At 41.5% G+C, this 121,656-nt stretch overlaps 4 protein-coding genes across 8 annotated transcripts in view; 3 read left to right on the forward strand and 1 right to left on the reverse strand.

Moving 5' to 3' along the window:
- The first annotated feature begins 28,961 nt into the window (after positions 1-28,961).
- On the forward strand, positions 28,962-72,604 carry TMEM150C (transmembrane protein 150C). 2 transcript variants are annotated; one of them, XM_070948638.1, is made up of 11 exons: positions 28,962-29,153; positions 34,768-34,831; positions 46,891-46,968; positions 49,513-49,706; positions 52,801-52,882; positions 54,795-54,848; positions 57,474-57,506; positions 57,644-57,711; positions 61,996-62,123; positions 65,118-65,295; positions 69,589-72,604. In XM_070948638.1, exons 4-11 carry the CDS (start codon positions 49,586-49,588, stop codon positions 69,798-69,800), a joined length of 876 nt encoding a protein of 291 aa, XP_070804739.1. In that variant the 5' UTR covers positions 28,962-29,153; positions 34,768-34,831; positions 46,891-46,968; positions 49,513-49,585; the 3' UTR covers positions 69,801-72,604. The 2 variants fall into 2 exon arrangements, with proteins under 2 accessions (XP_070804739.1, XP_070804740.1); XM_070948639.1 differs by lacking the exon at positions 46,891-46,968.
- Positions 72,605-74,006: 1,402 nt separating this feature from the next.
- Positions 74,007-93,245, reverse strand: ENOPH1 (enolase-phosphatase 1). Its single transcript, XM_070948251.1, has 6 exons — positions 92,943-93,245; positions 85,406-85,507; positions 83,071-83,273; positions 81,544-81,676; positions 79,292-79,415; positions 74,007-75,900 (listed from the first exon to the last, which is right to left on the reverse strand). The coding sequence occupies exons 1-6, from the start codon at positions 93,024-93,026 to the stop codon at positions 75,761-75,763; spliced, it is 786 nt and encodes a 261-aa protein (XP_070804352.1). The 5' UTR covers positions 93,027-93,245; the 3' UTR covers positions 74,007-75,760.
- A 6,940-nt stretch (positions 93,246-100,185) lies between these two features.
- On the forward strand, positions 100,186-109,049 carry HNRNPDL (heterogeneous nuclear ribonucleoprotein D like). 2 transcript variants are annotated; one of them, XM_070949095.1, is made up of 8 exons: positions 100,186-100,432; positions 104,095-104,263; positions 104,372-104,533; positions 104,987-105,118; positions 105,220-105,334; positions 106,032-106,199; positions 107,208-107,300; positions 108,483-109,049. In XM_070949095.1, exons 1-7 carry the CDS (start codon positions 100,299-100,301, stop codon positions 107,276-107,278), a joined length of 951 nt encoding a protein of 316 aa, XP_070805196.1. In that variant the 5' UTR covers positions 100,186-100,298; the 3' UTR covers positions 107,279-107,300; positions 108,483-109,049. The 2 variants fall into 2 exon arrangements, with proteins under 2 accessions (XP_070805196.1, XP_070805197.1); XM_070949096.1 differs by lacking the exon at positions 108,483-109,049 and adding an exon at positions 107,685-107,771.
- A 2,264-nt stretch (positions 109,050-111,313) lies between these two features.
- Positions 111,314-121,656, forward strand: part of HNRNPD (heterogeneous nuclear ribonucleoprotein D) — a 13,722-nt gene continuing 3,379 nt past the window's right edge. For all 3 annotated transcript variants that reach the window (XR_011600720.1, XM_070949134.1, XM_070949135.1), the window contains exons 1-6: positions 111,314-111,764; positions 115,877-116,045; positions 116,311-116,472; positions 117,698-117,829; positions 118,818-118,917; positions 119,779-119,925. Coding sequence is in view for 2 of the 3 variants with exons in the window: in XM_070949134.1 (XP_070805235.1) it covers positions 111,532-111,764; positions 115,877-116,045; positions 116,311-116,472; positions 117,698-117,829; positions 118,818-118,917; positions 119,779-119,925 (943 nt within the window). In the remaining variant the exon portion in view is untranslated. The remainder of the gene's footprint in view (positions 111,765-115,876; positions 116,046-116,310; positions 116,473-117,697; positions 117,830-118,817; positions 118,918-119,778; positions 119,926-121,656) is intronic.

A 121,656-nucleotide genomic window follows, 5' to 3' on the forward strand; every position in this document is an offset into this window, starting at 1 on the left:
AATGTTCCTCCCTCCTCCTATTTCCCCACAACTTAACGCTGTGAGCTGGGCTGGACTATGAGAAAATGACTGGCCCATAACTAGAACTCATTGTCTCCTGGTGATTGACCCTCGATCACCCAGTTGCAGGGGTGAAATGCTCCCGGTTCAGACTGGATCACTCGATCCGGTAGCGATGGCGGCGGGTGGTTCAGAGAACCAGTAGCAAAAATCCCTGTGCCCCCCCCTCCATGCCCAGCTGAGCCGCACGATCATCAGAGACTTTTTTTTTTTTAACTTTTAAAAGCATTTTTTCTACAACCTCTTTGGACAAAAAAATGCTTTTAAAAGTAAAAAAAAAAAACTCTGATGATAGCGCGGCTCAGCTGGGATCATCAGAGGCTTTTCAAAGCATTTTTTTTTGCAACCTCTTGGCCGAAGAGGTGGTAAAAAAAATGCTTTGAAAAATCTCTGACAATCCCAGCTGAGTTGCCTGATCGCAGAGAGGTATTTTTTTAAAAAATACCTCTCTGCCGATCAGGCAACTCAGCTGGGATCATCAGAGAGGCTTTTTAAAAAATACCTCTCTGCCGATCAGGCAACTCAGCTGGGATCATCAGAGAGGTATTTTTTAAAAAGCCTCTCTGACGATCCCAGCTGAGTTGCCTAATTGGCAGAGGCTTTTCAAAGCATTAGAAAAAATGCTTTGAAAAGTAAAAAAAAAAAAAAAAAAGGTTGGCCACGCCCACCCAGTCACATTACCCCGCCCCACCAAGCCACGCCCACAGAACCGGTAGTAACAAATTTTACATTTCACCCCGCCCAATCGGCTATCTTGCCTAAGACTGGGCTAGAATTCACAGTCTTCTGGTGATCGGCCCAAAGTTACCCAGTCAACTTTCACGGCTGAGGTGGAACTAGACCTCACTTCTCCTGATGGTTGGTCCAGAGGCACCCAGCTGGCTTTCATGCCTAAGACAGGACTAGAACTCACCATCTCCTGGTAATTGAGGAGCCTTGGTAGTACAGTGGTCTAAAGCAGTGGTCCCCAACCTTTTTATTGCCGCGGACCAATCAGCCTTTGATAATTTTACCGTGGCCCGCTGAGCGCGCGCAGGGGTGGGGGCTTTGGGCCACACGTGCGTACCTGCGCGGGGCTCTCTTCCCTGGAGCCTTTGTGCACGGCCCAGGAGCTTTTGCGCACGGCCCAGGAGCTTTTGCGCACGGCCCAGGAGCCTTTGCGCTGCAGCGTTCATGTCCCCCGGCCGCTGCGCGGCCCGGTGCCAGGTACTCCACGGCCCGGCACCGGTCCACGGACCGGGGGTTGGGGACCACTGGTCTAAAGCACCCTGTTATTAAGACCAGCTGCCTGCAATTACTGCAGGTTCGAATCTCGCCAGGCTCAAGGTTGACTCAGCCTTCCATCCTTTCTAAGGTAGGTAAATTGAGGACCCAGTTGTGGGGGCAATAAGCTGACTTTGTATAAATATACAAAAGGATGAAGGCTATTGCTTAGCACATTGTAAGCCACCCTGAGTCTCCGGAGAAGGGCGGCATATAAATCAAAAATTAAAAAAAAAAAAAATTGGCCCAGAGGCACCCAGCTGGCTTTCTTGCCTAAGACAGGACTCGAACTCACCATCTTCTGGTGATTGGCCCAGAGGCACCCAGCTGGCTTTCATGCCTAAGGAGAGGGATTAGAACTCACTGTCTCCAGTTCCTAGCCTGATGCCTTAAGCACTAGACCAAACTGGACAAAACCATTAGACTAAACTTGCTGTCAGTCAGTGAGAAATCCTTTTATTTAGTAATTAAAACAGCCAGCAGGAGTATCTGCATGGAGAAAGTTTTTTAAAAACCAATATCGAAGCGTTGCTCTTTTAAAATCATGCATTGCAATACACAACTTGACTTTTTTGACGCCCATTCTCTGCAGACACCTCTTGACATCCAGAAGAGAATGAAAAATATAGAATCTCTCAATCATCCCGGTCCCAAAGCTGCTTTTCAAAGGCAAGTCGCCTTTCTTGGTTTTTTCCCTTGAAAATGTTTTGTATCCAAGGACTGAAGAAGCTTCGTGGATGAGAAGCAAAATAAAAATAAAAAATAAAAAAATCCAGTTGCCTTTTGAAAAGCACCTTTTGGACTGCAAAAATCTCTCCTTCCGTTCTTCCTATTTTGGGAGGTAGGACTTTAATGTCATAAGACCGTGATGGCGAACCTATGGCACGTGTGACACAGGTGGCACGTGTAGCCGTATCAGAGGGCATGTGAGCTCAGCTCTGGCGCGCGCCAGCTGATTTTCGGGCCTTCTAGGCCCACTGGAAGTAAGGAAACAGCCTGTTTCCTGCCTCCGGAGGGCCTCGGGGTGGTGATGAGGAAGGCCTGTTTTTCTCTCTCCTCAGGCTCCAGAGCCTTTCTAGGAATTTGGGGAGGATGAAAATGGCCTCCCCCGCACCCAGAGACCTTCCAGAGGCAGGAAATGGGCCATTTGCCAACTTCTGGTTGGACCTGAACTTGACAAATGGCCCATTTCCTGCCTCCAGTGGGCCACCAGGGTGGGGGGGTGGGGTGGGGAAGGCCATTTTTGCCCTCCCCAAGCTCCTAGAAAGGCTCTGGAGCTTGGAGAGAGAGAAAAACGGGCCATCGCATGCCAGGAGCAGGGGGAGGGGGAAGCGGGGGGAATGCGCGCATGCATGGGGCGGGGCGCATACGCAACCGTCCCCCACATCCTAGCACGCGATGGCAAAAAGGTTCACCATCACTCCTCCTGGAAAACAACAGGTCTACTCAGTGTAGTAGTGGACACCTGTGTTTCCAATTATTTCTGAATGCTTTTAGGACAACCGAGTGTTTCCTTGTAGTAATAGTTAGGTCCGGACAGGAAAAGAGAGGCAGGATGATCATAGTGAAGTAAAACAACCGTTTATTTCAGGCAACAGAGAACAGTAACAAAATAACTACGAACTGAGAACTGCCCGAGGCTGCAGCTCCTTTTACCTGGAGCTGTCCAGCCTGTCAGCCACTGATGCTTGTTTATTTTCCCGCCGGGGAAAATGAACCAATGAGTGACGGCTGATGTATCACTCACTCCTACTTGCATATTCAACAGTAATCTTTTTGCTTCAAATATTTTCCTGAAAGTTTTGTGCCCATTTTATCATACAATCCTTAACCAATTCTGTTTCTGGGTGACTTTAGACCAATCTCCAGGTGACTGAGAGTTCTAATCCCACATTAGACATGAAAGTTGACTGGGTGACTTTAGACCAATTTCCAGGAGGCTGAGAGTTCTAGTTCAGCCTTAGGCATGAAAGTTGACTGAGTGAGTTTAGACCAATTTCCAGCAGGCCGAGAGTCCAATATCTCAGGGGTTGCCACAGAGAACAGGGTGTCAAGCTATTCTCCAAAGCACCTGAGGGTAGGACAAGAAGCAATGGGTGGAAACTAATCAAGGAGAGAAGCAACTTAGAACTAAGAAGAAATTTCCTGACAGTGAGAACAATTAATCAGTGGAACAACTTGCCTCCAGAAGTTGTGGGTGCTTTATCACTGGAGGTTTTTAATAAGAGACGGGATAGCTATTTGTCTGAAATGATATAGGGCTTCCGGCCTGAGGGGTTGGACTAGAAGACCTCAAAGATCCCTTCCAACTCTGTTATCATGTATTCCTGAATGTCCATGAAAGCAGAAAGAAGTTGTTGGGTTTTTAAAAATCTTTTTAACTGCTGCAAATGCGATGTATCTTTAATGAACTTTGGGTTTGGATATCTCTATAATGATCTTCTTGAATAAATTCATTGACAGTCTGGCGGCAATCAGGAAATGCAGCAGGATAATCCCAGCTAGATGGAAACATATGCATGCCCAGCTCTGTGCATTGTCAAACTATGGCTTAGCACAATGTTTAGGGAGTCTATTGAAAAAGATTGTCTTAAAGGACTGTGAATTTTTTACTGTACTTTGAAAATTATTAAAACTACATGCAAAACAGTTTAAAAGTATTCGGGAAAGTCAGCAAAAACAGCTTCAAGTTTTTTGCGTGCCCATAATTTATTTTTAAAGACATTGCAATTGGCTAAGTTAATACAGCGGCCTAAACCAAAACTCGTGGTATTTTATTACTTCATAGAGTAACTTCAAGAGAGCTGGTGGCTTTTGAAATAAGAGAATAGATATACATTCCTGACCAACCAGCATCTCACTCACTTCGCTTTGTGAGTTTTTCTTCTTCTCAATACAGGTAGTCCTTGACTTATGACCCCAACTGGGCTCAACATTTCCATTGCTAAGCAAGACGGTTGTTAAGTGAGTTGTGCCCCATTTTACGACCTTTCTTGACTCAGTTCTTAAGCGAATCATTGCAGCTGTTAAGTTAGTCATCTGGTTGTTAAGTGAGTTTTGCCTCATTTTATGATTATCCTTGCCACAGTTTGTTAAGTGAATCACTGGAGCAGGAGTGAAATCCAGCAGATTCTAACAGGTTCTGGAGAACCAGTAGCGGAAATTTTGAGTAGTTTGGAGAACTGGCAAATACCACCTCTGGCTGGTCCCAGAGTGGGGTGGGAATGGAGATTTTGCAGTATCCTTCCCCTGCCACACCCACCAAACCATGCCCACCAAGCAATGCCACGCCCACCAAGCCATACCCATTGATTGTGTGTTTATCCTTTTGCAGTGTAGGTTGTGGGTGGTAGGCCTCCCCCCCATGAATCCTGTGAGTTGGGCTCTTACAAACACAGATGAGAAGTTTTCATTGTTCTCTCCCTTTGTTCCCCCTCCGTGTGGTTTCTTTTGCTTTTTTTTCCTCTTTCCGGGATTTCAGAAGAAAGAAATACCCAGATGATCCCTGGGGTGAGAAGAGGATATGGCAGAAGAGAACACAATGTTTAAAACAGGAACAACTTAGCAAAAAAAATCACCACTGCATCGTGTTTGCTCAAAGGGCCATTAAGGGGTAAAAGACAGTGTCTACTCTAATCTGTCTTGTTGTTAACTGATAGCCCGATAGCTTTTGCTACTTGGTAGCTCGCTACAGAAAATACCTAACAGCAGATCCAGGAAATCTTTAGCTTTACAGAAGACCCAGAAAATGTGAGACAGAAGTCTTGGGTTTTTGCAAAAAAATTGAAGCTGTCAAATGGTCTTTGTTTGTTTGTTTGTTTGTTTGTTTGTTTGCATCCAGCCTTTATTATTTTTATAAGTAATTCAAGAGGGTGAACATATCCAAGGCATTTTGCTCCTCCTAATTTCCCAATAGCAACAAACCTGTGAAGAGAGTTGGACTGAGAGAGAGTTTGGCCCAAAAGTCACCCAGTCAACTTTCATGCCTAAGGCTGGACTAGAACTCTCGGCCTGCTGGAAATTGGTCTAAACTCACCCAGTCAACTTTCATGCCTAAGGCTGAACTAGAACTCTCAGCCTCCTGGAAATTGGTCTAAAGTCACCCAGTCAACTTTCATGTCTAATGTGGGATTAGAACTCTCAGGAACCTGGAGATTGGTCTAAAGTCACCCAGTCAACTTTCATGCCTAAGGCGTCACTAGCCTGGTGCCTTAACCACTAGACCAAACTGGCTCTCTTCTGTTTGACTACATGTCAGCCCCTCTTGAATTCATTTAACACTTGTCTAGCGCCAATGTAGCACTGACTTTTAGTTGACTAGTTTCTTGTGAATAGGCATGAGCAGTAAGTCAGTTAAGCTGATTTATTGCTCATGCCTATTCATAAGAATCCAGTCAGCACTAAACTGGCGCTAGATAAGAGTTAATGGAATTCAAGAAGGGTTGGACTGCTTGTGAGGACATAAGGACTCTAGGCTGATGACTCACTTGACTCCACCCCCAGTCTCTTCCTGTTCCTTCTCCTACATCAAAGTAATAAAAAGAGAAGAAAAGTTGTGTGATAGTTGCATGTGCTTTAAAAAGTTCAATTGCCCCAGCTCAACTTCCAGAGAACTTTGCCTGGGTGACTAAGAATCTACACCGATGCACAGGTGATTTCCTTGATTTCTGGATTTTGATCACATGATCATGGGGATACTGCAGTGGAGGTAAGTGTGAAAAAAAAGGTTGTCAGTCAGGTTTTTTTCAGTGTTGCTGTAACTGCGAACAGTCACTAGGCAAACCGTTGTAAGTCGAGGACTACTTGTGCTCCTTCTATAACCGTGGTGGCACGGGGAGCCATTTCTGTGGGCACGCAAGCGTTGCTCTAGCTCAGCTCCAGCGCGCATGGGCTCACCGGCCAGCTGATTTTTGGGCCTTCCGGGCCCACCGGAAGTTGGGAAACGGCCATTTCCAGCCTCCGGGAGCGTGGGGGAGGCCGTTTTCGCCCTCCCCAGGCTCCAAGAAAGCCTCTGGAGCCTGGGGAGGGCAAAAAACAGGCTTACCGGGCCCACTGGTAACCTTTTTGCCGTTGTGTGCCAAAAGCAGGGGGAGCGTGAGTGGGTGGGGGCGGGGCGCATTGAATTATGGATATGGGCATGTGTGCGCGCGCCCCCCTCACACTCCCCACACTTTTCATTTTCATTTCATTTCATTTGATTTATATACCACCCTACTCCCGAAGGACTCAGGGCAGTGAACAGGTACAAGATAAAACACATAGAATACAAAAATTTAAGAGCAGAAGCAAAATCGAATTAAATCAATTTAGCCCAAGACAAATTTAAAACCCTAGGTTAAGAACAAATTAAAATTTACATTAAAATTTACATTAAAAAGAGAATAGGAGAGGTTAGGCCAGACCAGGCTGGTGAAATAAAAAGGTCTTGAGAGCGCGGTGGAAGGTGCGTAGATCCGGGATCCTCCGTATCTCCAGGGGGAGCTCGTTCCAGATAGTAGGTGCCCCCACAGAGAAGGCTCTCCCCCTGGGGGCCGCCAGCCGACATTGTTTGGCCGATGGCACCCAGAGGAGTCCCTCTCTGTGAGAGCGTACTGGCCGGTGGGAGGCCGTTTGCGACAGCAGGCGGTCCCGTAAATAACCAGGCCCTAAGTCATGGAGCGCTCTAAAGGTGGTAACCAAAACCTTGAAGCGCACCCGGAAGACCACCGGGAGCAGTGCAGCTCGCGCAGGAGAGGTGTTACATGGGAGCGCCACGTCGCTCCCATAACCACCCGCACGGGCACATGATGGCAAAAAGGTTAGCCATCACTGTTCTATGATGTCTACCGAAAGTGATCATTGATGCTACTTCTTCTTTTGCCACTTCTACGGACTATACTTATTTTTAGTCTCTCTCAATTTCCCTCGAAAACAGACAGCCTGGTGACATTTCATCGTCTTCTGCAAAACATAAATATGCAATCGAGCAAAACAGAAAGAAGAACCAGTTGGAAATATCTGCTGAAATAAACATGGCGCTTTAGACAGCATTGCAACCCCATTGCGTCATGATCGAAAAACAGAGTATGGTATGTGCTAATGGCGGATGGAGACCGCTTTTCCCTCTTCTCTTTAGATTGGAATTAGGTTGGATACGCGTCGAATAAGAGGATAATGTAAACTGGGACACAAGGCCACCTTTCAGTGCAAAAGTCTGTCCGTAAGGTAAAAGATACAGCTGTGGAGCTATGCGTAATCGCAGTGGACATCTGCTCCTCAAGGAATCTGTCATCAATTATAAATGACTTTTTGCAGGAATAATCAGCTTAGCGCATAACTGCTCAAACGTGCCAAAAATACCGTTGCCTACCGATCGTGCGAAAGCTAAGCAGGATTAGAACTGATTGGTAGGGAGACCTCTAGGAAATAACAAAACAATCCAGGAAGAAAACCACTTTATAATGCACTTGGAGCACTGCATCCAGTTTTGGTCGCCACCATGTAAAAAAAAGATGTGGAGACTCTAGAAAGAGTGCAGAGAAGTGCAACAAAGATGATTAGAGGACTGGAGGCTAAAACATATGAAAAATGGGTTCTGGAATTGGGTATGTCTAGTTTGATGAAAAGAAGGACTAGGGGAGACATGATAGCAATGTTCCAATATCTCAGGGGTTGCCACCAAGAAGAGGGAGTCAAGCTATTCTCCAAAGCACCTGAAAGCAGGACAAGAAGCAATGGGTGGAAACTAATCAAGGAGAGAAGCAACTTAGAATTAAGGAGAAATTTCCTGACAGTTAGAACAATTAATCAGTGGAACAACTTGCCTCCAGAAGTTGTAAATGCTCCAACACTGGAAACTTTTAAGAAGATGTTGGATAACCATTTGTCTGAAGTGGTGTAGGGTTTCCTGCCTGGGCAGGGGGTTGGATTAGAAGACCTCCAAGGTCCCTTCCAACTCTATTCTATTCTATTCTATTCTATTCTATTCTATTCTATTCTATTCTATTCTATTCCATTCCATTCCATTCCATTCCATTCCATTCCTATTCCTATTCCATTCCATTCCACTTATTCTATTCTATTCTATTCTATTCTATTCTATTCTATTCTATTCTATTCTATTCTATTCTATTCTATTCTATTCTATTCTATTTTCTATTCTATTCCATTCCATTCCATTCCATTCCATTCCATTCCACTTATTCTATTCTATTCTATTCTATTCCATTCCATTCCATTCCATTCCATTCCATTCCATTCCTATTCCTATTCCTATTCCATTCCATTCCATTCCACTTATTCTATTCTATTCTATTCTATTCTATTCTATTCTATTCTATTCTATTCTATTCTATTCTATTCTATTCTATTCTATTCTATTCTATTCTATTCTATTTTCTATTCTATTCCATTCCATTCCATTCCATTCCTATTCCATTCCATTCCATTCCATTCCATTCCACTTATTCTATTCTATTCTATTCTATTCTATTCTATTCTATTCTATTCTATTCTATTCTATTCTATTCTATTCTATTCTATTCCTATTCCATTCCACTTATTCTATTCTATTCTATTCTATTCTATTCTATTCTATTCTATTCTATTCTATTCTATTCTATTCTACATTTTTCTTTTCTTTTTTTTTAAATGAAGTTTGATTTCGTTCATCTTTGGTGAGATGAATCTATCTCCCAGAAGTAAGGCTGGGAGAGAAAGGCTGCCTTCTCCAGACCCAGGCCGGCATATTATAAAGCCAAGAGGAAGCTCTATTGAAATGACTTCATTTTTACTATATTTAACCTTTTAATCACCAGAAAGAAAGGACAGGCATCTTTTTTACAGTGTGGTGACCAAAACTGGATGCATTATTCTAGGTGTGGTCTTACTAAGGCTTTATAGAGTGGTATTAGTACCTCCCTTGATCTTGATTATAGGTGGGAACGTTAGGTGGGAACAACATGATAAAGAGCCCAAATGATGCAAATAGGGGCTGAATGAAACCTCTGGTATAGTACGGGATCTGTCTTTAAAACACTCAATGTCTCCACACATTTTTAAACCCGAAACAGATGAGCAGATGGCTGGAGAGGGGAGATTTAGCCGATCAACTGTGGGACAGTGTGCAATACAAATAAGTGGCTTTATTTTTGTTACTATACTTAGCTCGCCCTTTGGGGGAGATATTAGCTAGCAGCGTCCTGCTATTGTTCTTCACGAAACTGTCGGAAAACTGTTGGAAGACCTTCTCTTGTTTTTTCGTAGGGCTTATTTTAAGATTTACTGCAATCCTCTGGAAGAATTTTCCTGCGTTTGTTTACGTCCTGATTGTGGACATTTGAAGGAAAGAGGTAGGCTACGTATTCAAGTCAGTTGATTTCCCCCCCCCCCCCGTTCACGACTGATTGTCAGTAGGAGGGGGGGGGAAAAGGCGTCCAAATTTTAATTGTTGAAATTATGACAAGGGTGAGTGGGATGTCTTGGCTTATCTCTCCAGAAAAGACGGTTACAAAATCACATTTTAAAATGGATCCTTAAGAAGGGTCCTTCTCTGCAACCTTAGCTCCTAACAGCTCCACCTGGACAGGTAGATGATGTGGATTTGTATTTGCAAGCTGTCCCTATCACTGTGACATATAAATATATATAAACAACCAAGCTAGTGAGCACCAAGGACCCTATTCTGCAGGGGGGCAGAAGTTGACCTCAAGGCGCCTCGCATGGGGAGTGCCGCAAGGGTCGGTTCTCTCGCCCCTTCTGTTCAACATTTATGTGAAGCCGCTGGGTGAGATCATCCGTGGTTTTGGGGTGAGAGTCCATCTGTACGCTGATGACACTCAGCTGTACATCTCCACCCCAGACCACCCCAACGATGCCCTTGATGTGATGTCTCGCTGCCTGGAGGCCGTGCGGGTCTGGATGGGGAGAAATAGGCTCAGACTCAACCCTTCCAAGACCGAGTGGCTGTGGCTGCCGGCGTCCCGATATAGTCAGCTGGTGCCATCGCTGACTATTCGGGGTGAATCTTTGCCCCCCACAGAGAGGGCTCGCAATCTGGGTGTCCTCCTGGACGCACGGCTGTCTTTAGAAGAGCATATGACGGCCATGGCCAGGGGGGCTTTTTATCAGGTTCGCCTGATTCGCCAGTTGCAGCCCTTTCTGGATCGGGATGCCTTGCGCACGGTCACTCACATCCTTGTCACCTCCCGGCTGGACTATTGTAATGCTCTCTACATGGGGCTCCCCTTGAAGAGCACTCGGAGGCTCCAGCTGGTCCAGAATGCGGTTATGGGCGCAACTCATTGTGCCCACGTGACACCCCTCCTGCACGAGCTGCACTGGCTCCCAGTGGTCTTCCGGGTGCGATTCAAGGTGTTGGTCACCACCTTTAAAGCGCTCCAAGGCATAGGACCTGGGTACCTCCGAGACCGACTTCTGCCACAAACAGCCTCCCACCGGCCAGTTCTCTCCCACAGAGAGGGTCTCCTCAGGGTGCCATCTGCCAAGTTATGTCGGCTGGCGACACCTAGGGGGAGACCCTTCTCTGTGGGAGCCCCTGCCCTGTGGAATGAACTGCCTCCGGAAATGCGCAAGATCTCCGACCTCCGTGTATTCCGCTGTGCCCTCAAGATCCTGCTGTTCCACCAAGCTGGGCTATCAATTTAATGATTTTTAAATTGGGTTTTAAATTTTGGGGGTTTTAAATTTCAGCCGAATTATGTAATAATTTTAATTATTTTTAACTGATGTTTGTCTTTGTGTTTTTTAATAGGCCTTTAATAGGCCTGAGTCCTTCGGGAGAAGGGCGGTATAGAAATAAATTTATTTATTTATTTATTTATTTATTTATTTATTTATTTATTTATTTATTTATTTATTTATAATATCTATCTATCTATCTATCTATCTATCTATCTATCTATCTATCTATCTATCTTATAATTGTATATAAGGATATTTGGATATAAACAGAGCAAACCCCACTCCCTTCTAGCACTGATAATGTTACCTAGCTGGGCAATGAAATGTCTGCGAGAAAAGAATGAATGTTCTTTCTGTGCCAACTCAGAAAGCTCAAACTGCCCCAAAGAGCTGCTGATCCAGTTCTACAGAGGAATTATTGAGTCTGTCATCTGCACCTCTATAACTGTCTGGTTTGGTCCTACAACCCAACAAGACAGACACAGACTTCAGAGGATAATTAGAACTGCAGAAAAAAAAACAATTTCTACCAACCTGCCTTCCATGGAGGACCTGTATACTGCACGAGTCAAAAAGAGGGCTGTGAAAATATTTACAGACCCCTCACATCCTGGACATAAACTGTTTCAGCTCGTACCCTCAAAACAACACTATAGAGCCCTGCACACCAGAGCAATTAGACACAAGAAAAGTTTTTTCCTGAACGCCATCACTCTGCTAAACAAATAATTCCCTCAACACTGTCAAACTATTTCCTAAGTCTGCACTACTATTAATCTTCTCATCGTTCCCGCCACCCATCTCCTCCCACTTATGACTGTATGACTGTCACCTTGTTGCTGGTATCCTTAAGATTTATATTGACTGTTTCCCTATGACTATCATTAAGCGTTGTACCTTATGATTCTTGACAAATGTATCTTTTCTTTTATGTACACCAAGAGCGTATGCACCAAGACGAATTCCTTGTGTGTCCAATCACACTTGGCCAATAAAGAATTCTGTTCTATTCTATTCTATTCTATTCTATTCTATTCTATTCTATTCTATTCTATTCTATTCTATTCTAAAAACCATCAAGTTCAGAGTGTACCAAGGAACCCACAGTTCAACCGAGCCGAGATGGCGAGGTGGCGCAGTGGTTAGAGTGCAGTACTGCAGCTACTTCAGCTGACTGCTAGTTCAGCAGATCAGCGGATCAAATCTCACCGGCTCAAGGTTGACTCAGCCTTCCATCCTTCCGAGGTGGGTAAAATGAGGACCCAGATTGTTGGGGGCAATATGGTATTTAGTATACTGTCTTTGGTGTAAGCCGCCCAGAGTCCTCGGAGAGTGGGCGGCATAGAAATATGAATAATGAAATAAATTAAATAAATAAACCCGGAGCTACAAATATTCCCTTCTATTGATACTGTGTGATCTGTTTATTGCTGCCGGACCATTTACCACTTTCATACTTCACAGGTTCGAATCCTTAGGCTGCAAGTTATTGGATGTTGGCCACCATATCAAACCTTAGTTGAATCCATTGTCATGATGACAATGTCTATAGAAATGTCTATTTTTGAATGCAGCTGTAGAGATAGAATTGTATGGTATTTCTCTGGTGTCTTTTTTGTCAGTTTTGGAACATAGTAAGGGGAAATTGCACTAGTGTGAAGATGGAGAAAGATTCCATTGATAGTTATGTCACTAACGCCTTGTAGGCACAATTTAAAGAGCTATAGACATCAAGCCCCATTGTTTAGGCTTGTCCTCTATTACTATAATTTAATCCTACGTTAATGCAATTCTTAACATCTTTTTCAGAGTGACAGCTGTTGATTAAGAGTTCATTTTTCCCCTCCTGGCTATATCCCCAATATTTGGAATTGAGCAAAACATCAAGAATTATGGCCCCTCCACATATAATGTTTAGCTAAAATAATTACTATACCAGATAAAGCAACATTTTATTCATAGCAGGGGCTTTTTGAAAAATGCTGATTTGTATGAGTTTTTTTCCCTTTTTTTTCTTTTTAGCAATTGCACAGGGGAAATGATTTTAAGCAATGTGGTCAGTTTTTCAGAAGCTGTTCTGGTTATGAAACAAATTTCCAGAAAAAAAAAATCCCCTTTTCTCTCTTAACATTTGAATATCTTTATATTGTGAATTACTAATTCATATCCTGTAGTTTGATCACATTTGGGTGAAATTAATAGATGGCTGGATCGCACCTATTCTTTTCACCATTATTCGCATCATTTGTTGACTTTGTAAAGCAAAAACAAAGAGCAAATGAAATCGAAGAGCTTCCTTACTCAGCTGCAAAGGTATCTTTTTAAAAAAAAAATGTAGTAAAGGTTTAATTCTTTCTTGTCATAGAATTTGCTGGAGAAAATGTGAGGTAGAATCAAAGTTTTTTAGGAGAGAAAGAGAGAGAGAGAGGGATGGAGAGAGAGGGAGAAAGAGAGGGAGAGAGGGAGAGAGAGAAAGAGGGAGAGGGGGGAGGGAGGGGGAAAGAGAAAAAGAAAGAGAGGGAGGGAGGGAGAGAGGGAAAGAGGGAGAGAGAGAGAAAAGGAGAGAGAGAGATAAAGAGGGAGGGAGAGAGAGAGAAGGAGGGAGGGGGAGAGAGAAAGGGAGAGAAAGAGGGGAGAGAGAGAAAGGGAGAGGGGAGAGAGAGAAAGAAAGAGAGAGAGGGAGAGAGAGAGAAAGAGGGAGAGGGGGGAGGGGGAAAGAGAAAAAGAAAGAGAGGGAGGGAGAGGGAGAGAGAGAGAGAGAGAGAAAGGGAGAGAGAGAGAGAAAGAGGGAGAGAGAGAAAGAGGGAGAGGGGGAGAGAGAAAGAGAGGGAGGGAGGGGGAGAGAGGGAGAAAGGGAGAGAGAGAGAGAAAGAGGGAGGGGGAGAGAGAAAGGGAGAGAGAGAAAGGGAGAGGGGGAGAGAGAAAGAAAGAGAGAGGGAGAGAGAGAAAGAGGGAGAGGGGGGAGGGGGAAAGAGAAAAAGAAAGAGAGGGAGGGAGAGAGAGAGGGAAAGAGGGAGAGAGAGAGAGAAAGGGAGAGAGAGAGAGAAAGAGGGAGAGAGGGAGAAAGGGAGAGAGAGAGAGAAAGGGAGAGAGAGAGAGAAAAAGAGGGAGAGAGGGAGAAAGGGAGAGAGAGAGAGAAAGAGGGAGGGAGAGAGAGAAGGAGGGAGGGGGAGAGAAAAAGGGAGAGAGAGAAAGAGGGGAGAGAGAGAAAGGGAAAGGGGGGAAAGAGAAAGAAAGAAAGAGAGAGGGAGAGAGAGAGAAAGGGAGAGAGGGAGAGAGAAAGAGAGGGAGGGAGGGGGAGAGAAAGAAAGAAAGAGAGAGAGGGAGTGAGGGAGAGAGAGAGAGAGAGAAAGAAAGAGAGAATATCACTAATCCTTGACTGAAAAAAATGTGACTTACAGCCATTTTCCACACTTACGACTGTTGCACCTATCGCCATGGTCATGTGATCAAAATTCAGACAATTGGCAACTGGTTCATATTTATGACAGTTGCAATGCCCTGGGGTCACACGATCACCATTTGCGACCTTTTGACAAGCTATGTCAACGGGGAAGCCAGATGCACCCAACAACCTTGTTGCTAATTTAACAACTGCAGTGATTCCCTTAACAACTGTGGCAAGAAACAAGGTTGTAAAATGGGACAAAAGTCACTTAACAACTGTCTCACTCAGCAACCGAAATTTTGGGGTCAATTGTAAGTCAAGGACTACCTATCAAAGCGTCGGCATTAATGCTTGGATGGGGAATGCAAGCGAAAGAAGTAACTACTCATAGACAGGATGGAAGAAGAGAAAGGAAAAATAAATAAAAGCCTATGAAAGTATTTACAAAGAGACAAGAATGTCATGTCGTCCCTCTGTCCAAGTATTTGATTTAATACACATTTATGGCCTGTGAACAGAAATCCTTTGGGCTGTTGCGGAAATAGCTGGCCAACTAAATATATTCTTATATGTCCCCTTGAGACATCTGCCTTTCTCCTACTTTCTTTGCAACTAAAATATGTCGTTATTAGCCAGAATGTAAAGCTACTATAACGGGTCATACAAATCACACCAGCAGGATATTACACAACCCATTCCTGGGTTCATTTGAAATAAGACATCTGCTGCTTGTGGTTTGGGTTCTGTGAGTGGCTCTCGAGGCATGCAAACCCGTTAGAAAGATCGAGAAGATCTAGGACATGGGTGTCAAACTTGATTTCATTGAGGGCCGCATCAGGGATGTGTTTGATCTCGGGGGAGGGGGGGAGGGTTATGTGGCCAGGGTGGGCTTGGCCAACTCGACATCACTTGTGTTGGGGGCTCCCGAGCTCCGTTTTCAGCTGTGACAGTCTCTTGCAACCCTCTGCCAGTGAAAATGGAGCTCAGGAGGGCTGTACGAAGCCCTCCTGAGCTCCATTTTCAGGCCTTCTGGGCCTACCGGAAGTTGGGAAACGGGCCATTTCCGGCCTCCGGACAGCCTTTGGGGGGGTGGGGAAGGCTGTTTTCGCCCTCCCCAGGCTCCAAGAAAGCCTCTGGAGTGTGAATGGGTTTTAATTGTTTTTAATGTTTTAATTTTTAATGTTTTTATATATGGTTTTTAAATGCATTGTAAGCCGCCTTGGGTCTTCGGAGAAAGGCGGCATACAAGTTGAACAAATAATAATAAAAACGGGCCTACTGGGTCCACCGGTAACTTTTTTGCCATCGCGTGCCAAAAGCAGGGGGAGCGCAAAGGGGGGGGTCACACACGCATGTGCAGGGGTGGGGCATGGGGGATTGAATTATGGGTGTGGGCACACATGTGCGTAAACCCCCCCGCGTTCCCCCCACTTTTGGCATGTGACGGCAAAAAGGTTAGCCATTACTGCTATAGAGTCATTTTCTAAACCAAACCATCACAGAGCAACCTCAAGCTCTAATGGGGGAACTGAAACCTCAGATTTAGGAAATAAATCATTTAGGACAGAGGCAGCCTTCACATTCTGTCACCACTGGTTTGCCCAGCACCGGAAATGTCAGTGTGCGCATGCCATCCACACATGTGTGCAATGTTAAACAATACAGCATTTCGCTCGTGCGCACCATCCACACATTCATGCAGTGCCAAAACCACAGTGACGTAGGACGGGATTGCATCTGGGCAGGTGGGTCCACCCACAGGTCGCTACTACCGGTTCGCCTGAACTGATCCGAACCGGCTGAATACCACCTCTGCTTTAGGAACATATCAAGACATGCGATTGGCGAGATTACATATATATTTGAAAAAGAAATGGAAAAGAAATGAATGATTGTAATGCTATATACTTAAGTGACTTTTAGTAAGATATTGGATTGTAATATTTGGAAAAGTTGACAAAGAAAAATATTTGTGATTAGAATAAGGGAATCTAGGCAAATACGGGGAATTACATTATGTTGTGAGATTTTAAATTTAAGGGTTTTAACTTGGAGCAAGAAAAGGAAAAAATTAAATTTGATTTAAAATTAGAGATTAGGGCGAAGGGTAACATTGGTTAATAAAAATTAGAGAGAAAGACTATTATGGCAAAAAGTGAAATATATAAATTGTGTTGGAGATGACTCAAAATTGTATAAATTTGTGACTTGGCCAATACTCTGTTCAGAAAAAATGCATTGTATGTTTGTTTGTGTGTTTGTGTAAAAAATAAAATAAAAAATAAAAAAAAGACATGCAATTGGCTTGCTTACCTGCTGAACTTAGTTTGGTACACTGCTTAGATGTTTAAATTCCCATTCAGCCATGAAACTCAGGGAAAGGTTTGGGGTGTTATCCCTCAGCCTAATTTATCATACCCCTTGGAGACGCCTCAGATGTTTTGTGTCTTGGGTAATAAAGTAGCTTGTGTTTTAATTTGTGTTGTGCGATCCAATCATTGTGGTTTGAGGCAGGGGTGGGCAATTTGCAATATCAGGGTTATAGAAGGCCACTGAAGCTGGATGACTGGATCTCAGAACTGTCTCTAACCATGTTTCCGAATTCCCTCGATGTTAGTTTGTTTATTTGTGTCAGAAGCATCACAATTAAAATAAATGCATGTCATATTATATGACATGAAATGTAAAGTGCGAAATATAAGATTAAAATACGTACAAGTTAAACAGATCTTGCCCAGAAACTAGCAACATTAATTGTCAGATCTACCATCAAACCGCTTCAGCCGTGTTTCGCTTTGGTTTGATGGCAGACTTCCATAAAATGTGGGGAGGGGGGGATTGGGAAGATAGGGAGGGAGGATGACAGGAATCAGAGGCGCCATCGAGAGACAACGGTTGAGAGATTCAAGGACACTATCCTGGGAACGGCAGGCAGAACGCCCATCCAAAATGGCGCCAAAATGTGGCGCTGTTACCAAAACACCTAAATTTACCCTTACTGGATATCAACAAGAGGACCAAGCGGGGAAGGGCTTGAGAGAAAGGAAAATTATCGGGACTAAACAGGAAATCCTCAGATCTGGCTTTGTTACGCTGCAATCACTTGCCTTTAGTAAAGGTTTACCTTTCACTAAAAGAGCTCTCAGGGATAGTACTAATGACCAGATGACTGCAAAGAAATATGATCCTTCCAACTCCCCTACCCTCCCATCCTATCAGAACTAATCCTTTCCTCACCCCCACCATCCTGCCCAAACAGATGAAGCTTCTCGGATGAGAAGCGGAACATTTTCTTCTTCTTCCTCAAGGGAGAAAACAGTCCAGTTACCTTTTGAAAAAGCATCTTTGAGACAACTATGACCTGGATAACTGAGAATCTCCACAGTCTGAAAGCCAAAGGCAAGTCATTCAGAAAATATCTGAGATGGGCCCTCACACACTTCCCAATGGCCTCTAACTACAATAGCCTTTGGTGCGATTGAAAACGTGTATGTATCAGTAGTGGGTTTCACTTACCTTCGCTACCGGTTCGGAACTGTGAGTGTCCGCACAGCGCTTCTGCGCATGCGCAGAGTGTCTGTCAGGGGTGGGTTCTACTTACCTTTACTACTGGCTTGCAATGGGGCCATGCTCTTCTGCGCATGCGCAGAAGCATTCTAATGACGTTGGGGTCAGTGGGCGGAGCCTCCCTCCAGTTTTACTACCGGTTCTATAGAACCAGAACTGGGGGCAACCCACCACTGGCATCCATGATGATGTCCGGCGGGTGGGCGGAACCTCCCGCCGCCACCGCTACCAGTTCGCCAGAACCAGGGCGAACCGTAGAAACCCACCATTGGTATGTGTGGCCCAATTATCAAAAAGTTCCAATGAAGGAGAACATTTGTGGCTCAGGGTTGAAATGAGGGGTCCTTGGTGTTCTCTGAGTTTGGCTGTTTTCTTGCAGATGTTTCATTACCCAGAATAGGTAACATCATCAGTACTAGAGAATTCCTTGTTAGCACTGATGATGTTATCTAGCTTGGGTAATGAAACGACTGCAAGAAAACAAGCAAGATCAGAGAGTACCAAGGATCCCCCATATCCAAAAGTTGTCCATCCTGATTTATGGATTAGCATGATGCATGAATCCATCCACGGGTGGGCTTCAAAATTTTTAGCAAGGGGTTCTCTGCCCGGTTGCTGGGTGGGCATGGCCTAGTCGGCCTCCTGCACCACAGCGGGGGGTGAGGGGGAGGTTTGCTCCAGGGGTGGGTTCTACTTACCTTTACTACCGGTTCGCAAAGGGGCCGTGTGTGCGCTCTTCTGCGCATGCGTAGAAGCATTTTGATGACATCGGGGTCGGTGGGTGGAGCGTCCCGCTAGTTTTACTACCAGTTCTATAGAACCAGTGCAAACCAGGGGCAACCCACCACTGGTTTGCCCTCTCTGGGCTCTGGAGGCTTTCCTTGAACCTCCGGGAAGGCAGAAATGGCCTCCCCAGGCTCCAGAGGCCCTCTGGAGGCCCTTTGGAGGCCAGAAACAGGCCCGTTTCCAGCATTCCTGAACTTCCTATAGGCCCATTTTTCGCCCTCCCTGAGCCTCCGTGCGTGCCCTCCACTTACCTGCATCCAAAACGGGCTGAGAGGGGCGGAGCAGGGTGGGTCGAGCCAGCCAGGAGTGGGATTTGGGGGTTCTCCGAACTGCAGAGAATCTTAGCTAGAGGTTCTTCCAAACCCCTGCGAACCCCCAGCAGCCCACCCCTGAATCCATCCCATTGTGAGGAATGCCGCAAACCACCTCTTAGAAACAGATTAGCATAATAACTGCAGCTATTGAAAGAATAACAATGGAGTATGTCAGCAGGGTGCCATGTACCATCTCTTGAGCTCCCTGAAGAAATGTGGGATATACCTGCCATAAACTTCTAAAGGGTTAGAGAAATAAACCAGCCAGGAGAGTCGCTACCAGTAACTACCAAGTGGAAGTCGTGGGTTCAGATATATTTTATGTTGAAGCATCAATTCCAGGAAGGGAGTTCTGCCTCTCATCCATAACAAAAAAAGAAAGAAAAAGTAACAGCATGGACTAAATGACCATCCACTGGTTATTATCAAACAGAAAGAAACTGAAGCTGAAGTCAATGTGAGATAGCTATAAGGAAGAAGTCTGGAATTAAAAATAGGAACTGCTTAAAAGAAAGGACTTTTTTTTAAAAAAAGAACAACGTTTCTTCTTCTTCTTCTTCTTTTTTTGCTGACTTGCCAAAATGAAAGGTAAAAGCACCCCATTTTCCCAGAAAGTTCAATAGAGCCACTGCCAGCTTTTTTTTTGTGTGTGTGTGTGTGTGTGGTCCGCCAGCGGCCTGCAGAGCTGGAAGCAGAGTTGGACAGTGAGGAGGTTGGGGAGGAACATGGGCCAGTCCTGGAGTCTGGGGAAGGCTCTGATGAGGGCTCTGCGTCGGAGGCAGAGATGGGGCCAGGGCCATCTGGGAGTTATGTGCTACCTCAGGAGCCTCCAGAGTCGGACATCAGCGAGACAGAGGAACAGGGGGAGACTGTTCCCTGTGTGCGCATGCGCAGAGCTGCCAGAAGGCAAGAACAGTTAAGACAAAAGGGACGACTCGGGAGTAGGGGTTGGAGATGATTGGCCCCTTCCATAAGACATAAAGGAGGAGCAAAGGGACGTGAGCCTTTGCAGGAAGCAACTTTGTTCGTTCTGGTCGGTTTAAATTCTGAAGCTCCATTTTGACTCTGTGCTCCATGTGGCCTTGCAAAGCTAATTGCCAATTAGGTCTTTGGCAGCGTGTCAAGAGGGATAAAGGTGGGTGCTTATCAGCCTTATCCCGAAGGACTGTGGCAGACTTCTGTCGGACTCTTTACAAACTATTTGTGACTCATTATGGGCTGTGAATGAACACAATTCACAGCCCTTGAAATAAAAAGAGGGTTTTTGGGACTAATCGTATGCTTTTTACTGTCTCAGGAAGCCTAGGTCAGAACATTTTTAGTCAGAGTCAGACAAAGTCAGAGTTACTTTGTCCGTTTTTTTAAAGATCTAACATCTGTTGTCGATAATATCCCTTTTAGGCCCAACTCAAACGACCCAAGCCAGCATGAAGAGTTCTTTTTCTTCAGATGTTCTTATAAAAACAAGGACGGTTTTAAAAACGAAGGAAATACCCTCCCTTTTTACTAAAAAAGCTTTATCTTTTCACCAAAGGCTCTGCTGTTTGGAATTTACAGACCGATTTCATTCCTCAGCCAGATAGCAGAACTTTTTTGGGGAAAAAAAAATGTCTCAGTCTGAAAAGCATGAAAGGAATTAGTTTTTTTCCCTCAGGAAAGAATTAATCAAACTGTGTAGTGTTGTTTAGAGCAGAGGTCTCCAACCTTGGCAACTTTACAACTTGTGGACTTCAACTCCCAGAATTCCCCAGCCAGCCCAGAATTTCCCAGCGAGAATTCCCCAACGGCTGGCTAGGGAATTCTGGGAGTTGAAGTCCACAAGTCTTAGAGATGTCAACATTGGACACCCCTGCTTTAGGTGATAAATAAACCTCTTCATAGGAAGGCAAAATCCGACTTTGGTGCCAACTTTACTACATGTTTAATTATGTAGAACTGAAGTAAAAGAAGGAAGATTATATATCCAAGTCTTAGCAACCAACATGAAAGTGATTTGCATCCTTCTAGGGGTTTTTCCCCCCTCCCCTCTCTAGCAAAGTTATAGCTGGGAATTTTCTTGACAGTTCTCTTATCCAAACATTAATTACCGGTAGTTCCAACCCTTTACTAAAAAAAATCCAACATTAAGAAATTGGTTCTTAACATTTTGGTTGTGTAGGAAGTTAGCACCCACCCCTCTTCTAGGAAAGTGAAATATTTTAGAAAATATTAAAAGGGCAGAATATTTCCCCTAAAAGTGAGACAGAAACTTGCCCCCACCCCCTTTGTCAATGAGCCATTAAGGCCTGGGCCAGTCTATTCTACATAACAAAGATCTACCTCCTTCAGGCAGAGCCATAATAAGAATCCAAAAGCCTTTTCATTACATCATCACCCAGCAAGAGTCAACCAAGCTTGGGACTCAGGACAGACTACAGAGCTGCCCCTGCATGGCCCCTTGGGAGTCTGACAACCAATCAGAACACAAGCTCAAATTCAAAGCCCAACAGAGTCTTGCCCCCTAAAGACTATGTTGATTGTCCATCCTTGGTTTTGGGGGGAGAGAAAGTGCCCCCCTCAGAACGGGCTCGCAATTTGGGTGTCCTTCTAGACTCACAGCTGAGATTGGAACAACATCTGACAGCTGTAGCTAGGGGGACCTTTGCACAGGTTCGTCTGGTGCACCAATTGTGACCCTACTTGGATCGGGAGGCTCTCCTCACAGTCACTCATGCCCTTGTCACCTCACGGTTGGACTATTGCAATGTGCTCTACATGGGGCTACCCTTGAAAAGTGTTCGGAGACTACAGTTGGTCCAGAATGCAGCAGCGCAAGTTATAGTGGGTGCACCTAGATACACCCACATTACACCAATTCTCCGCGAACTGCACTGGCTCCCTATCGGTCTCCGGGTGCAATTCAAGGTGTTGGTTATTTCCTTTAAAGCCCTACATGGCTCAGGACCAGGTTATCTTCGAGACCGCCTTCTACCACATAGCTCCCAGTGACCGGTAAGATCCCACAGAGTCGGTCTCCTCCGGGTCCCTTCAGCTAAACAATGTCGCCTGGCAGGCCTGCGGGGGAGGGCCTTTTCTGTGGCTGCCCCGGCTCTCTGGAACCAATTACCTCCTGAAGTCCGGACCGCCCCCACCCTATTGGCCTTCCGGAAAGCGGTGAAGGCTCTTCCGGCAGGCCTGGAGCCATTGATCTCGTTATAGTGATCTTGCAAGACCAGGCCACAAATTGGAGTGTATGTGTTTTAACGTTTTAATGTTTTAATGTCTTCTTTTAACTTTTGCATGGGATATTGTTGCATTGTTTTATTCTCTGTTGTAAGCCGCCCAGAGTCCCTTGGGAGTTGGGCGGCATAGAAATGCGACAAAATAATTGGTTTGTGGTTTTTTAAATTTTGGGCCAAATTTATATAGATTTTAATTGTTTTTAATATTTGTATTTCATGTTTTTAATTCTGGCTGTGCACCGCCCTGAGTCCTCAGGGAGAAGGGCGGTATATAAATTGAAAAATAAATAAATAAATAAATAAATAAATAAATAAATAAATAAATAAATAAATAAATAAACAAACAAACAAACAAACAAACAAACAAACAAACAAACAAACAAACAAACAGAGGGCATAAAACCAAGTCACTCTCAGCATTTCTGTCCTTTTTCTGCTCAGGAACTCAAGCCACGTGATCCTCTTCATCAATAAACCTTCTTTCCAAGCAACCTCCATGAAGCCAGTGTCTTTTTCCCCACTTGGAACTGAACCCAGAAGGGTATTTCTACCAACAGTTGGTCCTAGTAAGGCTAGACATGTGGCTGTAAATATTTGATTTTCCCCAAAATATCATTTCACCCCCACAGTCTAAGATGACACTTAATTTTAATTCTTCTACATGAAAATGGTTCTTTCTGTTTCTTCTCAGGGTTAAGTTGCTAAAACTGGTCTAGTTGGTTTCTCTGGTTCTTGTTTTAGCAAGCGTGGTATCTCCCAGCCAGACGTTGATGGATGTAACATGGTAAAAGTTTTGAAATACCTTCTGTTGTTAATATCTGGGGCTTAGAAATTTGTTCTTTCTTTAAAATAAACATACCTTTCTTAATCCCTGCCAGACTATGCATAATAAACCTAGACTTGTGTGGGTTGCATCAGCTTTATAGAACTCACAACACAATATTCTTGGAGTTCTCCTTTCCCTTGACACATTCACTTTTCCTTCTTAATAAAAGTAAAGGTTCCCCTCGCACATATTGCTAGTCGTTCCCAACTCTAGAGGGTGCTGCTCATCTCTGTTTCAAAGCCGAAGAGCCAGCGTTGTCCGAAGACATCTCGGTGGTCATGTGGCCGACGTGACTAAACGCAAAAGGCACATGGAACGCTGTTACCTTCCCACCAAAGGTGGTCCCTATTTTTCTACTTGCATATTTTTTAATGTGCTTTCGAACTGCTAGGTTGGCAGAAGCTGGGACAAGTAATTGGAGCTCACCCCGTTAAGCGGCGCTAGGGATTCGAACTGCTGAACTGCCGACTTTTCGATCGACAAGCTCAGCGTCTTAGCCACTGAGCCACCCCATCCCTTTTGCTTCTTAAATATCTTTAAATATGTTCATTCACAAATAAATAACAATAAGGGAACATCACACATTCTGGTTTAAAATCTCTGTTTAGGGTTGAAGTCATTTGCTAAGCATTCCAATTATTCGCATACAATTATTTACTTGCATCAACTTTTACCACAGTCATTAACTGACTTTCAATTCCCTATTTGTGCGAAATGTTTCATAATTCAAACCTGATTGCGTGCTTTTTCTAAATCAGCATCTAAGTCTTCTCTGCATAATGCCTGTACAATAAAAAGTCACACTGTACTTTCCAAAGGTTGCCCATTGTGATCCGGAATTCATTTGCAGTCAGAATTATGCCGAACGCCTTTCTATGCACATTTATCAAATTAATCCCTTGTTTGCATTTGTTCAGGTACCAGTCACAATTATAATATTTGCACACATTATACAAGCCACGCAAACATTCCATTTCTCTAGTTACAACATTCCTCCCAGCAGCCTTACCATTTTCAAATAGCATTTATAACTTCCTTATCATGTATCTTACATTGCAGTTTGTCCATGAAGAATGCAATATAAGATACGTCTTATCTGGTTGTTGTTCTGGCTATGATAATTAACACAATTCCCTCTCTGAAATGATGAAACTTTGAATAAATATCTTAGATTGGGCGGACAGGGAAGTAACACAAATTATCTAAGTTAAATGAAAACACGTACACCTTACAACAAGAATGTACAACATTTTCTTTGGCTCAAAGGCTGATTTGGCCATTGCAGAATTTGGGAAACCATGCTCCTAAAGCAGGAAAGTCCAAGGAACTCAAGGGACAGCTGATTTTGGGTGGGTGGGTGGGCTGTGTTTAAAGGGAAATATTTGTCTGAAGTATTTGGATTTTGCCCCTTGTAATTACTCCAATTTCCCCCAATCCATAAGAAGAGGTGCAGTTTTGAGCTCTGCGTACTCCAAGAAGCCCGCCCTAAGGTTCATTTGCCATACAGGTGGTCCTCGACTTATGACAATCGGGACCAGAATTTCTGTTACTTTTCAGTATGGTTGTTAGGTGAGTGATGCTGATTTTACTCCCTTTTTTGGTCATGGTTATTAATAGCAATAGCACTTAAGACTTATATACCGCTTCACAGTGCTTTCCAGCCCTCTCTAAGCAGTGTACAGAGTCAGCCTATTGCCCCCCAACAATTTTGGGTCCTCATTTCACCCACCTCAGAAAGATGGAGGCTGAGTCAACCTTCAGCCCGGTGAGATTCGAATTGCCAAATTGTGGGCAGCCGGCAATCAGCAGAAGTAGCCTGCGGCACTGCATTCTAACCACCGTACCACCACGGCTCATTAAGCTGCAGTTGTTAAGTGAATCACATAAGTCATTAAGCAAATCTGGCTCCCTCCCCCCTTTGCCTTTGCTTGTGGAAGCCAACGGGAAGATTGCAAATAGAGACCACATGACCCTGGGATGCCATAACTTGTGAATCGCGTTCCATTTATCCAGGGCCCAAATTCTGATCGCGTGACTGTGAGTATGCTGTGAAGGTCCTAAGTGTGATGAAAAGTCGCTTTTTTCATGCCATTGTAACTTCAGTCACTAAATGAAAGGCTTTAAGTCAAGGACTACCTGAATCATGGGCATTGCAGAAGGGACAGGTGGTACTTTTGTGGAACATGGTGATGCAAGTACCGTACAGAATAGAATAGAATAGAATAGAATAGAATAGAATAGAATAGAATAGAATAGAATAGAATAGAATAGAATAGAATAGAATTCTTTATTGGCCAAGTGTGATTGGACACACAAGGAATTTGCCTTTATGCATACGCTCTCAGTGTTCATAAAAGAAAAGATACATTCGTCAAGAATCATAAGGTACAACACTTAATGATGGTACAAAAGGGTGGCACTTATGATGTCACAATGCAGAGGTTAATGATGTCACAATGCAGAGGTTATTCTTTTGGCTAATTGTAACCCAGCATGCAACATTGGAGGCCAATTAATTGAAGTGGGCTTGGTTCCACCAACCCTGTCTTGTTCTTACATCCTTTGATCTATGCAATAAATCAACAGCCCACAGCCTGATTCCTTAAATCTAGCTGCAGTGTTCATTTGGCACACCTGCAAAAGTTGCCAATAAATTGTGACTTTTAAACCAGGGGTCTTTGCTGGCTGAGGAATTCTGGGAGTTGAAGTCCAGAGGTCTTAAACTTGCCAAGGTTGGAGACCCCTGGTTTAAACAGCGAGTCATATTTATGTTTCACTGTTGCTTTGTGGGAACTTTCAGTGACCAAAGCATTCTTTCCTTCCTATATTTATTCTCATCATAATAATATAAATAGTGACTAATCCCCTAAAATATTGGGATTAATGCTCCCTGGTGTTGTTCAGCAGGCTAAATTTTATCCCATTGAAGGTTTCATTTATCCTTTCTGCTATTAGGAACTTGAAAACTCTGCTCCTCCGATTAAGGATCTTTTTTCTTGCAAAAACTAAACCAAAACCGAAAAGAAACAAGTTGTTTTGATAATCTTTGAGATTCAGAATTCCATTGATTTCTAAGAACTGGGTCTGCTTTTCAGAAAAAGAAATGAGTTACCCAAGTCACAGATGCTGTTCTTTTGCAAATGGTGGTTAGGAAACATTTTATTCATCCCTACATCCAAGTTCATTCGTTTATATCATATCTCTGAGTGATGATTCATGAGACCACATTTGAGTCTTTCCCTTCTACTACGACCACACACATGGATACAATGTACAAATGGCATGTAAGTAGCACATATGTTTTTAATGGAAGTGTCAACTCTGAAGCTGACCTGGTTGAAGCCATTTCTCTCTTGCTCCATAGTTGCCATGAACTTTGAAAGGGGGAAGGGAGCGGGGAAGTAGATAGATCGGCTACCAGTCAAAGCAACAAGTTTTCCTCTGGGGAACCAAGGTCATCCCAGCAGATGACAGAGGAGTGACCAAGCAGCCTCCCAGCTACCTTCATCGGACAATGTGACTGGTGACACCTGGGGAAGGAATATTTGCTCTTTTAATTAGTGGGAACTTTTAGAGTTGGTCTTCACTAGCTGTGCCGATATGGTGTGTCCAATAAACATGTTCTTTGAGGAATATACCTGTCTTGGAGTTCTGCTTTTGGTGGATGTATTATTCGGAACCCTGAGAGGAAGTGGAAAAGGGGACATCTATCATATGCCATACTTTGGACTTTCACAGTGTTGACACAAAGTACTGAGAGATTCAGCCAACTGCTAACTAGCTCCCAGCGTTCAATCGGCTTACGGTAATTAAAATACATTTCTAAACCGTTACCTTAAGGAGCTCAAATAAAACCCTTCCTAGCCTCTGGAGGAAGGAAACAGCCGGTTTCCCGACTTCCAGTCCCACCGGAGCTGAGGTAGGGCAACGCTCATGTGCCCACCGATATGGCTCCACGTGCTACCTGTGGCACGCGTGCCATAGGTTCGCCATCACAGGTGTAGGGTCTTCTGTTTGGGGTGGGAGGTTGGACTAGGTCAACTCCCAGAATTCTGAGAGTTGACATCCGCCGAGGCTTAAAGTTGCCAAGGTTGGAGACCCCTGGAATAGATGACCTACAAGGTCTATTCTATTCTATTCTATTCTATTCTATTCTATTCTATTCTATTCTATTCTATTCTATTCTATTCTATTCTATTCTATTCTATTGCAACCCATTGCATTGCATTCCATCTATTCTATTCTATTCCATTCTATTCCATTCTATTCCATTCTATTCCATTCCATTCCATTCCATTCCATTCCATTCTGTACGGTACTTGCACCACCATGTTCCACAAAAGTAATCAAGAGATGGATTTTTTTTCACCTGTCCCTTCTGCAATGCCCATGATTCAGGTGGTCCTTGACTTAAAACCTTTCATTTAGTGACTGAAGTTACAATGGCATGAAAAAAGCGACTTTTCATCACACTTTGGACCTTCACAGCATACTCACAGCATAGTCACACGATCAGAATTTGGGCCCTGGATAAATGGAACGCGATTCACAAGTTATGGCATCCCAGGGTCATGTGGTCTCTATTTGCAATCTTCCCGTTGGCTTCCACAAGCAAAGGCAAAGGGGGGGGGAGGTCTATTCTATTCTATTCTATTCTATTCTATTCTATTCTATTCTATTCTATTCTATTCTATTCTATTCTATTCTATTCTATTGCATCCCACTGCATTGCATGGCATTGCATTCCTTCTATTCTATTCTATTCTATTCTATTCTATTCTATTCTATTCTATTCTATTCTATTCTATTCTATTCTATTGCATCCCACTGCATTGCATGGCATTGCATTCCTTCTATTCTATTCTATTCTATTCTATTCTATTCTATTCTATTCTATTCTATTCTATTCTATTCTATTCTATTCTATTCTATTCTATCCCTATCCCTATCCCTATCCCTATCCCTATCCCTATCTTATATATTCTCCTTTACCGGCACTGCATGATGCATATCTGTATCTTCTATTATTCATCGAGCAACCCTCGAAGCCACCGCAGTCTCGTGACTGAAATCGAAACACGACCAAGCACCAGAAGTAGGGAAAGCAATAAAACCCCATCGATCGGCGATTTTAAACCAAAGCGTCCCGACCCCGGGACCAGAGATCCTGGGGGGTGGGTGGGTGGCGAGCCTCTTTGGAACAAAAAAAAAAAAAGGAAAAGAAAAAAAATACAAAACACCGCAGAGGCAGGCAGGAGAGCGGAGCGGCTCAGCAGCACCGTGTTGTGTGTATGCGTGTGTGTGTGTGGGGGGGGGACCGAGGACCACGCAACCCGGATTGTGTGTGGGGGTAGGGGTGGGGGCTAAGGTGGAGCACTTGCCAAGGCAAGGCAATGGTGGCTTCCACGAGCGCTGGAATCCCGGGAGTGGGGGGGGGGCGATTCCCAGTAATCCAGCATCTTCCCCCCGCACCCCGCGTGTTTCCCGTTCACACGTGCCCCGCAGCCGCAGCCCTCCCCTCCCTTCTCCCGGCGCCTCCCCTCTGGCCAGGCGGGGAAGGGCTGCGGCGGGGCCGGGTGGGGAGTTCGATCCTGCCCTAGGCGCCTCTCTCTCTCTCTCCCCCCTTCTCCCCCCACCCTCCACCCCTAAGACCCTACCTCCCTCCGGCTCTTGCCCGGAGCTTTCCTCCTGCGTCGCCAGGATGTCCCCACCCCCGCCCGCACCCCTTCCTATCAGGATCCATCCCTCCCACGCCCCTTTCGGGGTGTGTTTCCCACCCCCCACCCCTTATTTTCTCTCTCTCCCCCCCCCCCACCCACTCCCCCTTGCGAGCATCGGAGGGAGAAGCAGGCGGCCGCTCTTTTGTCTCTGACCCCGGAGAGAGGAGACTGGCCAGGCAGGGCAGGTTGCCCCCCCCCACTCATTCCACCGCACCGCTTCCTCGTGGCTTCTTCTCGCCGTGGGCCAAGGTGGTCCTTGGGCTTGCTGAGATCGCCGCGCCCCTTCTTCTTCCTCCTCCTCGCGGGCCGATCGCGGATCCTCGGCAGGTGGGTAGACGAGCGGGATGCTCGCTTTGCAACCGGGGCTTCCCCGCTTTGCCACCCCTGGCGCCCCCCCCTCCCCTCTCTTCCTTCTTGCCTGGACCATCTTCCAAAAGACTCCAGCTTCCCCGGGATAGTGGCGATCCAGTACCCGGTCCCATTGTAAGCCCCAGCGACTCTGAATATTGGGGGTACCCTGTGTGCTTCACCCACTGCCTGCCTCCCTCCCTCTGCCCTCCCCACACTTTCTCCTTCTTGCAGGCATCTCCCAAGATCTGGGTGCAGCCCTGAAGGATTGGTACTTTTATCATCAGGAGGAGGAGGGTTTTTACTTGCTTTCTGGTTTCCTTGCCTTAGCCAGTCCTTTCCTTTGATTTAAAGGCTGCCTTGATTGATTGATTGATTGATTGATAGATTGATAGATAGATTGATTTATAAATAAATAAATAAATAAATAAATAAATAAATAAATAAATAAATAAATAAATTTCTATACCGCCCTTATCCCGAAGGACTCAGGGCGGTGTACAGCCTATTAAAAAACACAAAGACAAACATCAGTTAAAAATAATTAAAATTATTACATAATTCGGCTGAAATTTAAAACCCCCAAAATTTAAAACCCAATTTAAAAATCATTACATTGATAGCCCGGCTCGGCGGAATTTATTTATTTATTTATTTATTTATTAGTTCGATTTATATGCCGCCCTTCTCCGGAGACTCAGGGCGGCTTACAACGCATTCAGCAATAGCCTTCATACTTTTGTATATACCTGCTTAGTAGGGCTTTTTGCCCCCCCCCCAAAGCAGTGTTCTATTTTATACAAAGTCAGCTTATTGCCCCCACAATCTGGGTCCTCATTTTACCTACCTCGAAAGGATGGAAGGCTGAGTCAACCTTTATGGGCTTTGAAACCCCTCTCTGCCAGCCTGGAGGAAAAGAAGAAGAAGAAGAACCGGGGGGGGGGGGAAGAAAAGGAAGGAAAAACAGCAAATCAGCCCCACTTTGGGATGCATGCAGCGGTTTTTCCCCCCATCTGAAATCTCAACTTGCCCTGACAGCTGCAAGCTGCAAGCTGCAAGCTGCAGTCCTCCGCTTCTCTTCCCTGGGGGGTAACCCCTGCTGAAGCCGGTATATAAGATGGTGCTATTAATATGTTTCTCCTCCCCGAGCCTTGCGCTCTCTGCTACAAGCTGGCTTTCCTGCATCGTTCCAGGGTAGCCACTTTTCACACAAGGCTTCGCCTGCCCTGAAGAGAGGCCGGCTCTCCCCGAGAATCCCATTTGCTCGTGTTTTTTTCACCCTGCTCCTCATCCTAGCCCGGTTAAAAACCTTAAAAGAGTTGTCTCCTTATCCTAGTAGTCCTTAGAAGCAAACTGTTGGGCAGGAGGGAGGATGCCCCTTATTTCAGCGTATTTCCATCCTGCAGCCATTCGTGGAAGTCGATCTTGGAAAAAGCCTAGATGGCGATGATGAAGATTTCTTTCTTTCTTTCTGGCGTGTGGCAGGCAGCCTGAGGACATTTCAAAGCCATGTGCTTGCTATTGTTTCAAGATTGAAGTGCCCTTGACGATGGGTTTGTGTGCAAAAGCATGCAAAATGTGGTACTGGTATTGTGCAGGAAGGGCCTTGGCACCTCCTTGCAGGACTTGGTTGGGCTGCCATGTGCCAGAAAAAGAGGAAAGGGCATCTTTTTAATTTGGGTTAATTTTGTTCTTAGAAACAACTGGCAAAGGATAGGGTGATTTAGATGCCACCCAATGGAGTGGGGGCTGGGTATTCTCCGTCCCAATGTCGGACTGTTAATCAAGTTCCAAAGCCACAATTAAGCCTCCTCCAGGGAATTCAGAGAACTTTGCTCCTGAAAACAGTGCGAAACTATTCTTGGGTTTCTTCCACCAGCTTTCCAAATGCTGGCAATAGCCAGATGTGCTGGGACTGCAGCGCCCAGAATTCCTAACTGGTGTGGCCATTGCTGAGAATTCTGAGAGATCACGTCCACACATCTGGAGGGGGCCAGGGCTGGGACCGACTGTCGTAGGGTAAGGCGCATGAGATCTCTAGGTGTGCATCAGCATTCAAATCCTGGCCTGTCCAATTTAGTCCACCAGGTTGGACACATTGTGGATCCCCATCAGCTAAAAATGTTGGCTGGCCAGGGACCAGAAGAGAGAGCAGGGGCTCTGCTGTAGCCCCTGCTCTGTGGAACATCCTCCGTTTTATTTATTTTTATTTATTTGTCAAGAATGTATTAGTAAGTATAAACATGGATTGGATACATAAAATAGATACAAATAGAGGAAACATTAGGACAGGGACGATAGGCACGCTGGTGCTCTTATGCATGCCCCTTACAGACCTCTTAGGAATGGGGTGAGGTCAACAGTAGACAGTCTAAGGTTAAAGTTTTGGGAGTTTTGGGATAAAACCACAGAGTCAAGTAGTGCATTCCAGGCATTGACCACTCTGTTGCTGAAGTCGTATTTTCTGCAATCGAGTTTGGAGCACTTCACTTTAAGTTTGTATCTATTGTGTGCTCATGTATTGTTGTGGTTGAAACTGAAGTAGTCATTGACAGGTAGGACATTGTAGCAGATAATTTTATGAGCTAGGCTTAGGTCATACAAAAGGCAGTGTAGTTCTAAATTTTCTAAGCTCAGAATTTCAAGTCTGGTGGCATAAGGTATTCTGTTGCGAGCAGAGGAGTGGAGGACTCTTCTTGTGAAATATTTCTGGACACATTCAATTGTATTGATGTCCGATATGTAGTGCGGGTTCCAGACAGATGAGCTGTATTCGAGAATTGGTCTAGCAAATGTTTTGCGTGCTCTGGTTAGTAGTGTAATATTACCGGAGAAGAAGCTATGCAAGACTAGGTTTACAACTCTTAATGCCTTTTTGGCGATGTTGTTACAGTGGGTTTTGGCACTTAGATCATTAGATATGAGTACTCAAAGGTCCTTGACAGAGATTCAAGGTCCCTTCAGAAATTAGAGTGACCCTGACCCCAAAAATTCTAAAAACTTGGCTATGTGTTCAAATCTGGGGTTCCAAATGTATTAAGGGTCCCATCTATTGGTTTTACTGTTAAATTGGATGTTGTATATATCTATTTTGTACTGTTTTTATTGGTTTTAAATGTCTGTGGTGGTGCATTAGTTAGAATTCCACTGCCAGGAATTCAATCCTGACGGGTTCAAGGTTGACTCAGCCTTCTATCCTTCCGAGGTGGGTAAAATTAGGATCCAGATTGTTTGGGGCAATTTGTAAACTGCTTAGAGAGGACTGTAAGGCATTATGAAGCAGTACGTAAGTCTTTAAGTGCTATTCCTATTGCTATTTAGAATTATGAGCTGGCCAGAGTCATCAGGTTGAGATGGGGGGAAGGTACAGAAATCAATCAATTAAATAAATAAATAAATAAATAAATAAATAAATAAATAAATAAATAAATAAATAAGGGGTTTGCACACTGTAAAAAGGGAGTGAAAGAGAGTGGAAATGAAGGCAAGGATAAAAGGGGAAAAAAACTGTTGCTGCAATTGGTGTGTAAACTGCGGGAACCTCTTTACAGAAAAATAGGGAGAATATTTTTGTGCTTAAAATTATGCGTGCCTGTTTGTCCACTTTATTATGTATCAGCTTGCAGCACTGGACACAGGGAAGGATTTCCCTTGCCCACACCCTTTCTTTGTTCTCTGATTGTGGAAATGTAATTTTTTTTTTTTTTTTACAAATAGGGATACGTGGAATAAATTTAGCACAGTATGTTGGCTTTCTCTTTAGGGTAAATAAACACATTGTCTTTCTATACCTGAGGCTTATGTACATTTTTTAATCCATAATTTGTGGTTAGAATGTGGGTTGGGAGTTCTAAACCTCATATCTTCCTCAAGGCTGCCTTTTGATTTATACTCCCAACAATGGCTAAGACGCTGAAGGATTTTCAATTGTAATTTTTTTTTTTTTTTAAATAGAAAAGGAGATGCCCGTTTCATTCTAGTTCGGGTCCAAACTCTTTGATAAGTTTAAAGAGAATAAAAAGGAAAGTTTGCCACAGGCTTGTACCAACTATCTGAGCAGAAGGAAGATGAGAAAGGGGGGGGGAAAGATAAAATTGAAAAGAGAAAGAGAAAAAAGGTCATCATCTTGTATGAACTTAGATGTTCCGAGAAGGAAGAACATTCAATATTGGGCAAAAGATTTTGGCTACATCTAAGTTCACCTGTTTGTGACTGTATATCTAGTCACTACTGAGTAATTGAGGGTTGGATCATCACAAATGCCAGAGCATAATCTTTTCATATCTTCTACCCAATCTCCCCCCCCCCCCCCCAGTTGTGTATCTTTATACCTGCGGATACCGGTCATCGGAGGCTGGTCCTGGAAGACACATACATCACTCAGACTTTGCACGCAGTTCCTGGCAGGGGAACGTTTAAATTCCTGTGAAGGCCCTGTCCCTTCATGCTGATTTACATTAGCCCATCATTGTGCCTGAGTGGCGTAGGAGGCTAATGCCTTCTACTAAGGCAGCATTTAACATCCAGCTGCCTGCCATTACTGCGAGTTCAATTCTCCCCAGGGTCAAGGTCGACTCAGCCTTCCATCCTTTCTAAGGTGGGTAAAATGAGGACCCGGTTTGTGGGGGCAATAAGCTGACTTTGTATAAAATATACAAAAGTATGAAGGCTATTGCTTAACGCATTGTAAGCCGCCCTGAGTCTCCGGAGAAGGGCTGCATATAAAAATAAATAAAAATAAATAAATAAATAAAATTGTGTGCTACAGGCAGCGATGTCAAGGTGGGAATTGTTCTGTTTCTAAAAATTCAATCTTTCCTAATGTTAACTGATCAGCTAATGAACTGATGTGGTACCAGTTGAAGTAGCAATTTCAAATTTGTGATCACCAGTTTTTTTTTTTTAAATCCCAACCAGCATCTGCTGGCTGCCTTCATGAAGGAGTCAGTGAAACGGCATTAATAAATCAGGGATGAGCAGCCTATATCTTATCCGAGCGGTTTTTTTGTTCTACGTCTCCCACAATGCATTGCTGTGGACAGTGCTAGGGGAAACCAATGGGATTGAATTTCAAACATCTGGACGATTCCAGGTTCCTGCTGTTTGTGTTCAGCATTCATATGTGCAGCAATCACATGTCTCTGCACACTGGTTATTTAAATTTGCCATAGTAGATCTGTCAATATGTCTCCTTTTCCTTTTCCTTTTCCTTTTCCTTCTCCTTCTCCTTCTCCTTCTCCTTCTCCTTCTCCTCCTTCTCCTTTTCCTTCTCCTTCTCCTCCTTCTCCTCCTTCTCCTTCTCCCCCTTCTCCTTCTCCTTCGCCTTCTCCTCCTTCTCCTTTTCCTTTTCCTTTTCCTTCTTCTTCTTCTCCTCCTCCTTCTCCTTCTCCTTCTCCTTCTCCTTCTCCTTCTCCTTCTCCTTCTCCTTCTCCTTCTCCTTCTCCTTCTCCTTCTCCTTTTCCTTCTCCTTCTCCTCCTTCTCCCCCTTCTCCTTCTCCTTCTCCTTCTCCCCCTTCTCCTTCTTTTTTGGGATTATTGCCTCTCACAGCATGTCTTGGATATTATAACTGACATGTGGCTTTCTGTCTAACAGGCTGAGAGCGAAGTGTGACTTTCCACAAAGCGTCATATATGCTGAAGCTCTTGGACGTTAGACGGTAAGTTTTCTCCATAACCCTGAAGACGTTAAAGCACACAGCTGCTGGAACTCTCCCAAAAAAAGAAAAAGACAGATGTACCAATTTTATGGATAAAAGCTTTTTTCTTTTAATAAGAACAGAAGCTCTCTTTATTGTCTTCCTTATTTCCTGGTCCTGTAAGCCTCAATAGTCAAAAACAGTTATGAGTAAGACTTGTATAATTTAATTTAATTTAATTAATTAAATTTATATGCCGCCCCTCTCCGAAGACTCAGGGCGGCTCTAAAGTAATGAAACAAATTAATCACAACAATTCTTAAGTGTCATTGCTTTGCATGGCACTTAGGATAGACTTTACTGCATTAGTTTTCTAGACCAATGGTTCTGCCTCAACCATTGTATTTGCATGACCTACTAGACCAGGATTAGACTTAACCATGGTTAAGACACTTGCTTGATGAATTTGCTCCAAATTACACACCAAACTGGGTCAGAATGCAGTTTGACTATATCCTTTTAATCAGTATAGTTGTTGTGAGGTTTGTTTCTCAAAAATATTTCTAAAATCTACCATGGGGTGATTACAGCCAGAGCCTTTGCACGTGAGATGGGAATGCTGGTTGTTCTAACTTTTTTATTTTCACAACCAAGTCAGTGTATGATAGTACAGCAGTTGCAACAGAATAATAAGAGGGAGCATCAGAAAAACAGCTTTGCCACAAGTCTAGTTTCTTGTTTTGTGTTCCTGGAGGAATAATGGCTGCTTAATCATAAATTAACCACTAATGTGGGTTTGGATAACATGCTGGTCTGTGTGGTTGACATAAGATAATCATAAAGTAATCTGTTATTACAGATAGGAGTTAAGATGGTCCTTAGCCATACTCTTATATTCTAATCTGCAGGCTACTTTACTTTGTCATCTGAACTGGATCAATGTCTCTGTCTAATTTTGCTTTTTACAGCTCTCCAGATAATTTCAAAGAAGCATATTGTGCAATCAGAATAAATTACTGAGGGAGAAACCAGAGCTCTCAAATGTCTGCGATTGTGTGAAATTGGCAGAGTTCAGGGCTTGAAATATTGTATGTGTTTGCTTTTTGGCATAATATCTAGGGACTTTTAAGGCTATAAAGTGTTCCTGGAACTTGTTTCTTTTTCTTTTTCTCTGTGTTTTTTTTTTTTTAAAACAAGACTAAAATCTGAGTGCCAGTTTTGTAAATTTAAAGTGAGTTTAATGTCTGTCAAATAGAATGGATTGGCTTGATGTGATAATTCAGACAGATGTTGTTGTGTGAGAAATGGGAAGAAGTATGGTGAACGCTGCCATGACCTGTGCAAAAGGCAACGTTTCAATTGATCAATGTGACAAGCTTTAAATCACTTCTTTTCTGGAAGTAATATAAAATCAACAACTGATTTGTCATTATGCACTTATCACTTGTGGAGAAATCTGACTCAGATGTTATTTATTCCGTGGGGTTCTATTCTTCCCTGCCTTCTGCTACAATTTCCTTAATTTGGAATTCCAAGATGGGTTATAAAATCCCTTGAGTTTCTAAGGATATTGTTACTCAATCTTGGCAACTTGAAGATGTGTGCGGACTTCCAGCATGCTGGCTTTGGTGCAAATTTAGGAGCATTTTGAATTGGGAAGCATATGTGAAATCATAGCTGCCAGTTCTGTAGCTGTCTTGGCCTTCATAGGCAAATTCCCCAAAACCCCAAGATGTCGTAATGTATCAGCACAGTATATGTGCTGATGTGAGCAATGTGGACTTTTGCAATTGACAGATGGAATTTTTTGTCAATGCCCAGATTTTCTAAGTACCGTCTGAGATTTATGGATGTGGCACTCAGTGCGCTGATAACCCCTGGACCACCACAGCCAATTTATGCCATAATCTTTCGATTTTGATTTTCAGATCTTGATACTTTGTGATCTAAGTGCTATTGCTATTCCTACTATCTCCTGGTATTGCCACATCCAGTCCATGCTTTCTTCTTTTCTAACTCAGTTATATCTGGGTTATAATCCTACAGTATTTTAAACCTTCTCATTTTCAACTCTATGTTCCCACCAATTTTTCATTAATGGCACATGGCAATTTTTACAGCTGTTCCAGCAAATCTGCTTGTGCAATCTTCGTGCAGAAAATTAAGTATGTCATGTGTTTCTTCTGCTTTTTTGCACAATCTGTACTTTGAATTATTTGATGATTTTTCAGTTCTGGCTTTGATTGCGTTTGTTTGGATAGCTTGTTCTTATGCAGCCAAAATCAAGCATTTTGGTTTTCGATGTTCCAGTTGTAAGCCAGATTTTATCTTTATCCACTGTCCCTTCAATGTTTTTTTTTAGAAATTGACCATGTGATGCTTTTCTTTGCCAGCGTTCTGTTTGTGCTTTTATTACATTATTTTGATATTTACTTTTCGTTCACTGTAGACCAGGTTCCAATTTTTAACTTGCATCAGTGCTTGTCTTGGTTATCTTTTACAATTCTTGTTTTTCTTCTTTGATACTTCGTTTGACTTGAAGTAAATCTCTGCCTCCATTTCTCCAGGGCACGTATACAAGTAGTCCTCGACTTACAACAGTTCATTTAGTGACTGTTCAAAGTTATAACAGCACTGAAAAAAGTGACTGAGGACCGTTTTTTCCACACTTATGACCTTTGCAGCGTCCCCGTGGTCACGTGATCAAAATTCAGAAGCTTAGCAACTGGTTCACACTTATGACGGTGGCAGTGTCATGCAGTCGCTTTTTGCAACCTCCCGACAAGCAAAGTCAACTGAGAAGCCAGATTCACTTAACAACTATGTTTCTAATTTAAGAACTGCAGTGATTCACTTAACAGCTGTGGCAAGAAAGGTGGTAAAATGGGGCAAAATTCACTTAACAAATGTCTCACCGAGCAACAGAAATTTTGGGCTCAATTGTAGTCATAAATTGAGGACTACCTGCAATCTAAGAATATCACTATGAGGATGTAATGCATAGTGAATAGACATCACTGGTTTTTTTTAGTCCAAACGGTTCAGTTTAACTTGCTGTCTTTAGCAATGTTTTCCCTCCTTGGTGTATTCTTTATTGATCATAATTTTAACTTGTCCATGCTTCATGTAAGCCAACTGTAAAACGTCCAGATATCTGTAACTTCATCCTGATGACTTCTGATGGTTTGGCGTTTGGTGTTTCAATTCCATTAATGTTTGTGATTTTACCCTGATTTATAGCGATAGCACTTAGACTTATATACCACTTCATAGTGCTTTACAAGCCCTCTCTAAGCGGTTTACAAAGTCACCATATTGCCCCCAACAATCTGGGTCCTCATTTTACTGACCTCGGAAGGGTGGAAGGTTGAGTCAACCTTGAGCCAGTCAGGATCGAACTCCTGGCAGTGAGCAATGTCTTAGCCTGCAATTCTGCTTACCTTAGCAAATTTCTCTAGGCCAAACTCCATTGCTAGATCTATGCTAAAAATCCTTAAGTGCTCGTCAATGCCTGGATTTCAGTGTCTGAGTTTCTATATAGCTTCAGTTAAACTATACAAAGCAAATGTGAGCTTTTATTAGCATTTTTGCTGTTTGATGGCCAAGATTACTTTTCTTCCAAATTGTAGAAAGCGGGAATGTAGCAATGACGAATATTAAAGGTGATGTATCTCCGAATGTTGACAAGCCCATATTTTTCATTTCCAGTCACTAATTCTGTCTTCCGCTGCTTCATTATTTTTTCTACAAACATGCTAATGTTTTTATTGGCAACAGTGGTTTTCCAAACATTTGATGATCCAACTAGGTGGTAAAAAATTAAATGCCTTTTATAATCAATCCAGACCATATGTAATGTTTTTTTTTTCATTTTTTGCAATTCTCAAGAACCATAAGAAATTAATATTTTGTATGTCTGCTTTTCCTTTTGCTTACTTTCTGTTCTACTGGAAGGACATTTTTTTTTCTAATTAATCTTGGATGTTGTCTGTTATTATTAGGAGTAATTTAAGCATGGTAGGCAAGCATGTTATTGGCCTATAGCAGGGGTCAGCAATCTGCGGCTCTGGAGCCGCATGTGGCTCTTTCATCCTTGTTCATCCTTGTTGTGGCTTCCTGTCACCGGTCGGCTCCACAATAGGGCTTTCGGTTAGGACAGGTAGAGGAAAAAGGATGCTGCGCTAGGAGGAGACTCTATGGTGGTGGTGGTGGTGCTGAAACTGAACTTCCGGTCAGCAGAGGAAAAAAGGACACTGCACTAGGAGGAGACTCTATGGTTGGGGAACCAGACTTCCGGTTGGCTCCAGAATTGAACGTGGGGCTTCAGGTTAGGACCTTTGTGGCTCTTTGAGTGTTTAAGGTTGCCGACACCTGGCCTATAGTTTCCTGGTGTTGTCTGGTTTGCTGATTCTTTTTGAATTGGATAAGTTATTAAACAGTCCCTGGTGCAATATTTAATTAAACTATTTTAACTATAATTGGACTCAATCTAGTTAGATATTTGAGCCAAAATCCATGCAACTGATCATTTCCAGGGGATGTCCAGTTTTTAATCTTTTTCACTCAATTATTAACCATTCCTGCTGTTATTATTGATTTTTCCATTTGCTTTTTTTTTTTACTAAGTTCATCTTCAAATTCTCTTATCCTTCCAACACTTTATTATAGCCTTTTAAAGTTTCCCATAACCCTTTCCAGGACTAGATTCTTTCCTTTTATTTGATTTTCTATTTCCATAATTTCTATTGCCACTTATACATCGGTAGAATTACGTCCGATTTCATTGAAATAGTTGATTTTGCTTAAATTGGATGATCATAGCATTCAATTTTCCCTGCTGTTAGTTTATGATTTTATCTGATTATTTATCAAATTGAGACACTGCCTGTCTCACTAGCCAAATGAATCTGGTCAGTTTACAGATTTCCAAAGCTTCTTCATTTTTTCTGTGCTAAGCCAATATATATATTGGCTTATCTTATATATATTAGGCTTATCTTGATTCTTACAATCCTCTTTTTTTTGGGTCTTTCATGTTCTATAAATTACTTGCACCTAATCTTAATGTTTTTATTTTGGCTTCCAGTCTGATGTTCCACTTTAGGACAGAATATAATTTTACTTTTTGTATATATAATATCAATATACACTTCTTGTGTAATCACCATCGTACTGTAGGAAACTTATTAGTCTGCAATAGATGTTATTTTAATCCTCGCAAGCACTTTATTCAATCCTTCATTATAGATAACAGGTCTTTTTGGGGCACCAATTTCAATGCTGGCAGCCTCTGTCATTCGGGTAATTCTGCATATGTTAAAATGTTTTTTTAAATTATTCTTTTTGGGTGTGTGTGAATTTATAGGTTGTTTCAATGATACCCTGTTCTTGTTCTGTTGTTATTACTTTTTCTAAATTACCATTTGTGCGGTTTATATCAGCTCTTTCTTTTACATTTGCAATTGTTGCTATCTAAGATTCTTCTACTATTCTACTATTATTGGTTTTGGGTCTTCCATTTTTATAAATTTTTTTTTTTTAAAAACCAAGTTTTATTGCCCCCCCATCCCCCCACATTTACCCACATCTTTTTTATTTATTTATTTATTTATTTATTAAATTTATATCCCGCCTTTCTCCCCGAAGGGACTCAGGGCGGTGAACAGCCGAGAATTAAAATAACATGCAATATAAAAGTTAAAATAATTAAGAATAAATTAAATTTAAACGGCCACCCCAATTTAAAACCCCTAGCAATACAACCCCTAGCAATACAATTAAAAACCCTTAAAACCTATTCAGGCCAGAACAGAGTATTGGCCATATCTCATCTTATACAATTAATCAAATTCAAATACATTTTACTCAATTACAGTTTTTGCCAAAATCTTTTTTCCCCTTTTCTTTGATCATGTCTCAATATTTCTATGCTTGCTTACATAAACAACATCTTCATTTGCCTTTAAATTCTAATTATTGCTATTTATTCATATTTGTTCTCTTTTATTTTTTAAACAATTCATTCTTTATCTTAATATCTTTATATTTGTTCAGGGTTGCCTTTCTTCCATTTCATCTTTTTTTATTGTACAGCAATCTTTCTCCTCAAACCTACCACCTCTCTCTTTTCTTTCCTTCTTACTTTCTCTTCCCCTTCTCTTCTTCTCCTCCCTACTTCCCCTTCCTTTCTCTTTCTCCTCCTCCTCCTCTCTTCCTCTCTCTCTTACCTTCACTCCTACTCTAATTTCCCTTCCCTTCCCTTCCTTCCTCCCTTCCCTTCCTTCCCTCTCTCTCCTTCCTTCTCTCTTCCATCTCTCTTCTCATTCCTTCATTTATAATTTTTCTGAACCAGCTTTGTATCCCTGAATATCTTATTTCTGGTAATGAATCTCCTTTGATCTGCTAATGGTTGTTCAATGAGATTTAAGACTGGATAAGTTCTTTTTCCAGTGTTCAAATATTTGCTTTAAGTACCCCTGCTTTGTTGGTTCTGATTTATAACACAGGTAGTCCTCAACTTACAAACGTCCAGTTAGCGACCATTTGAAATTACAACAGCACTGAAACACTAGTGACTTATGACCATTTTTCACATTTATGGTCGTTGCAACATCTCATGGTCATGTGATCAAAATGTGGGAAACTGGAAACTGGCATGTATTTATGACAGTTGCAGTCCCTAGGTCAGAGGTCAGCAACCTGCGGCTCTGGAGCCGCATGTGGCTCTTTCACCCCTCTGCTGTGGCTCCCTGTCACTCAAAATATGTGTCACAACCGCCAATGTGCGATACCCGCCAGCATGCGATTTATTGAGCTTTTCAACCCTCGGTAGGCCAACCATGGATAAATCCAAGAAAAGAAAAGTTTCAGAAGAAAACAGAACATTTAATTCAACTACTTATGCTAGTTTTTTTTTTTTATTGAAAAAGTTTTTCAAATACAGATTTCCCCCCCCCTTTTTTCCCCCCTCCTCCCTAGCCCCCCCTCCCCCCTCCCCTCCCCCTGTGGCTTCTCCAAAATAAAACCCAGATTAATAACAGATTATATAATACTTTACCATCCTTTTACTCCACCCCCCATATGCTGACCATTTCTTTCTAACAATATTATTATATCCCCCCTATACTATACATTTCAGAGCAACATTCAGCTGTAAAATTATATAATAAATCCTAATTTGGCAATTTCAACTCATAATCTACCCATTTCCTCCTCCCCCATACATATATCTCTTAATTCAAATCTTTTACATATATTAATATCTGAACATAACATCCCTTTTCCTAAACTAAACAATCAGTAAACTAACCTATCTCCACCCACTTTCCTACAGGTCTACCATACATAATATTTTTAATATCTTTGTTCTTCTGCCCACGCCACTAAAAAATATTTCCATATGTAAATAAAATCCTCAAATGACTTTAAACTTGTAATCCATATGATATCTTCTGCTAGTTTTGTGACCGCTTAAGAAATAGTCAGGCATGGGAAGGCTTTTGTGGCTCCCGGTGTTTTATTTTCTGTGGGAAATGGGTCCAAATGGCTCTTTGAGTGTTTAAGATTGCAGACCCCTCCCCTAGGTCATGTGATCACTATTTGAAACCTTCCCAGCTGGCCTCCCACAAGCATAGTAAACAGGGGGAAGCCAAATTCCCTTAATGGTCACAATTCGCTTAACAACCGCAGTGTTCACTTAACAACTGTGGCAAAAATATCAAATGGGACACGCAACTCAACAACTTCCTTGCTTAGCAACAGAAGTATTGGGCTCAAATGTGGTCATAAATTGAGGACTACCTTTTAGGCCGTAATGGCATGGTTTTCAAACATTGTTTTTGTCTTATCTGCAGTTGTTGTTCTTCACATAATCCTACAGAAGAAGGCCTTGTTTGGCCAGCCATTGTTGTTGAACCCTATCGCCCACTTGTCAAGAGATACCCAGGAACGTAACGTCTGTTGTAGTTTTTGTTGAATCGTGTGATGACTGGTCCAATATAGGATTTTTCTTTTCCTGTTTTCACACCATATTAAATAAGTTAATAACAGTGGTGGGTTTCACTTACCTTTGCTACTGGTTTGCATGCACAGAGCGTATTTGATGACGTCCGGGCGGGTGGGCAGAGCCTTCCACCACCGCCTCTACTGGTTCGCCCAAACCGGGCGAACCGGTAGCAACCCACCACTAGTTGATAGACTTAATCTGCCTGTTCCAATAAAATCTGACAGGCATGGATGACCCTTCTAGTAGAATACACTACTGTCACTGGGTATTGTGCCTTGTGATTCTTGACAAGTGTATCTTGTCTTTTTATGTACACTGAGAGCATATGCACCAAAGACAAATTCCTTGTGTGTCCAATCACACTTGGACAATAAAGAATTCTATTCTATTCTATTCTATTCTATTCTATTCTATTCTATTCTATTCTATTCTATTCTATTCTATTCTATTCTATTCTATTCTATTCTATTGCCAACATAACTCTCTACCTCAACAGACCATTGCATATCCGTCCCACACAACAAGGGGATGTCCATGGGGGGAGTTATTATTATGGTTTGTCACACAGCCAGATGTTTAGAATGGATTTATCCACCTATCGAGTTGTGGGAAGAAACATCCATCTGGTTCAGTTCCAAGCTGGGAGAAAGACATTGAAAACATGGAGGCTGATTTATTGGAAAGATGGTTTATTGATGACGCAGAACCACATGTGATTCTGGGCAGTTGACAAAATGGAGTTGAGAGTGGGTGGGTTTGTATACCTTCTTTGGGCTTTGAACTTGAGCTTCCTGTTCCTGTGCAAGAACATGTATTTTATTGGCTGTTGTCAGATTCCTATGGGGTCTGTAGGGGTTATGTAGGGGTCATAGTTGGCCTCTATATAAGGTGTTTGTCTGAGTTAATTTGTCAACCTTTTGTTTGCTGCTTATCTGAGCTCCCAAGTGAAGCTTGGACTGCTCTGGGTTGGTGCAATGAAGGGGCTTGTGTTCTGAAAGGGTGTTGGGCAATTCCTATTGTGGCTTAATGGCTTTCGTCCTGTTTTGGCTCTTGGGTGAGGGTATTTGCTTATGAATAGAGCTATCTGGATACTTGTCTTCTTTCAATAAGCTCTTTATCTCTTAAGTGCTGACATCTGCTATTAAGGAAAATGGGGGTTGCTTTCTGCCTCTAAAAAAACCATGTTTCTCCATTTCTCTTCTAGGGAAATATAATATTCTTCCTTTTTAATATATCCCCAAATATTTCATCCCTCAGGGAGAGGGGGTAGACGCTGACTTTCTACAGAGTCCTTTCCAAGCAACTGGGATAGGCTGATGTTGTTTGATACTGGTGTTAAAGATATCCTTTGAGGATCAAAGTTCCAAAGTAAAAGTTACTCATTACAAGGCATTGCAATTGTCAATGCCAAAGATACTCAACAGATGGTCCAGTTGTTTGGGGTTTGCACCCAAGGTGCCTATTATTAGTAGTATTATTTTTGCTTTCTTTTTGTTAAGTCTGCGGTGTTATGTTGCACATGTTTTAGTTTTAATGCCGTTGAGTTATTATTGACACCTGGTAATTGCCCTGTAGTTTCCTTGGCAACGTTTTTCGGAAGTGTGGTTTACCATTGCTTCCTTTCTGGAGCTGAGAGAGGGTGACTGGTCCAAGGGCTTTGTGCTTAAGGTGGGATCAGAACTCACAGTCTCTCGGTTTCTAGTTTGCTGCCCTTAACCACTACACCAAACTGGCTAAATTATATAATTTATTATTATTATTATTAAACTAATAGCCTTAAAATGAATACTGTACAAAATTCAAATATGATCTCCAGTTTCATTAAGATGAAAAGTAGGTTAGCTTTTTTTTCCACCTACTGTGATTTTTCTGTACTTATGTTATGATTGGAAATAGATTTGATTTTAACACATGGATTTTAATATTTTTGTGACAGATCTGCTTGTTTCTTTCTTCCTTAAAGTGAATTTTTAGGCAAGATCGAGGGCAGTATGACACATTGTTAGTGCTGTAGGGTACCTCATTTGCACATCCATAACATTTTTCCATGTTCGGTTTCAAACAATGTCATTGTTTGGGCATTTGCATTCTTCCTTTGTTTTCTTCATCATCTTGCTGGATGAGATGTTCTTAAGGAATTAAAAGCTTTGGCATTATTTGTGAATTGCAGTCAACCTAGTATGGCAAATATCTTCATGGGGATTTTTGTTTTACAATAATGGAGAGAAATTCAGAAGGGAAAGGCTAAAGAGGAAAAAATTTAAATCTTATTCTTGTTGGAACTTATGCAAATTGTCCAATTAAAAAGAAAGAAAATCCCATCATATTTAAAATGCAAATGGCATGCATTACATGTTATCATGGTTATATGCCCCTTTCTTCAGTTTTATTAACGACTTGGAGGAAGGGGTGGAAGGTATGCTTATCAAATTTGCAGTTGACAAAATCCAGTAGGATAGCTAATATTTTAAAAAGCAGAAGTAAAACCCTAACAAAATCTTGATAAATGATCTGAAAACAGCAGAACGCAATTTAAGACTTTGTTTCTTTCTTAAAACAAAAGAAAGCAAATGTGTAAGTATAAATTGGAGAAAGGAAGGTTCTGAGTTGGTGGTACTTGTAAAAAAAAGTTATTCCTATAATAGTTAATTATAAACTGCATATGAGTCAGCAGTGTGAAGTACCGTAACTGCAAAAATAAAGATTTTCAGCTGCATGAATGGAAGTACAGTATAATTTAGAAATTATAGGAATTAACTGTGCCACTTTATTAGTGTGCCCTCAGTTGCTGAATCTTGTCCAGTTCCAGATATCACATTTTAAGAAGGATTCAGAGATTTTGGAATAAGTTCAGAAAATACAAAAGGTATCCTTACGGAACTAGAAGCTAAATCTGTAAAGAGAGCTTATAGAACCTGAGGATGATTAATTTCGAAAAGAAAGGGCTAAGTGCAGAGATAATAGATAGTATTCTTTGATTATCTGAAAAGTTGTCACTCAGAAGAAGGCCAAGACTTCTTCTGTAGTTACAGAAGAACTAAATTTTAGAAGACAAATTTCAGTTGAAGATTAGAAGAAAATCTTCCTACAATAAGAATAGTTCAACACTGAGATGTGAGGTGAATCCAGTGGCTTAAACACTGCTCACTATGATTTTGTATTGAGGTGACTACCTATGTCGTATGATCTAGGTTAGAAGCCATGTAAGAGTCCAATGAGCACCATGTAAACAGGGGTACCAATCATTGTTGGAGAACATAGATGTTGCTAACCTTCCCAATTAAAAAGATATTTAACCTGGCATGATGGCACGACTTTCAAACTAGTGCCATTGCCACATCAGAGACTAATGAGCTCCTATTACCAAGAACATATTTGAATCCTATAATTAATCTATCATGCTATCTTCCTTGTGTTCCATTTGGCCAAAGCACACAAGAAATGATCTCGGCATTTTGGCCTAGCCTTGTCTGAACTCCATAATTAAGCAGGGCCTAACCTCTGGAGTGCTTTCTCTTTGATTCCAAAAAGTTGCAGAGAGTAAATCTTGCAGTCCTGGAAACAACATGTCTACTTTCAAGAAGGGCAGGTAGATGCTATGCGCCCTTAAAAGATATTTTCCAAAGCATTGCAGACCCTTCTTGTTAGTACTTACAGAGGAGTCCATCAGGAACTCTTTAGAGTTACAAATACAGAAGGTAGGTCTGGAGAAAGACTTCAGTACTGCGGCTAAAAAGACATGTTTATAAAATCACCAGGAACTAAGCTTTATTTGATGAGGCGTCTTATTTTTAATATAAGATATGAGGATGAAATGCAATCAGAATGGAAAGCATGGGATTAATTAGATAGAACTTTTTTTTTTTATTTACAAATGGATTATTGCAAATCTATGCTCTTATTTTCTCAAGGCGCATAGAGTTCTCTGATTTTATCCTCATAACAACTGTTTAAATGAGGTGGGTTGAGCTGAGAGGGAGTGGCTGACTCTCTTTTATCGTTGAGACTTGAACCAAATCCAACACCTTTTCTCCTCTGGCCTGTTCTGATATGTTCTGTAAATACTGTTTTTCAGGCATTAAAGGGACAAATCTGCATGACCTAATGATATTTGGTGTAGTGATTAAAGTGCTGGCCTAACAACCAGGAAACGGTAAATTCTAGTCCTATCTTAGACCTGAAAGCCAGCTAGGTGACTTTGGGCCAATCACCAGGTGACAGTGAGTTCCAGTCCTGCCTTAAGGCATGAACTTGAATGGGAGACTTTGGTCCAATCGGCAGGAGGCTGTGAGTTCTAGTCCCGCCTTAGGCATGAAAACCAGCCAGTCACATTTCAGCCAGTCACATTCTGTCAGCCCATCCCACCTCACAGGGTTGTTGTGGGGAGGAAATTGGAGGAGGGAATATTATATTTGCCGCCTTGAGTTAACTTTATAAAGCAATGAAGGCGGGATAAAAAATATATATAATAAATGTTTCGGGATTAGACAAATTTGTCAGAGCAGAGTTAAGCTGAAACCTCGATCTCTGCCTTGGTGTTGCAAAGTGAGCTCTGCCATGCATCTTAATTCCTCTAATGGTGGCATAATAGCTGGTTGCTACATTCCCATGATTTTCTGACACGAGCCATTTGCTAATGCAAGTACGGAGGTCCTGAGGCTAAGAATGAAGTTGAAAATGCGTGCCTTAAAACAACATAGCATTGATCCGTAGCCCTGGACGAGTCTCAAAACATAGATTTTTAAAAGTTCTCTTGTAGCTGCTATTAATTAGTATCAAGATTGCAGCATTGCAGTGGTGAATGTTAAAATAGGCCCCTATTTCTAAAGCGGGTGCTACTGGAAAAGAAGCTTGCAATTCTTCATGACATAGTTAAAGCAATATTGCTTTAACTATGTCAGGAAGGATTGCAAGCTTCTTTTCCAGTATAAAGTGTATATATAAAGTGTTTTTCTATCGAGGCACCTGGTCTACCCCAGCATGTGGGAGGGAGCATTCTGCTTCCCTTTCGCCTTTCAGCTCCAATCCAGGAGCCCTCATGCAGGCAGCCCAAGTTCGAATCCAAGTAAGGGTATGGTTAGCTGATGAGAGCTAAATAGCTTGAAATAGATCTATACTAGTCTCCCTTTATTTCTTTATCAGCAAAATATAAATTTTATACATGTGTGTGTGTGTGTGTGTGTGTGTGTGTATATATATATATACACGCAGATGAATTATGAAGGTGACTCTTATCTTACAGTGGGGATAAATTAATGTGTATATATATATACACGCAGATGAATTATGAAGGTGACTCTTATCTTACAGTGGGGATAAATTAATCCCTGAAGATGACAGAATGCTGGGATGTGTGCCATATTAAATAATTTCCCTCATAGAGAGAGAAAACTGCATGAGGCATTGCTAGGTTTTCTTCTATAATTGCGTTTAATGTTTACGTGTGTGTGTGTGTGTGTGTGTGTGTGTGTGTGTGTGTGTGTGTGTGTTGTATACACATTCAATTTATACACAAAACTGAATTTTACACACACACACATACTGTATACACGTATGTATAATTCAGTTTTATGTATAAATTGAATGGAAAAATAGTCAAAGGAAAGGAATTAGAGTTAGGGTTATAGAAAGAAGGTCTGGAAAAAAGACTTCTGTATTGTGGCCGAAAAGGCAATATGGACATGTTCATAAAGTCACCAGGAGCTGAGCGTTATTTAAAGGATACTTCATTTTTTTTTTTATAAGGAATGAGGGTCAAAGTAATTTAGGCCACCATTTCATTCGATCCACTTAATTTAAAATCCTAGGCCTCTGTGAAGGCAAGTCCTATTCATATCCATTCCTGACCAGCTAGGGAGGCAATGTGGAATTAGGAGAGAATTTTTTTTCCCCAGCAGCTGCCATATTTTATTATTTATTTAATTATTATTATTTATTATTATTTATTATTTTATTTATTTTATTGTATTGGTCTCCTTTAGAAGATTGCCCCATTTCCAAAAAAACAAACAAACCCTCAATCCACAATGCTGTATAAATTTTTGGCCCAGTCTCTACAGAATTAACTTATGCTGCTCGGTCAAAATCTCTCTGGCCTCTCCCACTTATGAGGCCTAAGGATTAGGGAGCTAAAAATTGCACTTCTTATTTTGCTTGGCTTATTCATCAAACTTTTATTCCCTCAGCGATCTTAAGTGGACTTTCGGCAGCTTACAAAAGAAGACCATCGTGTCGTAGTACAAGATAAAAGTGCAATACTTCTAATTCCCCAAACACCATCTCAAAAAAACTTCAATTTTCAGGTGTTTTTTTGGAAGGTGGACATTGGGGCCAACCAGACCTTCCATGATGGGAGGTCATTTCAGAAAGCCAGACCCATTATGGGCGAACACTTCCAGAAGTCATCAGCCCATCTCCTAAAAATGAGGGACAGACAGTTGTTTTTCCCAGCGTGAACAAAATGGTCAGGTCAACATCAATAGAGAGTTTATGATCTGGCACTTCACCCAATGCTGAGCGCTAAAGCTCTTTATAGATTAAGCACAACCCTATCAATTGCATTGTGTTGTATTTATCTACTTTTCACATTGCAGCGTCCATCTCTCCTGTGGCTGCCCAACCCATAGCCCCGTTTTATTTTATTTTTATTTTTTGGGGGACGGAGGAAAGATACAGGTGCAACCTCCTTTCTCCTCAGGTTTAATTCCATTCTTGCACACTGAGACAAGCAGCAGTGCAATTGGTGCACCAGCTTTCCAGACTGCCTCGGGATGGCCCACCTTGAACAAAAGCAGACGGCAGAGAGCCCTAAAATTGCCACTGAAATCACAAAGGATAAGTTGATGCCATCACGGCCTCAGCCAAACAGAAGGTCCAGTCGATCCTTTCCATGTGAGTGAGCTTACAACGAAGGTTTGAGATCCAGATATGACCTCTCCATATTCTTAGACTTCTTTCCTTTCTAACTCTTGCTGACTTTGTGACTCCAGGTGATGCATAATAAAACAACATTAAAATATCCTTTATTGACCATAATAGGAGGACATACCGTATTTTCCGGAGTATAAGACACACCTTTTTCCCCCCTAAAAGGGGGTGAAAATTTAGGTGCATCCCGCTCACCCACTGCCCCCCCCCTTTGGCCTGTGCCTCCCAGCAGTTTACCTCCTTGCAAGCAAACAGTAAGAAAAAACAGCTCCTTTCAGCTTCAGCACAGCCTAATTAGCACAAGTTGATTGGATCAGCCTCCCAACTCAGCTGATTTGCTCTCAGCTGTTTTGCGCAGGGCTCTGCTGCTTGCTACAAAGAGGTAAATTGCTGGAGCAGTTTTTTTTCCCCTTGTACTAATCAAATTATGCTGAAAACAAAAATGAAAGTAAAGCAGGCTGTTTGCTGTTTGCTGTAATGAGGCAAAATTGCTCAGAGGCAGAGGCAGATTTCTTTTTCTTCTTTTCCTCACCAAAAAAAGTAGGTGCGTTTTATACTCCGAAAAATACGGTAGTTCTATAAAACGTCACCATATTGTACAGTTTTAAAAATAAAAGTAAACATTCCACAACGCCACATAAATGGGAACTGTAGAATGGGTTTTCCCTAGCTTCATCCAGTAATTCTGCTTTAGAGTTTCCAAGCCAAGAACCACATTTGGTCACAAGAGAGGCATGGAAACATGGTAGATAAACCCCTAATAGGAAGTTCATAGCTGCAAAATTGAGGCATTTTGGCATTACTCAGTGTTGACTGAGTTAAAAGTTAATAAGGATGTTAGAATGAAAGACAGAAATGGCTGTCTGTCAGTGATGGCATCTTTCTAAAGTTGAGTAACAAGCTTGAATTAATTGTTAGTTAATATGCAAGGACTGAGGACTGGTGTGGAAGGAATTAGAGAAAATCTGATTATGAGATGACCTGCACCTTGCTTGGAAATTAAACATGGAAATTACATAGAGAAAACAGTCTTCAGTTTTCTAGGTGACAAATGTACGTTGGGATACAGGTGAAGTTAGATCTGAGTTTCCATCTAATGTTGACTGCTAGGTTTGTAAGGAACCAGTGAAAGTATGTTGGTGAATCAAACTGGTCATGAATTTTTCACCAAATCCCATTATTTTTTTATTTTTATCCATCCCTTTATTGGTTGGACCTTTCAGTCATCATTTAAAATATGGAGGCTGCCTTCTGGCTGTACCTATGAAACATTCCATTATTTGAAAAACTTAATTACCATTCATGCTTTTGAATATTTGCATTAATAATGCAGTCATGTTTTTTCCCTTCATTTTAAAATGGCCATTTCATGTTTTAGGGCTTTCTCCATTTAGTCCATTTCCAGAAATTTAAAATAAAAACGACTTCTTTTCATAGCACTCTTTAAAACTGAAACAAACTCTCATTTTCTTTCTTTTTCACTTTTTCTTTCTCTCCTATCCTAAAGATTTATACTAAATGTTTGGTAGTATTAAATATTTTTTTACATTGATTGTTGTATTGTATAGGGAATTTCTTACCTTGGTTGCTATACTGTTTTATTTTTATATTAGTTTACATATACTTTTGATTTGCCTGTTTTGATTTACTTATTTTGCCCCTAGTTATAAGCATGTGCTAATTAAAAATATTGCTATTACTACTTGAAAGGTGTTGCCAATAAAAAACCCCCAGCATGAATATAAGTTGCATGGGGGGAAAAAACTCCTCTTTATACTAGTTTTGCAAAAAAAGGAACATTATTTTAGTCCTTGAAACAAAACGTAGGCTAGACTACTGCTTTTACATATGTGTATATTACATTTTATGTAAAATGTGCTTTAAAAGCTCCTTGTTTGAAGAATGGGTAATATGAGGCAGCAATTTTAAACCATTCAATTGCTTGCCTAGTAGCAAATAACTTAGTTGAATATATAGCTATGCCCACTTGGCATGCTTAGCCTAGTTACTGAATTTAATCATTTTCTATCTTTGCATAATATATTAAACTGCAGACTAAACACATGAATAGGATTTGCACAACTGTGCCTGAGCTTCAAAAACAAACCTCTTACCAAGGTTTAAACAAAGCAAGATTGGCATATTAGGCAATATTTTTAACCTGTGAACAAATTAAGGGTGTAATCTGAGTACGTAATTGCACTCTTGCCTTCTGGATGCCAGACAGAATTACCATTTTGCCAACTCAGCATGCACCAATGAGTTGATAATCTTTCCCTGGTTGGAAAGTGTCCTCCTCATCTTTTTCCCAATCTTTACATCATTTACATCTGAAATTAATTAATTCCTACATGATGTTTCTCCATTCCAGTTTTTGGGAATGGAAGATAAATGCTGAGAATGGATAGAGCAGTCTATTTCAAGTTTAACAACTTCAATATGGACTTTTAACCTCCAGAAATTAGGGAATTCTGGGGGTTGAAGGCCACACATCTTTAATAAGTGGCCAAGGCTGAGAAACACTGGGATAGAATATAGTGTCCAGGTAGAGGTTTGAGCAACCAGAACATGATGCTTTGTATTTTTAATTTAAGAATCAGTTTGGTCTGGTGGTTAAATCACCAGATTAGAAAGTAGGAGACAATGAGTTCAAGTCCCACTTTAGCTATGTAAGCCAGCTAAGTGACTTTTGGCCAGTCATTCTCTCTCAATCCAACCCACCTCAAAGCGTTGCTATTGTGAGGAACATAGGAGGAAGAAGGTGTGTTGGATATGTTTGCCACCCTGAGTTATTTGTAAAAATAATAAAGGAGGGATACAAATAAATAAAAATAATAATCGTAACAACACAACCCCATTTCCTCATAAGATCACGTTGCTCCAGAGAGAAAAAAAAGGAGATCCCAATGAGATAAAGAAGCAAGACGGGCGAAGAGCTGCACCATCCATATTCTACACTTTCTTTGCGCTTAGCAAAAAATATGTCTTCAGCCAATGAGTTTGTTAACTTCCATTCAACATAGCTTAGTTCATTTCCTATTTCCTTGTTTGTTCTCAGGCATGGATGGGAAGAAATTCAGTGTATGGATGTTCTTACCGCTTGTCTTGACGTTGTTTACCTCATCAGGACTGTGGATTGTGTAAGTACCTTTGCTATAGTTTCTGGAAGGAAGATTATTTGACACAAATAAAATCTGTCAAATAATAGAAGTCACAACATGTTTCCAGCAGATCTTGACTGAAAACATGCCCAGCATAAGCAGCATTCTACCCAAGGAACATTATTATAATCAAATCTCTTTCTTGGAATGCTTTGTTTTTTTTCAGAACAATAACTTTCCTTGAATGAGGTAAGATAATTGCATAATAAATTTGCCTGGAAGTGTTTTCAGTCAAGATCCCAGAGCTGTGGAAGTTCTTTCCCCCAGTTTGTTTCTTTATATTTTTGCAGTACCGATCCAAAATTAGCATTTCCTAAGCCTGGCAAAGTTTCTCTGTTGTGTATTGAGGTTGAACAATATTGCCTTACCAATATAAGCAATGCCATTGATAAAAAACATGCACACATATGCAAGAAATTAAGCATCTATGTCTGCAATCCAAATGTGATGGTAATCTGCATAGTTATGCAACATAAGCAAATCTGGAAAACTTGTTCTGTTCTGCATTGTTTAATTTGCAATTTTTACCTTATGCAATATTTTATCTGGGTACGGTTTACCACCCTGGAAAGCATGCAAAAAGTTAGTCAGATCTAAATCTCATTTTCTACCATAAATTGTCAGCAGATGTTATTACTGACCTAGTTTCCCAAGATGGCTAGATGTTTTAAGTGGAATCAAACAATAAAAAATATTAAGATGAATCAGTACGTCTGTTCCCACAAAATGCCATGCCATGCCATGCTACATTGTTGGGGGGGGGGGAGGGAAGAGACACACCAAAAAAAGGCCAGCACCAACAACTGCAAAGACCACCCTAATAGCAATTTTGTTGGGTTTTTGTCAAATGTCCTGTAAGTTTCTTTATTCCACACACTGTTATTTGAAGAGCACCAGTCAAAGTTAGCCAGACATCACTATCTGCTCAGAGTAAAGACTCCTTAATAGTAAATTGGAGCTTATTCTGTGTTTGATTGTCACAGGAAGTCACAGGAAGTCATGGCTTTCTCTGACAACTCATGGCTTTTCCCTGGGGAAAGCAACATTATGCAAAGAGCAAGATAAAAGTCAAAAAATAATAAATTACTAAGCTGAGAAACCAGAAACATGACATATGAAAAAAGGAAAACCTATCTATAACTTCACTACTGTACATAAACACCATCCCTTATACCTCTCCATATCTTTCCATTTCTTTCAGTGATTCTAGTTTTCATAATACCCATATGCCACTTCTTTACAGGTAGTCCTCAATTTACAACAGTTCATTTAGTGACCGTTCAAAGTTAACAACGGCACTGAAAAAAAGTGCCTTAAGACCTTTTTTTCACACTTACGACCATTGTAGCATTCCCATGGTCACATGATCAAAATTTAGAAGCTTGGCAGCTGACTCATATTTATGGCACTTGCAGTGTCCTGGGGTCATGTGATCACCTTTTGTGACCTTCTGACAAGCAAAGTCAGTGGGGAAGCCAGATTCACTTAACAACCCTGTTACTAACTTAACAATTGCAGTAATTCATTTAACAACTATGGCAAGAAAACGTCGTAAAATGGGGCAAAAAAAAATCAACAAATGTTTCATTTAGCAACATAAATTTTGGGCTCAATTGTGATTGAGGACCTCTTGTAATTGTCCTTAGTTCTTTAAACTTCTCATCTGCCTCTTTTTAGGGGAATTTATCAACTCCATCCAAACATAACTTTCTTGGTCTTTTCCTGCCTCTCAGTCCAGTCACTCTTCCCCCACATATGCTTCTCCCTGACCTTCTCCTAAATACTTTCCTGTCAGCTCCTAGTTCCAATAGCCCCACATACCCTTCCTTTTTCTTTGTGAGAGATAATTGTATTAACATTTCCTGTTCTTCTCCTTTCCTATTTTTGACAGATATTTTATAGCAGTAGAAGACAACAAAATTCGTCCACTAGATGTGCCAGACAGGTAAAACACAATTTTTAAAAAATATGTATTTCCTTTCTTCTTATTTGGCATTTGAAGGCTTCACCAGTTTCATTTCCAAAACAGTGTTAGGAGCTTTTACTCCATCTACCGGTATAATAAAACAGAATTAGCTTCCTTTAAGCGTGAAGTGTTTTTTTATAAGCTTTTTTTATTAACGTGAGTTCCAGTATATATCTTAGTGTTTTTTAATAAGGCTATGCAGTGCTTTGGATTTAATTCCCAAGAGCTATTTGAAACACACAAGTCTGTGAAGATCACCACTATCTGTAACTCTTGAAAGTAGCCATGTCTTTTCTGGGGATGGCAGTTGCATGATCCCAGAAAAAGACATGGCTGCTTTAAAGAGTTGCAGATGAGTGCTGTAATTTTGCTCCCATCCACTTTGAACAACCTTTGAGGAACTGACTCCGAAGCCCTTGCCAGCCCTAGCTGAGAGCTTCATGGGCATTAGCCTATTCTCTATTAATAACCCAATATATGATGTAAACAGCCAAGGGTGGGCACACTGAAAGTAGATAAAAACAAATATAAGATGTTCAGCTTGTTTGATTATACATTTGGTCACTAGCCTCTCATAGTTTTGAGCCATATAGCACAAGAGTCTACTTTTTTCTTCTTTGCTTTATTTTTGGGGCAACATTCCAAATGGTAATGTGTTGGTAACACATTACCATTTGGAACTGTTTGGTAGCCAAACAGTTACCAAATGGGAGCCCAAACAATGGAGCTGGTCTTGATTATCATCATGCCTTGTAAACCTTATGCTCTCCAGAATGTAACATCTATATTAATATAGAAATTAAAGAAGTAAACTCTAAGAAGAATGAGGACAAGGAGAGATGGAATATACAGTATAGGGAGCAAGTCAGCCATTTCTGATACAGTGGTACCTTGGTACTCGTCATTAATTGGTTCCAGGAGATGCGGCAAGTACTAAAAGGATGAGTGCCAAACAAACCACGTGACTTACCGTGTGACCCTTTGTTTTGGCCAGGAACACTTCCTGTCTGTCCCTTTTCCTATATCAGTGATCTTCTCAGTTTGACCGACTTCCTGTCCGACCTCTGGCAGCGGTTCCCTTCTTCCTTTTGCAGTGATTTTCCTAGCATGGCTGACTTCCTGTGTGTTCTCTGTGGCTGCCCCCCTTTTCCTATTGCAGCGCGTCGAGGTTCAAACAAACAGCAAGTACTAGGATAACATTTTCACGTTGGAATGTGTTGAGTACCAAATTCAATGAGTTTTGAAGCAGTCAAGTACCAAGCTACCACTGTATATTGAAGGATGATATAATTACATTGAGCCAGCAAAGGTAATTTACTACCATGTTTCCCCAAAAATAAGACCGGGTCTTATATTAATTTTTGCTCCAAATGACACATTAGGGCTTATTTTCTGGTTAGGTCTTATTTTGGGGAAAATACGGTACTAAATGCATCCATCTGGCTGACAACCTTAACTGGAGCTTACTTTGGGGATAGGGCTTATATTACAAGCATCCTGAAAAATAATGCTAGGACTTATTTTCTGGTTGGGTCTTATTTTCGGGGAAACAGGGTAATAAAATATTGCCACCAGAAGAACCAGTGTATATGCAAAATAGCTTGAAAAAGCAAATACCATTTGCACAACCGATAAGAGGAATTAGGATAGAGGAACTGATAGAGAAAGAGACTGTCAAGGTGAGTTTTAAGAGCAATCTGTAAAGCCTGGGAAACAGCTTAGACCACAAATACCTGCTGAGTTTCCTTCCTTTTCTTTTGTTCCAGCACCAAAGAATGTCTAATCTAATTCAAACAAATACACCCATACCTGACTGGCAGAGTAAGAAGAAGAGGCATTATGCCATGCTTGGAAGGAGTTGGAATTCCACCATTCTTCCTGTGCAACTCAGGGAGAGATAGAAGAGAATATTTGTAGCTCAGAGTTGAATTGTAGGGTCCTTAGTGCTCTCTGAGCTTGATGGTTTTGTTGCAAGAAAACCACCGAACTCGAAGACCACCAATAACCCCGCAATTCAGGGAGAAGAATCTAATTATAAGCCCCATACTGAGTGCTGAGGTGAAGGAAAAATTATGAGAAGAACTATTTGATGTAGGCCCTTGCTTACCATTACGGCTCTCCGGGATGGGCAGTTGATACATATCCACACAGCTTCATTCAGAAATGGAGACCAGCTCTCAAGAGAGTAGAAACAGGTGGGAGAAGTGAATGCAGAAGGAGACTTGGGGCATCTTAAAGTTGGAAAGTACCTCACAAAAAGAATTTCCTGAGAGTTCAGAACCAGGGCTTATAGAAATTGTTATTTAAGGTGAAATGCACCCCCCCTCCATTCATGCATTTCTAATTATGTGGATTCTGATCTTTAGGGGTTCTCCTACCTTCAGCATTGCTGGAGTAGAAGTCCACATGCCAAGATGCCCAAATTGGAGAAGACTGCTCTAGATATTTTGGGTAAATTGCAATCGGAGCTCTGTTTCATCTTCTTTGAAAGTAGATCATTTGTCTAAAACTAGGTATTTCTATGCAAAGCAAGTTCAACAGCACCAAATGACTAATGTTGTCGTTCTGACTTAGGTGTGATTACTTTCCTTTTGTGTCCCGCAGCAAACCAACTTCTTTAAAGCCGCCATATATAAGGTAATCATCCCCTTGTCCGTTCTCTTCTCTTATCCCCTCTTCTTTTCCCCAACAAGGCTTGTTCTACCCTATGCTATTTTAAATTGATTTATTTGCCTCTTAGTAGATTTACAATGAAACACATTCTATTTTTGAAGTATTGCAGGTGATGTCCCTCCTGCTAGCTGTGTATTTAGCCAAGTCATGAACATGGCAGCATTCCTAGGTAGGCGTTGCATGAAGAATGTGTGGCTTTTTTTTTTTTTTCCTAATCTCTTCTAATTCATTCTAGAGAATCTCCTGTTTCAGCCAAATCCATGTCATTGAGACTTAGTGAGCAGCAAGCTACAAGGGCTAAATTCTTTCTGAGGTGGTAAAATTGGGTTTGGGCTAAAAACAATCACATCCTCCAGTTATTATAGAAAAAAGAAAGTGAGCATGTCTAGGATAATGCTAGGTGATTTCATTTTCCCTGACACATTAACGCTTTAGTGTGGTTTTAGTCAATAATTGGTAATGGACACTACATCCAGTCCCTATTTATAGCCTCATCTTACATAGGATAGGTAGAGATTCCAGGTAGAGTGAAAATAACTGGAATCTTTAAACTCAAAAATTAGGTACTTTGCTTGAAATTGGGCCTCTCCTACTGTACGGGGTGGTCACATTTTTTAATATCTCTCTGCAGATTGTTGTGAGCTGGCTGCCATTTAAAATGTTCCACCAAGCTCTGGAATCACATCATATCCAAGTATTGTGGGTAATTAAAATAGAAGATGAAAATTCTGCTGTCTGTCATTAGTGATAGATTGTTGGTGGGCAATAATGTTGAGAAGAAGCTACCAAATGATGCTTTTTTGGGGGAGCCCCATCAGACCTAAAGCTTACTACCTCAGCAGGAACTAGACCTATAAAAATGTGTTATTAAGTATTCTAATGTTGTCCCATGAGTGCCTTCATATTGTTTTTTCATATGTGATTTTTTTTAAAAAATCCGCATCTTCAGTTATTATTATTGATTTGCATGAGGCATTTACAGACTCTGTTGTTTATGAACTCTGCTTGTGTGTGAACATCACATGGTGGTGAGTGTGTATTTAATAACAGCAATAATAATGTACCATTTATATGTAACTCTTCCTTGTCTGGGTGGTTGGTCACTCTTCCCATATAGATAGGCACAAAAGACTTTAGATAATTACCGTGTTTCCCCGAAAATAAGACCTTATCTTATTTATTTTTTTTGAACCCCAAAATAAACGCTTGGCCTTATTTTTGGGAGGTCTTATTATTTTGGGACGCCTGGAACAAGACAGGGCTCCTCTTGCTGTCTTACCTGATTTCCAGCTCTGTCTCCCTAACCCTAACTAGAGGAAATGGCGGGGACCGCTGCGCATGCGGTTAAATATTTTTGGGGAGGGCTTATTTTTGGGGAAGCATGGTATTTTTCATAATTCTGAGAATTGATTATACTTAGCACTTAGTATAGTATCCACAATAAATAGTAACCACAATAAATAGTAACCACAATAAAGCCTTGTCGATGCCTTCTTACTCAGGAACAGTCTTGATGGTCTTAACTCCATGATGATGTCTCCTGCCAGCCTCTCTGTCAAGAGTGGAACAAAAGTGTTGGATACAAGAAATTCATTTAGCAGTGATTCTTGTATGGCTGAACCTGCGAAGTACTAAATCTTCTGAAGAACCTAAATCCTCCAGGGCTTCACTGATCATCTTGTAGTAAGAGGAAAAGGACCAACGTGGGCAGAGCTAGAGAGCGAGGTTCCATATTTCCCCCACAAATGAATCTTAGGACATTGAGACAAACTCTTGGCTCAATATCCTCACTTAAGTGGCCCTTCTGCTTGGCCGTGTCCAGGAGAAAGAAGTTGACTAGTTTAGTTAGTTTAGTTTATTGTATTTATATACCGCCCTACTCCCGAAGGACTCAGGGCGGTGAACAGCCAAAAGATAAAATACATGTAATACAGATGTTAAAAAACCACTAAAACCACTTATAAATGGTTAAAAAACCATTAAAACCACTACCACTCTCAGAAATTAGGCCTGTCGTTGATCTGCTTTTACTATTACGAGGTGTTCATGGATGAATGCCCTGTTGTGGTAAGATTAGAGGAAAATTGATTTTTCAGTTGCTGCTGGCCGATGTTGATCAACACAGCTTCTAATTTCTGAGATATCGTGCCTGTCATACAGTGTTAAGTGCAGAAGCCAAGCAAAAGGGAGAATACTGTTTCTTAATTTTCCTTGCAGGCTTCTCAGAAATGTTTGCCTAGCCACTTGAAAACAAGTTGTTGGTCTGAATCAGTGTGTTTCCCTTTAACTCCTACATTAACCACAAGTCTGATAAATATAAGCATTTATTAGTTGCATTGCCAGCGTGGAAATGTCAATGTGTAGTTAGTGTTTTGTTCCAAGGGCTGTTTAAAAATCCATGATTTTAAGACCCCATACTTAGTCTGAAGGTGAAGCAGCTTCACTATTACGATTTGTGTAAACCTGTGGCTATTCTTGCAGAAAATGAAATGACTCTTAGAAATTATATTCCAGAAAGCATTGCGCTGTACTGTACTGTATCGGTAGTCCTCACCTTATAACTACAATTGAGCCCAAAATGTCTGTTGCTAAAGCAAGACAGTAGTTAAATGAGTTTTGCTCCAGTTGACAATCTGCTTGCCACAGATGTAAAGTCAATCGCTGCAGTTGTTAAGTTAGTAATAACCATTATGCTACTAACAACTGGATTCCCCATTGACTTTGCTTGTCAGAAGGTCACAAAAGGGAATCACTGCAACCGTCACGAGTCAGTTGCTTTGATCTTGTGACCGTGGGGATGCTGCAGCCGTGGTAAGTGTGAGAAACAGCCATAAGTCACTTTTTTTCAACGCCGTTGTAACTTTGAACCATCACTAAATGAACTGTTGTAAGTCAAGGACTACCTGTACATGCATTCAAAAAAGAGACTGAGCATACAAACCAGGGGTGGGTTCTACTTACCTTTACCACCGGTTCGCAATGGGCTCGCGCGCATGCCTTGCTTCTGCATATGCGCAGATCGCTGATGACGACATCCGGGGCAGTGGGCGGGGCCTCCCGCCGGTTTTACTACCGGTTCCGGCGGCAACCCACCACTGACACAAACCATGCTGGATGAGGAATTCTGGAAGTCGAAGTCCAGATATCTTAAAGTTGTTGAGGTGGAGAAACAGGGCCGCATAATTGCTAAGATAAACAATCAATTATCTATGCAGATGTTTTGCGGCAGTCAAATTGGAATGATATTGTAGTTCACAGAAAGACATTGTGAAAGAGCAGACACAAAGTCCTTATTTTTCCTGTTTTTTACTAATATGTATTTACCCAGTTCTACCACTTCTGATTTGGGAGCGGGATCTCTGTGGTAGGGAGTCTTTTTTTAATATGTGTGAGCTTCCTGCAAAATTTAGAAACTTGCTCTAAGGTCATCAAGATTTTACATCAGCGGCTTGGCGGCCTGGCCGGGGGAGGGTGTAGAGAAGAGGGGAACCGGGCCACATGAATGGTGGGCTGATGCGCATGTGCATGGATGCACGCACAGCTCACATCCCCCCCCCACAGGACGCCTCTCGCACAGCACAGTTCTCAATAGGCCATGGCCCAGTAATGGGCCATGGCCTTCGGGTTGGGGACCCCTATTTTACACTATATGCTATGTTCCCTTCTGCAAGTGTTCAGCTCCCCATGTGTGGCCAGGAGAAGTGATGACGCTGCAAAAATATAACAAGCGATTTGTTTTGTTATGCGCTGTAATGCTCACATACCAGGTTAGTTAGAGATTTAGTTAGATCCAGAGGTGGGTTTCAGCAGGTTCGCACCAGTTCTGCAGAACCGGTAACGGAAATTTTGAGTAGTTCGGAGAACCGGTAAATACTTCCTCTGACTGGCCCTGCCCCCCTCTATTCTCTGCCCCCTGAGTCCCAGCTGATTGGGAGGAAATGGGGACTTTGCAGGCACCGTCCCCTGGAGTGGGGAGGGAATGGAGATTTTACAGTATCCTTCCCCTGTCACGCCCACCATGCCATGCCACACCCACCATGCCACGCGCACAGAACTGGTAGTAAAAAAATTTGAATCCCACCACTGGTTAGGTTATTCTTTAGCATGTGTGAGCCAAGCCCATTTGCTTAGTATAAATGCAGAAAATCGTATAAATGCAGAAAAAGGCTGACTCCGAAACCAAGTTAAGCTTTGTGTGCAAACTCAGTTATATATTTCTAATCACATGGGGATAGGAGTGGGGGAACTGGTGCTAGTTACTGGTTTACTGGTTTAGTCATCCACAAAGTTAAAGGGAGAATTTATTTTGGGGCTGTTTAACCTCTGCTAACAGTTGTTTTGCAATAAGTGACAATACCTGTCCATGTAAATGGGTCTTTACTTGGACGTTAATTTTATTGTGAAAGTTAATATTGCAGAGCTGTGTCACCAATTTTTTTCTCTTTATTTTCAGCACTGGTCATAGCTGTCCTCCGCTTCATTCAGCTAAAGCCAAAGGTTTTGACTCCATGGCTCAATGTCAGTGGCTTGGTGGCCTTTTGCCTGGCTTCTTTTGGAATGACCCTTCTGGGCAACTTCCAGGTATTTTGTTTTCTCCTCCTTACTGGTAGGGGGCGGGGTCACACCTTTCATTCTGCGGTAACATCATTTTGTTGTTTTTGGATTAGTGTGTTACATAAAACTAGTGTTGATCTCCTGGGATAAACCAGGTAGGAACCACAACAAGATGAGTTAATTCAACTTTATGGTGGAGAGAATCTTGCAAGTCTGAAAGTACAGTCGTTCCACACACACACACACACACACACACACATACACACGTCTCCTTTACAGCCTGAGAAACTAGGAAGGGTGTCTTCTGAGCCCCTTGCCCCCATTAACTATCCTGTTGTGGGTTATGCTAGTTTTTATCTGGTCATTCCCTTGTTGATGTTTCAGAGGGTTAAAGTCGCTGAGTTTATCAGCTGGAAAGCTGACAGCCTGGGTTTGAGACCCGAGTGCCATGTGATGGGGTGAGCTCCCGTTACTTGCTCCAGCTCCTGCCCACCTAGCAGTTCAAGCACATGCAAATGTGAGTAGATAAATAGGTACCACTTTGGTGGAATGGTAATCCATGGGCCTTGGCATATAGTCAAGCTATAGTTGTGCTGGCCAGATACAGCCAAGGTGGTGCAGTGGTTAGAGTGCAGTACTGCAAGCTACTTCAGCTGACTGCTAGCTGCAGTTCGGCAGTTCGAATGTTACCAGGCTCAAGGTTGACTCAGCCTTCCATCCTTCCGAGGTGCATCAAATGAGGACCCAGATTGTTGGGGGCAATAGGCTTACTCTGTAAATTGCTTAGAGAGAGGGCTATAAAAAGCACTATGAAGCAGTATATAAATCTAAGTGCTATTGCTATGACCACAGAAACATCTTCAGACAATACTGGCTCTCTCGACTAAGAAATGGAGATGAGCACCGCCCCCTAGAGGCAGAAAAAAGTAGACAGGGAAAACCTTTATTTTTTTCCCCTTGGCAGTGACTCTGCGCAGGCTCCAAGATCACATACCATTATATCTAGCCATGGTTTAAGGCTTTCTTTTTTGCATAAACTATTATGGTTTATTCAATAAAATGTAGTCGAGCAAATTATGACTTACAGCATCCAGAACACTTTTTTCCTGTCCCATTTAATCAATGTCCCAGTTACCTATAAATGGCTTTCTTCTGAATTGACTAAGCCATTATGCTAGACCATGGAGGTAACTGTGTGCTTAGCAAGATCTTTCCGTGACATTTGTCTGGCTTCAGCAACACAAGCCTCTTCTGAACTTCCTTCAGTTCTTCTGTAGGAAAACTATATGGCAGAAGGGCAGGATCCATTGAGCATGGCTGCCTGGATATACATAAATTGTATTTGCATGGGCCAAAATATTGATTGGGATCGAGCCATAAAAGTTCCTGTATTACTTTTTTTGGCTCCGGGCACCTGAGACATTTGGCAAATTCGTAATAGTCCATAAATAAACAAGAAATGAGCGCAAGAAACAAGACAGATGGATATGACAAGAATAGGACTGTGGTTTATTAAGAGATGAAAATCTGTCAGGCCAGCAAATCTGAAATCCAGCTTATGTGGCAAGATTGTAAAATATGCCTAGTTTTAATAGATCAGTATGAGCAGTTAGAATCCATAGGCAGCCTCCATCTACTTAGTACCTACATTATCTGGGATAAGTATAAGAGATGATGAAAAGGTGGGACTGTCTCAGTGATCTCTTTTGGTCTTCTTCGGAAATGACATAAGAATGTCAACATCCTTTAACTCATAGCTCCAAATATGTAAGAGCTGTAGATAGCCCTCCATTTATAACCAGTCGCTTCTCTAGGTTTGAATTCTGCCCCTCTAGTCATGTGATCACATTTTTGGTGCTTGGCAACTAGCCTGTATTCACAGCCATTTGCAGCATTTAAAACAGGGGTGTCAAACTGGATTTCTTCAAGGGCCGGATTTGCATTGTAGTTCTCCTCCACGAGCCAGCGGGGGGTGGGGGGTGGGGGGGTTGGGGGTGGAGAGAAAGGAGAGAAAGGAGAGAAAGGAGATGGCCTCCTAAAGCACCCTGCCGGCCAAACAGAGTGTGTGGGGTTCACACGTGCTCCCCTGTGCCCCGTTTTCAGCCTAGATGGCCTCCTGCAGCACTTTGCTGGTCAAAACGGGGCAGGGGTGTGTGTCTGTGTGTGGCCCCTCTGCGCTCCATTTTGGGTGCCAGAGGCACTGCGGGCCGGTCCTTTGCTATTTCCAGGCCAGCCTCAAGGGCCAGATTTAAGTATCCTGTGGGCCGGATATGGCTCGCGGATCTTGAGTTTGACACCCGTGATTTACAACGTTTTTGAACTTCTGGTTTTTGGCAAAAACACCCACTGCAGGCAATGACTTAAAAGCTGCCCTGTTTTCTAAACAACTACTTCAGAAAAAGTCATAAAATCAGTTTCTGAACTTTGTGCTTGAAGTGGAAAAGAATGAAACTTTGATTTTGAGTTTTAACCAATTCGATTGATAGATCATTACAGAAATGGCTTGTTCATATTATTATGAAAAAGCAAAAAGTTATGATTTAATGTTATTTTACTGCAACAGAGAGAGTCTGAAGTCAATGTTTCTTTTTCTTTTCTTTTTTTTCTGATCCTTCCTCACTTCTCTTCCCCCTTTTCCTCCCCACTTGTTTTCTATTTTATTTTGTATTTTACAATGTTTTATAACTCAATGAAATGTTAAACAGGAAGAAAAGGTCATAAAATTCGGTAGGTCACTTGGAAACTGGCTTAATGACCGGCATGACTTAGTACTATAATTCTGGGCTCAGCTACAGTCCTTAAAATGAGGATTGCATGTATCAGTTTGGAAGTCGAGAGATAAACTAAATAATTCTTGGGAACGGAAAGCAAAGACCTGCCTCTGTCCCAATAAACATTGCAGATATATTAGGGCATTCTGAGTTGAGCAATAGAAAGTGGAATTCTTAGGAAAAGTTGGCTGAGTGTTTTATTTTTAACTGGATGTATTAACCAAAGTCACATGTTTTGTGTTCTTTTTAGCTTTCCAATGATGAAGAAATACATAACGTTGGCACCTTTTTGGCCTTTGGTTTCGGCACTATGGCCTGTTGGATTCAGTCCGCACTAACCCTCAAAATAAACTTGAAGAATGAAGGTAGAAAAGCTGGAATCCCACGAGTGATTTTGTCAGCAGCAATAACACTCTGCCTAGTCCTTTGTATCCTTTAAGTTTTTAGGGTTTTTTTCCCTTTTCAAAATGAAAGTATTGCTTTAAAAAAAAAAAAAAAACTAGCTTGCATCCTGATAAGCTGTTTCTGGATTGTTCCTAAATTCAGTTCTGTGGCTTTTTTTCATGTGCTTCATTTGATGTTTGGAGAAGACCCCATTTTAAAGCCAAATGGCCCAGATTACGGGTTTTCAAACTTGCCACGTTTCAATATTTGAAGGAACAAAGCTTTAGTGCTTAAAAATTAGTGGCATTTGAATTATTATAAGTTGGTGCACAGTGATGATGTTAAAGGGTAATGTCATAAACAGTTCATACGAAGTTGCCTTTTGCAATTGATTGATGGTGATTTTATTTTTTTTTTTGACTGATGGTGTTTAACTGGTGCTCCAAATGTTTTGGGATTGCTCCAGTGATGAAATCCCATTTTTTTTACTACTGGTTCTGTGGGCGTGGCTTGGTGGGCGTGGTGTGGCTTGGTGGGCGTGGCAGGAAAAGGATACTGCAAAATCTCCATTCCCATCCCACTCTGGGGCCAGCCAGAGGTGGTATTTGCCAGTTCTCCAAACTGCTCAAAATTTCCGCTACCGATTCTCCAGAACCTGCTGGATTTCATCACTGGATTGCACCCAAGGCACATGTCATTCATGGTACCACGTTTCTTTCTTTTGTCACACTTGTTCTACTCTTATATGCATATTTTGTGATTCCTTCCCCCCCATTCGTTCTTTTCTGTTCTGCTATCTCCAGGAATTGCAATGTTCACCATGCAGACTTCTTTGTCTTTCTTATCAAAAATGGCTAAGTTTGGGGTGTTGTGTGGCAGATGCTTGTCTGTTTGGATTCTAAAGTCCCCGGAGCACTTTAGCGTCTTAATTTACTACCAGTTTGTCTGTTTTGTGATCCCACCAATTTTTGCTTGCAGGCAAGTGATATTTCTTGCAGAACTTCCAATGAACCATTGTTGCTGTTTTGTCATGCTGTTGTTTGTAGCCAGGATGTGCGATCTTCTTGCAGCCGCTAATTATTATTATTTCACCGTTAATCACAGTTTGAAAATCTTTGTTCTTGATGTAACAGATTTACTTCTTAAAAAGACTCTGGAAAAGCAGGGATTTAGGTGCAATATAAACTTTTGCAAAGTCCACTTAATGAACTTGCAGATGCTATAATCTTATTCTCACCCTGTTCATCACACATAGCTGCTTAATTAAAATTTTAGGTGTACCATGTTGACTGAGCCTGAAATATCCACCATTCCAGATTTATACATACATCCATATATTTTTATTTCAAACTCTTATTTTCCACAAAGCCTAAAATACTTTTTTTTTGGTTTGGACAGCAGAGTAAGCTGAAATCTTGGTCAAAAGTTCGGCGCAATGGGGTTGCAATAACATGGCCATGTTTTTGCCTTGTCATTTAGAATAAGAGAGTTTGGAAGGGACTTTGGAGGTCTTCTAGTCCACCCTCCTGCTTAGGCAGGAAACCCTATATCTTTTCAGACAAATGGTTATCCAACATCTTCTTAAAATCTTCCAGTGTTGGAGCATTCACAACTTCTGGAGGCAAGTTGTTCCACTGATTCATTGTTCTCACTGTCAGGAATTTTCCTAGTTCTAGGTTGCTTCTCTCCTTGATTAGTTTCCACCCATTGCTTCTTGTCCTGCCCTCAGGTGCTTCGGAGAATAGCTTGACTCCCTCTTCTTTGTAGCAGCCCCTGAGATATCAGAACACTGCTATCATGTCTCCCCTACTCCTTCTTTCCGTTAAACTAGACATACCAAGTTTCTGCAGGCGTTCTTCATATGTTTTTTTTCTTATATGCATTCTTTGGTAGCACTTTGGGGCTGTCCGTATTGTGTGAATACAGGTGTATCCACATGAGAAGTGCAGAGAACAGACAGGACCTCTCTACGTTTAATAGTTTCATCATTCAATGGGGAAAAAAATTGCTAGATATTTTTCTTAGCATTTCAACGTTCATGTGTATCTAAATTTTCAAATTCTATTTGGATTTTTCGGTGAAATGTTCTCTCCCTAGAAAAGGAATGGAAAATGTGCAGCCCTGAACTCAAATTGATTCTAACAGCAAGACAGTATTGTGCAATTATGAAAATTCCAATCTAACACATTGACCGCTGGGAAGTTCCTACAGCCTGAGGAAATAACCCACAGGAAATACTCTGTTTCTTTTCTTGATGAGATCATTTTTTAAGGAGGTCCTGAATATGGGCTTGTGCTGTTGAAAATTCCAGATCTAATGCTTTATGTCAAAGATTTTCCAAACCTATTTAGGCTGTGGAATCTGATAGTTAGAAAGGAAATTTTCCCAGATTGCCTACACCAGAGACATCTCTGAGATTATAAAAAAGAAATTGGCTGTGTTTGAAAGAACTTATTTATTCATCCTTTTTTGCCCTTAATCTGCCACATATGCTATACCTTATCAAATTCTTGTAGAACTTTTGGGTTGTGCAAAATACTACTTAAGGAACTCTACCCTAATCACAATCAATCTGATGGCATATGCCTGAATTGGCACACGCCTTGTCTTCCTGAGAAACTTACCTTTATTGTAACATACAGTAATGACCAAAATTGTGGAAACCTTTTGGGAAAAGTGTATTTTTGAGGTTTGATAGCTAATAACACCACTTTTTTTTTTTTTGGAGTTTCAAGATAATCATATTCCACTGCTGGAATGGCCTGGGAATAGCCCAGACCTTAACTCAATTGAAAATCTATGGAGCCGACTAAAGAAACTTGTTAGTCAGAAGCGACCCAGCAATAAAACCCAGTTAATAGAAGCCATCCTTCAATCTTGGTTTCACATTATAACAGCTGCAGAACTAAAAGACTTGGTTAACTCCATGGGAAGACATTGTAAGGCCATAATTCATGCTAAAGGTTACCCAACTAAGTATTAACTGACATGGTGATAATTTTTGTATATCTCGTTTTTTCTACGTGTTTCACTTTTCTTCTTTATACTGTAACTGCTACTCTAATAGCAAATCCTTCATAAAAGTTATTGCATTACATTCTTGATTAAATTATATTTTCATTGATATATAATTTTACGGTACTACTCCCCAAAAAAGTAGTGTTATTAGCTAGTTTTAGAAAATACACTTTTCCCAAAAGGTTTCCAAAATTTTGGCCACTACTGATATCTAATCTTTCTGTTAATGAATATATACTGTGGGAAAAAAAACACAAGCAGCAGTATCTGGACAAGTCTTATCAGCCAAGCAATAACATTTCCAGTTGCTTACCTTAGTTGCTTGTTGATATGGTTTTGTTCTTAGGACTAACAAAGTTGCAAACCATGGTTGAATAAGCAATATGAAATTGAGCTTACAATTCTGCCAACTATTTCTGTTGCTAAGCGAGAGAGTTGTTTTATCCCATTTTATGACCTTGCCACAGTTGTTAAGTGAATCACTGCAGTTGTTAAGTTAGTAACACAGTTGTTTAGTGAATCTGGCTTCCTCATTGACTTGTCAGAAGATCACAAAAGGAGATCACATGCCCCCGCCGCCCCCCCAACACTGAAACCCTCATAAATACATGCCGGTTGCCGAGCTCCTGACTTTTGATCGTGTGACCATTGGGGGTGCTGCAACACTGTGTGTGGAAAATGGTCATAAGTTATTTTTTTCAGTGCCAGTGTAACTTTGAACCGTCACTAAACAGATGGTTGTAAGTCAAGGACTGCCTTTAATGTTGCTTGTCATGGTCAGGAGTGAGTTCGATGGGATGTAGGTTTCAGATATAGCCAGGGGTGGGCTTCAAAATTTTTAGCAAGGGATTTTCTGCCCTGTTGCTGGGTGGGTGTGGCCATGGTGGGCGTGGCCTAGCCGGTCTCCTGCATCACGACGGGAGGTGGGGGGCGTTTTTGCCCTCCCTGGGCCCCAGAGGCTTTCCTCGAGCCTCCGGGAAGGCAAAAACAGGCTCCCCAGGCTCCGGAGGCCCTCTGGAGGAAATTTCCGAACTTCCGGTGGTCCTTTTTTCGCCTTCCCCGAGCCTCCGCACACACCCTGCACTTAACCTGCATCCAAAAAGACCGCATGGGGACTGCTAGGAGGGGCAGGGTGGGCGGGGCCAGCCAGGAGTGGGATTTGGGGGTTCTTCGAACTGCACAGAATCTTAGCTAGAGGTTCTCCCGAACCTCAGCGACCCCCAGCAGCCCATTCCTGGGTATAGCCCTGATTCCAAGAGGCATTTCAATGTTTGCTCCTCTTACTGTGTTTCTGTGCATTTTCCTTGACCCTCCTTCAGATTTCATTTTGATGAATGAGTTTAAGTTGCACATGCATGCGTCACGGATCCAATGGGGAATGGTGATGTGCTTCCTATGTTTCTTTGGCTCCTTCGCAGTGGAATTCAGACACTACCGGTTCGAGATCATTTGCTCCGAGTACCAAGAGAATTTCCTCAGCTTCTCTGAAAGCCTCTCTGAAGCCTCCGAGTATCAAACAGATCAGGTGTAACCCAACTCCCAACTGACCAGGCGGATGATGTTTGATGTCCAAGGATTGAACTCACGGCCCCTTTCATTTACCGTGTTTTAAATTTTGGGTTTTTTTGCTAATTTATCTCTGCAATCGCCCAAACTTTCTTCCGAAGAAAGAATAAGATGCCTCTTTGCATGGATTCACAAAATGTTTCCAACTGAATCGCTTTCGGTTTGAGCACGAACACCCTGCGTCAAAATTCTGTGGCGATTCTGTCACCCAGATCATGGTTGTCCCAAATGGGCTTTGTTTTTTCCTTGAAGACGTTTCGCTTCTCATCCAAGAAGCTTCTTCCGTTCTGACTTCAGTTCATTTCAGTTCTTCAGTCAGAACGGAAGAAGCTTCTTGGATGAGAAGTGAAACGTCTTCAAGGAATAAAAAATCCAGTTGTTTTTTTTTGGGGGGAAAAGAGCACCTTTTCTCAAATGATCCTGCCTCAAATGCAAAATGGCTGTTTCAAGCGCAAAGTGGGAAACTTCCTGCACATTTTCTGGGCTGAAGGCGGAGCACTGCTGGCACATTTTCCTCAATGTTCAAAACAGCCCACTTTTTGCTTAGAATAGTTGTCACACTTTTAGGACAGGGTGCTTGGTCCTCGAAAGGGCTCAGTTTGAAACATTTTGTGCATACTACCTCTTTGCTCCTTTTTTTTTTTTTTTTTTTGGTTGCTTAAGACATTTTATAACACGGTAGGAGATGTTGGGTTTAGGTTTGTTCCCCATAGTTCTCTCGTGACTGGCTGGCAGAACTTAATTTTGCATTATATCGTTATGTTACGCAAAAAGAGGTAGCAGAGAACTATGAATGACTGCTGTCCATATGTACAGTATATGCAGCTGCACCTTGAGTGACTATAAAAAGTGGCGAGGGTCATGTTACCTGCAATAAGCTTTAGACCAGGATCATGCAGCAACCATGGTCTGTGGACCTATCATAAGGGCATCCACTGGGTGGAGGAGGTGTATCCAGCTTTGCTAAACCAAGTGTCAAGTTGCAATGCAAGCTGCATCTGGTGTCTATGCATACAACATACAGAAGAGAGGCTACGATTGTGACAGGGTTATGATTGTGATACCACGGCTAGTATCTTACAGATCATTTGGGTATAAGCTTTACTATAACCTGTACATTTGGCCGTGGAATCTACAGTTCCCATGACTATTATTTGTGGAGGTTTGCAAACCAGTTTCCCGTGTTACTGAGTTTCTGGGGTCAGTTGTCTGCTGAGGTGCACTGTTCTCTTTCCCTCCCGTTTTCTGCATTTCAGACTCTTTGAAAGGAACTGCCAATTTTACTGCAGCCTGATCCATTATAGTGTGTGAGCAGATGGTGCTTGATCTCACAAAAACCAGGGCTTGGATTGTCAGCCTACTTGCCTTCCCATATTCTGGTGCTTTTGCCACCCTTTATACTGAAAACAGGTTCATTTCTCACTGACTTGGAGAACAAGAACACAAAGAAACAGGAACATTTTTATGCGGCTTCCCTCTGGGGCCCAGTGAATGGATGAATGATGGGCTTGTTAGGATTGGGATAGGATAGGATTGTTTCTGAGCCTTTAATATTTGCATCGAGGCAGGAATGTCAAGGGCCTGCCCTGCAAAATCCTCTTTCTAAATTTTTCCAAGTTGCATATGAGTTTTCTTTTTCCCTATATATGGCCTGTATATTTACATGCATCTTTTTTTCAGAGATTGGAAGATGTTTCTATGCTGGAATTTTAAGACTAGTTACGCCAATGTGAAGCTGTGGGTTAGAACTGTTACTTAAGGAGAAAAGTGTAATGTGGTTTGAAGCGGCAAAAAAACAAGATCAGAAGATGTTGGAACGTTAACCAAGTAGCAATAACAAGGAGCTTGTAAAGGGGCAATTGAAAAGTTGCTAATTTGTCATATGGAATAATCATATAACTACACTTGAAGGTATAGATTTTTGGGATGAAATGATTTGCCACACAATCCTATCTACTTTTACATCAGAGTTAATTCTCGCTGAACAGAAATGAGGGGGAGGTGGGGGGCTTGGAACATAAATTGGATTAAGTCCAAAATATTAAATTTCAAGAATGGGGCCAGAATCTCGATGTGAGATAGCGAATGCTTGAAATAGGAGTCAGAAAATATTTAACAGAGAGAGCAGTGAATTGGGTGAAAAGCTTAAGTTTAATAATTAGAAATAGGAGACCTGTCAAAGTGATAATGGTTTTCAATGTAGGACATAAACGCACACAGAATTGTAAAATACACAAGTGTTTCTATATTAGAGGGGTTGATGAGAGACGCTTTAAGTCAGGTGTAGATAGCTAAATGCTGTTCAGATGTTTTGGAACTCATTTCTCATCAGCTCCGGACAGGATGGCCAATGGCAAGATTATGTTACAAACATCTGGTGGGTAACAGGTTCCTTTCCCCAGCTGTAGAGGAATCCAAAACAGCTGTGCTTCTCGAGTTACGAAAAGGTTGGAAACATAAAGAAATCCGCCAACAAGCAGCTAAATGGGTTTCTGTTAAAATGTGTTTTACTGTAAATAATTCATTGTGAACTTTTTTTTTAATGTTTATGTTGTATCATTTATATTTTGTATTTTTTTTCCTGAAAGGGAGGGGAAAAAATTGTTTTGTGAACATTTCCTCTCTCTCTCCATTGAATATGCAACCCAACTTTTTTTCACAATAGTGTAAATACCTTTTAAGTATTTCTTACGGCACATTTTTCAATATGTTTGAGCAAAGACTTCATAACTGTATACTGACACATGACCACTAAATAAATTTCTTTTATGGAAAGCCTGGGTATTGTTTTGTGCTTGCACCTACACCTACACAGCATGTTTACATTCTTGCCTGCTTTATAAAGCTGAGCCCAAATGCCAAGCAATTAAAAATATTCAGAGGAGCCCGCTGAGAATAGCCTTGTTGCTCAAATACTCACAGAAACATCTGTGTTCATGCAGGCAAGAGACTGATAATCCAGAAATGGCTCAGCCAAAGCCAAAAGGAATTATATGACGTTTACATTTTTCTCCATGGGGAAGGTACAGGTAGTCCCTGACTTGTAACTGGTTGCTTACTGACCAAAGTTGTGATGGACCCCCCCAAAAAAGCTACTTATGACTTGAATTCAGTTAAAATGACTTTTCCTGCTGGTCACATGATTGTATTTTGGACACTCGGCAACCTGTCCGCATTTATGTCCTTTTGCAATACCCATGGTTGCATGATTGCAATTTTATTCATTTATTTTTGTATTTACAATATTCTTCGTTGGAAACTGGCATCTACTTCTTGTTTCTGGCAAAAAAAAAAAAACCCACCATGGACAATGGTTCATTTAACATCTACGGCATTCACTTAATGACTGCTGCGGCTGCAAAAATGTAAAATCAGGTTGGTCCTACGCTGGCTCACTTAACGACTTAGCATGACTTAATGGCTGTAATTCCAGGCTCAATTACAATTGTAAGGTGGGGACCATCTGTATTTGCACTCTTTTCTTCCTAAGCTCTGTAGTATGGAAAAACAGAGCAAGAAGTAGTAAGTAATACAGGTACTCCTCAATTTATGACCACAATTAAGCCCGGAACTTAAGTTGCTAAGCAAGAAATTTGTTAAGTGAGTTTTGTCCCATTTTACGACTTGCCACATTTGTTAAGTGAATCACTGCAATTGTTAAATTATAACATGGTTGTTAAGTGAAGCCATCTGGCTTCCCCCATTGACTTTGCTTGTCAGGTTGCCAAAAGATGGTCACATGACCCCGGGACATTGCAACCGTCATAAATATGAACCAGTCGTCAAGCATCCGAATGTAAATCATGCTGACCATGGAGATGGTGCGATAGTCATAAGTGTGAAAAATGCTTGCGAGTCAGTTTTCAATGCTGTTGTAACTTCTGTCGTTAAACGAACTGTTGTAAGTCGAGGACTACCTGTATTGATCTGGATCTGGGCCTCAGTAAAGGACATGTGTCTGAGGAAAATCTGAATTAAATACCTAAAGGTTTAGACACAAGGGCAGAGATTTCCTTGATTTGGACAGGATTGTCTTCATTGGCATAACTCGGAAACTGAAAAGATGTTGAACGAGTTATCAACAGTGAAGAATAAAAGTTGACTTTTTCCCTCACAAATGCACATTTTATGGGCAACAACCTAAGCTGAAGCTACTTTCAGACACAAGTCGTCTACTTCAGTCATAGATTTTATTTAAAGGCAAGACATGCACCACAAGGCGACAATCCTATATTGACATTGATTAAATCGGTAATATGGAACCACTCTCCATTAGCATTCAGACTGGGAAAGGATTTATAAGCTCAATACACAAGAATTTTAATACCATGTCTGACTTTTCCTACCGTACATGGATTGTATAGGGGATTTCTGAGAATCAGCTCTTTCTACCTGGAACACAACCGCAAGGCCGATTTCTAACAACATCTTCAAGTATTGGAAGGGCTGCCCACAACATAAATACAGAGGACATCAAATTTTGGAATTAAATATTGTGTGCTTGGTTCCACTGTTAAAACTCCGGGCAGCCTACTAGATTCTCTGGACGTTTCCAATTAAATTGGGATGACATCTTACGATTTCACTACTTTATCCAGCTTTGCAGTTGTTACAATAGGCCCATTTCCAAGCAAGGATGTAACTCCTACCCTGTTTCCCCCAAAATAAGACATCCCCTGATAATAAGCCCAATTGGGCTTTTGAGCGCATGACAATAAGGCAAAGCGCTTATTTCAGGGTTCAAAAAAAATATAAGACAGGGTCTTATTTTCGGGGAAACACGGTAAATAGGTTGGCCAAATGGAAACAAATATTGGCATTAAGTTCCGTTCAATAGGATTTTGGGATTGTTCCCCCTTACATCCTTCGTGAGAAGGAGTAGGGTTTGAGGAAGCAAAATAGCACTTCTAGCAGAACATAAAAATGTGCAACATGCTGAAGAGACAAGTATTTCCGTTTTGGATTGCTGGAAACACTCGGGAGGCCTTGAAAAACCAACCAAAAGGAAAAGGAAGCGGTGTCGACATTGAGACATGCTTACCACTCTTGAAATGCTGCACATAAAAGGAACAAGTGAAGCCACACAAAACAATTAAGGTCTCCGTTACACTTTCAAGCGCACTAGGTAAAGGACTAATCTGCAAGATTTTTAGAATGCAATTTTCCAGCTATTTGATCCCAGGAAAAAAAAATTAATAATAAAGCACTCCCTTTCCCCCAGGTTTAAGGACAACCTTTGAGCAATCATGCAACTCTTTTGTGACAAAGGATCAATCATGCCTTCCACATGCAAACATGTTCCAGTTGGCACAGATGTTCTTACTAGCTTGCATGTTTGATTGAGTTAATGCTGCCTGTGCTACTTTTTCCTTCCCTTTCCCAAGACCAATCAATTCAGAGAGCTCCGCTTGCCACGTTTTTTTCAACTATAAATAGTCTGGATTTCCCCTACGTTCACTACAAACAAGAAGACCAGAAGACTTTAAAAACCTGCCATCAAGTGTGACGCCAATACAAGATGAGGAGTTTGTAGTATATGCCCAAGACACATCCTGTAAGGAAAGTCTTCACTGCTGGCCCCTTTGAACTGACTGGGAGGTGGGCTTTGCATCCCACCGGTTGACCTCCAAAAGACAGGAGGACCTTCTCTTTGAGTTGCATCTCTTGACTCTTCCGTTTGCAAATCCAAAGAAAAAACCAAGGCAACCCCTTGTTGAGAGCTTCACTTTGCTCCAATCACAGAACCGGCAAATTTTCCATCGGGTTCCAATTTTGGGTCATCGGGGAAGTCAGGCGCCCAATAGTCCTGTTTTTGAGACTCTTTTATCGCTGGCAGGAATGACAATAAATGGTAAGGAGGATTTTTCTCAGCTGCTCCTCTCCTCTTTCCCCATCCCTCTTCCTTAATCCTAGGTGCAAATTAAATTAAGCAGAGGACGGCAGGAACAGTTCGCTGAAAGAGGTTATGAGTCTGTAATACGATTTCTCATCGTCTGTCAGTCCTGCGTTGCCCGGCCGAATCACTACAGCCACATGCATGTCCGCTTCTTCGGCAGCATCTGCTTCTAAAGGACACAAAGCGAGGCTCATTTAGACAATAGCAATAGCACTTAGACTTATATATTGCTTTACAGCTCTCTCTAAGCGGTTTACAGAGTCGGCCTCTTGCCCCCAACAGTCTGGCTCCTCATTTTATCCACCTCGGAAGGCTGGAAGGCTGAAGCAACCTTGAGCCTGGTGAGATTCGAACCGCCAAATTTGCAGGCAGCCGGCAGTCAGCAGAAGTAGCCTGCAGTACTACACTCTAACCACTGCGCCACCATAGCTCATGGCCGGACAGCACTGAACCAGCTACTTCCAGGGTATCATCTGTTCGGTCCAGGTAGAGATAGCCTTCGATTTACAACCTCAATGGAGCCCAACATTTCTGTTGCTAAGCAAGACATTTCTTAAGTGAATTTTGCCCCATTTTACGACCTTTCTTGCCACCGTTGTTAAGTGAATTGTTGCAGTTGTTAAATTAGTAATACGGTTGTGAAGTGAATCTGACTCCCCCATGTCTGGAGGTCACAAAAGGGGATCACACGACCCCAGGACACTGCAATACGAGTCAGTGGCCAAGCATCCAAATTTTGATCACGTGACCAGGGGGATGCTGCAATGGTACCCTGTTTTCCCCAAAATAAGACATCCCCTGATAATAAGCCCAATCGGGCTTATTATCATAAGGCAGTAAGGCCAAACGCTTATTTCAGGGTTCAAAAAAAAAAATATAAGAAAGGGTCTTATTTTCAGGGAAACATGGTAGTAAATGTGAAAAACGGTCATAGGTCACTTTTTTCAGTGCTGTTGTAACTTGGAACAGTCACTAAATGAACTGTTGTTAAGTCGAGGACTACCTGTATTTCCCATTTCCTTACGACCAACTATAGGTGGTCCTCAACTTACGACAATTGAACCCAACATTTCTGTTAAATGAGACATTTGTTAAGTTCATTTTGCCCCATTTGATGACATTTTTGCCATAGTTGTTAAGTGAATCACTGCAATGGATAAGTTAGTAACCTGGTTGTTAAGTGGATCTGGCTTCCCCATTGACTTTGCTTGTCAGACGGTCGCAAAAGGGGATCGCGTGAACCTGGGACACCGCAACCGTCATAAATATGAGCCAGTGGCCAAGCATCTGAATTCTGATCACGTGATCATGGGGATGCTGCAAAGGTCATAACCGTGAAAAACAGTCATAAGTCACTTTTTCAGTGCCATTGTAACTTTGAACAAACTGTTGTAAATCGAGAACTACCTGTATAGGTAGTCCTCAACTTATGATGGGTCAGCTTAGCACCATTTTAATTATGACAGACTGCCCCAAAAGATACTTATGACCCAGTTCCAATGGTCACATGACTGCACAGCCCTATGGTCACATGACTGCATTTTGGGTACTCAGCAATCAGGCTGCTTTTATGGCTGTTTGCAGTGTCCAGTGATTACACGACTGTGATTTACGACTTCTTTGCTGAAACCCGTCTTGGCAAAAGCAACCCCATAGTTGAACAACAGGTTTAGTTAACCAACTGCGGCGTTCCCTTAATAACTGTGGGTTCATTTAACATCCACGGTGATTCGCTGAACAACCACCTCCAAAAAAAGGTTGCAAAATCAGGTCGGCCAGGAGACAATTCCATTTTACAACTGTCACAACTTACAACTGTAGTGGGCAGGCTCTATTACAGTCCTACAGTACAGGGGTCTCCAACCTTGGCAATTTTAAGGCTTGTGGACTTCAACTGCCAGACCTCTGGGAGTTGAAGTCCACAAGTCTTAAAAGTTGGAGATCCCTGCTACAGTAAGTCAAAGACTACATGTAAGGGACTTATCTATAAAGCCAGGGGTGGGGGGAAAGCACACGGTAAAAAAAAATAAAAAAAATCCCTGCATTCAAACCATTTCTTTTTTTTTAAATATTTTTTAAAAAATTTGTAATTTTATGAGAACACATATTAAGACATTTACACAACATACAACATATAAATAACTTATCATATTTAAGCATTGTTTCATAATGGTCTTCGTTATTACTTTATTCTTCTTCCCCTTTATCTTAATCTTTTACTCCGTCTTCTTCCCCTCCTTTTCCTTCCCCCCCCTTTTTTCCCCTATAGAGAACTATACATTTTATCTATCTCTTTACTATTATACATTTCTACCTTCATATTATATACATTTTTATTCCACTCCGCGCATTTGATACATCTCTATTTTGTACTTCTATTTTTCTCTTCTGATAGTTATTGTTCTTTATTGTTAGTCTTAAACCAATTATACCATTTATTCCATACTCTATAATATTCTGTCTCTTCTTTTTCCTTAACTTCTTTTGTTAATCTGTCCATCTCAGCGCATTCTAAGATCTTATCTATTAGTTCTTCCTCCGTTGGGGTTCCTTCCTGTTTCCAGTTTTTTGCATACGTTATTCGTGCTGCTGTTAAGATGTGTAGCATCAAATATTTTTTTTATTTTGGAATATGGTTTTGTAAAAATTCCTAACAAGAATGCATTCAAACCATTTCAAGCAATAATTTGGAGAAGGGAGAACAATGCTTAATCTGACATTCCCATCAGAAAGTCCCTGCCCACAGAAACAATCCTGTTACTCTCACATTTGCAAGAGACATTTTTTTAAAATGTGGGAATGAATTAAAATAGGGATATTCCTCTTTCCTTTTTTGGCAATTTCAAACCCCAACACTGTGGAAGTCACCCAGCAGACTTTAGTGGATTGTGGTTGCCTTAAAATCATCAGCCTGGGCAGAGGTTTCCAAGCTCCACCTAGTGGTGTCAAACATTAAACCCAATCAGTTTTAGACAGGGTGGATAAAAATCAATGATTTTTTTTAAAAAAATCAAAAAAATCAGATTTTTTTGATTTAAATCGGATTTTATTTTTATCGAATTTATTTTAATAAAAAACTTTTGGGGTAAAAATCTATCGTAAGATAGTTTTCTATTTAAGATACATAAATAATTTAGTTTATTCAGCATGAAATGGAGCTTAGTTATGTAGCATATGAGGCTGTATATTCTGCAACACTGGGACTATCGGTGAGTCAACAGTGGGTCAAAGGAGTAGCAGAGATGACAGTTGCTCTTTAAAAATTATGATTTAAATCGAGTTGATTTAAATCAAGCCTTTTTACTAGTGATTTAAATCATGATTTAAATTGTGATTTAAATCAACTCGATTTAAATCAAATCCACCCTGGTTTTAGATCCAAAGCATCTCCTCTACAGCTCCTCTTCCCTAAAGGGGGAATTACATAAGGCAATTATTTTTGTAAAACTTTTGCTCCACGCTGCTGTTGACCTTCAGGGCACGTGCTCTTGGCTTGCCTCTAGCACCAACTAGACGTGTACCCACTCACCACACCAGAAAGCAGCCATTAGCTTTATTACCTTGAGTGACGTCCGTCAAGAATAGTATGTTGTTGGTGGCACATCCAATGCTTGCAGCAATCCGCTGATAGCTCTCGCTGTCAACTTTAGGTCCTATCTTGGTGTCAAAGTGACCATCAAAGAGCTGATAGGTGGAAGGAGAACATTACAGAATAGCAGAATTGGAAGGAATCTTGGAGGTCTTCTAGTCCAACCCCCTGCTTAGGCAGGAAACCCTACATCACTTCAGACAAATGGTTATCCAATCTCTTCTTAAAAGCCACCAGTGACAGAGCATCCACAACTTCTGGAAGCAATCATTTCTACTGATTAATTGTTCTAACTGTCAGGAAATTTCTCCTTAGTTCTAAGTTGCTTCTCTCCTTGATTAGTTTCCACCCATTGCTTCTTGTCCTGCCTTCAGGTGCTTTGGAGAATAGTTTGACTCCCTTTTCTTTGTGGCAGCCCCTGAGATATTGGAAGACTGCTATCATGTCACCCTTAATCCTTCTTTTCATTAAACGTGACATAGCCAATTCCTGCAACTGTCCTTCAAATGTTTTAGCCTCCAGTCCCCTCATCATTTTTGTTGCTCTTCTCTGCACTCTTTCTAGAGTCTCAACATCTTTTTTTTAATATTGTGGTGACCAAAACTGGATGCAATATTACAAAAAGAACATGTACCGGTAGTTCTTAGTTTTATTCCTCCAACAATCCTCTTGAGGTAAGCAACACTGGAACGCACCCAAAATCAGTTGAGGAATTTTTATGGCTGATGACAGACTAGAACTGGGGTGTCAAACTCAAGGCCCGTGCGCCAGATCCAGCTTGCGGGGTACATAGATCTGGCCTGTGGTGGCGCTCGGGAAAGGACTGCCCCCCGGGGTGCCAGCAAAAAAGGAGCTCGGGAGGGCTGTGCATGGCCCTCCCAGGCCGTTTTTGGCCGCAATCCTGCAGCCCTCTGCCACTGAAAATGGAGGGGGGGGGGGGCTGTGCAGTTGCAGGAGGTCGTCCCAGCAGAAAACGGGGCCTGAGCTCCGTTTTCGTTGGCAGAGTGCTGGCAAAACAAACTAAAAGCAAAACCATTTGAGCGTGCAAAAAGGGACAGGAAAGGAGAAAGGAAAAGAGGAAAGACAAAGAAAAAGAAGGAAAGATGGGAAGAGATTAAGGAAGAAAAAAAGAGGGGAAGGAAGAAGAAAGGAGAATGAAGAGTGAAGGAAAAAAGAGGAAAAGGAAGGAAGGAAGATTATAATGAGAGTGAGGCAGAGTCTGAGGGAAGTCCTGCCTTAGCATTTGGCCACCACAGGTGCCCCCGACACAAGTGATGTCGAGCTGGCTACCTCCCCCCCCCCCCCGAGGTCAAACACAACACTGATAGGGCTCTCAATGAAACTGAGTTTGACACCCCGAACTAGAAACTTGGGATTCCTATAGTTCTAGTCAGTGGTGGGATTCAAGTAATTTAACAACTGGTTCTCTGCCCTAATGATTTCTTCCAACAACCAGTTTGCCAAACTGCTCAGAAAGTTAACAACCGGTTCTCCCAAAGTGGTGCGAACTGGCTGAATCCCACCACTGGTTCTAGTCCAATATCTTAAGCACTATACCACAGTGGCTGCTTTTGTAATATTACTGTTGTTTTAGAGGCACAAAGTGCTACTATCTTTGGCAGGGAAACACTGTGTGGGCAGTTGGTTCATCTTTTGACTGTATATCCCAAATGTGCTTTTCCAAAAAGCAACTGGATTTTCTTGTTTTTTTTTCTTTGAAAACATTCTGCTTCTCATCCAAGAAGCTTCTTCAGTTCTAGATGAATGGTGGGAAAGGGAAAGATTTATACTCTTTGCAGTCAGCTGGTTGTTAGCGCTCTGAAATTGAGCAGCCCCCTCTCAACAGAGGGGAAGGGATACAATATCACTATCTCCTGTCCACAACACAAGTCATTTCAGCAGTCCCAAGAAGGTTCCACACCCATTTGCACTGATTCAGGTGACCTTGAGGGTAAAGATAAATTTACGAGTTGCCTCAATGACTCAGAGAGCTAAAGACAGATCTTCAGAGTGCTAACGACCAGCTGACTGTGAAGAATATAGATCCTTCCATTCCTCACCATTCAATCAGAACTGAAGAAACTTCTTGGATGAGAAGTGAAATGTTTTCAAGGGAAAAAAAAATCTATAGAGAGCACAGTTGCCTTTTTGAAAAGCACTTTTTCGGACAACCATGACCTGGACGACTGAGAATCTCCGTAGATATTGAGACTGTATGCTTACCTCTAAAATATCACCTTCTGTAGAGTTTCCAAACAAAAGTTTTTGAGCTTCCACACTCCCAGAGGAATAAATATACACCTTTCTTCCTGCTTCTTTCCACTTTTTCACTGCGGGAACAACATCCTTAAAAAATCTGGAATAGGCCAGGAAGGACATGGAGACAGAATTGTTGAAGAGGCAATGAAACTGCTTTCCTCACCAATATTTTAAGACATCACTGGAAGCTTATCCTAATCATGATCTCTAAGCAGTGAATGACAAATAAGTGTATTGAAGAGCAATTAAAACATCTATGGTAAAATCAGTTAATCATAAAATATTTAAGGAAAGGTTGAGCAAAAATATTGTTTTCCAAGGATCTACTGTGTTTCCCCGAAAATAAGACTGTCTTATATTTTTTTGAACCCTGAAATAAACACTTGGCCTTATTTTGGGGGAGGTCTTATTATTTTGGGGTGCCTGGAGCAAGACGGGGCTCCTCTTGCCATCTTACCTAATTTCCAGCTCTGTCTCCCTAACCCTAATCAGAGGAAATGGCAGGGACCGGCTGCGCATGCCTTTAAATATTTTTGGAGAGGTCTTGTTTTTTTTTTTTTTTTTTTGGGGAGGTCTTATTTTCAGGGGAGGTCTTATTTTTGGGGAAACATGGTAAAAAACAGTGCAAGGGGGGAAGTGTCTTGTATAAATGAGGAAAAAGCATTTCATACAGTAGAGTCATTGTAGAAAATGCTTCTTTCTGTGACAAGGTAGTCCTCAATTTACGACTTCAATTCACCCCAAATTTCTGTTGCCAAGCAAGACAGTAGTGAAGTGAGTTTTGTCCCATTTTACGACCTTTCTTGCCACAGCTGTTAAATGAATCACTGCAGTTGTTACATTAGTTGTTAACTGAATCTAGCTTCCCCCAATAACTTTGCTTGTCAGAAGGTCGCAAAAACCGATCACACGACCACCGTCATAAATATGAACCAGTTGCCAAGCATCTGGAATTTCGATCACGTGACCACGGGGATGCTGCAACGGTCGTAAGTGTGAAAAACAATCATAAGTCCCCTTTTTTTCAGTACTGTTGTAATTTGGAATGGTTGCTAAATCAATGGTTGAGGATTACTGATTTCCTGATTGCTTATTTGTACCCCATGACTATCATTAAGTGTTGTACCTTATGATTCTTGAACGTATCTTTTCTTTTATGTACACTGAGAGCACCAAAGACAAATTCCTTGTGTGTCCAATCACACTTGGCCAATAAAAAATTCTTTCTTTCTATCTATCTATCTATCTATCTATCTATCTATCTATCTATCTATCTATCATCTATCTATCTATCTATCTATCTATCTATCTATCTATCTATCATCTATCTAAACTTGTATTAAATCACCCCCTGATAAAGAGCCAAACATTCCATCCTAGCTCCCTCTGATGATATCATTTCATTGCAATACCTCTTGGATAATGAAAGATATAATGTATAAAGCGGCCTCAGCCATAGAAGAAGTCTGCCCACCACAAGGAACTACTCACTCTCCCTTCAGGCGGCCATTTTCGTAGGCCGCTCTCCACATGTGGCCCTGGAGCTGTTTCAAAGCTGTGGTCTTCCTATCCAAAGACATCTGCCAGAGGACATTGTCTATCACGGCCTGGATGACCCGTTCAACCTCTTCTTCTCCATCCCTGGTTTCCAGTGGGATAGGCACCACTCCCTCCATATGAGAGTCTTCTTCAGCCTAAGGAAATCAAAACAGAGAACAAGCAAGGTGATAGCTTAAGTCAGGAGTCATCAACCCGCGGCTCTGGAGCCGCATGTGGCTCTTTCATCCCTCTGCTGCGGCTCCGTCGCTCAAAATATGCATCACAACCGCCAATGTGCAACACCCACTGGCATGCCATTTATTGAGCTTTTCGACCCCGGTAGGCCAACCATGGATAAATCCAAGAAAAGAAAAGTTTCAGAAGAAAACAGAACGCTTAATTCAACTACATATGCTAGTTTTGTGGCCACTCAGGAAATAGTCAGGCATGGGAAGGGTTTTGTGGCTCCCGGTTTTCTCTTTTCTGTGGGAAATGGGTCCAAATGGCTCTTTGAGTGTTTAAGATTGCCGACCCCTGGCCTAAGGAGATACGTCTGGTGGAGAAGGGCCTTCTCCATGGTGGCTCCCTCCTTTTGGAATATCACCCCTTCAGAAATTAGATTGGCTCCCACTTTGACACTTTTTCGTAAGGCCCTGGAGACTCAGTTTTTTTCCAGTGGGCCTGAGGAGCCCAGAAGTGGGATGGACTCCATCAAATGCTTCATTTGACTGTTTACTGTTGCTCGGTGTGTGTGTGTGTTGTTGGGTTTTTTATTTATTTTATTTTATTTTCTATACTGTGTTTTATTGCTTGCAAGCCACCTAGAATCACTGCGAGTGAGTAGGCGGCTATATACATTTTCTAAATAAATAAATAACGTGAACTTTTCTGACAGCAAGAGCAATCAACCCATGGAACAGAAGTTGTGGGAGCTTCCATCACTGGAAGCTTTCAAGAAGAGTGGGAGCACCTTATAAATTAACAGAGTTTGGGAAGGGTGCTGTTTTGCTTTAATTCATGGCATCTTGCCATGCAATTAGTTTTCATTTTGTTAAAAAAATACTATTCATGCCCTCATAATCTTTATTTTTAAAAGTATGCCCTGAATTAAGGGATTACAGAGTCGTAAAAAAGGAGGTTTCGGTATTTTTTCTCAATGCCATTTCTGTGCAGGCCTGTATGCAATTTTTACATAGATTTAAAAGGGAAAAAAATGCACCTCCTACTAGATTAGTATGACTTCTGGGCAAATAAAAATTGTCTCCAGGTGAATAGGTTTTGAAGGGAAAAAATATTTCTTCCATACCTCATTAATGTATGGATTTTGTCAGCAATTTGGCAAGTCAGAATTTATGAGGGTTGGAGGTTAGCTAGAAAGTTGGAAGGAAAGAAGAGGGCAGCCAATAGCAAGATGGATGGACTCAATTAAAGCAATAATAACATTTGAAGACCTGAAGGGCAACGGATCCTCATGGAGAAAATCAGGTTTAGTTGCCACAATATTAAAAAGATGTGGAGACTCTAGAAAGAGTAAAGAGAAGAGCAACAAAGATGACTAGGGGGCTAGAGGCTGAAACATACAAACAACAGTTGTAGGAACCAGATATGTCTAGTTTAGTGAAAAGAAGGACTAGGGGTGACATGAATGCAGTGTTCCAATATCTCAGGGGTTGCCACAAAGAAGAGAGAGTCAATCTATTCTCCAAAGAACCTGAAGGCAGGACAAGAATCAATGGGTGGAAACTAATCAAGGAGAGAAGCAACCTAGAACTAAGGAGACATTTCCTGACAGTTAGAACAATTCATCATGGAATGATTTGCCTCCAGAAGTTGTGAGTGCTCCATCATTGAAGGTTTTTAAGAAGAGATTGGACAACCATTTACCTGAAATGGTATAAGGTTTCCTGCCTGAGCAGGGGGTTGGACTAGAAGACCTCCACGGTCCCTTCCAACTCTATTATTCTGTAATTTTGTAATTCTGCCAATATCAGACTGGCATGAGAAGAGCCAGAGTTGTGTTGAGATAAGTGGCTATACCAGGGGAGGGTTCTACTTACCTTTACTACCGCTTCGCAATGGGATTGCGCTTGTGCGCTCGCTTCACTTGCGCACGTGCCTTGCTTCTGCGCATATCGCTTCTGATGACATCAGGGTCAGTGGGCGGAGCCTCCCGCCAGTTTTACTACCGGTTCTATAGAACCGGTCTGAACCCGGGGCAATCCACCACTGGGCTATACAAGTATTTTAAATGAAATAAATAATGAATGAGAGATGTCCAATGCTCTACCTGTTTTCTCAGCAGGCCAACATCTTGCTGGCACTCTTCTTCTTCCCAGTGGGTGTCTAGATAATCGCGAATATTTTCCCTGATGTAAGGAAACAAAATATCCTGGGGACACAACAAAAAGATATCCGTGTTTTAAGCTACTGTAGACATATGTTTGGAAACAACATCAGACCTTGGGGGCATCTTCAAAAGCATTGATTATCCAATACGGTTAATTCAGTTACTTCACCAAATCTATACAACCTAATTCTCAAAAGAGAAATTTAAACACCCGTAGCTAGGGAAAATAGTGAGCATACTTAGTAAGAGCAAAGATGAAAAAGAGACAGAATCTTTTTTGAGAGTAAATATACCTTAATAAATGCAGATTTTCTTTTTTTTTTTGCAGTTTCATTGTCTGTTTAAATTTTTTATTTTATTATATATAATATAAAATACAAAAAAGAAAAGAAAACAAGAAATTAAGGGCAGGAAAGGGAACAGGGGAAATAGGGGTGTGGAATACAAGGGGGAAGAGAAAAAGAAAAAGGGGCATAGACTTTCAACTCTTCTTTTTTGCTTTTAGACATTAATATATAACCAGCCATTTCTATAACACCAAATCTTTCTAATCAACAAAACCAAGATCAAAGTTTTTTTTTTTCACAAGCACAAATTCCAGAAGTGATATCCAAATAAGAATGTATTTTCCTCTTTAAATAATCAATTTAACCATTCCTGATTTATCTTCCTTGCTATGGAAATAACATGTATTTCTATTTGTATCTAGTAATCTTTATAAACTGTCACCATTTTTATTTACAAAGTTTATTATAATCTTTCAAATTCTTTGGCCTAAAAAGAAGGGGGGGGGGCAAGGGGGGAATCTTTCCCCCCCTTTTTTCTTTCAAAGTATTAACCTTTAAAAAAAAGGCACTTCATTGTTAAAAACAAATGAAGAATCTCTTCTTAAAGTATCCTTGCCCACATAGTCTAAGTAGGCGATAACAAATAGGTTTAGTTTTTAAGGCTCTTGATTGGTTTGGCTGCAAAAGCCCCACAATAATTAATACAATAAACTCAAATAGGCCCAATGGAAAAACAGTAATTTTGACATACAGGTAGATCTTGACTTACGACAATTGGGACCAGAATTTCTGATGCTAAGTAAGGCGGTTATTAACTGAGTCATGACTAATTTTATGACCTTTTTTTTTTTACCATGGTTGTTAAGCAAATCATTGCAGTTGTTAAGTGAATCACAGTCATTAAGTGAATCCGGCTTTCCCCATTTTGTTTATTGGGATCTAGTTGGGAAGGTTTGAAATGACAAGTGTGACACACACACAGTGTTGTAAATACATGCTTGTTACCAAGCACTCAAATTTTGATCACCTGATTGTCGGTGCTGTGATTATAAATACGAACCCTGGCGATAAACAACTTTTTCCAGTGCTGTTGTATCTTTGAACGGTCGCTAAATGAATAGTTGTAAGTCAAGGACTTCCTGTATGCCAGTGATGTGAGACCGATTCCTCCTTCCTGTTATATTTTTTTCCTGTTCCAGCAGACCGTGTGCTTTTCAATTAGCTACATAATCAAATGCTGAATCAGCAACTGTAAGTGCTATTCTTAAAACATCAAAAAGCCTATAATTTGAGGAACATCTCTGAGATAGAACTACATTAAACTAAGATTGATCACGTCTGCCAGATCTCCATGTCCAGGTCTACTGGGCTTGCTAAGTGACCATGATGTGACCTTCATGTTAAATAAGTCACGTAGGTTAAGGTTGGCTGCTCGTGCTTGAAAAGCAAATCATGGGGAAAATTAATTCTATATAAGAGACCTTGTTAAAGTTATTAAGGTCAATTGAAACAAAGCCCAATTTTGGGCAACCAAAAGTGATAACTTCCATCTCTGTTTGACTAATTGTGCCGATGACCTATTTGTGCATTAGATTGCAGCAAACAGTACTTCGGGGGGTCGATCCCAAAGGTGTTTTTTTCAAGAGGCAACTGGACTTTCTGGTTTTTCTTTAAAGACATTTCACTTCTCATCCAAGAAGCTTCATCTGTTGTGACCTAGGCTTCCTGAGTCATTAAAACACACAAGTAGTCCTAAAAACATATTTTATTGCAACAGCTGTGAATTACCTTCATTCACAGCTGAGTCCCAATTAGTTGCAAAAAGTCATTCGGGAGAAGTCCTTCGAGATAATCACCAACCTTTATCTCCCTTGACATGCTGCCAAAGACCTACTTGGCAAAGCCACACAGAGTCCAGAATCAAACAGATGCCGACTGGGAACAGAATTAACAACTTTGCTTTCCTGCGAAGGACCCACGTGCCTTTGCTCCTCTTTTAAACCTTATGGAAAGGGCAATAATCTCCAGGCCTTACTCCCAAGTCGTCCCTTTAGTTTTAACTGTTGTCTTCTGGCAGCTCTGTGCATGCGTGCACTAGGAACAGCCTCCTCCCTGTTCCTTTGCCTCTCTGATATCCCACTCTGGAGGAATACCTCCCAGACGGCCCTGGCCCCATCTCTGCCTCCAATGCAGAGCCCGTAGTCTGAGCTTCTCCCGACTCCAGGACTGGCCCATGTTCCTCACCAGCCTCCTCACTGTCCGACTCCGCTGCTAGCTCCGCAGGCTGCTGGCGAACCACATCTTCAGCTCTCAACTTCTTGGATGAGAAGCAAAACGTCTTCAAAGAAAAACCAGAAAGTCCAGTTGCCTCTTGAAAAATCACCTTTGGGACAAACATGACCTGGATGACTGAGAATCTCCATGGACATTTGGAGGTTGGTGTGAGACGTGTATTTAAGGCAATGTACTGTCTTTGAAAACAGAAACACGATTCACCTTCCTTTAAGTTCCTTTAAATTAAATTCCATGCCAATATGCATTCTCATCCAGAAACTCTAAATCAGGCATGAACGACTTGTGGCCCATAGGCTACGAGAGACCCTGGACAGCTAGTAATGCAGCCACAGAAGATATAAAACGTAAAAAATAAAAGATGCATGGACACAAGACAGACAAATTATATATTTTGTATGTGGCCAAAGACAATTCCTCTCCACTCAATGTGGCCCAAGCAAGCCAAAAGGCTGGACAACTGTGATCTAGATGCTTGTGCGGAATAGATACAATTCTGGAAGAAAACACGATAAAGATAGATCTCTTTAATTTAGGAAACAACTCCAGGTAGTCCTTGACTTATGAACACAATTGAGCCAAAATTTCTGTTGCTAAGCGAAACACTTGATAAGTGAATTTCGCCCCCATTTTACGATCTTCCTTGCCACAGGGGTTAAGCGACACACGGCCGATGATTAAGTTAGTAACACGATTGTTAAGTGAATCTGTTGCTTCCGCGTTAACTTTGCTGACCTCGTGGCTTGACTACTGCAGCCAGCTCTACATGGGCTGCCCATGAAGACAAACTGGAAGTTTAAATTGATTCAGAAGGCAGAAGTTGTAGGCAGTAATTGGCCATGACTCAGCATGCCCATGTTAACACCTCTGCTTTGCGAGCTGCATAGGTTGCCAGTTTGCTTCCAGGTATGATTCAAGGTGCTGCCGATTAAGCCCTACCTGACCTACAGCCTGGTTACTTGAAGGGACACCAAATTCCTGTAGTATCTGGTCAGCCAATTGGCCCTGGAGTGTCTTCTCCATAGCAGTACCTCCCCCCCACATTACATAATCTATATCAATCATGCCATTGTCCTGCAGTCCATAATTATTTCTTTGTTGTGCTACTGTGACTTTTTTTTCCCTAAATGGGAGGGGTTACTTTGCAGTGCGAAGTATGTGCAAAGTGAAAAGGCTGCATACTTCACAGGCCCTGGAAAGAAAATAACAGCAGATCCCTTAGAATATTACAGGTAGCCCTCGACTTACAATAATTCATTTAGCGGCCAATCAAAGTTACGACATCATTGGGAAAAAAGTAACCTATGACCCTTTTTCACACTTACGACCGTTGCATCATCCCCATGGCCACTTTGATCAAAATTCAGACTGTGGGCAACCTCAGTCACGCATTTATGACGGTTGTGGTGTTCCAAAATCATGAGGTTTCCTTTTGTGACTTTCTGACAAGCAAAGTCAATGGATAAACCAAATTCACTTAACAGCCGTGTTACTAACTTAACTGCAATAATTCACTGAACAAGTGCGGCAAAAAAGGTCGTAAAATGGGGCAAAACTCACTTAAGAAATGTCTCGCTTTGCAACATAAATTCTGGCCTCAATCGTGGTCGTAAGTCAACACTCCCTCTAATCAGAAAGTCGATTCCTAACTATTATATCTTCCTGTCTTTCCATGGTAATAAGTCCATAGAGGCACTGCAATTTACTGCCCAATAAATATGCACTGGGCTATTCCGGTACTTGAAAAGGCAATGCAGTTAATGCGTTAAGACTAATATTGGAGAAATCCAGGTTCGAATCTACCCACGGCCATAGAAGTCGCTCTTTGTCAGTCCAACTTATCTCTCAGGATTGGTGTTGTGGAAAAAAAAAATGGGAAGACAGATATAAAACATAATTTAATCATTTTTTTTCCTATGGCAATGCAACATTATTGGTGTAGAGTCTCAGACTGAATTGCATGAAGCTATCATTTAATAATGCTTTACTAAATGTTTCAGAGTTGGCTGGTTTCACCTTAACGCACCGCATCAAATCATATCCATCTATCCATCCATCCATCTTTTTAGCCCAGCCAAATTTTGCATAGATTAGTATATAGATTATCAGCAAACATTCAACTGCATGGCCAATGTGAGGTTTAAAAAGTAATCTTTACAGTATAAAGGTTATCACCTTTAAAGTGCACCATGGCTTAGGACCTGGTTATCTATGGGACCGCCTGCTACCACCAATAGCCTCCCACCAGCCAGTACGCTCCCATAGAGAGGGGCTCCTCCGGGTGCCGTCGGCCAAACAGTGTCAACTGGCGGCCCCTAGGGGGAGAGCCTTCTCTGTGGGGGCACCTACGATCTGGAACGAGCTCCCCCCGGAGATACGGAGGATCCCGGATCTGCGCACCTTCCGTCGCGCACTTAAAACGTTTTTATTTCATCAAGCTGGCCTGGCCTAAATCTTCTCCCCTTTTAAATATAAATTTTAAATACAAATTTTAATCTGTTTAAATTATGGGGTATTTTAAATTCAGCCAAATTATTTAATTCATTTTTAATCTATTTTAAATTTTTGTATCTCTGTGTTTTATCTTCTGGCTGTTCACCGCCCTGAGTCCTTTGGGAGAAGGGCGGTATAGAAATTTAATAAAATAAAATAAATAAATAATAAATATATAACGCAAAAGGTTTTTTTTTAAACCACATAATTCCCTTAAGTAAAAGCTACCAAACAGTTAATCTTTTTAGTCTTCAACTTAAATCAATTTCCTTCCTGTCAGCATAGCTTTACAGAAAATGCACACACCCAACCCAGCACTTTGTACAGAGATAAACTATTAATACTGTCTCCACTTAAAAAAAAAACAAAAACATATCCTACCCTAGTGTTTTTCAACATTGGCAACTTTTAAGATGGGTGGACTTCAACTCCCAGAATTCCCCAGCCAGAATTCTGGGAGTTGAAGTCCACCCATCTTAAAAAGTTGCCAACATTTGAGAAACACTGTCCTACACTGTCACTCTCATCCAAACCACAGGAAATACAGACACCCAGGCACAATTTCCACCCTGCCTTGATTTTTGTTCCACTCAAACCGGATGTACTAACACTCCTTCCTTTTCCCACAAGCTAGGCTGGGCTGAGTGATTGATTGATTCTACAGTCGTGGCCAAAATTGTGGAAACCTTTTGGGAAAAGTGTATTTTTGAGGTTTGATGGCTAATAACATCCCTTTTTTTTGGAGTTTCAAGATAATCCTATTCCACCACCGCTGGAATGGCCTGGGAATAGCCCAGACCTTAACCCAATTGAAAATCTATGGAGCCAAGAAATTTGTTTGTCAGAAGCAACCCAGTAATAAAAACCCAGTTAATACAGTTAATAACAGTCACTCATGCTCTCGTCACTTCCTGCCTGGACTGCTGTAACGCTCTCTACATGGGGCTCCCCTTGAGGAGCACCCGGAGGCTCCAACTGGTCCAGAATGCGGCCGCGCGGGTGATTACGGGAGCGACATGGCACTCCCATATAACACCTCTCCTCCGCGAGCTGCACTGGCTCCCGGTGGTCTTCCGAGTGCGCTTCAAGGTGTTGGTTCTCACCTTTAAAGCGCTCCATGGCTTAGGGCCAGGGTATTTACGAGACCGCCTTCTGCTACCGATAACCTCCCACCAGCCAATACACTCTCAGAGAGGGCCTCCTCAGGGTGCCATCGGTCAAGCAATGTCAGCTGGCGGCCCTCAGGGGGAGAGCCTTCTCTGTGGGAGCACCCGCCCTCTGGAATGAGCTTCCTCCCGAAATACGACTGATCCCGTATCTCCGCACTTTCTGTAAGGCCCTGAAGACGTTTTTATTTCAGCAAGCCGGCCTAGCCTAATTAGGCTTTTTATGGGTTAGTTTTTAATTGTATAGCTTTGGGGTTTTAAATTGGGGGCCGATTGATTTAATTTATTTTAGCTATCTTAACTTTTATATTGTATGTATTTTAATTTCGGCTGTTCACCGCCCTGAGTCCCTAGGGGGAGAAGGGCGGTATATAAATTCAAATATAAATAAATAAAATAAAATAAAATAGAAGCAGTCATTCAATCTTGCTTTCACATTATAACAGCTGCAGAACTAAAAGACTTGGCTCACTCCATGGGAAGACACTGTATCGTGCTAAAGGTTATCCAAATAAGTATTAACTGACATGGTGATCATTTTTGTATATCTCATTTTTTCTATGGTGGTAAGTTTTGTATATCTCGTTTTTTCTACCTGTTTCACCTTTCTACTTTCTACTGTAACTGCTATTCTAATAGCAAATCCTTCATAAAAGTTACTGATTAACATCAATACATTCTTACATTTTTAATCTTTCCATTGATATATAATTTAATGGTACTACTGCCCCCCCCCCCCCCGCCAAAAAAGTGGTATTATTAGCTAGTTTTAGAAAATACACTTTTCCCCAAAAGGTTCCCACAATTTTGGCCACTACTGTAAATTCTAACTAACTCAACCAGGCTTCAGTGCTTAAAAGAGAAGAGCCTACTTGGGGGGGAGTGGGGGGTTTAATCCAGCATCTTCCCCACTAACCACTTAAACCGGGTGCGGGGGGCCCGATCCTCACGTGTTTTTTTTTCTTTCTTTTTGTAAAAGAAAGCCAGACTGAAGGAGATCCGTCCCCTCCCCCACCGCTCCCCCCCCCCCCAATTCCCACGCGCTTGCAAGTTTTAGGCAGGGCAAAAGGCGGCTGCTTCCCGCGAGAGGAAGCCACGGGTGGGTTTTTTTTTTTAAATAATATTTTTTTTTTGCAATAGCCCCGTCTACACACGCCCCCCCCCCCAAAAAAAAACCCCTCCTTTCCTACAAGCCTGAGGATTTGCAACGTACGCAACTCCCACTCCCTAACAACTCACCTTGACAAACGTGATCGGAGTGGTGGTGCCTTCCACGTCGAGCAAAAACACGCTGACTTCCGCGGGGACCGTGAAGCCCACCATGTCCCCGGCTAGGAAGCTTTTGGCTCGATCTCCGCCACAGCCCGGATCTCCCCCGGGGTGTGGGGTGGACGGGAACCAGACGCGATCGGGGTGGGGGGGTGGGGAGGAAATTCCCTGGGAATCGGGGACGGGAGGTGATTATGGGGGGGGAAAAGCTTCCGGAGGCGACTTCTCAAGGAGCAGACCGACGGCGGCGCTGGCCACGAGCCCTCCGCGAGCACGAGCGGATCGGAGGGAGGAGACCCACGTGGCTGGAAGCGGAGCCGCCGCAGCGCCCCGGGATGACGGCGCTCTGATTGGTGGCTGCAAATGGGGGAAAGGGAAGGTGGGGGAGAAAAAGCTGGAGAGGGTCTGCAATCGTTTTAATGCGGGCGCAGAGTGGGAGGTTGCGAGTGGGTGGGTGGTTGGCCGGGGGGGTGGAGGTGGGGAGGCGGGTTTGCAAGCCGCGCGTTTGCCTATTTCTCAGTTTTTGCTTGGTTTTTTTGCACCTTGGCTCGGGCTTGTGTACGCTTGACGCGGGGTGGTGCAAGGGCTTTGCACGCCTGCCCGTTGCACGCGGCGGCTTCTGCCCCCCCCCCCGGTGCAAATCACGCGGAGGCGCGCGAGGGGCTTTTTCCCCCGCTTTCTCTTGCTCAGGAGAGGGTTCTATTCAAAAAAAAAAAAGGCTTGCAAAAAGTTCCCGGGTTTGAAGAGCCGAATTAAAATAAATTAAAATAAAATATAAAATAATAAAATAAAGGCCACCTCTGCCAACCTTGCCGCGCCAGGAAACGAGGGTTTCTCTCTCTTTCTCTGTGTGTGTGTGTGCTTGTGCTTGCAGGGTAAAATGGGCGTGCAAAACGCTGCCGTGTGCTCCCCTCCTCTCGATCACATCCGAGGGAGAACTCAAGTTATTCATTATCCCCCCAACTCCCGCCGGGAGAAAAAGGGGAGTCGAGGCGCTTGGAGGAAGGAAGGAAGGAGCCCTTTCCAGAAACTCGGTGCAAGGTTAAGAAACACCCACCCCACCTCCCCACCCCGCGTGAACGTGCACGCCCCAAAACCACCATGTTGTGTAAGACGAGCGGCCATTTTCCCAGCGCGTGTGCATGTGTGTGTGTATATTTATATGTGTGTAAAAAAATGGACCTGAGCCCGGGAGCGAAGGCGTCTTGGCTTCCCGCGGAGGGTGGCGCCCGCTTTTCTCCTCAGGATTCTTTTAAAAAGTTGCGCGTGGAACGGCGGAGCTTTTGCCGGGCTCGCCACTTCCCCAGTGACCACGTTGCACGGGTGGATGGGTGGGTGGGTTGGTGAGTGAGGCGACCCATGGAATTGGTGGTCCTGCGCGCTTGGGAAGGGGCTAGGAAACCAAAATAGCTGACATCAGCCTCTTTTTTTTTTTAAGTTTTTTATTTTGAAAACATTAAACACAAGATACAAACACACAACGTTTATATACATAATCACTTTTCCCTACAGCTACTTCGAAGTGATCCTTTCTTACTATTTACATCTATTCACACACACTTTTATCTTATTCAACAATTTATTTTCCATTATTCTTTCTTTCTAAATTTTACTTTGATCTTCAACCTTTTTTCTCCCGTCTTTTTTCTCTCTTTCTCATTTTTCCTATTCTCCAACCATTCATACCACCTACACCACACTTTGTAATATTCTGTATCCTCTTCTTGATTTCTTTTGTTAATTTGTCCATCTCTGCACACTCTTTAAGATTTTCCTAATTAAATATTTTTCTGATGGTAAGTTTTCCTTCTTCCAATTTTGCGCATAGAGTACTCGGGCTGCTGTCAGTATATGTAATATTAAATAATATATTTCCTTAGTATAGTTTTCTGTGGAAATCCCTAGTAGAAACTGCTCAGGTTCTCCCTTCCTTTATTTATTTATTTATTTTAAGGGGATGAGAAGAGGAGGCTGCCCTGCGCATCTTTTAAACCCGGCCTTCTGATATGGCTAGTGAGTCTTCTGAATTTGAAATATCTAAAGCAAATGTTTGTTGAGCAGCAAGGAGGCTATTTGAAGCTATAAAAGAAATTCCTTCCTTGCTTCCTTTTAAAACACGGGACAGTAATACCAGAATGCTTCCCTGTGAGTTAAAACTTAACAGTGCCTGGTTTTAGGGGGACATCTAAACTCATTCTGGATGCTTCAGGATTTTTGCCCCATTTCTCTGCAAACCATTCGTGATTGCCAGTGGATCCACCTCTTGTTTGTTTGCCAAGCTGCTCAAAAGGAAATGGGGCCAAATAAAAATAAAAATAATACCGAGACCACCATTTGACTTGCCATATGCCAAATAAAAGTGAAAGGCCGGGGGGCGTTTGAAGAGGTTGTGACCTTAAAATATAGAATTGTATAGAATACGATCCTTGGTTGTGTAAACAAAGGCATAGAATGATAATAATAAAAAAAATATCAGTACCGCTTAATAAAGCCTTAGTAAAGCTATACCTGGAATACTGAATCCAGTTTTGGTCACATTACAAAAAAAAAAGATGTTGAGATTTTGGAAAAAGTGCAAAGAAGAGCAGTTAAGATGATTAAGGGCCTGGAGCAGTGGTGGGTTTCTCCCAGTTCTGTTCGGTTCTTGCGAACCAGTAGTAAAAGCGGCGGGAGCAGAGGTGGGTTTCAGCAGGTTCTGACCAGTTCTGGAGAACCGGTAGCGGAAATTTTGAGTAATTCGGAGAACCGGGAAAAAAAATTCTGACTGGCCCCGCCCCCATCTATTCTCTGCCTCCCAAGTCCCAGCTGATTGGGAGGAAATGGGGATTTTGCAGTATCCTTCCTCTGGTTTGGGGAGGGAATGGAGATTTTGCAGTATCCTTCCCTTGCCATGCCACCAAGCCACGCCTACCAAGCCATGCCATGCCCACCAAGCCACGCCCACAGAACCAATAATAAAAAATTTTGAAACCCACCACTGGGCGGGAAGCTCTGCTCACCCGCCCGGATGTCATAATGGACGATCAGCGCATGCGCTCCCGTTGTGAACCGATAGTAAAGGTAAATAGAAGCCACCCCTGGCCTGGAGACTAAAACATATGAAGAAAGGTTTCAGGACTTGGTTTTGGCTAATCTAGAGGACTGGGGGGGGAGGGGGGGACATGATAACAGTGTTCCAATATCCAAGAGGTTGTCACAGAGGCGGGGGGCGGTATCAACTTATTTTGATAGCACCAGAAGGCAAGACAAGAAACAACGGATGGAAACTAATCAAGGAGAGAAGCAACCTGGAATTAAGGCGAAACCTAATTCCAGATTGTGGTGAGGATAATTAACCAGTGGAACAAGTTTGCCTTCAGAAGTTGTGGGTGCTTCATCACTGGAGGTTTTTAAGAAGAGATTGGACATTTACTTGTCTGAAATGGTATAAGGCCATGATGGCGAACCTATGGCACGGGTGCTAGAGGTGGCACACCTAGCCCTCTCTGTGGGCATACGTGCCGTCACCAGCTGCTTTTCTGGCTTCCGGTGCTGGACTTTGTGGGTGCCGGAGCGCTGGGAAATGGCCTGAAAATGCCCAAAAAACAGCCCAAAAACTGCTGAAAACCAGCCTGAAAACGGCCAAAAAAACCAGGCATGTGTGCGCCGGCCAGCTGCTCTTTGGGTTTCTGATGCTCTGGTATAAGGTCTGCTTGAGCAGAGGGCTGGACTAGAAGACCTCCAGGATCCCTTCCAGCTCTACTCTGATTGATTGATACAAGAACAGCGCCAGCATTATAGCAGTGAGCCCCCCCCCCCCCAGCATGTCCTTAAATTTCCAAATGTGTCTAGGGGTAGTCTTCTACTTGCAACCATTCGTTTGAATGACCAAAGTTGATCCAAATTCAGATGCTTGGCCACTGACTCATATTTATGACAGTTGCAGTGTCCTGGGGTCATGAGATGACCTTTGGTGAACTTCCGGCAAGCAAAGTCGATGGGGAAGCCAGGTTCATCTTACAACTCTGTTACTACTGCTGTGGCAAGAAGGGTCGTAAAATTGAGAAAATTTACTTAGCTCTTTTGCATAGCAACAGAAATTATGGGCTCCGTTGTGGTTGTAAGTCGAGGACTATCTGTACTGATGGTAGGTTGAAGACCCTTGTTTTCCTAGATATGATCTATCCATTTTGTCTCTGTGGGAAGCCCCAAAAGCATAAGGGCAAAGTATTGTACTTCTCCTTTTTTAGTGGTTATGGACCAGACATTCAAAGATACACTGCTTTTGCATAAGGAGACTTCACTCAATGATTATTTCTAATATTGAGCCTCTCTACTGTGAATTATTGTAGCAATAAATCTTCCCTTAATCATGATGAATTCGCTTCAGCTATAACTTTTGTAAGTTTAATAAATAACGATATTTGCAGTCGCCAGTGATGTGATTCAGTTTTTGTAATCTTCAAAAGGCACATCAACAGTTTGACTAAAAAAACAACAACACAGGTATTGGTGATTTTATTTTTGGGTGGCTTCATACATGCAATGGAATTTTGTACAACTTTTCTAGAACAGTCATCCTCCATCATGGACCTTTGAAATGTGGATGAGCATTGCCATTTTAGGATTGCATGGGGAGGATGGAAATTAAATCCAACATATTTGGAAATCACGGGGGTGTAAAAATGGCTCTAAAGAATGCAACCTTTAGCACCATTTTGCCTGTTTTGTCATTAAGTCTGGTTAAGAAATTGGAGATCCATTAATAAAACTGACTCAGATTCCCTGATCAGACTATATAGCCTAATATTATAATATGTAATGTAATGTAATATGACTATATATATCTATTTTTCTAATTACATTTCATTTCCTCTGTTCTCGCTATTTTAAGCAATGTTTTATTTTTATTATTTTACTCTGATTTGATTGTTGAGAGCTGCCCAGAGTAGTTGAGAGTCAAGCAGCATACAAATTCAATAAATTATTAATCTTTTGGAAAAACAACAGTGCTGCTTCCTTCCATCAAAAGCACAGGCTGCCTTAGTTCCAACCACAAATGGTGTCCACTGGTATTTTATACCCAATTATTTTTTATGCTCCTCTATTTAGAGGTAACATTCTCTTCTAAATATCTCCAAAGGTGTGGGTTTTCCGTCAGTTTTGTAAGGGGAAGGGGACAATGTGTCACTTTGAGAGACCTCCAACTTGTATTATAGAATATAGCGCAGATTAATTTTTCCTAGTCTCTTTGTTACATGTCAGCCACATAGAGCAGAAATAATTTAAAAGCTAGTACAAGTGTGTAATAAGAGCAGATTAACTTTAGTTTAAAATAATCCATAATCCATTTGGAAAATTTTGTTGGAATAAAATTAACTTTCAGCACATCTAAAGAGTTTGAAGCAGATAGACAGATTTTCAAAGGTTTTCGTTTTATTATTCGGAAATGCCAGTCGGCATAGATGCAAAATAAACCTTTACATTTGTTAAAAAATTAGGAGATGCATCCTCATGTATCTCCTAACACTTGGTCTGTGATGTTCTGTGTTATACTTTCAAAATAATGTGTCCTGTTTATAAGGCCTACAATTGCAGATGAAGCGTGCAATCTGTAGTTATAGTAAAAAAACGAGTCCTGTACAAGAGAGAGAAAATGAATCCTTGAGTAAATACTGTTAAGAAAGAACCTGCCAAATAATTCCCCCTTGAACCTGTAGAAAGTTAGCACCCACCCCTCTCCTAGAATGAAATATTGTAGGAAATATTTTAAAAAAAGGCAGAGTATTATATTTTCCCTAAAGGAGAAACATGTTCCGAAAGACAAACTCGGAGCCTCAGCTCCATGCCCCTCCCCCCTCCAGCAGATATTTTGGTGCCAATCTACCCTGTTTTCCCCAAAATAAGACATCCCCTGATAATAAGCCCAATTGGGCTTTTGAGTGCATTGCAATGAGGCCAAGCACTAATTTCAGGGTTCAAAAAAATATAAGACAAGGTCTTATTTTCGGGGAAACACGGTATCTACAAAACAAAGGCTGGGCCATCTTATCTACAAAACAAAAGACATGGCCCTCAGGACATGATAGGATTAGCCCTGACTCAAGATCCAAACCAGGACAAAGCCATTAAGCCATAATAGGAATTGCCCAAAGCCCCTTCATTACATCATCACCTAGCAAGATTCAACCAGGCCTGGGACTCAAGACAACTTACAAAGTTAACCCTGCATGGTCCCATGGAAGGCTGACAACCAATTGGAGTACATTTCTTGCACAGGAACAGGAAGCTCCAAGAGGGGGTATAAATCTCTTCCCCTCCTGCTCTTTTTGCCCAGGATCTCAAACCATGTGGTCCTGTCCACCATTAAACTCATCATTCCAAGCCATCTCCGTGTTTCGTGTCTTTCTTCCCACTTGGAACTGAACCCAGATGGACATTTCTTCCAACAAACCAGTAACACGAGAACATTAACAAGGGAATTGGGCAGTTTCTCTATTTGGGTTTTGTAGACGAGGAATATCTTTTTTGAGATCGCAAGGGCTCCTTCAACAAGAGTTTGTGATTTTTATTCTCTTTTTAAAAAAAGCGGGAGGCAAAAATAATACAGAGAGGAAAAAGACGAAGGGATAAACCAGCCCTGCATTTTAAAGACTTGACGCTTCTTAAGGAATGAAGGCAAATGCAGAACCTAATTTAAGAAAAGATTCTAAGGAGGGGAGGGAAAAAAAATCCGGTTTTTTTTGAGCCAATGGCCCTTCAGCTCCTCAATGCAGCCCAACGCAAGGGCCCCGTTAAACCCGAGTGGTGTTCACAAGTTACGACCCGCTCCCAGGTCTCCATATATGTACACGTGTTTGGAGTGGGGGGGGGGATTCCTGATGAAAGCCATGCTTGGCCCATGCTTTTGTCACACGTTTCGGTGGGTTTAGCTTTGTTGCAACGGAGGCCGGCTCAAATTTCAGGAAACTATGCCGGGAAAGGGACCGGGATCCACAAAGTTGCCGCTGCAAAGAGAAGGGAAGCCTTTTGCAGAAGCGTGTTGGGCACCCCGAGAGATAAAAGCGCTTCCCCGCCGCTGCCCTTCCGCCATGGGCAACCCCGACACTCCTCCACCCGCCGCCGCTCCTTCAGAAGCCGCATTGCGCCTGCGCCGCTGGAGCGCCCTGATTGGCTGAGCGGGTCCCTATATAAACGCAGCGCAGGCTCTGCCCGGATCTCTTGTTACGGCCGCCATTTTAATACTCGGGTCGGACCGCGTAGTAGTCAATCTCTTTCCTTTGCGTCGGTGTGCGCGCGCTTTTTTTTTTTTTTTTTTTGCGCCCCCCCTTTCGGCCCGTTCCCGCTATGGAGGAGAACACCGACTACGGCAGTAGCAATAACAACAACAACACAAGCTCGGGCGGCGGTGGCGGCGGCGGCCAGGAAGAGTTCGCCGAAGGCTCGAAGATCAACGCCAGCAAGAACCAGCAGGATGACGGGTACGAGGGGAATCGATCCCAGGCAGGGGGAGGGGAAGGGAAGGGGCAGCTTTGTCGAACGAGGGAGGGAGGGGGAGGAGGAGAACGAGTCGATGGATCGGGCGCCATTTTGGCCTGTTTAAAAAAAAAAAAAAAGAGTAACCGAGGGGAAGCCCTCAGCAAGGCCTTTCGCCCGGCAGCTGCCACGTGATCGCGCTCTTCCCTGGTGAGCGTTGCACCTCCCGCCGCTGCAATTCCCTTTGTGTCTTTTCACTCCCCCCCATGTCCTCTCGCGAGAGGAAAGGGGGGACGGTTCTCCACGTCCGGCAGGGGGGGGGGGAAAGGTTTGATCGTTGTCTCGTGACGCAACCGGCAGCCTATAGGAGCGTAGTGGGCGTGCCTGGATGAGGAAGGCGGGTCCGAAGCGGCCGAGAATGCGCGTTGCTGGCCCCCATCGGGTGGGCGGGGCGATCTCAAAACCTTGGCAACATTGGAAGGAAGGAGGGGGGGGGCGGAGTTGGCAAGAAGGTGCATTGTGGGCGGGGCGAGGCCGCCGCCGCAGGATCCTTATCGGGCGTCGCTGCTTGGGCGCCTTTTCGTGGCTTCCCTTGGGCTAAAAGCGTGGCTGGCCGAAAAGCCCCCGCGATATAATTTATATTTTATTTTTTAAAATATATTTTATTTTTAAGAGTGGTCTTGGGTCTGATTCTTCCCCAGGGAGATCATTCCAGGGTTCAAGATTTCAGATCGAGATTCATTTTTATTGGCCACTCTTCTTGCTGTAGGGCAGGGATCTCCAACCTTGGCCACTTTTAAGACTTATGGACTTCAACTCCCAGAATTCCTCAGCCAGTTTTGGCTGAGGAATTCTGGGAGTTGAAGTCCATAAGTCTTAAAAGTGGCCAAGGTTGGAGACCCCTGCTGTAGGGGAGTCGTGTGTTCTCTAGATATATTAGATTATGATTTTTTTTTTATTCTCGGCTGAGATTTAAGTCCCAACGCACCTGGATTACATCAGGAGGAGAAAGATGATCTAAAGAGGTGTCCAAAAACCTTTAAAAATCTGTGTATTTCAACTCCTGGCATTGCTGGCTAGGGAATTAAGGGAGTTGAAGGCCCGCGTGCCTTTAAAGTTGCCAAGTTTGAGTCTGGTCTAAGAGATGATTGGAGGCCAGAATGCGTTTTAAAGTAGTTACAGGTAGTCCTTGATTTACGGCCACAATCGAGCCCAAAACGTCTGTTGCAAAGCAAGACAAGTTATATGGGGTTTTGCCCCATTTTAGAACCTTTCTTGCCACAGTCAAGTGAATCAAGGCAGTTATGTTAAGTGAGTCGGGATTCCCTATTGACTTGTGCTTGTCAAAAAGTCACAAGTTGATCACATGTCTCTGGGGCACTGCAACCAGTGCCAAGCCTCCGAAGTTTGACCTTAGGGATGCTTTTGTGTGTGTGAAAAACAGTCTTAAAGTCACTTTTTCAGTGCTGTTGTAACTTTGGTCACTAAATGAAGTTGGGGACTGCCTGTATTTGGAGGACTGCAAATAATAGAAAGTGAGCCATGTGCAGGGCAGGGGTCTCCAGCCTTGGCAACTCTTAAGACTTGTGGCTTCCCTGGCTGAGGAACTCTGGGAGTTGAAGTCCACAAGTCTTAAAGTTACCAAGGTTGCAGACCCCTGGCTTAGGGAGAGAGCTACACATGGCACTTGGAAGCCAAAATGGATCTAGAAAAGATGCAAAGGACTGTATGGTTAAACATACACAACAAGTTGCTTGGATTGTTATTTTGGGTGCAGATGAAGGATCCTTAGCTCCTTGGAGAATATAGTACAAATTTTGAGTGCTTCAAGTTTAAATGTCACAAAATCAGATCCTTCACAACTATGAAGGAGATAATATCTATCCATTTTTCATATATATTTATAGAGTATATGTTTATATTTGAAGATTGTTGGTTTTCAGGATGCCCACCTTTAGTTTTAGTGTAGTTCTGATGCTTGAGAATAAGATACGTCTTAACTGATTTTGTGGTAGTTATGTGCCCCCTCAGCCAATTCATGGTTGGTTGTTGTGAAGAATAAATGAGGCAATAGTGTGTGTGCGCTACTTTGGACATTGAGAAGATAATGAAGTAAAAATACAATCAAGATAGTGTACGCTAAAATTCTATATAGGAAAGTTTGACGATAGCAAGCACTGAACTCTGAATCTGCTGTTCCATTTTCTATTGCAAACCTGAGACCACTGTTGTGGCCTATTGGCAAAATCAACATCATACCAGTTATACCTTACCATTTATCTCCCACTGCAAAATTTGTGATTCCCTTAGCTTTTGGCAGACATATGGTTTAGGTTTTCCTGTTTCAGTTATTTGTTTTAATTACATTTAAAAGAAAGATTGCTTGAGATCTTCATGAAGAAATGTCACTTTTGTAGAGAGCTGCAGTAGTTGGACCCTCACTTCAAATGCATAAACCTCTTACATGCGTTTATGGTTAAGGAGAATTTACAAGTGCAATGTAATGATTAAGAAATTGAACTGGTAATAGGAAGATCTCGATTTGCTTATCCAGTGTCTCACAGAATTGCTGTGATATCAAAATATCTTTGTAACAAGTTCATACAATACTATATTCTGATTTTATAGGAAGGTGTGATTGCCACCTATCTTGGAATAAAATGTGCAAGTTTTTAAAAGTTACTTCCTTGGAATCTGTTGTTATAGTTCACCTTTCCCCCCCACAATATTGAAGTAATCCAGTTACTTTTCTTGATCTCTAATTACATCTAACTAGACTAAGTACTGTAGTTTTGTTATTTTATTACACTGTTTTGATTCAGGGGAAAAATATTTAGGAAAAAAATCCCATTGTAATCCATTAACCTTTTCAATAAACATGCTCCAAATTTTGTCTATGGAGCTGAGATAACTGGCCATAATTTCAGAATATATACAGATAGGCTCTTAATTTTTTTAAATAAAAACCCTGCTTTTTAAAGACTTCCAAATGTTAATTATCAGAAGGGGGTAGTTTTTGAGATTGTTTATGTTCCTTACAGTCATATTTAGTAGAGACATGCAGAAATTTCAAACACTTAAATTCAGTACTTTATTCAAATAAGGTTTTTAGAGATCAAAAAGTAATATTTTGACATGCATCATAAGTATGTCTGTAAGTTTTGCCACCCTATTTTGAAAATGGTGTTTCATGGTTGAATTGTGGGACTGTTTTGAATTTGGAATGTTTCCAGAATGGCTGAAGTCACTTTCTGTTTTGTTTTGCTTTTTTGCTTAAGATAGTTGTTTATGTTCAAAATGTATTGCATACTTAGCATATGTAATGAACTATTTTGGATGGTTGGACAGTTGATTCTTCCCTTCACCTGGTTTAGGTGATATTCTGGATCATTTACATCTTTTGTAAATGTTGGAGAAGATTAATAACTTCTGTATGACAATTGCATGTTTTGTGATGGAAAGTAGATGAAGGAGGACATTCTGGAGGATTTTCTTTTCTCCCCCTCTGTTCCAACTAAAAAATGTGTTTCTGTATATATTTTTTCCAAGTACAATTTGTATCTGAACCACAAACCTGAACTGAGGCAAATTAGCTAATAAGTTTTTTTAGATCAATGTATAACTCTTCTTATGAATGTCAGTTTTTGAAACTTCTTTTCCATTCCAGTAAAATGTTCATTGGTGGTCTGAGCTGGGATACGAGCAAAAAAGACTTGACGGAGTATTTGTCTCGCTTTGGTGAAGTGGTGGATTGCACAATAAAAACAGATCCTGTCACAGGGAGGTCAAGAGGGTTTGGGTTTGTGCTTTTCAAAGATGCTGCCAGTGTTGAGAAGGTATGTAGTCACCTCTGTGGGACCATGGAATCTTCTCTAAACAATTTCAAACATCTGTGTTGATTTTTCCTCCTGGAACTAAATTACCAATAAATCTCTTTTTTTTAGGTCTTGGAATTGAAAGAACACAAATTGGATGGCAAGTTAATAGATCCCAAAAGGGCAAAAGCTCTGAAAGGGAAAGAGCCACCCAAAAAGGTGTTTGTTGGTGGACTGAGTCCGGATACATCCGAAGAACAAATCAAGGAGTATTTTGGTGGTTTTGGAGAGGTATAATCCATTTAAAGCTTTATTTAAATTGTTTTGACTAACTTGACCTGTGTAACTTCTAAATCAAGAAACAGCAGCCCAAATAGCCTACAAATATTGCAAATTCCCAAGGGAATTTTCTTTTCTTTTTTTTTTTTTTTTTTTTGATACATCCGTGTTTGTAGCAAAATGTATTGTATTGTCAGGGTAGGGATGACACAAACATGGTGAAGTGTTATGATTATTTTCTAAAATGTTTTGTTGTATGGCAAAAGTGAAGGGGCTAAACTTTATGGAGTTGGTTTAAAAGATGTGAGCTACAATTCCATAAAGTTCACGATACCTTCCAAGCATTAAAAAAAAAAAGGAAGAGAAGTGCTAAGTAGAAAAGATTGTTTTAAAAATTGGAGGTCCTATATAAGGAGCTTGGGGTCAGGTGAATACCCTTTGATTGTCTTTAATGTGGCTTTGCAGATTGAGAATATAGAGCTTCCCATGGACACAAAAACAAACGAAAGGAGAGGTTTCTGCTTCATCACATACTCGGATGAAGAGCCAGTAAAGAAATTGCTGGAAAGCAGATACCATCAGATTGGTTCTGGCAAGGTATTTGCAATTTCTTACTTGCAGAAGCTGCAATAATTAACTTCATATATTCTTCATATATTTTGTATTGAAATTACACTCTCTCTTTTTTTTTGTCCTAGTGTGAGATCAAAGTAGCACAGCCCAAAGATGTATATAGGCAGCAGCAACAGCAACAAAAGGGAGGCAGAGGTGCTTCATCTGGTGGGCGTGGGGGATCCAGAGGACGTGGCAGGGGTAAGTATGGTAAATTGTAACTGACGTATACCGTGTTTTCCCGAAAATAAGACCCTGTCTTATATTTTTTTGAACCCTGAAATAAGCGCTTGGCCTTATTGCCATGTGATCAAAAGCCCGATTGGGCTTATTATCAGGGAATGTCTTATTTTGGGGGAAACAGCCGGTCTCTTTAACTCATGAAATAAAATAATTTGTGAAAAATTCCCTCAGTTTTAGCGGGGAGGAAAAGTACATTCTAGCTTGTCTCGTAAAAGGATAGGGCTAGCACTAAATAAGCTTTGGGATATCAGATGGGAAACGACGTTAGAAAGGAACAAATCAAGTACTGTATTTTTCAGACTATAAGTCACACTTTACACCCCCCCCCAAAAGGTGGGTGGAAATGTCTGCGTCTTATAGAGCAAATATTGGGGTGGGGGGAGGGGGGTTGGTGCAGCGCAGATCAGCTGTTCTAGTTGGGGGGGAATCGCCGCTGCCTATCATCGCTGCTGCCACCCGTTTGCAGTGAATGGGCCGTGGAGGCAGAGGGAGATTTTTTTTTCTGGTTTTCCTCTAAAGCTAATGTGCGTCTTATAGTCTGGAGCGTCTTACAGTCCGAAAAATATGGTACTGTGCAGATCTTTGCCCTTAAACTTCTTGTTTATTAATTTAAACACATGGTGGGCTTTTAACGCTGCAATTACTTCATTCTTAGGTCAAGGCCAAAATTGGAATCAAGGGTATAACAATTACTATGATCAAGGATATGGAAGTTACAACAGTCCTTACAGTGATCAAAGCTACAGCAGCTATGGGGGATACGATTATTCTGGGTACAATTACCCAAGTTACGGCTACAGCCAGGGATATGCTGACTACAGTGGTAAGATTTTCATTTGACTTTCCATTTAATTATATTGTTAATTTAACTTTTCTAGTTAATCTCTCTTTCCAGTCTGTAGAAATTCTTAGTCATCCAGGTCATGGTTGTTCCAAAGGTGCTTTTTTTCGCAAGAGGCAACTGGACTTTCTTGTTTTTTCTTTGAAGACGTTTCGCTTCTCACCCAAGAAACTTCTTCAGCTCTGACAGAGAAAGTCCTGACAGAGCTGAAGAAGCTTCTTGGATGAGAAGTGAAACATCTTCTCATCCAACCTTTGGGACAACTCTCTTTCCAGGGAGAGCTGATACTATTCAGAAGTGTAGGTGCATGCTTTTTGAAAGCATTCCCTGCAGAGTTGGGGAAATCTTAACAGTTTTATTATCTTTTCAAAGAAGCATTTAAAAGTTCAGTTTTTTTAAAGCACCCTTTTAATTGGGCCCCTTGTCAGCTGGATTGCTGATAGCCGGGGTTTGAGACCCGAGCTCCGTGCAAGAAGGTGAGCTTCTGTTTACTTGCTCCAGCTCCTGTCTGTTTAGCAGTTTGAAAGCATGCAAATGCGAGTAGATAAATAGGTATCACTTTGATGGGATGGTAACAGCGTTCCGTGCTCCTGTGGCGTATATCTATGCTGGCCAGATGACCACGGAAATTGTCTTCAGACAACACTGGTTCCCTTGGCCAAGAAACGGAGCTGAGCACTGTGCTTTAGAGTCTGACATGACTGGACAGGGAAACCTTTACCATCTTTAACTTTTAACTATGTTAATTGAACTGTCTAATGTCAAATAATTTTAAGAACTGTCTTGTCAATATTCTGAGATGCTTTTTTATATAATAGTAGTTAAGGTAGAATATTCATTAACATTGTTGATATCGGTGTAGGAGTATTACAGAATATTTTTTTTGCGTTTAAATAATAAGGTCTAGCTTGACAAGAGTGTGCCTTTTTGTCAAACCAACCTGCAGTTTCTTACAGTTCCCAAAACTGCCAATATTCTCTCTTGGAATAGGACAGCAAAGCACATATGGAAAGGCATCCCGAGGTGGCGGTAATCACCAAAACAACTACCAGCCATATTAAAGAAATACTTGGGAAGAAAAAGGTGTGTATTGGGTGAATGCGTCACCTCTCCTATGTCTAATCTAATTTAAAGATCAATAGACAAATAAATTTTTTAAAAAATCACTTCTCTTGGATAGCTTGTTTTTTTTTAAAAAAAAATTAAAACGTGTGAATGTCTGTTAAACTTTCTGTTTTAAGTGTCTATAGATCTTTAACTCTGTAAAAGGTGATTCGTCGTCCTTAGTATGTCAGAGAAACATAAGAGTTTTTCTGTTTACATTTTTGTGTGCCAGGTGGTGTAGACGAATAATTAAACTTAATAGAAGTGTTAACCAACAGGTAAAGTACTGAAATGGGTACAACTTAAGCAAAACAAGATTGTTGTCTTCTAACTCTGACATTATACCTTGTTTGTACCCGCCAGCGGGAACTTCCTTGCAGGCCGTGTGTCACCCTGACCACGTCTATCTCTGGGGGTCGCACGTTGCAGGCAGAGCGCAAGGCATACACCAGAAAACGCTGTCCTGTGGTATGGTCTCTTCCAACTTCATGTACCAGCGTAAAGATTAAAGTGGAAAACTTCAGACTTTGGCTTCTTTTTAAAAATCTTCTTTGAAGATTTAAGTGTCTTAACTTAACTTAAAATGGTTTTTTACAGGAGTTAAAGTGCATAAATGCCTTTACAGCTTAATCATTTTTGGCCTTCTGTTTAGTGTTGTATATCAATTGTGGACCTCATTTTAAGTGTTCGTTCTTTAAGATTTAATGCTTGCTTTTTTTCTTTTATAGCTATTAGTGAAATCTACAAACCAAAACGAACTTTTAAATCTGGGAACATTAAAGATCATGTGCAAGTAACAGCTTCTATTTTAACCACATGGCTAACTATAATTTTCCTTGGTGTATTGCCATTTTTCTATTTTCATTAGCGGTTGAAGCTATGAAAGATTCTACCACAGCTTGGTTTCTAGTAAACCAAGAACTACTTGGCTGAGCTTCTACAGTTCTTTGATATAGCTCCATCATTTGAGCTGAACTGATCAACCGGGTTGTAAAATATAATTGGGTTATCAAAAGTATTTTATGTTGACAGATGCATATGATCTTTAACGGTGAAGCAAGGAATAAATAGAGGACTTAAAGCAGTTCATGAAAATGGACCTTTTAAAAATTCTTTTAAACGTTGCACAGGTCTCATAATGATTTTGTCTTGGTTTTATAGGTAGAGACTACAGCAAAGCCATCTTGCAGAACTTAAAAAGGACTTGACTGGAGGGTAGTCTTCGTGACATGAAATTGTTTTGTAAAAGACTTTTAGTGTATGACACAGCAGTGTCTAACTGTACATAGTGACCGGCTAGTTTTCTTTATGGTTTTTACTTTTTTGTCCTTTTGTCATCTGTGTTACGATGCCAATGTGGTTCTTGTGTTTATACAATTTTATTTGTATTTCTTGTTGAATGACTCAAATAAAAAAACTTACCTTCTGTGACTGTTGCATTTTGAGGTTGTGCTCTTGGCACTGCTGTATAGTAGCAGAGGTGAACAGTTTTTGAGACTCCGTCGCCATGCTTCCGACAGATGCTGGGACTTGCAGGGTCAGCAGCAATGGAGTGTGCCGTGATATGTACCTGGATTTAGAAAATTGCAGTGAGGAGGCTGCAAAGATAGAATGATTTTTCAAGAGTAGTGTCCTGTGTTGTAATGCCTTATGATTTGTTATAATTTTGTTAACTGCTGGGAATCTTCAATATAGAAATGTTAATAAATAAATTTTCATGCATTGAAATGACCACTTTGTGATCACATGAAAATAGAGGCGAACACAAACCTTATTTATGTAGCCATCAACTTTGGTAAGATGCTGACTGCTAAATAATTTGAGCTTTTTTACAACTTGTACGTTTGACAATATATTCTGAATGTACTGCCACTGAAACCTTTTGTTATTTCTAACCCTCTGCAAAGATAATGCTGATAAAATATGACTGCAAAACCGATTTATGGAAGCAGGATAGTGGATGTTTCTGGATAAATAATATTTCATCACTATGAAAGCAGCACAATTAGGATTGGTTTTTTACTACAATTTTGTTGGTTAAAATGTTTTTTTAAAAGCAGATTATCTGAAAATAATTCGGCTGGGCAAATATTTCAGCAAAGAAAAAATAGAGCCTGAATTACGCAGAAATTATGTTACTTAAATTAAGGTGTAAGTAACAAAAGGATTTACACACAAAAATCCCCTACATCAGATGAATTTGAAAAGTTTCCTGAATAGAACATTTAAGAAATGATTTTGTCACTCTTGATAAAATGTTAACATTAAATCTTAAAGATACAAAAATGTAGCATACTTGGGAAAGTTTGCATATCAACCTAGCATTAAGAATCCATATAAACAGCTTCAAAACTTAACTACCTCATTCAGGCTAATTTTGTCTGTAAACTTAAGATTTATTTTTATACTTTTTTTTAATGTTTCACTATTTTGCCCAGAAAATGGCAACAATTGGCTGATGTCTAATCTCAGAAAGCTAACTGGTTGAACCTGATCAACAGTTTGAAAACTTCAGAGTTTTAGGCTTTACTGGGAAGTAAATAAAAAGTTAATAGTTATATTTGCATGTTTCAAGAAAGTTCCACAGATGCATTCAAGAGATAAGGATTTTGAGCTTGACATAAAGGGACTTCACTTTCATGAGCTGTGATCCATAAAAAAAGCAAAAACACAAAATGTATTACCAGCTTTATTAAGTTCATTTTTGCCCATTTGAGACCCAGGTGAGTTGTTTTGGAGTTAATTGAAAGAGTTGAAGCAAATGGCTTTTTAGAAACCTGAACTTGATATTTACTCTTGCTGATAAGTTTTCACTTCCATACATGGCTGATTAATTGCAAATAAAGATATTCACAGAACAAAACGGGAAAGGCTAAATGTGTTGCTTGTATTTTAAGAAAGCAAACTATTTTGTTTTAATACAGTATTTTAAGTATGAATAAAAACGTCCAAAATATGAGATTTGTTTCATAGTTCAAAATTTGGAATGAAAGGTCAAATTAGAGCCACTGACAACTCAGAACTGATGGTTTTAAGTACTGTATCGATGAATATGCAGGTAATAGTTAAGGCGGCTTAAAAAAAGATTTGTTGGGAGCTGAAGACACTTCCAAATATTTTTATTTTTCTGAATGCTCTCTACTCCCCCACCCCACCCCCCATTTAAAATAATTGTATCTTGGAGACGGGTTGACTTTGAAACGTTTAAGGGTCTCCAAAAAGTTTGGACCAATTTATTTCTGCTTTAACGTTACTCAAAGTGAGGGTAGCAGTGCTTTAAAATGCCCTAACAGTTGCAGGATTTTAGTCTCTTCAGTTACCAGCTCAGTGGGGGGGTTTGATCTTGGCAGCATGCAGTAATATTTTTCTTTTTTAAATTGGAAGCATTGTTTTTGGGTCATCGTGTTTTATCCACTCCCCTAGAAAATAGATATACCGAGACTTGTCCTTTATTAACAAATGTTCGCTAATAAAGCCCAAGCCTTAGTATATCGACAGGGAAAAAAATAAAATATATTAAATATGCATTATTAAACTATTATGAAATGTAACGTGGCTGTTTTAAGAATCAGTTGGAAGGATTGTTTTGCAGCGCAGGAGTGATTTTCTGGCGCCTTTTCTACAGAAGCCATAAGTGACTAAAATGTGCATGCAAATAAAAAAAACCCTATTTTTATGTCTCGAGGACTCGTGTTTTTCAACCGTGGCAAAAAGATCGAGCGGATTGCAATTCCCCACGTCTTTTTAACGGTACAAATTTTCAAGGTCGGGGAACGCTGAGGTAGAGAAGGCGGGTGGGGGAGGAGGTTAAGGGAACCAAAGAGTCGGAAGCGTCAAAACGAGGAGAAAGGCCACAGGCGGCTTTGCTCCGAGTGTGGCGCGAAAGCCGGCGCCGCTCTAGCCATCCGCGCTCGGTGGTGCGCGCTCGGAGGAAATGCGCGCTCGGAAACGGGGGGCCCTGGGCTCACGTGACCGCGCCGCCGCATTCTTCCCGTCAGCCATTTTAGATCGGAATCAGCCAGGCGGCGCCATTAAAAGTGCGAGAAAGAAGGAAATAAACCGGAGACTCCCGTTTCCCTCCCTGTGGAGAACACCGCTTTTTCTCCCCTCCCCCCGTTTCAGCGGCCTATTTATTTCTCTTCCCTCCCCCCCAGTTCGAGACTTTTTTTAAAAAAAAAACAACAACAACCGCCCCCACCCTCCCTCCCTCATGTCGGACGACCAGTTCGCCGGAGACGAAGCGCTGGCGGAGTCTTCGGAAGAGACCGAGCAGCTCGAAGGGATCGTGGCTCCCGGCGGCGACGGCGACGGCGACGGCGCGGAAGAGGCCGAGGGAAATGGAGAAGGCGGAGGGGGAGGAGGAGGAGGAGGTGGCGGCGGCGGCGGCTCAAGCGAATCGGAGGGAGCCAAAATCGACGCCAGCAAGAACGAGGAGGATGAAGGGTAAGCCGGAGAGGCCTCCTTTCTTACCACCACCACCCCCTTCACCGCTTTCGTTTTGCAGGAGACGGCGGGCGGCTGAGGCGATCGCCTCTTGCAGGAAACTCTGGCCGCCGCTTCCTTCTTTCCTTCCTTCCTTCCTTTCCTTCTTCCCTCCTCCGCCCCCGTAACCCGGCTCTTCTCCCCCTCCTCCCCTTCTCCGAGGGCTTCCAGGGAGCCTTGGAAGAAACGCGCCGAAGTCCAGCCGGCTGAGGCGCGGGGCGGTCGGGCATCGCCGTCGGAGGAGGAGGAGGAGGAGGAGGAGGAGGAGGGAAAGAGTGTGGAAACTGCAGAAGAGATCGCTTTTGGGTCGGTGTTTTAGACGGCCGTCCTGAGGGAGGGTGGAAGTGGCAGAAGTTACAGGCGGTCCTCGATTTACAACGGCTCGTTTAGTGACCGAAGTTGCAACGGCGCTGGGGAAAAAAAGAAAGGGAGTTACGGCCGTTTGTCACACTTAACGACCGTCGCAGTGTTTATTCCTCCCCCTCCCCACGGTCACGTGATGTACATCAGGATGTTTGACCGCTGATTCGTATTTATGACAGTGTCCCTGGCTTGCGTCATGGGATTCCCCCTTTCACGACCTTCTGACCAACAAAGTCAACGGGGGAACCAAAATTCACTTAACCGACTAATTTAACAAGTGCGGGGATGGATTCACTTAACAGACGTGGCAGGAAAAGTCACATAAAATGGGGCAAAGCTCACTTCACAAATGTCTCTCCCTTAGGGACATAACTCTTGGGGCTCAATTGTGGTTGTAAGTTGAGGACTGCCTGTAGTTCGAAATCACACGCTTGTGGTCTGAATTAACGGAATGGCATGCGGTTTATGGGTCGTCCTCCACTTAACAATAGTTCATTTAGTGACTGTTCAAAGTTACGACATCACTGGAAAAACTGATCTGTGACCATTTTCACATACTTAACGTCCCCATGTGATCGGAATTCAGACAGTTGACAACTGACTTATATTTATGACGGTTGCAGTGTCCTGGGGTCATCTGATGCCCTTTTGCAACCTTCTGACAAGCAAAGTCTATAGGGAAGCCAGTTTCACTTAACAACTGCAATGATTCAATTAACGGTGGCAAGAAAGGTTGTAAAATTGGTCAAAACTCATTTAACAAATGTCTCACTTAGCAACAGAAATGTTGGGCTCAATTGTGGTTGTAAGTCGAGGTCTACCTGTATTATTTCATATGCCTTTTCCCCTGGCCAGGAGCAAAATCTAATTTGGAGTCACATGTATTTTAGACTGACATAGTTGGAAAGGACATAAAATGACCTGCAGGATGAAAACAGCAATTCTCTTTTTGTTGGTAAAAGGCCATGTATGCAGGTACAAAAATGTATTGTGGGAAATAGCGTAGTACCAGAGAAATTGTATAATTTTTTTTCTTCATTTCAGGATAATAATCTGAAACGTTTGCTTTAGGCTTGGGCATTGAATATGAATGTGTTTGTAACGTGAAATGTAGATTAATGAAAGGCATTGACATATGGAACGTCATAGACCCTAATGTAGATTTTGATTTTGTGGTTGACATGATTGGCTGTTAAATATCTGGAGGGTACCCATATATTTGTGAGAAGAAAGCTTAGTGTTTGTATACAGTGTGGTATATAGATTTGATTTTCTAAAGCAGAGGATTTCAAACTTTTTCAGTTTTAAAAACTGTTCAAAAATTGGCTGTGTTTGAGTGATTTTTTCCAGTTTAGTCTGTCACAACTTTAAAGTTGTTACTGAAAAACCTTTTAATGCAATTAAAACTAGTACATTATTTTAAAAAGCATTTCTAGTATTACATATGGTTTGCATGTTTTATTTGAAATAGACATGTCAATCATGGTGCATCCGTCTTGTAAATACGTAGGTTTTTTGAGGTGTTTAAAAAAATATTTAAACAGTTAAGTAACATCCATTGATTACCTTAAAGAGGAAGAATAGTCTTCACTTCAATGTAGAACTTTTAACAACATAAAGCAGACCAATAGCTTGCTTAGGACATTTGTCACTTGGAAATTTTTCCCCAAGTCTTTAACAAACATACAGTTAGTGAAGGTTTGGGAGAGAAGACAACATTGTTTGGCCTCTAGAGCCACAAGGATATGGCTGGAAATGTTACATTATTAGAATAGGTTAGGTTAATTAAAAAAACTTTTGGGAATGGTTTTTAACAGTTGTGAGATCTTAAACCTTGCTGAGGCTTAAGATTCTAATTTTATCTCTTGGTTTCATCCTCTCTCTAAGCTGATTTCCCTTGTCATAAGCCTCTGCAAAGCCAGAGAGTCTGGTTTCTGTTTAAATCCCCAACACTTCATCAGAAATCCCAAATTTTAATTTTGTGGGATGCTTCAGTGGCCACATGTGTCATGGGTCCCTGTTTTACCACAGGCATCTGATTAGCCACCTTTGAATGATAGAATCATAGGCCTGGAAGAGACCTTTAGAGGTCTTCTGGTCTTACCCTTTACTCAAGGTAGGAATCTTAAACTGTCCCAATCAAATGGTAGTCTGGTCTATTTTTGAACTTTTGTAATGATGCATGCTTACTTATTTTAGCCTAAATATGCATCAGCTGGTTCCTTTTGCATGATCCACTTCTGAAAATTAGTTAATGTTTCCATACAGAAATTCATTCAGCCCAAATTTGAGGCATTCCGTTAACATTTGCATTTCGTCACATGCAGTAAACAAGTGTTAAAGTATAAGGTGCAAACTTAAGATAAAAAAATTCCATGGCGTTGGCTGGGAAGAGAAGTGAGACTTCAATATGCTGTTCTGAAGAAGAGATAATTATGGTTTTTTTCTTCAGTATGTCTTCACATTTTAGTCTTTCCTCCCCACATTTTGGCCTATTTGGAAAACTTGAATATATGGTACATTCAGTTCCCTGATTATAAATTTCTCCGTCTGGCATTGCTATGTAGGGCGCGGCTGAACATGTCCATACTTATTGTTTTGGAAATTGATGTTAGGTACTTACATGGCAAAGATTTACAGGAGTAATATCAATGTAAAAATCTCTGAGGGAGATTGGGCGGAGAAACAGGAAATATAAATAGATAAAATATTACATGAAAAACTTCCTTGCTGTAGCATATGGAACTATAAAGATAACTCATGACTGAGTTCTGAAAACTTGACAATCCATAATGATTGATTAGTAGGTTCTGTGTCATGTGCATTTTGTACACAGTTCTCACAGTAACCAAGATATATTCACTTTCAAAATCAAGAGACTGAAGCTGATGTTACTAGTATTTTTAAACTTGGTGCAAATTTTGTTATTGATTTGCATTCAGACAAAACAACTTGTGTTTGCACCAAGGTCTAAGACACCCATCACTTTGTTTTATTGCAATAGAGTAAAAGCAGCCTTGGATATGACATGTAAGCAGAGCCAGCTAGTTGTGTGGTCACTTCCATGCCAAGGTGGCAGCCCTACTTTATCTTATGTAGGTAAGCGTATAGCTATAGGGAGTATTTTAGGTTACTGAGTGGGTGTTAGCTTGAACTGTCAGCAGAATGGAGGAAGGAAGGGGGCTTTGCTGTTAGGCCACTATTATGATTAACTTTGCTATTTAAATAAAAAACACTATGCGCGTAACCTCTTCTGAGACAGTCTTTCAGACTCATTGCAGCAATTAGGCTTAAGCTACTTGCATGGGACTTTTCTTTTGCTGATTTTCTCTTCATGCAGTAATACCAGGCTGATGGACCAGTTTCCATTTGCAGATCAGCCTCTAACTAGAGCAGTTTTTGAAAAATAAGATATTTGGTGTGAATCGCTTCCTCCCAAGATTCATCGATAGAATCAGTGGAGTTTGTATATGTGGCCACTGCTACTGTTCTGTACATTTATTTCTCTTAAATATTAACATAAGGAATAAATTCCAGACCCACTTTATTTTTCTAGTGCATTAGGTCACAGAAGGTGATTGTGGACAGGGATGGTTTGTTTTTAAACATTTTTGTAATCTTGGAACCTTAAAGGCAAATTGGTATACTTGTGACATACACTGCTATATAGTGTTCATAATTTACAGCTTTAAACTCAATTGTGTCTACAGAAAAATGTTCATCGGCGGCCTTAGCTGGGATACTACAAAGAAGGATCTTAAGGATTACTTCACAAAATTTGGTGAAGTTGTAGATTGCACTCTGAAGTTAGACCCAATTACAGGGCGGTCAAGAGGCTTTGGCTTTGTGCTGTTCAAAGAATCTGAGAGTGTGGAAAAGGTAAGCTTGTTTTTATTTCTTTCTAACTAGACAAGCTGCCCAGAATTGTCTCCAGGCGAGATGGGTGGCATATAAGCTTAATAAACAAAATAAATAGACAAGCACACATCAGTAATGAAAAAGTGAAAATATTGTGCACATTCTTGAGGTTCTGTTAATTTCAAGATATTACAAATTATAAGATAAGGGTTGTTGCATTATAGTCATAAAAGCATAATATGTTTTATTTTGTAAAGCTTTTTTTAAAAATAAAAATTGCTTTCAGGTCATGGATCAGAAAGAGCACAAACTGAATGGCAAAGTGATTGATCCTAAAAGAGCTAAAGCAATGAAAACAAAAGAACCAGTGAAAAAGATTTTTGTGGGTGGCTTATCACCAGATACGCCAGAAGAGAAAATAAGGGAGTATTTTGGAGGTTTTGGTGAGGTGAGTTAATTGTTTTCATGTCTTGGTTAAAGAATTCTTAATTATTTATTTAGATAATGGTATAATACTTTTGAAGAAGAAAATGTAGTACAAACAGTCCTTGACTTATGACCACAATTGAGCCCAACGTTTCTGTTGCTAAACGAGACAGTTAACTGAATTTTGCCCCATTTTACAACCTTTCTTTCCACAGTTGTTAAGTGAATCACTGCAGTTGTTAAGTTAGCAACCCGGTTGTTAAGTGAATCTGCCTTCCCCATTGACTGCGCTTGTCAGAAGGTCGCCAAAGGGGATCTCACCTGTCCCTGGGACACTACAACCGTCATAAATATGTGTCAGTTGCCAAGTGTCTGAATTTTAATCATGTGACAGTAGGAATGAGATTACAAGTGTGAAAAATGGTCATAAATCACTTTTTTCAGTTCCGTTGTAACTTCGAACGGTCACTAAATGAACTGTTGTAAATTGAGGACTACCTGTATTTTGTTTTGGGTGTTGGTTTGGCCAGTTTGTTTGACTCACAATTGCTTATGTAAATACCAAGTTTTAATCTTGTCTTCAATTAGAGGGCACAAGGGCATAGAGTTTATAATCTTAAATTATTATAAACCAAGTGCTTCTTGGGATGCCTTATTTTTTTTCACCCAGAAGTCAATTTAAGTATTGATCTGTCACTGATTAGAATGTCATAATTGTATTGGTGATCATTTCTGGAATTGTGAGGTAATGCCAACTTCACTAAAATCATCAGATGTTTTAGCACTGAGTTAAATGGAGAGGGAAAATTGCACTCATTTTACTGTAGAAGAAATTCTATTATATGAACAGAGCATTTCAAATTAAATGTAAGTAACGGTAGTAAGTTTTGCAGAGATGAGTCAAATTTCAGGCATCTTTTCTGTAAAAGTGAAATAATTATAAATATATAGAGCTACTTTTTCTTAGCGAGTGTATAGATAGATGTAATGATTTATAAAGAGGTTGAGCTGGATTTTATATGGGTTTTAGTAATTACCAATTTTATGTATGCTCTCGTAAATAAAAGTTCATGTGCGATCAGCAGTATAAACATATTCTAACTCAGTAAATGGACTAATAGGAAGTTTCTTCAGATTATTTAGTATAATGGTTGCTTAGCATTAATAAATAAATGACTGTTAAGCTTTATAATAATCAGACTACAGAATAACTGATTTTTATTAATCCCGTTTGGTATGTTGATCAGGTGGAATCAATAGAACTTCCTATGGACAACAAAACCAATAAGCGCAGAGGATTTTGCTTCATTACTTTCAAAGATGAAGAACCAGTGAAGAAAATCATGGAGAAAAAATATCATAACGTTGGTCTTAGTAAAGTATGTTTCAAGCTATGATTCCAAAACGCCTTCTTTTTAGAAAGCGAATCCTGGTTTTGTTCAGGTCAGTGCTTTGAAGATTGAAGTATAGACAGGAGAGAACACAAATGGAGAGGCTGGTGTGGATTCCTTGGATGAAGCGACACTTGTAACAAGTGTGATGCATTTTTTGCATGCTTCTCAAAAATCCTGTTTGGTGAACAACTACTTGGAATCATTATCTGTGATTAATCACACACAGTCCTTTGATCTTCATTCAATCTATACACCAATGAGTTGGTAGTTTTGAAAAAGATTGCATGTTTTTTGCAGAATGAGAAAAGTTAATAAGGGGTGCTATGTGCTGCAATGCTTTTTTTCTCCCTTACGCCATAGGTTACATTATTTTGTGTATATGTCTCTGTGTGTGTTTGTGTTATGTAGTCTAATTTTTTTTGTTTCAATAAGAGTCACCGTTTTCTAATCACTTTTGATTTGATATAGTTTATTAATGGTGATAGTAATTTCAAAAAGATTCTTCTGAAGTGTATGGTAATGGGTTATCAATATTTTACTAATGGTGTTTTCTTGCTTTTACAATTTTTTCCCTAGTAACAGTATTTGGAGCTTATATTACTTGGTGAAATTTAATTTCAAACGCAAACATTTAATAAGGTTTTGCCAGTTACAAAAATATTAAACCTGAGAAATATTGTCTCATTAAGTAGATACTGCTGAAACATACATAATTCTTACCAAGGTATTTGAGAGAACCTGTGATGTGATGCTAACCCCTTTTTTAAAAAATAAATTTGCATTTTTTGTGACGTAAAGTTTTTAAACAATTACACTGGCAAATCATATGAGGAATATATTGCTTTGCCTTTCCCAGTGAATATAGAAGCATTAACGTCATAGGTAAAGATGATAATGTGAAGTAGATAATTAACACTTCACAAAAATATCAAAATAATCGGTTGACTCTTTTTTTTTTTTGTTGATATTTCAGTGCGAAATAAAAGTAGCAATGTCAAAAGAGCAATATCAGCAGCAACAGCAGTGGGGAACTCGAGGCGGATTTTCTGGAAGGACCCGTGGCCGTGGTGGAGGTAGGTTTCTGCATTTTAAAAAAATATGCCTGTCTTTTCCACATATCTGAGACTTTTTGAGTTTCACGATTCTTGTCAATATTCAACAAAGTTAAAAATTCAGCCACTGGCTTTGTGTTTAGATGAAGAGATTAATTTGTGTACTATTACTTTCAAATTTGAAAAGGAACTGCTAGAGGGGAATAATTTTGAACAGTTGGGAAAGTTATGTAACACATCCACACGTGTGGCCCAATGTGATCCAGCTGCTGCTGCTCCTGCACCATCATAAAAACCCATCATTGGCTTGCCTGAAATTAAACACACAAGACTGTTTTTGTGCAGCATTTTAATAGTTAACTGTGATGTCAGAATCCATGCCTGCGCAAAATTAGGTCAATGAGAAATGCCTTAGCCAGCATCACAGACAACAATTTGGCATCCTCCTTTACCTGAATTTCTCCCCTAAATCCAGACAGCAAAGAGTTGGGCTCGAAGTTGGTTAGCCCCTCATTTCTGGCCTGCTTGTCTATGCCCTGCTAACCCACCCCCCTTCCCTCCATAATAAAATGGAAAATAGATAGCAAGAGGAAGATTGCTGTTTTCTCTCTTTAATACCTTTTCTCTTTTTTAAAAAAGAGATGGATGGCAACTAATCAGCAAACTTTGAGTATATTTTGTCATGTTATTTAGCACCTGAACTGCAGGGTGCATGGCTGAATCATTCATTAGCATAACATTTGTGCAATATACACATTTATACTTGTATCTTTTTGGAAACAAGCTACTGTTCCGAAGGGCCAGTTTTCTTGAATGCAATATCAAATAAAAATGTTTGTTTTAAAACTTTGTTTTAATTCTCTTGCTGCAATTTTGTTGTAGGCCCCAGTCAAAGCTGGAACACAGGATACAATAATTATTGGAACCAGGGATACGGCAACTATGGATACAACAGTCAAGGTTACGGAGGCTACGGAGGCTATGACTACACTGGCTACAATAACTATTATGGATATGGAGATTATAGCAGTACGTATACGGCAAAATTTATCTTGATGTATTGTTGGGTAAACAGTTTTATTTCAACCCTAAAAACGACAAGTTCCAAAAGTTTTACCAAAGCATTCTGGGTCAACTATGGTTCAGGACAATCAAAACATAGTTCTGGAGTTTGCATGAAACAAAATCTGGAAAGGTCATGTTGGCTGACATGGATGAGCAACGTCTCCACATCCCTTGTGCATTACCTAGCCACCGATTTCCTCAGAGCCTTCCTTTCTGTACCTCAATTTAGCCATTTCAAGCTGCCATCACTGCTGTCTGGGGCTTCCTCTCCCCTCTTCCCCAAAACTTCCCTACCTGGAACACACATCTTTCATTCTGGACCCAGGTCATCGGAAAGGAGCTATTCCATATAAAGGTAGCCCTTGACTTACAACCACAATTGAGCCCATAATTCTGTGGCTAATCGGGACATTTGTTAAGTGAATTTTGTCCATTTTAGGCCCTTTCTTGCCACAGTTGCCAAGGTTGTCAAGTATTGAATCACTGCAGTTATTAAGTTGGTAACAATCTGACTTCCCCATTGGCTTTGCCTGTTAGAAAGTCACAAAACGTCCCTGACCATGGGACGCTGTAACCGTCATAAATATGAGTCAGCTGCCAAGCATCTAAATTTTGATCACCTGACCATGGGGATGCTACAAGGGTTGTATGAAAAATGGTCACAAGTCACTTCTTTCAGTGCCGTTGTAACTTTGAACACTCACTAAACAAACTTGTAAGTCAGGGACTACCTATACAAAATATTATGGAGTTTCGGTGTTATTTAAAATAACAACAAAACTATTGTGCTTGTGATAGGCCAGTGATGACTAACCTTTTTGTTGTCGCGTGCCGAAAGAGCCCGCACCCATAATGCAATGTGCGTGACCCGCCCCTTTGCGCATGCGTGTGTGACCCCCCCGTGCTCCCCCTGCACATGCGCACGTGACTCCCCCACACTCCCCCTGCCCCATTTTGGGCCCAGTAGTCCTCCTTACAGCCTCCTGGGAGCAAAAATGGGTCGCGTGGGGGGAGGGGGGCGCCGCACCCTCTGCGCCACGTTTTGGGCCTAGTAGGCCTCCCTGCACTTATAACCCATAATGCAATGTGTGCGCGACCCCCCCAGCGTGCGTGCCCCGCCCACCCGTGCATGAGCGCACGACTTCCCCCGCCCAAGGTGCATGCGTGCACGTCTCCATGCGCCCCCCGCATGCGCGGCAGAGACCTGAAAATCAGCTGGCCAGCGGGAGACACCTGCGCATGCACAGTGGAGCTGAGCTGGGGCAACGGCTCACGTGCCAGCAGAGAGGGCTCTGTGTGCCAGCTGTGGCACGCGTGGTATAAGTTCGCCATCACGGTGATAGGCTTTTCAAAAGATGGAACATTCTTTTCTATGAGCAGTTGAAAACCTGAGCAGAAAATATTAGAAAAATATTTTAGAAAAAAATCTGAGAAAATGAAAACTGACAACTTCTAGTACAATCCTGCAGTTCCAGTTCTGAAGAACTTTGAGCCTTCAACTGCTTGCTGCTGCAGAGCCATGATTAAGTTATATCGACACCAGAGCCTCCAGTGCTTTTAATTCTTTCTCTTTTTTATTTATTTATTTATTTATTTATTATTTTATATCAAATTTATATACTGCCCTTCTCCCTGAGGACTCAGGGTGGTGTACAGCCAAAGTAAAAGCATAAACTACAAACATTAAAATACAAT

The sequence above is a fragment of the Pituophis catenifer genome, unplaced genomic scaffold, assembly GCF_029215685.1.
Source record: "Pituophis catenifer annectens isolate HBS135680 unplaced genomic scaffold, rPitCat1.0.hap2 SCAF_8, whole genome shotgun sequence".
Taxonomy (NCBI): Eukaryota; Metazoa; Chordata; class Lepidosauria; order Squamata; family Colubridae; genus Pituophis; species Pituophis catenifer.

Bases quoted from the DNA above. Each gene is read 5' to 3' on its own strand.
- TMEM150C (XM_070948638.1), top strand. From the start codon at position 49,586: ATGGCCCACCTTGAACAAAAGCAGACGGCAGAGAGCCCTAAAATTGCC. The intron at 54,849-57,473 runs GTAAAACACAAT...TGTGTCCCGCAG, and splicing joins CCACTAGATGTGCCAGACAG to CAAACCAACTTCTTTAAAGC. The intron at 57,712-61,995 runs GTAGGCGTTGCA...CTTTATTTTCAG, and splicing joins GAACATGGCAGCATTCCTAG to CACTGGTCATAGCTGTCCTC.
- HNRNPDL (XM_070949095.1), top strand. From the start codon at position 100,299: ATGGAGGAGAACACCGACTACGGCAGTAGCAATAACAACAACAACACA. The intron at 104,534-104,986 runs GTATAATCCATT...GTGGCTTTGCAG, and splicing joins ATTTTGGTGGTTTTGGAGAG to ATTGAGAATATAGAGCTTCC. The intron at 106,200-107,207 runs GTAAGATTTTCA...CTCTTGGAATAG, and splicing joins GGGATATGCTGACTACAGTG to GACAGCAAAGCACATATGGA.
- ENOPH1 (XM_070948251.1), bottom strand. From the start codon at position 93,026: ATGGTGGGCTTCACGGTCCCCGCGGAAGTCAGCGTGTTTTTGCTCGAC. The intron at 85,508-92,942 runs GTGAGTTGTTAG...TTGTGTCCCCAG, and splicing joins CTCCGATCACGTTTGTCAAG to GATATTTTGTTTCCTTACAT. The intron at 79,416-81,543 runs GTAAGCATACAG...TCCACCTATCAG, and splicing joins CAGAAGGTGATATTTTAGAG to CTCTTTGATGGTCACTTTGA.